This window comes from Salvelinus fontinalis, chromosome 26, assembly GCF_029448725.1.
Source record: "Salvelinus fontinalis isolate EN_2023a chromosome 26, ASM2944872v1, whole genome shotgun sequence".
NCBI classification, from domain to species: Eukaryota; Metazoa; Chordata; class Actinopteri; order Salmoniformes; family Salmonidae; genus Salvelinus; species Salvelinus fontinalis.
In genome coordinates, this window is record NC_074690.1 from 41,524,296 (window position 1) to 41,668,474 (window position 144,179).

Genomic DNA, 144,179 nt, shown 5'->3' on the forward strand with positions numbered 1-144,179 from the left:
GGGACAGCGGAAAAATTACCAAAATTTGAACATTTTATAAAACGGAAACCGAATGTCCGAGAGACTTTGTTCCATGACTTCCCGGAAGATCTGGCCCTGGTGCACATCCCTCCGCCGTCGGCAAATTTGAAAAACATTTGCAGACGTCTAGTAAGGGACCGTACATTAGAGATTCTCATTGATCATACAGCAAATGCCGAAAAGTGCCCTTCATGTATGTAAACGATCCATCAAGCCTGCTCCGAATAGCAGGGGTTCAGATTTGAGGCTGGTAACATACATAGGGTGAACAAGCATTACGTCCTGGAAGTGTAGTTTCAGCATGAGTCTACTGTAGCGGTTGTTGTTTTGCTGGTGACGTGCTTCGTACTTTTGCTGGCGACGTTATTTCGACCGCGGTGGGTATTGTTATCATGGTTTCATGGTAGCAATCGTTGTTGTGCGTCATATCTCAACGCTCCAATACCTGTTAATGCACCCTCTAACTGGTGTGATTGCTCTTGTTCAAACTTCAAACCCAAGATTGTTTTTGTCAAAAAGCCAAGAGGAGAAGCCAAGCCTTGGCTTTGTTGACCAGGAGGCGCCATATTACTCTGTGCCGAATGGCCAAGATGAGAAGACTGAAGGACACCTGAGAGAGGAAAAGTCTGAAACCTTCTGTCTTCTTCACTCCTTTGTGTACCGAGCTCCGGTTGTGAGCTAGGTTACTTGGTTAGGTAGTCACGCTGTAGCCATAGGCAGGAATCACAGGGGGGCGGGGGGGACACACGACCCCCCCATCCTGGGAAAAATTAAAAATATGATTTGTCCCCCACAATATATCACTGTGGACATAACTATGTAATTTCAATAATATTAATAATACGCAATGAAAGCACTTGTGCTGATTATAGACATTTAATAGCATGTTTTTAAGTTTCAAAAGATTGCGATACCCCGCCTCACAATGGTTTGATCCACTGCCTCCCACCCCCCAGCCCTCAGCAGTGGCACCTGATGCAGGAACTGTGCATGTGTGGGAATCTGACAGAGCCTGCTGTTGGTGGCTGACCTCCAATAAGTCCTTCAAGCAAAGAATATGTTTGACATTTCTTTAATTCTATCACTCAATACAAGAAGACACATTTATAACCGTCACCAGTCTTCATTTTCGCTGCATTAAATCACAGGTCACTCTCTATGTCAGCTAGTTAGCTGATGTTTGCTAGCTAGCTACAGTAACATCAACCAGTGTTTGCAGCTATTTGAATTTGAGTCAATGAGAGAAGCTAGAAATGCAATGTAGTGTTCCTTATCTGGCAAGGTAACAGAGAGTTTGTGTCTACCGTCTGAAAGGCACTCAATGCACGTAACTAACGTGTGGTTAATCCAGTCAATCGCACCATGGCGATGTTGTTTTATGTTGGCAGGGTTCACACACACAATAGCTGAATTTGCACAGCTAGCGAGCAAACTAAAGCAAACATTAGCTAGCAAGCTAGCTAGTACCTATTCCATTTATGTGGCATCGTCAAAGATGGAATCTTTGCTATCATCAGTTTATTCCAAGATCAGCATGCAGCTGTAGTGCTTCGAAGTCCCTGTGATAAGATTAGAGAGAAACTGAACTCCAAACTGAACAGAACTACACTCTCTTATACCATTGTCTTAAATATCTTTAATGGTCTTGTTGCAAAAGCTAAATTGTCGCTAGGGGACTTTGAAGAACCTGTGTGCCAATCTTGGAGTAAACTGACGATAGCACAGATTTAAGCAAACACCACAGAAACGGAATTGGTGCTCGCTAGCTCTGCAAATTCAGCTATTGTTGGAAGCCAGCCAATATGAAACATAAACTATATTAAAATTACAAAAGGTTGCAGCATAAATGGTGAACATACAGCTGCTGTCAACCCTTGTCACTGAAATCCGTTTCACATTTGCTAGCTGACGAGCTAGCTACCTTTTAGATCGATGCCCATCTAGAATGATAGAAGATGATAGAAGCCCATCTCCTACTGTAAATAACCTGCACACTGTGTGTGTGTACCCACCCAGCCAAGTAGAAAAATGGCAGAAAAAAGAAGGACAACAGAGTATTTTTCAATACACCAAAACGCAAAGTAAGAACCCCAGTACCCTAATATCTCAAGGACTAGTTGATAAAATGTTCATCAGAAAGAAGTGAAATGCTAATGGAAATGTTTCACAATGATGTCATTAGGCAGAGCAGGCAACAGATGGCACACAGACAGCAGAGTTGGGGACAGATATGCAGGGACAGACTGGCAGAGACAGGGAGTCTCAGGTAAGTTTGTTGAGTCTTTGTTTGGCAACGTTATGAAAGGTTCTCTCTTTTTTAGACTTGGAAAATAGGGACATAATTGGAAAATGCCATGGATACCCCCACGCTCAACTTAAACTTGTGACTGAACTAAGATTTGTTTACCGGGTACCGGTAGTTAGGAGTATGGCAAACACCTTATATATTTTCTAGGAGACAGACTGTGAGTCAGTGAGGGTGGTGAAAGGGAAAGAGCCAGGGAGAGAGACTTCAGAGGACAGTGTCACAGCCACGGCAGGACCAGGTGTCAACCTTGTTGCCAGCAGCACCAGTATAGAGGACAGTGATACAGCATTGTCCAGTTACCTCAGTGATGGCACAAAACCATATCAGCAACACCCGCAATGTATTGAACCACAAACTCTTGCCAACAGAGGGTTGACGTTTCAAGAGAGATTGTTTCACGATTTCCCCTGGCTACATTATAATCCATCAATAAAAGAAGTGTTGAGTTTTCACGGTAGCCAAGGGTTTTCAAGCCAGCCACTTTTGGCTAAAGAGCAGATGCTGCCTTCATTAGTGCAGGATTTAGGAACTGGAGAAAAGCCATTGAAAAATTCCCAGCACATCAGAACTGCCAAACCCAACGCCCCTTTGTAACTGTAACAGCACACCAGCTAAATCCAATCAGTGCCCAGTTATCCAGCGCATGAGGTGAACAACAGAAATTACGAAAACTACCTTGCACTGTATGAGAAAGCAACAACATTGATTGACGCCATTGAATCCATTGAGACACTCAAGACGATTTGCTGGCAAAGCAGTGGATCACTACAGGGCAGAATTTTTTTAAGTGTTGGATGGTGTGGAGGTTCTGTTTGGCGACCGTTTTGACTAGGACAGTCCTGCAAAAGTTGGAAAGAGCGCTTCTCACGGGGGAGTTAGATGAGTCTCTAGATCAGTACCCTGAGCTGAACATAGATTCTCTTTCAGTGCAGTTGCCTCTCTTCTGCAACAAATAACCCTGTAGCAGCAGTGGAGAGGCAGCAGAGGTCCTCAGGAGGCTTCCAGTGGAGGTACTTGTTTGACCAAGTTGAGGTGCCAGTGTCTTCATGTGAGACTGAGAGGAGTTTCAGTGCACTCCGCAGGGCTACGGGCTAGCCAGGGCCAAGAGACACTGAACGGCATAGTTGTCTGTAATGTACATAAAGACAGTCTGGACAGTCTCAAGAGGGAACATATCTGCCAGCAATTTGTTGGATCCATTGAAACCCGAAAACATATGTTTGGTTATTTTGTTCAGTAGTGTGTATAGCAGTATTTATATTTTGAGGCAAGACGAGCAAGGTTTTGAGTGGTCTATTTTATTTTTAAAGTTACTGGAATCCTTGTGGTGCTGAATACGTTCATTACACTTTTTATTTCACGGACCCCTTGCAATTACACCAGGGACCCCAAGGGGTCCACATACCCCTGTTTGAGAACCCCTGGTGTATAGTATGATATGGTATTTTGTTTAGTAGTTTTCAGTTTTTAGTACATGACAGTACACTTACAAATTATTTATTTTGTTATTTTATTTAAAATTGCATATTTTGGGTGACATACTTGTCCATAGCTGTTTGAAGAACACTGACTGAACAATAAGTATTTTTGAAGGATATTTTGGTTGATTTATTTTGTTTGTACATTGAAGTAGTTATTTCTCTTTTAGGACTGTACTTATTTTTAATGTTTTGTTATTGTAAAGCTTTTGTAGTACACTCAGACCAGTGGCACATATTTAATGACTATATAAATGTATCAGAAAACGTTTCAGAAAAAGGTCAATTCAATACGGAGACCAACTTTGTGATGCTTGTCAATGAAGATTATTTTAGATGAGATCACACCATGTTCATTGTATTTAAGAAAATGGCACACATACACAATGTACAGTACCATTGCCACCTACTGGCCTTTCTTGGTATTGCTGGTTGTAAATACAAATTCCTGTGTTCATACTGGACTGATAAGGAACACTGCTATAACTATTATTAGTAGTAGTACTATAATGATTTAAACATTTGAACAAGTTGGGACAACACTTCAGTCATCTACTGTACCTATCAATTATCCAGTAGTAGTAATTATGGTTCCTCAATATTCATTTAACATATTACAATGTAGGCTATGTGTTACAGCACTACTTTTGTTGTCCCCCTCAGGAATTGCTCTTGAGAACATTTAATTTAATTGTCCCCTCCAAAACTGATATCAGATTTTTGCCCCTGGTACAAATAAATATTGAATTTGTATTTATTTTGGATCCCCATTAGCTATCCTGTTTGTTAGGCCCTGTCCGAGGGTATCGTCGGATGAGGCCACAGTGTCTCCTGACCACTCCTGTCTCAGCCTCCAGTATTTATGCTGCAGTAGTTTATGTGTCGGGGGGCTAGGGCCAGTGGTGTCCTGTGTGAATTGAAGTATGCTCATTCTAACTCAATCTCTCTTTCTCTCTTGGAGGACCATGCCTCAGGACTACCTGGCCTGATGACTCCTTACTGTCCCCAGTCCACCTGGTCGTGCCACTGCTCCAGTTTCAACTGTTCTGCCTGCGGCTATGGAACCCGGACCTGTTCACCGGACGTGCTGCCTGTCCCAGACCTGCTGTTTTCAACTCTCTAGAGACAGCAGGAGCGGTAGAGCTACTCTTAATGATCGGCTATGAAAAGCCAACTGACATTTATTTACTCCTGAGGTGCTGACCTGTTGCACCCTCGACAACTACTGTGATTATTATTATTTGACCATGCTGGTCACCTATGAACATTTGAACATCTTGGCCATGTTCTGTTATAATCTCCACCCAGCACAGCCAGAAGAGGACTGGCCACCCCTCATAGCCTGGTTCCTCTCTAGGTTTCTTCCTAGTTTCTGGCCTTTCTAGGGAGTTTTTCCTAGCCACCGTGCTTCTACACCTGCATTGCTTGCTGTTTGGGGTTTTAGGCTGGGTTTCTGTACAGCACTTTGAGATATCAGCTGATGTAAGAAGGCTCTATAAATACATTTGATTTGATTTCACGCTGCTGCTACTCTCTGTTAATTATCTATGCATATTCACTTTAACTCTACCTACATGTACACATTACCTCAATTATCTTGACTAACCTGTGCCCCCGCATATTGACTCTGTACTTTAATCCCCTGTATATAGCCTTGCTACTGTTATTTTACTGCTGCCTCTTAATTATTTGTTATTTAAATGTTTTACTTATCTATTTTTACTGAATACTTCTTTTTCTTAAAGCTGCATTGTTGGTTAAGGGCTCGTAAATAAGCATTTCACTGCCAATTACAGCACCTGTTGTATTTGGCGCATTTGACAAATACAATTTGATTTGAGATGCATACATACACACACATGATAACATACGCACTATACACACATACACATCGATTTTGCATTGTAGATATGTGGTAGTGGAGTATGGGACTGAGGGCACACACTTAGTGTGTTGTAAATTCTGTAATTAATGTATTGTAATGTTTTAAAATTGTATAACTGCCTTAATTTTTCTGGACCCCAGGAAGAGTAACTGCTGCTTTGGAAGCAGCTAATTGGGATCCATAATAAATACAAATACAAATCATAATAGCTTGCAAGCTGAGTTTGAATAAGACATCCAATTACCACTTTGCAGTTAGAACAGTTGGTTTTATTATAGCTAATAAATAACAAAATAATTGATGGATCACTAGATAAAACAAATGCAATTAATACATTTATTTATTTTTATTAACAAATATCAACAAACAGAAGAGGAATAGTCACATGCAAACAAGCATACATACAGACTATTTACATTGCCAGGAATCCTAAACAAACAAAGTTTTAATTGCCTTTTTGTTTTTCATTTTAGTTAAAGTAGTGCCATATTGTTTAAATTAATTTATTAAGTGAAAAAAGTTAGGTTTTGAATTAGACCATTTGCATTTGTGAATATGAAATGTACCTAATATTATTCTCAGTTCAATTAAATATACTACATCTTTATCAATTTCTAAATTTCTGAAATAAATCATTATATCAAAACCATTAAATTGTTTGCCCATGCAAGTCGGTCGGTATACTCATCATCACACTCCCTCATCTGATTGGTCGAGTAGGCGGGCCATCTGACTTTGTATCTGTGGTAACTAGAGACGCCCTTTTTTCCACGGCTCCCCGATTCATGTTTTCTTAGCTAGCAGGCGTTGCATTGTTGTACTTGCTCCCAAATGGATATATCTGGTAAGGATTTCGTTGTTTTCTATGTTGTTTGTTTTGAACATTTGTCTTAAGCAGTTGTATGTAGTTAGCTAACCAGCAACATAACGTAAGCTAGAAAGAAGGTCATGAAATAGCTAGTTAGCTACGTTAACGTAGTTAGCTAACCGGTACATAATGAATCAATGTACTAGTAGCTTGCAACTAGCTAATACATCCTAAAACCGAACTGCTGGATCTAGCTAGCCAGCAGGCCCAGTTAACTGTGTCGTGATCTAGTTCTTCTAATTGTATTGCACCGTGTAATGACAGCTTACCACCAATTGGTGTTTTGGTGGTCTCTTATTCAACTGCAAGGTTCTTAACTTGCTTGCGCGGTATTATGCAAGCTTGTCAATGTCTTATTCGATTGCCAGTTAGCGAAGGCCTTGTAATCGTTCTCTTTAGTTAGAGTTTAGCCGATCGAATACATTATCGAATCGCTTTTGCCAGATACTAGAAATAGTTGGCTAAATATTTTGTAGCAGTAGAAATCGTCTAATTAGTTATTGCTAAAGCATGTACCGTTAGCTAGCTAACTATGGTGTTCACTAACGTTAGCCCGTTGGTGTTTGTTTATAACTCATCAACAGTTAACTAAGCAAGCTAACGCTAGCTAGCTGTCTCTATCTGTCATGATGTTCATGATTGTGATAACAAGCAACTTTGTATCGAACGCTGGACCTTGTAATAAGCTATATGTAACCACATTATCAATAATGCTTGAAACAGAGTTGCAACGCCCGTGACAACGGCAGTATTCTACATTGGGCTACAATGTTGTTAGACTAAGCTTCGGACACACCGACAGCATCATTGCGCAAAATAGTATGCAGCATAATCTGGATGTGTGCAACAAAAGTTCAACATTCACCTTCTGCTACCATTTCTGTTAAGCCGTTTTCGCATACAGTTTGTATTCACCACACCGAACGCACTGCATATGCAACGCTATGCTGCAAGGCAAACGCAGCGTTTTATTGGATATGAATGTGATGCTGGTGTACCACAATGCAATGACACTGTCGGTGTGTTCGAAGTGAGCACCGTGACACCAACTACCTTTTCCCGAACGTCCTATTCCCAGCCAGTGTTGCCAACTAATTTTCAGGGTAAGTTGCTAGAGGCAGGTTGATTTGTTGCTAAATGACGTTGTGATGTCATTGCGTGATTACGTAAAACTGCGTCGTACGTATAATACACAATAACATTACTCAAATTGACTGGCCATCTCTGCAAAAAATATGATTTGACATTTGTTCAGGTACAGACACTCACTTCTTTTCTGTACAATTTTGATTGAAACAACATGTTGATTGATGTTGTTCTGTTCAAGATCAAACATTCGTTACCATCTATATTCATTGGGTTTGGCTCATCGAACCCATGCTACTGCTGCTGCAGTCAGCCAACAATGGTTTGCAATTTGCTGAAATTGCTGCTGGCCTGTTGCTGCCTGTGCACGAGCTGAGCGCCTGCTGCTGACGTCACTCACAATGCACTTTTGCAGCCAGGCCCTTGTGTTGTGACAGAAAAAAAACGTTTTGTCATTTAGAGGGGAAATGCGTGCATTTTAGCATTTGAGTCACTTTTCAAAAGTTGCTAAAAGTTCAAAATACATTTTTAAAAGTAGCTAAAATTGTTGCTTGGTCCTGTTTGAAAAAAAAGTTGCTAATTTGGCATCACTTTTCCCAGCCCATTGTTCTGCGTCACAATGTCAATGCCTGCTTCACTATTGCTGTCAATACGACTTGCCCACGTTAACCTCGTAGGGTTACCTCATGTAACTAATTATTAACATGGTTACGAGTACTTTCTGAGTAAGCTCACTGTTTGCCTGGGTACACGTTTTGATGAACCACAGTTCCAGCGATGGCTGGCGCATAGCAATCAAACGTTAAACATTTTCTGGTCATGGTTAACCATATATATATATTTTTTTAAAGGTGTAAAGCCAAAACAAAACCCGTGTCCCAGTCCTCTTTTTCAAGATGTGGCCGATTTTTAAACATTTTATATTTAAGAAATAACCGAATAACTAACTATTTGTTGTTTCTTGTTAATTTTACATGCGTCGAAATCTGTTCGTTCATTGGCATCGAATTGAGCGAATGCTGAGCACGTTCACTGAGTTGCAAATCAAATTGATAGGTCTTGCTCATTGATTTGTAGATCTAAAGCAGTTGCTACCTCAGATTATGAGCGTAGTAAGTGTCACAAATTAGTTATATAGTACCCACAGAAGGCCACAGGGAGGAGCAAGAGAGCTAGCTGTTTTTTGCCTTAAAAAACCTGAACCCACGCATAACCTATATTAGCCTTAACCATAGGTTTCACCCATTTTAGCCCTAACCCCTAATTTTAGGGTTAGAATTATACAATAGGGATAACCTAGAACACTTATAGAAAATATTTTAGTAATAATATTATGTTAGTAAATACCATTATAGTACTAAATAGCATTTCAATGTTTTTTATTTTTTATAATTAAAACCTATGCCAGCATTTTGTGTTTTTTTTTGTTATTAGTTATTTTATGATATTTATTATTGCAAAGCAGAACACTTGATAAACAAGCCGCATTTGTTTTATTTTTTAAATGTGGTTTGAATTGGGTGTGACCTAGGAACCACTATGTGAAAGTCCAGAAATTGGCGTGGGGCAGTGTTGAGACTGATCTCGGGAATTACTAAGAAAAATACCCTTTATTTCTCAGCTGCCTCACCAATGTCTTTATGTGAATTAATGATTTGAATTGCTAAATATTTCCAATAGATGGCAGCATAAGACCACAAAGAATCAGTTATACTGTAGGCTATGAGCAGCAATATGATTGACATAAAATAGCATGCAACTAAACTATAAGTCCCATGATTTTCTAAAATGGTCACCCATTGCTTTACAGTTAGTTACTTGTGCGAGAAGGCAGAGCGCCTCGAAGTTGGTTGATGAATTTGACAATAAATGTTCTAGAAAAATAAGTTTCTCGACCATAGGTGACTGAATTAATGTTCAGGATTATTGATAATCGTTATTGAAATAGTAATCAAGTATAATTTCAAAACATGAGCATGAAAATAGGTAATAATAAACGTGAATCATCATCATAGTAATTCACAGTAATCTGTTAAAAGGGTGTTTCGGTCCTTTCTCTTGAGTTAGCAGTGTGGAAGGGACAGAAAAAAACGTTTGGGAGTTTTTCTGTGAGTGGGGGGGTGTATACAGAACTGATCATATGACATTTATTTTGTTGTCTTATGCTGCCATCTATTGGAATTCAGCAATTGCAACAAAAAAAAACATTTTCGAAGAGATTACATCATGCAACCCGAAGCCCCTCCCTTGCACAAGAAGGCAGAGTGGTTGCTGTCGGCAAGAGCTTGAGTTGGCTACTTGCCTTTACCTCGCTTTGGCATCAAACCTGGTCGAATAAACCATAAACGCTATCAGCATTGACATTCATTCATGGATGGTCCAGATTAACAATAGATAACATACAGATTAACAATACATACAATTCTGCAAACTTGTTTTTTCCATAAACAGTCTTGCATTTAAATTGATAAACTCAACATTACTGCCGGGCTATCCAGGCTGTATCACATCCGGCAGTGATTGGGAGTCCCATAGCGCGGCGCACAATTGGCCCAGCTTCGTCCGGGTTAAGCCATCATTGTAAATAAGAATTTGTTCTTAACTGACTTGCCTAGTTAAATAAAGGTTACTCGCACACACGCACCACACTGAGTTATTTTGATGGCATTTACTGATGTCCCCATTACTGTTAAAATATCATCAAAACCTATTTCTTTCACTTACTTGCTGTGCTGTTTGTTGTTCCGTCATTTCATTCTCAACCAGGATTTCTATGGAATGCCGTTTGGGTCTTTGCGTGTCAAAAAAGATACAAACTCAAATAAGCTTGTTGACCAAACAGGACCTGAATATGACTGCACGTCACATAATAATTTAATGCATTCATACTTTTTTTTTTACATAGTTATTACATATTGATTATCACTCGTATTTCATATGTCACAACGATTCATCGATACGTATGCTATGATGCTGGTAAAGTTGTCTCGAGCACCTACAGTGATGGTCATAAAAAAGCTAGCTAGCTCATGGATGCAAACAATGTTTTTCCCAAAAAACATAGCAAAATTACATCATCTCTTTCAGTAGCTATATAGCTAGGTGTCTTATTAATGGTGGTCAGACCCATATATGGGAAGCTAATAGTGGACTTTGCGGTTAGCCTTCAAAATAAAAGTATGTCATAATTTTACTATTTGTTTTCATTTGCATCACTGTCAATGACATACGTGTATTTTGAAGGCAAACCGCAAATTCCACTATTGTGCCTAATCCTTATTGTGGCTAGCTTCACAACACATAACCCGGTCCGGTCGAGCCTCATTAGACAGATGAAGCTGGCTGGCTGCTTATAACGTTAGCTTTGGGCAACAGGGTTAAGTAGCTGGCTAGCTATTTATTTTCATGAACTGAAGTTCAATTTCAATAGGCGAACAACAAGTGGCAACCTAGCTAATACTTACTCACAAGAATTCCTAAATCATTGCTAAGAATAATGAAAATGACTGCAGTTTCTACTCGTCATTGTTTTCAGGCTGGTTGTATTGGTGCTAGCTAGGTACCAGGCTAAAGCTAGCTACCTCAGAAGTTGTGGTCGAACAAATGATGCTTTATTACCAACGTAGTATTGTAAACACATTGTTTGTGGCCGGTGTTTGCAGACTTTTTCGTACAGCTCTGACAGTGCTACTCTATCTTTTTTAACACGCAACGACCCAAACGGCGTTCCATAGTATGTATGTCGTGAAGCTAATAGCAGTGACGCTATTACTGTGTAACTCCGGTAGGGCAACATCTGAAAAATAGAGCACTTGGTAGTGTGTACCGGTGCTCTACCAGTCGGCGAAAGCCAACATCACCCACAACAGAGAACGGTTGATTGTCAAGGGCAATGAATTCAATTATCTTGGTTTTAATGGATTTTGCCTTTGAGTTGTCTCGCTGAATTTTTCTTACTCTTTCAAATGACTGCTTGACTTGTTGACTGCTCGATCCACACAGCAGACATTGTGGGCTAGGTTAGGAATGTTGTGTTGCACGTGTAACGCAAAATGTTACGTGGCGTCATTACGTCATGTACCTACGTTATATGGGTTTGCACGGTAGCTTTGACATCGGTTTTTAACATCGGCGTTAAACTAGACATCGGGCCGATACCAATATTGGCATTTTTAGCTAATATCGTCCAATTACGATATGTTCACCGATATATCGTGCATCCCTACTATCCCCAATTTAATGGAATTGCAACCCTCTGCATGCACAGTGCAATCTTCCATCAAATGTTCAGTGCACTCTTCCATCACATGTACAGCTGATTATCAAGATCTTGCACACTAATGAGATGCTATTGAGCCCACACTACTACACTGTCCGAACCAAGGACTACATGCTTTCTGGTAAGTTTTGATTACAATACTGGGTGGGGTGAATATATTTTATGACATATATGATGTTTTGTTAACTAGTAAATAGCCTACAGCAAAGTGTGTTTTAAATAATTTCTAACTTGTTAACAATTTCTGCTAGTTAGTTTTTGCTACCATGTGGGGTTTAGCTTGCTTGAGCCTGCTAACTGAGGAGTGTTAATTCACCTGTTTCCATACAAGTTTCATTTTTTTAAACAAGTCTTATAAATGAGTTGTTTAAATCTAACTGCTTTAACTATGTATCTGTACATGGAATTGTATTTGTTGTTTTTTTACTCATTTTGTTTCTAATCTTTACAGGAAAATGCCACGGGCACTATCTGATGTGTGGAGACATTTCACTGCAGCTAATGTAGAAGGAAAAGCTGTGTACATTTGCAAATACTGTGCCAAATCATATGTGAAGAATGCAACAAAGATGCAGAATCATCTGACCAAGTGTATAAAGTTCCCTCAGCGCTCACAACAAGCAACCTCTGACTAAAGTCCCTCTACTTCTATTCGAGGTGAAAATGATGAATCAGACACCTTATTGATAGCAACAGCTCATGGTTCTCATGGAATCAGAAGCTTTTTGACTCAATGGAGGAACGTAGTCAGAGAAATGCTGATGAATGTCTTGCTCAAGCTATGTATGCAACTGGTTCACTTCTGATGCTCACGGGCAATGTGTATTGGAAGAGATTTCTGAATGTTCTTCGCCCAGCATACACCCTTCCAACGAGACATGCTTTATCTACAAATTTATCTACCATTGCCTAGTCCTGTGTGTGACTGGGCCATTGTGGGCTTGAGGGAGGCTGTTGCCTAGTCCTGTGGGTGTGTGACTGGGCCATTGTGGGCTTGAGGGAGGCCGTTGCCTAGTCCTGTGGGTGACTGGGCCATTGTGGGCTTGAGGGAGGCCATTGCCTAGTCCTGTGGGTGACTGGGCCATTGTGGGCTTGAGGGAAGCCATTGCCTGGTCTTGTGGGTGACTGGGCCATTGTGGGCTTGAGGGAGGCCAATGGCTAGTCCTCTGGGTGTGTGACTGGGCCATTATGGGCTTGAGGGAGGCCACTGTCTCATCCTGTTGGTGACTGGGCCATTGTGGGCTTGAGGTAGGCCATTGTCTAGTCCTGTGGGTGTGTGACTGGGCCATTGTGGGCTTGAGGGAGGCCAATGGCTAGTCCTGTGGGTGTGTGACTGGGCCATTGTGGGCTTGAGGGAGGCCACTGCCTCATCCTGTTGGTGACTGGGCCATTGTGGGCTTGAGGGAAGCCAATGGCTAGTCCTGTGGGTGTGTGACTGGGTCATTGTGGGCTTGAGGGAGGCCATTGCCTAGTCCTGTGGGTGACTGGGCCATTGTGGGCTTGAGGGAGGCCAATGGCTAGTCCTGTGGGTGTGTGACTGGGTCATTGTGGGCTTGAGGGAGGCCATTGCCTAGTCCTGTGGGTGCCTGGGCCATTGTGGGCTTGAGGGAAGCCATTGCCTAGTCCTGTGGGTGTGTGCCTGGGCCATTGTGGGCTTGAGGGAGGCCATTGCCTAGTCCTGTGGGTGACTGGTCCATTGTGGTTTTGAGGTAGGCCATTGCCTAGTCCTGTGGGTGACTGGTCCATTGTGGTTTTGAGGTAGGCCATTGCCTAGTCCTGTGGGTGACTGGGCCATTGTGGGCTTGAGGGAGGCTGTTGCCTAGTCCTGTGGGTGTGTGCCTGGGCCATTGTGTGCTTGAGGGAGGCCATTGCCTAGTCCTGTGTGTGACTGGGCCATTTTGGGCTTGAGGGAGGCCATTGCCTAGTCCCGTGGGTGACTGGGCCATTTTGGTCTTGAGGGAGGCTGTTGCCTAGTCCTGTGGGTGACTGGGCCATTGTGGGCTTGAGGGAGGCCGTTGCCTAGTCCTGTGGGTGTACTTGGACATGCACCTGCATTATGAATGTCTGTATTATTTTTTGTATAATTGCTATGGTTACGCCACCAATATAATCTAAGGCCCTGAAGTATGTGCCAAGAAGGGGAGGAGAAACCAAGTAAAGATGGTCGTAGACAGACTAGAAGTAAGATTAGAAAAAATAGTGGCAGAAATCCAAAATATGTTTATCATATACAAAGACGAGTGACTATGTATGTTGTGTCAAACTGAAACTGTATATAAAGCGATCTCTGAGACTGGGACCGGCAGTTGCTCCATGGACCAGCTCGTCTTGTTATTTTGTAATAAAGTCTATTTTGAATTCACAAGCTCCGGTGTCTAAGAGGTATTTTTAAGAAGTATTTCCACGACACACCCCTCAACCAGTATTCTACAAGAGCACAGACACAAGTGACAACAGACACACCGGTCTCTATATTGCAGATGAGCTGAAGGCAGTCATCAATGACCATGGACCACAGAAGGCATTTGCACTGGTGACAGACAATGCTGCGAACATGAAGGCTGCTTGGTCTAAAGTGGAAGAGTCCTACCCTCACATCACACCCATTGGCTGTACTGCTCATGCATTGAATCTGCTCCTCAAGGACATCATGTCACTGAAAACAATGGATACACTCTACAAGAGAGCCAAGGAAATGGTTAGGTATGTGAAGGTTCGTCAAGTTGTAGCAGCAATCTACCTCACCAAGCAACGTGAGAAGAATAAGAGCACCACATTGAAGCTGCCCAGCAACACCCATTGGGGTGGTGTTGTCATCATGTTTGACATTCTCCTGGAGGGGAAGGAGTCTCTCCAAGAAATGGGCATATCACAGTCTGCAGATATGGACAGCCCCATCAGAAGATGGCGCCGGAGGAGATGGCCGCCGTTTTACGGTCTCCTAAACAATTGTGCTATTATGTGGGGGGGTTTTCGCAAAAGGAAGCAACGCAGAGGACGAAAAGCCGGATGCCTCGTCCGGACACGCAGAAGACAACTAGGAAAACTGCCGTTAACGTCAATATTACTCGCCAACGTGCAATCATTAGACACTAAACTAGACGAGATAAGATCACGAATATCCTACCAACGGGACATCAAAAACTGTAACATCCTATGCTTCACGGAATCGTGGCTGAATGACGGCATGGATATTCAGCTAGCGGGATACACGCTGCACCGGCGGGATAGAACAGCACACTCCGGTAAGACGAGGGGGGGCGGTCTGTGCATATTTGTAAACAGCTGGTGCACGAAATCTAAGGAAGTCTCTAGATTTTGCTCGCCTGAAGTAGAGTATATTGTGATAAATTGCAGGCCACACAACTTGCCTAGAGAGTTCTCAGCTATACTTTTCGTGGCTGTTTTTTTTACCACCACAGACAGATGCTGGCACTAAGACCGCACTCAGCCAGCTGTAATAAGGACATAAGCAAACAGGAAACCAGTCACCCAGAGGCGGCGCTCCTAGTGGCCGGAGACTTTAATGCAGGGAAACTTAAATCAGTTCTACCAAATCTCTATCAACATGTTAAATGTGCAACCAGAGGGAAAACAATTCTAGATAACCTGTACTCCACACACAGAGACGCGTACAAAGCTCTCCCTCGCCCTCCATTTGGTAAATCCGACCACAACTCTATCCTCTTGATTCCTGCTTACAAGCAAAAATTGAAGCACCAGTGACTCGGTCTAGAAAAAAATGGTCAGATTAAGCAGATGCTAAACTACAGGACTGTTTTGCTATCACAGACTGGAACATGTTCCGGGATTCTTCCGATGACATTGAGGAATACACCACATCAGTCACTGGCTTTATCAGTAAGTGCATTGAGGACGTCGTCCCCACAGTGACTGTACGTACATACCCCAACCAGAAGCCATGGATTACAGGCAACATTCGCACTGAGCTAAAGGGTAGAGCTGCCTCTTTCAAGGTGCGGGACTCTAACCCGGAAGCTTACAAGAAATCCAGCTATGCCCTGCGACGAACCATCAAACAGGCAAAGCGTCAATACAGGGCTAAGATTGAATCATACTACACCGGCTCCGACGATGCGGCAGGACTTGCAAACTATTACAGACTACAAAGGGAAGCACAGCTGCGAGCTGCCCCGTGACACGACCAGACGAGGCATACCAGACGAGCTAAATCACTTCTATGCTCGCTTCGAGGCAAGCAACACCGAGGATACCAGACGAGCTAAATCACTTCTATGCTCGCTTTGAGGCAAGCAACACCGAGGCATGCATGAGAGCATCAGCTGTGCCGGACGACTGTGTGATCACGCTCTCCGTAGCCGACGTGAGTATGACCTGAGTAAAACAGGTCAACATACACAAGGCTGCGGGGCCAGACGGACGTGTGCTCCGGGCATGTGCTGAACAACTGGCAGGTGTCTTCACTGACATTTTCAACATGTCCCTGATTGAGTCTGTAATACCAACATGCTTCAAGTAGACCACCATAGTCCCTGTGCCCAAGAACACAAAGGCAACCTGCCTAAATGACTACAGACCCGTAGCACTCGCGTCCATAGCCATGAAGTGCTTTGAAAGGCTGGTAATGGCTCACATAAACACCATTATCCCAGAAACCCTAGACTCACTCCAATTTGCATACTGCCCAGATCCACAGATGATGCAATCGCTATTGCACTCCACACTGCCCTTTCCCACCTGGACAAAAGGAACACCTATATGAAAATGCTGTTCATTGACTACAGCTCAGCGTTCAACACCATAGTACCCTCAAAGCTCATCACCAAGCTAAGGATCCTGGGACTAAACACCTCCCTCTGCAACTGGATCCTGGACTTCCTGACAGGCCGCCCCCAGGTGGCAGGGGTAGGTAGCAACACATCTGCCACGTTGATCCTCAACACTGGAGCTCGCAAGGGGTGCGTGCGCAGTCCCCTCCTGTACTCCCTGTTCACCCTCGACTGCATGGCCAGGCACGACTCCAACACCATCATTAAGTTTCCTGATGACACAACAGTGGTAGGCCTGATCACCGACAACGACGAGACAGCCTATAGGGAGGAGGTCAGAGACCTGGCCGGGTGGTGCCAGAATAACAACCTATCCCTCAACGTAACCAAGACTAAGGAGATTATTGTGGACTACAGGAAAAGGAGCACCGAGCACGTCCCCATTCTCATCGATGGGGCTGTAGTGGAGCAGGTTGAGAGCTTCAAATTCCTTTGTGTCCACATCAACAACAAACTAGATTGGTCCAAACACACCAAGACAGTCGTGAAGAGGGCACGACAAAGCCTATTCCTCCTCAGGAAACTAAAAAGATTTGGCATGGGTCCTGAGATCCTCAAAAGGTTCTACAGCTGCAACATCGAGAGCATCCTGACCGGTTGCATCACTGCCTGGTACGGCAATTGTTCGGCCTCCGACCGCAAGGCACTTCACAGGGTAGTGCGTACGGCCCAGTACATCACTGGGGCAAAGCTGCCTGCCATCCAGGACCTCTACACCAGGCGGTGTCAGAGGAAGGCCCTAAAAATTGTCAAAGACCCCATCCACCCCAGTCATAGACTGTTCTCTCTACTACCGCATGGCAAGCGGTACCGGAGTGCCAAGTCTAGGACAAAAAGGCTTTTCAACTGTTTTTCCCCCCAAGCCATAAGACTCCTGAAAGGGAAACCAAATGGTTACCCGGACTATTTGCATTGTGTGCCCCCCCACCCCCCCCCACCAACCCCTCTTTTATGCTGCTGCTACTCTGTTTATCTTATATGCGTAGTCACTTTAACTATACATTCATATACATACTACCTAAATTGGCCTGACCAACCAGTGCTCCCGCACATTGGCTAACCGGGCTATCTGCATTGTGTCCCACCACCCGCCAACCCCTCTTTTTACGCTTCTGCTACTCTGTTATTCATATAAGCATAGTCACTTTAACGATACCAACATGCACATACTACCTCAATAAGCCTGACTAACCGGTGTCTGTATATAGCCTTGCTACTCTTTTTTTTCAAATGTCTTTTTACTGTTTTATTTCTTTACTTACCTACCTACACACACACACCTTCTTTTTTTCCCACATCATTGGTTAGAGCCTGTAAGTAAGCATTTCACTGTAAGGTGTAACCTGTTGTAATCGGCGCACGTGACAAATAAACTTTGATTTGATCTAGAGGATCCTCCTGGATGATATATGTTGGGAGAGAGTGGTAAGAGAGAGTGGTAAGCAGCCTGAAACTCCTGAAACCTATAGCAGTAGCCAATGCACGGCTTGAGGGAGACAATGCCATCCTGTCTGATGTTCAGATTCTGCTTGTAGATGTAAGAGAAGAAATCCGTACTGCCCTGTCCACATCACTGTTGCTCCAAGCAGAGGAAACTGCAGTTCTGAAATACATCAAAAATTGTGAAGATTTCTGCCTGAAGCCCATACACACCGCAGCGTACATGTTGGACCCCAAGTATGCTGGCAAGAGCATCCTGTCTGGTGCAGAGATCAACAAGGACTATGGTGTCATCACTACTGTGTCTCGCCACCTCGGCATGGATGAGGGCAAGGTTCTTGGCAGTCTGGCGAAGTACACTTCCAAGCAGGGGCTTTGGGATTGAGATGCAATATGGCAGTCGTGCCAACATATCTCATCAGCCACCTGGTGGATGAGACTTTGTGAATCTGAGGCTCTTTCCCCTGTTGCTTCCATCATTCTCCAAATCCCACCAACATCAGCCGCGTCAGAGTGCAACTGGTCCTTGTTTGAGAAAACACATACAAAAGCATGCAACAGGCAGACCAATACAAGGGCTTAAAGATTGATGGCCACCCGGGCAAATTTGAGGCTTTTTGAGCCTGACAACGAGCCATCCTCAACAAGGTTGGAATGTGACAGTGAAGATGAGGCCTCAGTCTGATGTTCAAGAGGTGGACATTGAGGAGGTCCTGGGAGAAGACATGGAAGCTTGAGAGGAAGACAACCAAGGCTTTAGTTTGTAGACTATCATTTTACAGATGTATGTTGAAAATGTTTTTGGGAGATGCGATGGATCATTGCGGATCATTCAATATTCCCTTTTGTTGTTCAGTGAAATCATCCCATGTAAAGTCAACTCATTTAAAGTTAAATTTGTAACTATAATAGTTTTTTTGATTTCTATTGGAAAGATTTAATAATTTGCAATTATGTCTGTTTATGATAAGGTAAAAGGTTTATGTTTCTGTCTCCATATGGTAAATGTATCCAATGCAAAAAACATCTACATTTAAATGGTATTAATTTGCATATATTTCCGTTAATTCCCATATTCCCATATATTCTTGTTAATTCCCACTGAAATTTTCCACCTCTGAATATTCCCCAAAATGTGCAACCCTAGGGGCGGGTGCAGGTATGTCACCTAATATTTGTTTTATGTAATCCCAACCTAGCTGAAATCTGTTCCTTGTGAATGACCATGTTTTCCCCAACAGGACTCAGTTTTTGTATCCTAGCAGACTCTATCCTTGAAGCCTCAAAGCATGCATTGCCTGATGCACTCTGCTGGGTGCAACCTGGCACAACTGGAACGAGCATCATATCAGCAGTTGTACCATTTGCGTACCGTCAGTGGTCCACTGCTACGGATTATACACATTGGAACAAACAGCGTAGCTCAAGGGGATTCTCCTTACAACATTATCAGGAGGATGTGGGAACTGATCATAGGCAGTATCGGTATGAAGTAAGGTTTGCCGTTTGCTCTACCCCGGCCAGAGGACGATGCTACCGCTAAACATGTAGTTAAGGACACAAATCTGTCACATGAAAACGATGGTGTCGTTTTATTTTAGGACTAATAGATTATTTCTGAGGCACGCGCAACCCAGTCACACACTTTATAGCAGTGATCGGCTTCATCTTAATTGTCACGGCAAGGGTAGTTTTTTTTTTTTTTTTTTCATTACACGAGTTAGTTTCCCAATTTCTTTTTTTAATAAATAAATAAATGGTAGTCGGTTTATTTCTGTTCTTTGCATTTAGTTTCTGAGCTGCCTCGGATTTTCTATTTGACCTGATGTCGATTTTAGGTTTTATTGTGCTATCCGGTGTTCATGTTCCTTGTTGATTTCCAAACATGAAATACAAAAATCTCTTTGTTCATGTGTTGCCGTTCACTTGAATATGAGAACTGCTGCAACACGTTCAACATATGAAATGTTCACAACACTGTGTATTGGCTTGTACCGTGTGTTTCACTTGAATTCACTTGAATAAGAGCATTGGTGCAACTTCTGACAGGTCCGTCTAAGACACATAAGCCTATGTTATTGCTATCAGTGCAATGCTTCCCAACAAGTGCCGGTTTACAACACAAGCATGCTACATACGTTTCCCACCCCACCCACAATATAATTTCTGAAATCCTCCCAACCATGAAAATGAATAAATATGACATATGTCAGGTTCGACAGAGGGCCGGATAAGAATGAATGAGGCCCCTGACTATATGTCAGATTACAGATATTTTGGATGGTTGTAAAGCCCTATATCTAAGCTACTCGGGATGTGGTCGACGGTCAATTTTACTCCATGGGACTGTTTTGTTGGAGAAGTGTTTTTTAATGGGCTGTTGGGATTTTGTAGCTGACAGAGGGCCGGCTAAGAATGAACTAGGCGTAGTGGTGATTTCCCAACTAAAATCATTTGCATTCTGAAAAGTATAAATCACATGAGCATTCTAGAAAATAAAGATATCTCTATCGAGCATGCGAGATGGAAGGCTATAGACATACCCTGCGTGTTTTGATCATCGGCAGTTCGTTGGTGGCTCGGCTTCGGACACATTAGTCCATCTTTACCCCAACCTTGGCATGGATAGACTGGATAGGAGAGAGTGGTGTGAGATGGGAGCAGCTCGAACTGCACTTTGCTCGGCGCGGCCGTAGGCTACCCAAACCTGATCTCGTCGTCATCCTTGTAGGCGGTAACAGTTTGGGACATTTTTTTTCAAGCTCAGGCTCGTTCGGATAATGCAGTTAGGCCTCGAGGAACTAATCTGCATGTTCCCCAGGACCACATTTGTCTGCTCAGACATTTTGAAACGTCGGCACTGGCAGCACCAGAACGCCCCACGTCCTTCTGGCATTGACAGAGTCAGGTGTTTTGTAAACCGTGCGATTTTTCAGGCATTCTTGACAGAACATCCTAGTTGTAGAGGCAGGGACAGCATCAGGCACACTCACGTTAAATTGGCATCCAATCCAAGTCTGTATTTAGATGACGGCGTGCATCTCAATTTTAGAGGTAATAGCATGTAGCTTGCAAACATTAGGGCGCGTATCAGTATCAAACTGCTGTGGTGATTCATTCTGCAATCTGCATGCATGCAAACAAAGGCTCTTTTCAGAGCCAACCATTTCTATCTAAAAACATAAATATATATTTTTCCATTGTGAGTGCTTGCACTGAAATTACTCGTCAAGTTGGATAAATTGCATGCTAATGAATTGCGATCTGTTTCGACTCGAGCAACTCAAATGCATGTATCTGATTGGCTACTGTTCCTGGGCGGGAAACTTCCCGTTGACGTGCCCTCTGGTCCTTGCTATTCAGGATCCTTGGGGCGTTCCTACCCGCTGAATTTGACCTTTTAAAGGGTTAAGGTAAGGGTTCATGTTAGCAAAGACAGTAGGTTTAGAAACTATGTTCTAGTTAAGGGTTCGGATAGGGATCTCCCACTTGAAAGTGTCAATATGAGTAGCGTGCACTTTAACATAGATAAAATTACAGCTTAGAGGATTTGCTCACTTGACTCCCGATACTTACAGCATGAGTTCAAATTTTGCATGCAGCAGGCATGCTTTTTAATTTATGCCTTCTACATTTTTCTGGGAACGGCATGCCATTTCAATGTTATGCTATTGATACAGTGAGGATAACAAGTATTTGATACACTGCTGATTTTGCAGGTTTTCCTACTTACAAAGCATGTAGAGGTCTGTCATTTTTATCATAGGTACACTTCAACTGTGAGAGACGGAATCTAAAACAAAAATCCAGAAAATCCCATTGTATGATTTTTAAGTAATTAATTAGCATTTTATTGCATGACAAGTGTTTGATACATCAGAAAAGCAGAACTTAATATTTGGTACAAACAAGCATACTATACCTGTTGGTCATTGCAACTCATTGCAACTGGTTCTGTAACCTGTTTGGATATAGGGCATAATGCCCTACATCCTGCAATGGACAGAATGACATTCTGATCAGCATGGGTGGTTTGAATGAACCTCTTTTCATTTTGGGTGAGTCTTGTGAACTCCAAGTCAATGTAGAGATAGTAAACACCTGCTGTATTGTGGAACATCAGAGTTATGCGGTTTCCTTTGAAAGTAACTGAAGAAATGTCGTCAGAACCATTTGTGTTAAGCAAGAATGTTCTGAATTTGACTGGCTTGCCCTCTACTCTTCTCACATGCACGTTCCTGTACCACTTTACATACAGTTTGGATAAGCCTAACTGTACCACTTTACATACAGTTTGAATAAGCCTAACTGTACCACTTTACATACAGTTTGGATAAGCCTAACTGTACCACTTTACATACAGTTTGGATAAGCCTAACTGTACCACTTTACATACAGTTTGGATAAGCCTAACTGTACCACTTTACATACAGTTTGGATAAGCCTAACTGTACCACTTTACATACAGTTTGGATAAGCCTAACTGTACATACAGTTTGGATAAGCCTAACTGTACCACTTTACATACAGTTTGGATAAGCCTAACTGTACCACTTTACATACAGTTTGGATAAGCCTAACTGTACCACTTTACATACAGTTTGGATAAGCCTAACTATACCACCTTACATACAGTTTGGATAAGCCTAACTGTACCACTTTACATACAGTTTGGATAAGCCTAACTGTACCACTTTACATACAGTTTGGATAAGCCTTAACTGTACCACTTTACATACAGTTTGGATAAGCCTAACTGTACCACTTTACATACAGTTTGGATAAGCCTAACTGTACCACTTTACATACAGTTTGGATAAGCCTAACTGTACCACTTTACATACAGTTTGGATAAGCCTAACTATACCACTTTACATACAGTTTGGATAAGCCTAACTGTACCACTTTACATACAGTTTGGATAAGCCTAACTGTACCACTTTACATACAGTTTGAATAAGCCTAACTGTACCACTTTACATACAGTTTGGATAAGCCTAACTGTACCACTTTACATACAGTTTGGATAAGCCTAACTGTACCACTCTTGCCGCCTGATGTGTGTGTGTGTGGGATCTACTTTAGCACTACCTACCTTGTCCTGTTGGAAAATAAGGGATTCCCACATAGCTAATGTTGTGCCGGCTTGATGTGCCACCCAATCAATAAAGTGCATACTGCAAAATAGCTATTTGACAAGAGAAAGTCCAGCCTTTTCGTTGTCATCTAAGTCATTGAACCCATCTACAATATCTGGTCATATGTTTGACCTGAACTGTGATAGAATCTCCTATTTTTTTTGAATCTACGCTCGCTCTCACCCATTAAGTTTGTTATTTTTGTAAATATGTGTGATCGCATAAAAACACAGTTTTATCACTGACCAACGTCCTGTACCATTTCAACAATGGTGTCAAATGTGCGTTGCGCAGAACCAGATGCCTGTTGTCTTAAACATAAATGAAGCCTAGAGCTGTCTTTAAAAACAACAACCTGTTGTTCCGTATTTATGACCCAGCTTACTGGTCCCATCAGTGGTGAGTGTAACCTCGTTTTCATGCATTATCCTCTCTTGAATTTGCTGCGATGACACCTGTCTTGTCTCCAGTGTAATATTTGTACATGTTGATATGCTAGGTAGCCTATCAATTAGCATCTCTGCCATGTTCTTTACTACGCAATCTATTACTTGAGGTGCTTTGTTACTACTGACCCCTAATGCACAGGTCAACTCCACCACGTCTGCCTAGTGTTGTCACTAAACACACGACCGTCCACTAATGGAGAAAGGCCCCTACCTCTATCTTCTCTGTTTTGTTGGGATTGCCAGAATTGTTTAAATCCTTCATTTTATCTGGCAATTATTGTTCCTTTCTCTTCTTTACACCTAAGTGTATTTAAATTGCTCTCTTTTCCACGCTTAAGGTTTTCAATTTTTACTTGCAGCTCCCCTATTTCTCTTTTAACTGTGAATTAACCTGCTCTAATCTGTGGTTCTCTCCTTCCTGCTCCGTGATTTTAGTTTGGAATAAATCTGTTTTAACATCTTTCGGCTTGCTGCGTTTGTTTGAATTACGCGAGGTCTCTGGCGCACTCTGACATTTATTTGTAAGGGAGCTGATAACTTTCTTTGACTGCATCGCAAGTCTTGGCTCTCTTTTGTTTGATGACAAACTGTGAACTCCTTGTTTAACCCAATAACAATTCAATTTGCATTTCCTTTGTATCCAGGTAGAAAACTGATCTTCTGACATGTCATTTGTGGTGCTATGCAGTCATCTATTGGAATTATTTAGTAATTGCAGTTCATTCATATTTTTTTTTAAACAATCTGATCAGACCATCAAAGTTTCTATACCTAAGGTCACCGAATAGAGTGTATATACTTACTCAGAATTATTAAATATAAAACATTTTCCAGTTCATTTGATCACTTTCGACCATAAAATAAACATTTACAGCATTACAATTAAACTGATGGGTCATACGCATATACAAAAAACATCATAGATTTAGTTAACTATTTAAGAAACATTTCTTTAAATGGGTAACATTATATGCCAAAGTATCACCCCTTTAACATATAAACACAGACACTGGACACAGAAAATGTGCTTTTTTAAATAAATCTGGTAGCTCTTAAGATAACTTTTGCTTTGCTGGAATTTCACAGAGGCCTAGTTCAAACCACAACATTTCTAACAGAAAAAGGCAAATGGTAGCAGATAAATGGTAAGCTGGTTAAATAAAAGACTGCTCTTAGAACTTTCAGACTGCCATTGTTTTGGGGACATGTCTGTCTATTTCACCAAGTATCTCAGAATGTACACTACCGGTCAAAAGTTTTAGGACACCTACTCATTCAATTTTTTTTATTTTATTTTTACTATTTTCTACATTGTAGAATAATAGTGAAGACATAAACTATTAAATACCACATAGTAACCAAAAAAGTCCTAAACAAATCAAAATCTATTTTATATTTGAGATTCTTCAAATAGCCACCCTTTTCCTTGATGACAACTTTCCACACTCTTGGCATTCTCTCAACCAGCTTCACCTGGAATGATTTTCCAACAGTCTTGAAGGAGTTTCCACATATGCTGAGCCCTTGTTGGCTGCTTTTCCTTCACTCTGCAGTCCGACTCATCCCAAACCTTCTCAATTTGGTTGTGGTCAGGGGATTGTGGAGGTCAGGTCATCTGATGCAGCACTCCATCACCCTAAAATAGCCCTTACACAGCCTGGAGGTGTGTTGGGTCATTCTCCTGTTGAAAAACAAATGATAGTCCCACTAAGCGCAAACCAGATGGGATGGCTACCACAGCAATCTGCAGAAATATGCCATGCTGGTTAAGTCTGCCTTGAATTCTAAATAGATCACAATGTCACCAGCAAACCACCCCCACACCATAACACATGTTCGGACCATGCTTTACGGTGGGAAATACACATGCGAAGATCATCCGTTCACCCACATGGCGGTTGGAATCAAAAATCTCCAATTTGGACTCCAGACCAATGGACAAATTTCCACCCCTCTAATATCCATTGCTCGTGTTTCTTGGCCCAAGCAAGTCTCTTCTTCATATTGGTGACCATTAGTAGTGGTTTCTTTGCAGCAATTCGACCATGAAGGCTTGAGTCACAGTCTCCTCTGAACAGTTGATGTTTAGATGTGTCTGTTACTTGAACTCTGTGAAGCATTTATTTGGGCTGCAATTTCTGAGGCTGGTAACTCTCTAATGAACTTATCCTCTTCAGCAGAGGTAGTTCTGGGTCTTCCTTTCCTGTGGCGGTCCTCATGAAAGCCAGTTTCATCATAGCGCTTGATGGTTTTTGCGACTGCACTTGAAGTTCTTGACATTTTCTGAATTGACTGACCTTCATGTCTTAAAGTAATGATGGACTGTCGTTTCTCTTTGCTTATTTGAGCTGTTCTTGCCATAATATGGACTTAGCCCTACTTGGTAAAAGACCATCTTCTGTCCTTGTCACAACACAACTGATTGGCACAAACGCATTAAGAAGGAAAGCAATTCCACAAATTAACTTTTAAGAAGGCACACCTGTTAATTGTAATGCATTCCAGTGTGCAAAGTTGTCATCAAGGCAACTAGGTGGCTACTTTTAAGAATCTCAAATATAATGTGTATTTTGATTTGTTTAACATGTCTTCATTATTATTCTACAATGTAGAATAGTAAAGATAAAGAAAAACCCTGGAATGAGGAGGTGTTCTAAAATGTTTCACTGCTACTGTAGATTGACACTTATGTTCTTTCCATTGGAAAACATGTTTTGCATGACATTTCATGGATTTACATGTAATTGGTCACCTACAATATTTGTCTCAATTGGGCATATCTTTCGAGGTAAAGCTATCTTTTGGTTCTACAGCATAAACGGTTCCAGTCTTCCCCACGCCAGTCCCACTAAGAGGGGTGGATGGCACATCAGCGCCCTCCATCAGAGATTCCCCAGCGGACAGCAGTCCCAGATGGGGACCCTGACTCAGATTCCGACCAGGACTCTGGAGTTGGAGAGGATGCTGGCGTTCACCATGGCAATGACGTTTCGCACCGGGGGGAGGGAGTTGGAGGGGGAGAGGGGGATTTCAACATCTTTGTTGCCTTTCGAGGAAACATGGATGACGAGGACTTCCAAGAGAAACTTGACAACATACTTAACAGGATGCCTAGTATGCTTGAATTGGGTTAGTAATGGTTGGTGATGTGCACCTTCCTTCTGGCTAAACACTTTCCAACTTTTGAATGTATTATGAAAGTAAAATGTTTAAAGTCATCATTTCATAGCTCTGTATTATTTATATACTGATAAGAACAGTGATATTGAGGTTTTGTACTCCTACCACTTATCCCCCATGTGTCATCCTCTCTTTCTTCATGTCTACCTATCCCTCTCCAGACTCGGAGAGACTGCAGCTCCAGCATGTGGAGCCATGGAACAGTGTGCGTGTCACCTTTAACATTCCTCGGGACGCGGCAGAGCGCCTCAGGCTGCTGGCCCAGAACAACCAGCAGCAGCTCCGAGACCTGGGCATCCTCTCTGTACAGATAGAGGGTATGTGCAGTACCAAAATAGCAGCAGCCATGGGTATGGTCAGGCCCAAAATGCATTGTTTATTTTATAGTAAGCATCCTGAAAAGTACTTAGTTCCTGATTGTTGTTGTTAATGTTTTTTTTTTGTTTCGTCCAGGTGAAGGAGCCATAAACGTGGCCATTGGGCAGAATAGAGGTCAGGAGGTCAGGGTAAACGGACCAATCGGTGCGTCTGGTCAGATGAGGATGGATTTGGGATTCCCAGGACAACCAGGCCCAGGTGACTTGGGGCAGGACAGTGACAAGTTGAACTCTAGGCATTCATTGATCGTCTTTTAGTTGTTAGAATATAAACCAACTCCCACACCAATCTCTTGTAGGAGGCATGAGAATGAGCAACCCGTCGATGGTCCCCCCTTGCCCCAGTATGTCTGCACAGGCCATGGTTCCCGGCAGCAGTGGACAGATGCACCCCAGAGCCCCCAGACCCCCCTCACAGACTGGTGAGGACATATGCATGCTTAATAAGCAACCAGTTAACTCATTCACACATCCAAAATATGTGCAACTTGTTCAAAGGTATTGACCATATACATTTTTACCCTCCCTTCAGATGCGATGGGCCCAATGATGTCCTTGCAGCAGCAGCTTCAGCATCCCCAGGCTGGCCCCTACGGCCAAGGACCCATACCCCCCCAGGCAGCTCATCACATGCAGGTACACAATCACTAATGGAGCTCAACAATAACCATGCATTATAATCACTAACAATACTACCAATTAATGCAAGGATTACATGTATCAGGAGTTGACTGTATTTATGAAGGCTGTATTTTGACCACAGACCATGCAGGTGGGGAGGCAGCTCAACCCGGCTGCCCTCCATCAGCTGCAGCAACAGCAGCAGGCCCAGCAACAAGCCCAGCTCTCCCAGCTTGGTGGCCCCCGTCCCCCCTTCAACCCCTCTGGCCAGATGCCTGTACCATCCGGCTGGAACCAGCTCCCCACAGGGGTCCTCCAGCAGCCGCCAGCCCAGGGAGGACCCATGGGCTCAGCCTGGAGGAAGGCCCCTCCCCAAGCTCAGATGACTCAACGTCCCCCCTCCCTGGCTACGGTCCAGACCCCCAGCCACCCTCCACCTCCGTACCCGTTTGGTAGCCAACAGGCTGGCCAGGTGTTTAATGCTATGGTGCAGGGGCAGCTCCAGCAGCAGCCAGGGACTGGTCAGTTTGCAGCCCCCCAGCCTAAAGGTCCCCAAGGTGTGCCTGGAGGGGTGGCAGGACCCCCTAGACCTCCACCACCTCTGCCTCCTTCAGCAGGGCCTCAGGGAAACCTCACAGCCAAGTCTCCTGGGTCTTCACCGTCCCTCTTCCAGCAGGGTTCTCCAGGGACTCCTCCCATGATGGGGCAGGGTCAGGCCCAGCTGGGCCCGAGACCTATGACCCCACAGGGTTTCCCTCAAGGGGTAGGCTCACCGGGCAGGGCGATACTGGGACAGCAGGGTAGCATGCAGCAAGGGTTCATGGTAATGCCCCAAAATGGGCAGGCTGGACCTCCGATTCATCAAGGAGGAATGGGAGGTAAGAAATTGAATTACTGCAGATGACTACAAATGATGCATTCACTTTCACAGTGTATGTTTGTTAAATGGTCACAAATGATCTCCTGAAGCATTGCCTTATTAGTTAGAATTACTTATTAGTTAGTAACACAATTCATGCTGAAATCAAAGTACTATTCAGACAGTTACAGTGTATCCAGACTTACTATAATGACAATTTATGCTGGGCTAATGAAATTCCCAACGGTGGTGTTTGATCATAGGCATGCCCAATCGTCTGCCCATGGGGTTCCCTAACGTCCCAGGGAACCATAACTTTGTCCAGGGTCAGGTGACTAGCGCTCCAGGAACCCCTGGGGGAGGAGCCAATCCCCAGCTCCAGAGCAGCCAGGTTATGGCACATACAGGTACAAGACAAAGAATAGATCAGCACAGTTAAAATTATACTTTGCAGCTACACTACATTTCAGAAGTTTGGGGTCACTTAGAAATTTGTTTTTGAAAGAAAAGCAACAAAAAAAAGTCCATTTAAAATAACGTCAAATTGATCAGAAATACAGTGTAGACATTGTTAATGTTGTAAATGACTAATGTAGCTGGAAATGGCAGATTTATTATGGGATATCTACATAGGCCCATTATCAGCAACCATCACTCCCGTGTTCCAATGACACGTTGTGTTAGTTTATAATTTTAAAAGGCTAATTGATCATTATAAAACCCTTTTGCAATTAGGTTAGCACAGCTGAATATTCTTGCTCTGATTAAAGAAGCAATAAAACTGGCCTTCTTTAGACTAGTTGAGTATCTGGACCGTCAGCATTTGTGGGTTCGATTACAGGCTAAAAAAGGCCAGAAACAAAGACCTTTCTTCTGAAACTCGTCAGTCTATTCTTGTTCTGAGAAATTAAGGCTATTCCAGATGAGAAATTGCCAAGAAACTGAAGATCTTGTACAACGCTGTGTACTACTCCCTTCACAGAACAGCACAAACTGTCTCTAACCAGAATAGAAAGAGTGGGAGGCCCTGGTGCACAACTGAGCAAGAGGACAAGTACATTAGTGTCTAGTTTGAGAAACAAGACGCCTCACAAGTCCTCAACTGGCAGTTTCATTAAATGTACCCGGAAAACACCAGTCTCAACGTCAACAGTGAAGAGGCGACTCCGGGATGCTGACCTTCTAGGCAGAGTTGCAAAGAAAAAGACATATCTCAGAGTCAGACTGGCCAATAAAAAGAACACAGACACTGGACAGAGGAAGATTGGAAAAAAGCGTTATGGACAGACAAATCTAAGTTTGAGGATCACAAAGAAGAACATTCGTGAGACACAGAAAAAATGTAAAGATGCTGGAGGAGTGCTTGACGCCACCAAGCGTGGTGGAGGTAATGTGATGGTCTGGGGGAGATTTGGTGGTGGTAAAGTGGGAGATTTTTACAGGGTAAAAGGGATCTTGAAGAAGGAAGGCTATCACTCCATTTTGCAACGCCATGCCATACCCTGTGGACGGAGCTTAATTGGAGCCAATTTCCTCCTACAACAGAACAATGACCCAAAGCACAGCTCCAAACTATTGAATAACTATTTAGAGAAGAAGCAGTCAGCTGGTATTCTGTCTATAATGGAGACCAGCACAGTGACCGGATCTCAACCCTATTGAGCTGTTGTGGGAGCAGCTTGACCGTATGGTATGTAAGAAGTGCCCATCAGTCCAACTTGTGGGAGGTGCTTCAGGAAGCATGATTACCTCAACAAAATGACAATTAGAATTCCAAAGGTCTGGAAAACGTAATTACTGCCAATGGAGGATTCTTTGACGAAAGCACTTTGAAGGACAATTATTATTTCTAACCTTGTCAACGTCTTGACTATATTTCCTATTCATTTTGCAACTCATTTTATGTATGTTTTCATGGAAAACAAGGACATTTCTAAGTGACCACAAACTTCTGAACGGCAGTGTATCTACGAGAGAAAAAGCCCAAGCAGGGTCGTTCAGTTTGATTTCAATCACTTTTTGACTGCACACCGTTACATTTTTATTTGAATCTAAATTTTAACTTCCAATTACTACCACAAAGATGGCCTCTGGTCCGCACACTGTCGAATGTCAACTTAAATGGTGATGTCTATTCTATTATCTATATTTCTATGATTTTAATTTGGAAGATTGACAGTGTAATTTAAAACAACTGATATTTCATACAAGTCAACATTCCTCAACCGTCTTTGTGGTACCGTTTGAAAGTTGAAATGTCAATGCTATTCCCATTTTAGTGCATTTATCAGCCAAAACTTGACACCCACCCTGTATTCAAGAGCATGCTTTGTCTCAACCGAGGGCGGGCACAACACAAACACCTCAGATTATGTAAAATGAGGTCTAAGCTGCAACGTATAATTGATGTTGAAGGTTTTTATATATACAGTTGAGGTCGGAAGTTTACATACACCTCAGACAAATACATTTCAACTCAGTTTTTCACAATTCCTGACATTTAATCTTAGTAGAAATGCCCTGTTTTAGGTCAGTTAGGATCACCACTTTATTTTAAGAATGTAAAATGTCAGCATTATAGTAGAGAATTATTTATTTCAGCTTGTATTTCTTTCATCACATTCCCAGTGGTTCAGAAGTTTACATACACTCAATTAATATTTGGTAGCATTGCCTTTAAATTGTTTAACTTGGGTCAAATGTTTCGGGTAGCCTTCCACAAGCTTCCCACAATAAGTTGGGGGAATTTTGGCCCATTCCTCCTGACAGAGCTGGTGTAACTGAGTCAGGTGTGTAGGTCTCCTTGCTCGCACACACTTTTTCAGTTCTGCCCACACATTTTCTATAGGATCAGGGCTTTGTGATGTCCACTCCAACACCTTGACTTTCTTGTCCTTAAGCCATTTTGCCGCAACTTTGAAAGAATGCTTGGGGTCATTGTCCATTTGGAAGACCTATTTGCAACCAATCTTTAACTTCCTGACTGATGTCTTGAGATGTTCCGTCAATATATCCACATCATTTTCCTTCGTTGTGTTGCCATCTATTTGTGAAGTGCACCAGTCCCTCCTGCAGCAAAGCACCCCCACAACATGATGCTGCTACCCCCGTGCTTCACGGTTGGGATGGTGTTCTTCGGCTTGCAGGCCTCCCCCTTTTTCCTCCAAACATAATCATGGTCATTATGGCCAAACAGTTCTATTTTTGTTTCATCAGACCAGAGGACATTTCTCCAAAAAGTACGATCTTTGTCCTCATGTGCAGTTGCAAACCGTGGTCTGGCTTTTTATGGCGGTTTTGGAGCAATGGCTTCTTCCTTGTTGAGCGGCCTTTCAGGTAATGTCAATATAGGACTCGTTTTACTGTGGATATAGATGCTTTTGTACCTGTTTCCTCCAGCATCTTCACATGGTCCTTTGCTGTTGTTCTGGGATTGATTTGCACTTTTCGCACCAAAGTACGTTCATCTCTAGGAGACAGAACACGTCTCCTTCCTGAGTGGTATGACGGCTGCGTGGTCCCATGGTGTTTATACTTGCATACTAGTGTTTGTACAGATGAATGTGATACCTTCAGGCGTTTGGAAATTGCTCCCAAGGATGAACCAGACCCTTGGAGGTCATGGCTGATTTCTTTAGATTTCCCCATGATGTCAAGCAAAGAGGCACTGAGTTTGAAGGTAGGCCTTGAAATACATCCACAGGTACACCTCCAATTGACTCAAATTATTTCAATTTGCCTATAAGAAGCTTCTAAAGCCATGATATCATTTTCTGGAATATTCCAAGCTGTTTAAAGGCACAGTCAACTTCTGACCCACTGGAATTGTGATACAGTGAATTAATCTGTCTGTAAACAATTGTTGGACACATTACTTGTGTCATGCACAAAGTAGATGTCCTAACCGACTTGCCAAAACTATAGTTTGTTAACAAGAAATTTGTGGAGTGGTTGAAAAACAAGTTTTAATGACTCCAACCTAAGTGTATGTAAACTTCCGACTTCAGCTGTGTGTATATATATATATATTTTTTTTTTCTTCAAGAAATTATCCAACAGTTTGACAACCCTTTTTGTAAGCTTTTAAATTATATCAAACTCAATCGTTGTATCTTTTCCAGTGCTGAAGACATGGATGTCTAATGGTATGGTGGGGTATGCAAAAAGGGTAAACTTTGGGCACCTCTATCTCTTGAATGTTTTGGCATTCAGGTCCAAAAAGTTACTTTCTCACCACTGGGCGAGTATGTATGGAAAGTTTAGTTACAATCAAAATGGGTGTGGTCAAAAAGTGATTAAAATCAAATGGACTGACCCAGCAGACAATACAGTGATATGATTTAATCTGTATCAGGCCAACCTCAGTGTCATTCTCTTCTGATCTGATTTCAGGAGCCCAGTCGTCAGCCTCCACCCCCAACAACATGCAAGGTCCGTCCCACTCCCAGCCCAATGTCATGGGCCTCCACAGTGGCATGGCCGGCCAGCCCCCAGGCACCACCTCAGGCCCCAGTATGGGCCAGCCCGGCCTCCAGACCCAGATGATGGGCCTCCAGGGCCAGCCTGTGTCCTCGTCCCCCAGCCAGATGGTCCAGGGTGGGGGTCCGGGGCAAGCGGTCCTCTCCAGACCCCTCAACCCAGGGCAGAGAGGAGGCATGACCCCACCCAAGCAGCTGATGCCCCAGCAGGGCCAGGGGGTGATGCACAGCCAGGTGGTTGGAGGGCAGGGGCACCAGGCGATGCTCCTACAACAACAACAGCAGCAGCAACAACAGCAAAACTCCATGATGGAACAGATGCAACAGATGCAAGGAAACAAACAGGCGTTTGGGGTGAAAGGTCAGGCCGGGGTCATGCCAGGTCAGATGATGCGGGGTCCGTCTCCTAACGTGCCCGGTAACATGTCTCAGTTCCAGCAAGCTCAGGTGGGCCAACAGCAGCAGCAGCAGCAGCAAATGGCTCAGCTCCAACAACAGCAGCAGCAACACCAGCTACAACAACATCAACAGATGACCCAGCAGCAGACCCAACAGGTATTTCATTACTTTAAAAAATATATATATATATTTGCATTGTGGCAATAGGTAGAAAACCCAATTTCCCTTCTGCGTAGGGAAATATTATTTCACTTGTTCATTCCTAAATTTGTTCAGGTCCCCATGGGTGGCAACCCCAACCAGGCCATGGGTATGCACAGTCAGATGAGACTCCCCAGTGGTCATCCTCTGGTCCAGCAGCAGCTCCAACAACAGAAACAACAACAAGCCATTCTACAACAGCAGCAACAACAGGCGACGCAGCAACACCCACACGCTCTCGGAGACCCCAGTGGCTGTACAGGCGACATGGGCAGTGTCCAACAGATGCTCCAGGACATGCAGGGTCAGCAACAGCAGCAAGGCATGACAGGAATTGGAGCGCCCCAACACATGCAGGTGGGCAACGGCCACTTCCCGGGTCACGGGATGAATTTCAATCCCCAGTTCGGGGGTCAAATGCCTATGAGTGGGTTGTGCGCTCAGGCAGGGGGTTTCCCAGTGAACAAGGACGTGACGCTGACCAGTCCTCTCCTGGTCAACCTGCTCCAGAGTGACATCTCGGCTAGTCAGTTTGGACCTGGGGGGAAGCAGGGGGCTGGAGGTCCTGGCCAGGCCAAACCCAAGAAGAAGAAACCACCACGCAAGAAGAAGCCCAAAGTAGGGGAGGGACAGCAGCCGATGGAGGGGCTAGGGTAAGAAGCTGAATTTTCTTGAAATCTTAACATACACAAAGTATTCGGTATTGGACATGGTTAGTCATTGAGGTATTATTTTCTTCTACCCAGGGGTCTGGATGTGGGTGTCGGCCTGGAGGACACAGAGCTGCCAGCACTGAGTGGGGAACAGGGGGTGGGCATGGACCATTCTGGACCCAAACTTTCAGACTTCACCAACAGGCCTGCAGGTATGCAATGTTCATGATTCTTGGTTTGCTCACTCACACTTTTATCTTTTAGTCGAGTGGCTTCTTATCACTCCTTTTCTCTCATGTCAGGTTTCCCAGGTCAGCCTGGAGACCAGAGAGTCCTACAGCAGGTGCCCATGCAGTTCATGCAGCAGCATCAGCAACAGCAACAGCAAATGCAGCATATACAGCAGCAGCAGCATCAGCAGCAGCTGCAACAACAACAACAACAACAGCAGCAGCAGCTGCAGCAACAACAGCAGATGCAGCAACAGCAGCAAATGCAGCAACAGCAGCAACAGATGCAACAGCAGATGCAGGGAATGCAGGTTCCTCCAGGACAGCAGCAGGGGGTGGCTGGAGCTCTGGGTCAGACTCAAGGTCAGCCACAGATGCACCCTCATCAGCTACAACAACAACAAAAGCAGCAACAACCACACCATCAACAGCAGCAGCAGCAGCAACAACAGGTACCATCGACTGCGTGTGTGTGTCGTCAAGACACATTTTCCATGTTAACTATGGATTATATAGCTAATTTGTTCCGGTTGTGTTATAGCAGCAGATGGTCATGAAGATGCAGCAGGAGCAGGCTAAAAACCGGATGCCCCTCCATCCAGGCGGGCAGAACCCCCCCAGGGGCATGATGAACCCCGGGGAGGCCCAGAGGATGCCTGGCACCCAGCAGGGCAACATGCCCGTCATGATCAACCTCCAGGGGCACGGAGGAGTGCCCCCCTCCCCAGACAAACCCAGAGGGATGCCCCTCATGGTCAACCCACAGGTTGGACACTATCTGATCGATGTTTGAATTATATTGAATTATAACATATTTATTGTTATTGTCTTGTTAATATTCTATGCCTGTTAATTCCCTGGGGTGTGTATATCATCTATCCCTACCTATGTAGATGGCTGGGGCAGCGCGGCGGATGTCTCACCCTGAGGCAGGGCCTGGTTCCCAAGGAACGGGGGCTGAGGAGACCCCTGGAGGGCCCCACTCTCTGCAGGACAGACCTGGAGGCCAGGAGATGGGGATGCAGTCTGGGAATGGAGCCCAACAGATGGTGGTGAACCAGGGCACAAACGCCCACATGATGAAGCAGGGCCCCAGCCCCTCGCCCATGCCCCAGCACCCTGGAGCCAGTCCCCAGCAACAGATGCCCCCTCAGCCCCTGCAGGGTGGCCCCATGCCTGGCCTCCACTTCCCTAATGTCCCCACAACTTCCCAGAGCTCCAGGCCCAAAACACCCAACCGGGCCAGTCCCAGGCCCTACCACCACCCTCTCACACCTACCAACCGTCCTCCCAGCACTGAGCCCTCTGAGATCAACCTCTCCCCTGAGAGGCTGAACGCCTCCATCGCAGGCCTGTTTCCCCCCAAGATCAACATCCCTCTGCCCCCCAGGCAGCCCAACCTCAGCCGGGGCTTTGAACAGCAGGGTGGGCTCAACCCCACCACTCTCAAAGCCATAGGGCAGGCCCCTCCCAGCCTAACTATGTCCAGCAACAATGGAAGTGGTGGAGGTAACTCTAACAATGGTCAGCAGTCTTTCCCTACAGGCAGTGGAGCGGCCAACTTGGGCCAAGGGAAACAGGACAAGCAGTCTGGAGGAGGGCAGGCTAAAAGGGCCAGTCCCAGTAACAGCCGCAGATCCAGCCCTGCCTCCAGCCGCAAAGCCACTACCCCCAGCCCGGGGAGGCAGAAGGGGGCTAAGATTGCCCTAACCTCCCCTCACCAGCAACACATGGTCAACCCCCAGACAGGGCAGACCATGATGTTGAGCCCTACCCCAGTGCCTCCTAGCCCGGTCTCTCTCCCACTCGCGGTTGGGGTGGGCCTGGAGGCCCATCAGATCAAGAGCCCCTTCCAGGGGTTCCAGGATAACACAGCTGAGATGCCCAGGGAAGGGCAGGGAATGGCAGGTGTAGAGCAGCGGCAGATGCCCCAGCCTTTGAGGGAGCTCTCCGCCCCCCGGATGGCTAGCCTTCGTGTCCCAACTCCTCAGGAGGCTAAAGCTGGGCTTGAGCGCACAATGGTAGCAGGGGAGAGGCAGCCTGTACAGATGGCTCCTCAGCAGGAGTTTGTATCTGTAAATGATGCCTCTCCTGCTCTAAGGGATGCTCCTACCTCCCTTAACCAGCTGCTGGATAACGCAGCCACCCCCAGCGTGCCTGCCAGGCCCACTCAGAGTGCTCCAGCTGGGGATACTGTCTGTAAGGAGAGCACTAAAGCCTCCATAGATCAAGAGAACCCATCCAGTGCTTTTCATAGCTCGGAAGTCGGGGCTACTGCTGTTGCTACTACTGGTGCTGCTGTGAACGAGCCAGAAGCTAAACCCAAGCCCAGCTCAACCCCCAGCCCCAAACTCCCAAATCCAGCCAGTAGTCCTAATCTGCAGCCTAAAGGAAGCCCCAATCTTAATGCTAATCACAGCCCTAGCCCCAATCTAAACCTGACTGCTAGCCCCAACCCTACTCTAAACCCTACTCCTAGTCTTCGTGTCAATGTGGGCGCTAGCCCCAACACAGCCACAGTCAGTCACAGTTGTCCCAGCCTCAACGTTTCCCCCAGCCCAAACCCTAACTCAAACCCTGCAGGTAGTCCCAAATTAATCCCCAGCCCTAAACCCCTGGCCAGTGTCTCCACAGTCCTGCAGATCCCTGCATCCTCTGCCACCATCTCCCCCAACCAGATAACCGTGTTTGTCACCTCCAACCCTATCAGTTCCACCCCTCAGGCACCCCCAGCCATCGTCTCCACTATGGTGGCCATGCCCAATAAGAACATCAGACCACAGCAGCTCAGCCAGCAGACCACTGCCCCCCGGCCCCAATTCATTACCACGCCTGTGTTTATTAATACCGGTACCCCAATCTTCCAGGTCCCCGCTGCTTCTGTGGCCCCCAACACCACAATGGTGTCCCGGCCGATCACCATGGTAGGGCCGATACAGGTGTCCACCACTAATATCCAGCTCACCACCGCTCCAACCCAGGCCCAAGCCCCAGTCACAGGCTCTGCCTGGACCCAGGCTTCTGTGGTCAGTGTGGCCGGCACCCAGCCTGCCCGAACGCTAGTTGAGCAGGTCCAGATGGCCAGTAGACAGGCTTCCCCTGTCCCTGTTAGTAACTTGCCTCCTCCCCAGCAGCAAAGCCCTACCACTCCCAAGCCAGAGACCTCTGGTGAGGCGCTCACCGGACATAAATCTAGCCCGCCAGTTGGGCAGCCTTCCCGCCGTCAAAGCCCCTATCCCACGGCCTCTACGTTTGCCTCGTCTCCCTTCCAGCAGCCCCTAGGGGCCCCTTTTCCATGCTCCCCCTCCTTGGCTGCCCAGGGCAAGCCTTTCCAGGCTCCTGGCTCTGCACCAGTGAGCAGTCCACCAGATTCCCAGCAGGTTTCTAAGGAACGGTCAGCCCAGACTTTAGGAGGGGCTTACCAGCACCAGACAGGTCTGAACGCTGGGGGTGTGCCATTTCATACATCCCCTGCATCTCTCACCCAGACTGAGGCCACAGTGTCTGGAGCACAGACTCAGACTACTTCTGCTGCTGCTCAGAAAGTCACCACTCCTCCTCCCGTATCAGCTCCAACTCCTGTTCATGCTCAACCTGCTACACCAGCCCAGTCCCCTGTTCCTGCCCCAGCCGCTAAACCTACCACCCCTCCGCCAGTCTCAGTCCCTGTCACCACCCCAATCACTACTACTGCCCCTGTTCCTACCACTGCTACATTTCTCCCTGATCCGGCTCCTCCTTCAGCCCCAGTCCCAATACCAAATCTGTCCCCATCTACATCTCCTGTTGTTGCCACCACTGGACCCTCCAACCCCCCCAGGGACTCCTCAGCCATATCTTCCCCAGTGGCCCTTACCCCTACTGTGGCTCAGCCTGTCCCCACAGCCATGGAGCCTCCAAGCCAGCCAGCTCCACCAGAGGCCACATCACCTTCGGAGAATACCCAGATCACCCCAGGTACATATCAATCCATGATTGAGTAACGTATCCCCCACATATCGACCATTCATTGATAATAACAACCTTCACCATCTCCTTCCTCCCAGTGTCAATCCAACCTGAAGCTCTACAGCAAGAGGAGCCTTCTGCTACTGAAAAGACTGGTAAGTACTGTCACACTAACTGATCTATAACAAAATGGTGGATGCTCCAGACCCTAATGACATGGTAATGACATAATATGACTTGGTAACAGAGTATAAATGGAATATATGCAAAGATTGTTGTATATCTAGAGGGCACCATAAAATGTAACAACTACAGCATAGAAGGACAAGTTACACTACATTAACAAAAGTGTGCAGACACCTGCTCGTCGAACATCTCATTCCAAAATCATGGGCATTAATATGGAGTTGGTCCCCCCTTTGCTGCTATAACAGCCTCCACTCGTCTGGGAAGGCTTTCCACTAAGGTGTTCGATGGGGTTGAGGTCAGGGCTCTGTGCAGGCCAGTCATGTTCTTCCAGACTGATCTCAACAAACCATTTTAGTATGGACCTCGCTTTGTGCATGCTGAAGTGAGATAGGGCCTTCCAACTTTGTGGCAACAGTTTGGGGAAGCACAGAATTGTCTAGAATGTCATTGTATGCAGGTAGCGTTCTCTTGGCATCCGCCAAACCCAGATTCGTCCATTGGACTCCCAGATGGTGAAACGTGATTCATCACTCCAGAGAACCCGTTTCCACTGCTCCAGAGTCTAATGGCGACAAGCTTTACACCACTCCAGTTGACGCATCGCATTGACCATGGTGATCTTAGGCTTCTGTGCAGCTGCTCGGCCATGGAAACCCATTTCATGAAACTCCAGACTAACAGTTCTTGTGCTGACGTTGCTTCCAGAGGCAGTTTGGAACTCGGTAGTGAGTGTTGCAACCGGGGACAGACGATTTGTACACACTCGGCGGTCCCGTTCTCTGAGCTTGTGTGGCCTACCACTTCACGGCTGAGCCGTTGTTGCGCCTAGACATTTTTACTTCACAATAACAGCACTTACAGTTGACCAGGGCAGCTCTAGCAGGGCAGAAATTTGACAAACCTACTTGTTGGAAAGGTGGTATTGTATCACAGAGTCACATTGAAAGTCATTGAGCTCTTCAGTAAGGCCATTCTACTGCCAATGTTTGTATATGGAGATTATATGGCTGTGTGCTTGACTTTATTTACCTGTCAGCAACGTGTGTTGTATAGCCGAATCCACTAATTTGAAGCGGTGTCCACATACTTTTGTATATACAGTATTAAATAATGTTATAGTCTGGGACCAAATCTGAAAAATCTTGCTATGAGATACTTGTACAGCTCTGGGACCATACTTTTATATGATGCACTGTATGCCGTGAACATAACATGCAGCTTGCTGTGATATTTAGTAACTTTTTTGTTTGTCTTTTTTTACTTCTACAGCAGAAGAAGTTGCCACTGTAACTGAACAAGGGTGAGGTTCTCAAGACATATTTCAAACTAACAAAATGTCAGTATGAAAGAAATACTTGGCATGCCAGAGGTAATTATGTTATTCCATTGCCTGTAAAAGGTTACCATCAGTATTCTTTAAGTATTTGTTAGTAATTGGCCTAGTCTACAGTAAGTGCCATGTATATAAACAGAAATGCTTCGACATTTGTAACTACTGAAACTCAGGGAGTTCATTTGGTTGGCCAGGGAAAGGGGGGTACATGAGGAAAATCGATGAGCCACTTGGTACACTACATTACCAAAAGTATGTGGACACCTCGACGGTTCTGTTCTCTGAGCTTGTGTGGCCTACCTCTTTGCGGCTGAGCTGTTGTTGCGCCTAGAAGTTTCCACTTCACAATATTAGCACTTACAATTGACCGGGCAGCTCTAGCAGGGCAGAAATGTGACGAACTGACTTGTTGGAAAGGTGGCATCCTCTGACAGTGCCACTTCTACTATTTTCTGCAGCCACAGACGTCACTTCCTGTTGAACGTGGAACGGGAAAGAGCTCGGTTTTGTTTGTTTGGAAAGTTTGCTGTTTAAAGTATTGTAATGAAACAGGCAGGGAGCAGGTCTCGAACCCTCGACCTTCTAGCCCGAAGTCCAGCGCGCTATCGACTGTGCCGCAAAAGCATGCTCGTGGGGTAGAGTCGATTTCCGCGCTTATAAACCCAGGGTCGTTACACTACTCCCTCCTTTCAAAGAGCGCGTCCTCGCGCTAGCTTGCGACTTTACGTCTTACAGGAACGCGCTCACCGGCCAAGCACACGCACTGTCGTGGATGCGAGGTCCGATCACTTCTGACACCAGTGTAATGAAACAGCAGGGAGCAGGTCTCGAACCCTCAACCTTCTAGCCCGAAGTCCGGCGCGCTATCGACTGTGCCGCAAAAGAATACTCAAGCGGCAGAGTCGATTTCCGCGCTTATAAACCCAGGGTCGTTACAGTATATTGGAAAGTTATCGGTAGTTACCTAGCTTCTTATGTTGGATCCCGCGACGCAGTTGGCATCAGTTGCTGGGACTGCTTGTATCTTTCCAGTGATCCTGACGACCAAGGACGGGTCTGAGGAGCTATTTGGCGTCACAGCTAGCCTAGCTGCTAGCTAGCTGGACATCAAGCTAGCGAGGTGTTCTTGAACGCAGCCTGCGACCCGGTTAGCCATTGTGGCTGGGACCGCGGATTGTCCCGGGTGTGTGGCTGTCTAGATCCCTGCTGTTTGTTGTTTTTAATCTTCCCCGTGACCTGCCCTGTCTGGAACTGCGAGGAGTAACAGCCTAACATACGTTGCTAGCTACCATGACAAAGACCAAAGCCGGCGAGTGTACCGTTGAGGACAGTGCCATTGGTGTCTCTCTATCACGTGTGAATGATCTTTTAAACGAACAAAAAGAGACCTACAAGCAGTTGTTACAACAACAAGAAAATAGCTACAAGTTTTTTGTCCAAAAACTGGTGGATTCTACTAATAAAAGAATGGACGACGTGAAGAACAGTTTGCAGTTCTCGCAGGGTCAGCTCGACGAGTTGAAACAGGAGAACGGCAAGATGACAGCAATCTGTAAGTCATCGAGAGAGGACATCAGTTCTGTGTGTGAATCCATGATAACAATGACAGATAAATCAGACTATCTCGAGGGACAATCAAGGCGAAAACAACATGGTTGTGGACGGAATTGCAGAATCTCCACCTGATACCTGGATGGAGTCTGAGGACAAAGTGAGGGAAATCATTTACAAAATAGCCTCCAATACCCCACTCAATAAATTGGATGCAGTCTATCACAGTGCCATTCGTTTTGTCACCAAAGCCCCATATACTACCCACCACTGTGACCTGTACGCTCTCGTTGGCTGGCCCTCGCTTCATACTCGTCGCCAAACCCACTGGCTCCAGGTCATCTACAAGACCCTGCTAGGTAAAGTCCCCCCTTATCTCAGCTTGCTGGTCACCATAGCAGCACCCACCTGTAGCACGTGCTCCAGCAGGTATATCTCTCTGGTCACCCCCAAAACCAATTCTTCCTTTGGCCGCCTCTCCTTCCAGTTCTCTGCTGCCAATGACTGGAACGAACTACAAAAATCTCAAACTGGAAACACTTATCTCCCTCACTAGCTTTAAGCACCAGCTGTCAGAGCAGCTCACAGATTACTGCACCTGTACATAGCCCATCTATAATTTAGCCCAAACAACTACCTCTTTCCCTACTGTATTTATTTATTTAGCTCCTTTGCACCCCATTATTTATATCTACTTTGCACATTCTTCCACTGCAAATCTACCATTCCAGTGTTTTACTTGCTATATTGTATTTACTTCGCCACCATGGCCTTTTTTGCCTTCACCTCCCTTATCTCACCTCATTTGCTCACATTGTATATAGACTTATTTTTCTACTGTATTATTGACTGTATGTTTGTTTTACTCCATGTGTAACTCTGTGTTGTTGTATGTGTCGAACTGCTTTGCTTTATCTTGGCCAGATCGCAATTGTAAATGAGAACTTGTTCTCAACTTGCCTACCTGGTTAAATAAAGGTGAAATAAATAAAATTAAAATAAGGTTCATGAAATCAATAACTTGCTAACATCAGATAACATTCATATATTAGCCATTTCTGAGACTCACTTAGATAATTGATTTGATGAGACATCAGTAGCGATACAAGGATATAACATCTATATACGAGACAGAAATGCTTATGGGGAGGAGTTGCTGTATATATTCAGAGCCATATCCCTGTAATGCTTAGAGATGATCTTATTAATCAACCTACCAGGGTGTTTACAAACACTACAGGAACAAGATCATCCACATGTATCAATCACATTTTTACTAATACTGTAGAACTTTGTTCTAGAGCTGTATCTGTACCTTGTGGATGTAATGATCACAATACAATGGCTATATCCAGGAAGCCAAAGTTCCAACAGCTGGGCCTACAATAGTGTATCAATAGTGTATTAGAAAAAATTGTGTGGACTAAATGCAATGCTATTTCTCTGTAAACAAATAAACAGACTTTCAGCATGCTTATAGAGAAGGGCACTGCACCGACACAAATGACTGATGATTGGTTGCAAAAAATTGATAAGATTGTGGGAGGTGTACTGTTAGATTTCAGTGCAGCCTTTGATATTATTGACCATAACCTGTTGTTGAAAAATGTACGCTATGGCTTTTCAACCTCTGCCATATTGTGGATCAGAGGGCTGATAGAAATGCTATGCATGCCAGTCTCTTTTGGCTAAGAGTTAAGGAGAGACTGACTGCATCACTTCTTTTTATAATAAACATTAAAGTGTTGAAAATCCCAAATTGTTTGCATAGTCAGCTTACACACAGCTCTGACACACACACTTACACCACCAGACATACCACCAGGGGTCTTTTCACAGTCCCCAAATCCAAAACAAATTCAAGAAAGCCTACAGTATTATATAGAGCCATTATTGCATGGAACTCAAATAAACAGCAAACCTAGTTTAAAAAAACAGATAAAGCCCCCATGGCACAGTGCCTCTCCCCTATTTGACCTAGATAGTTTATATGTATACATTGATATGTAAGCTACGTGTGCCTTTTAAAAAATGGATGTGGTTCTTCTCTAATGATGTTCTGTATTATGTCATTCTGTATTATGTTTTGTGTGGACCCCGGGAAGAGTAGCTGCTGCTTTTGCAACAGCTAATGGGCATCCTAATTAAATACCAAATACGTTGAAAGTCACTGAGCTCTTCAGTAAGGCCATTCTACTGCCAATGATTGACTATGGAGATTGCATGGCTGTGTGCTCAATTTTATAAACCTGTCAGCAACAGGTGTGGCTGAAATAGTCTAATCCATTAATTTGAAGGGGTGTCCACATACCTTTTTTGTGTGTATATATACAGCATATCACAAAAGTTAGTACACCCCTCACATTTTTGTAAATATTTGAGTATATCTTTTCATGTGACAACACTAAAGAAATGACACTTTGCTACAATGTAAAGTAGTGCGTGTACAGCTTGTATAACAGTGTAAATTTGCTGTCCCCTCAAAATAACTCAACACACAGCCATTAATGTCTAAACCGCTGGCAACAAAAGTGAGTACACCCCTAAGTGAAAATGTCCAAATTGGGCCCAAAGTGTCGATATTTAGTGTGGCCACCATCATTTTCCAGCACTGCCTTAACCCTCTTGGGCATGGAGTTCACCAGAGCTTCACAGGTTGCCACTGGAGTCCTCTTCCACTCCTCCATGACGACATCACGGAGCTGGTGGATGTTAGAGACCTTGCACTCCTCCACCTTCCGTTTGTGGATGCCCCACAGATGCTCAATTGGGTTTAGGTCTGGAGACATGCTTGGCCAGTCCATCACCTTTACCAAGGCAGTGGTCGTCTTGGAGGTGTGTTTGGGGTCGTTATCATGTTGGAATACTTCCCTGCGGCCCAGTCTCCAAAGGGAGGGGATCATGCTCTGCTTCAGTATGTCACAGTACATGCTGACATTCATGGTTCCCTCAATGAACTGTAGCTCCCCAGTGCCGGCAGCACTCATGCAGCCCCAGACCATGACACTCCCACCACCATGCTTGACTGTAGGCAAGACACACTTGTCTGTGTACTCCTCACCTGGTTGCCGCCACACACGCTTGACACCATCTGAACCAAATAAGTTTATCTTGGTCTCATCAGACCACAGGACATGGTTCCAGTAATCCATGTCCTTAGTCTGCTTGTCTTCAGCAAACTGTTTGCGGGCTTTCTTGTGCATCATCTTTAGAAGAGGCTTCCTTCTGGGACGACAGCCATGCAGACCAATTTGATGCAGTGTACAGCGTATGGTCTGAGCACTGACAGGCTGACCCCCCACCCCATCAACCTCTGCAGCAATGCTGGCAGCACTCATACGTCTATTTCCCAAAGACAACCTCAGGATATGACGCTGAGCACGTGCACTCAACTTCTTTGGTCGACCATGGCGAGGCCTGTTCTGAGTGGAACCTGTCCAGTGAAACCGCTGTATGGTCTTGGCCACCGTGCTGCAGCTCAGTTTCAGGGTCTTGGCAATCTTCTTATAGCCCTGGCCATCTTTATGTAAAGCAACAATTATTTTTATCAGATCCTCAGAGAGTTCTTTGCCATGAGGTGCCATGTTGAACTTCCAGTGACCAGTCAGTAATGAGGGAGTGTGAGAGCGATGACACCAAATTTAACACACCTGCTCCCCATTCACACCTGAGACCTTGTAACACTAACGAGTCACATGACACCGAGGAGGGAAAATGGCTAATTGGGCCCAATTTGGACATTTTCGCTTAGGGGTGTACTCACTTTTGTTGCCAGCGGTTTAGACAATAATGGCTGTGTGTTGAGTTATTTTGAGGGGACAGCAAATTTACACTGTTATACAAGCTGTACACTCACTACTTTACATTGTAGCAAAGTGTCATTTCTTCAGTGTTGTCACATGAAAAAATATACTCAAATATTTACAAAAATGTGAGGGGTGTACTCACTTTTGTGATATATAGTGCATGTATGCTTAGCATGTAAACTATATCCAAACGTCTTTTGACGACAAGTACTACCACTGCATAAGAACAACTGTACTAATTAAGTATGAATATGGCCATGTCTGATATTTTTCTTCTGGGGATGATTGTCACTAAGAGTATGTTGGGGGACTAAAACCATGTTTGTTAAGCATCATCACAGTTTAGTTGACTGCTGTTTTTCCACTTCTATCACAGATGGGCAAAGAAAAGAAAGACACACGTTAACTTAGTCTCAAGGTATGTATTTACACCTGAGCACTGCCAGGACGCACGCAGCAGCCCTGTCGTGTCCACCATTTTGTTATCTATCGGATACTATTTACGGTGAAGACGGACAGTATCTGTGGTAGACAGGCTCCCGAGTGGCGCAGCGGCTAAGGCACTGCATCTCAGTGCTTAAAGCGTCACTACAGACCCTGGTTCGATTCCAGGCTGTATCACAACCGGCCGTGATTTGTAGTCCCATAAGGGATAATTGGGCCAGCGTCGTCTGGGTTTGGCCGTGGTAGGCCATCATTGTAAATAAGAATTTGTTCTTAACTGACTTGCCTAGTTAAAGGTTAAATGAAAAAAATAGACGAGGAAAAACAGCCCACTCCGAAGCGATTTTCCCAACTTGAAGGAATAACCTTTACTGAGTAGCTACTGTAGTTTCTTCTTTTATCTTTGTAACTGACCTCTCCTGCTTTTCTTTTCTATCTCCTCTGTTGTGTCTCTGGCTCTGTTTTCTGTCGGGCATCTATCAGGGCTGCAGTGGAGAAGTCGAAGGGTCCTAGCAGACGGAGCTCGCGGGCCGACAAGGAGGTGGAGGAGGAGACTGTGGCAGACAGCATGCAGAGGAAGAGACCGGCCAGGCCTGGAACCAGTGCTACTGCTAAAGGTACACACGCATGCACGCACACTTCCCACTGATTTAGAGCACAAACACTCTCATACATAACTTACTCTTACATATAGTTAACGTCTTTATTGTAAAGGTATTTGTCTCATCAAACATGTCCCCCTCTCTCTCTCTGTGTCCTTTCAGAAACGGGTGCCAGCCCTACCCAGGCTAAGAGAAGGAAGTCTAAATGACCACTGTAGTGAAACCCTGTGAACTGTAACTGTAAATGTATTTTTCTTTGTCAATCATTCGATGAGCTTCTTTTCTCCAGGATTACTCATTTTTGATGGTGAAAATAACCATGTACAGATAATTGTTTGAAAAATAATTGTTGATGTTTTGTCCCTGCTATCATGTGAGGTTGTAACTAGGGTGTGGGTGTTTAATTAATTATGTGAAGACTGATAATAAAACTTGACTCAATTGTATAATTATGTTGTAAAATTTAATTACATTTTCTACAACTTTTTTGTCCTGTGATGAAATGGTTTAATGTGCTTTACTTCCAAAGTTGCACTGTGATATTCTGTGAAAGTTGGCTGCATGAATTGTTTCATATACCGTTTTAACATGGTTCAATGCAGTCACCTTTGCATTGCAGGCTGACAATTGAGTATTTACTGTAATTCAGAAAGTGAGCCTATTTCTCATCGGTTTCCATGTTTCTAACGTGATCTTACCAGAAGTCAGTGAATTACAACTGTTTTAGGGAAGAACCATGTAGGACAGTAGGCAAATTTATTTTAATTAATTTGAGTATGCACAGTTGCCAGATTCGGACCCAGTGTGCAACGTCTCCAGTCTATCCAGACTACTCCATCAACCTCATCTTCTTACCTTGGGCATCTGTCTTGTGTATGCTTTACAAGCAAATTGACAATAAGCAGAGATCATGGTCAAAGAGACTCGCAGGTAGTGTTATTATGATAGGTTATTATGCTTTATGTTTTTTATATTTAATAGGCTAGATAGTTATTTGAATTGTTTTCGTTGACTATATCATGATAAAATGTCATTTTTAATGTGTTTCCATGGATACAATCGATATGTAAATAAAGTTTCATTAGTTGTCATTAGTAGCGATCGCTGTGCTTTGTGGAGAATTTTTCTTATTTCCCTGTCTGAATCTTGACATTCTCCTTTCTACCAGCATACATAACATATTTGTATTTATTCTGTACAGTTTGCGGGTCAATTCTGGGCCTCGAGCCAATGGTAAATTGTCTTTTGATGTAGATTTATAATATTTATCATGGTTTTGCTTTTGTTCCTCTCATCTTTATCCATCTATTGTTCGTTTTTAAAGGACAGATGGCCCCCCAGAGAGTAAAGCTGTGTTCAAATACCCATACTAACATACTGTATACTACATGCTATAAATTCATTTTAGGCAGCGTTCGTAAATTCACTCTGTCATTTAGAAGGCATTTAGCTCATTCACTCTCTACTCCAATTTCAGAGCACTCTTGTCTGAGTGTGGCAGAGCGCAGAATAACTGACGAATTTACGAATGTTCAACACCCGTTGAATAGGGCCAGTGTCACTAAACGTAGGCAAAAAAGCCTAATCAAATTTTGCCCAACAACACACAAAGTCACCAACGTCAATTCAATCTGGAGTGCCAGTGTGCGCGCAGAGTGCCTTCTCAGCCTTCGTAAATTCAGAGAGTTGTCAGATTGTCCGTTGGTAAATCCAGAGCGCACACTAGTATAAACCTAATGGTGTTAACCTGAACAAAACTCATGTCCATGTCCTTATTTTCACGATGTGGCCAATTTTAAACAGCCAGAATACATTTTTTAAATGATAACCTTTTTTTGACGATTTGTTTCTAAATGGCAGCTGGGTAATTTGAAATGCGTCAATCTGTTTTTCCGTGTGCATCGAATTGAGTGAATGCGGCGCAGGTTCACTGATTTGTAAACCAAATGGATACGTCTTTAGCGCATTGATTTGTAGATCTGACGCAGTTGCTTTCTTAGATTATGAGCCTAGCAAAAGTCGCAAATGAGTTGTACTACCCACAGAATGCCAATGGGACGAGCAAGAGAGCTATAACTATAGCTACAACTATCAGGTCAATGAAGGTGTGAATGGAGGACCACCAGATCAAGACCCTGTCATGGTCAGCCCAATCTCCAGACCTGAACCCATTGAAAACCTCTGGAATGTGATCAAGAGGAAGATGGATGGTCACAAGCCATCAAACAAAGCCGAGCTGCTTGAAGACGCATGAAAGCTGTGATTGTGTAACGCTCGTCTTTCGGTGGAAGAGAGGAGGACCAAAAGGTGCAGCGTGGTGAATGTTCATGATGTTGAATTTTAATGATATCCAACAAAACAGAACACTGACAAAATACAAAATAACAAAACGACGTGAACAGACCTGAACTTGAGAACATAAAACATGAACGCACGAACAGGAAGGAAGGAACAAACGAACCGAAACAGTAGCGTGTGGCGAACAAACACAGACACATCAACAATCACCCACAAACAAACAGTGAGAACAGCCTACCTTAATATGGTTCTCAATCAGAGGAAACGTAAAACACCTGCCCCTGATTGAGAACCATATCAGGCTAGTTGACAACCCTAAACCAAACATAGAAACACATAACATAGAATGCCCACCCAGCTCACGTCCTGACCAACTAAACAAGGCTAAACAAAGGAAATAAGGTCAGGAACGTGACAGATTGAAAATCAGGGTTATTCCACCAAATATTGATTTCTGAACTCTTCCTAAATTAAAACATTAGTATTGTGTTGTTTAAAAATTAATATGAACTTATGTTCTTTGCATTATTCGAGGTCTGACAACACCGCATCTTTTTTGTTATTTTGACCAGTTGCCATTTTCTACAAATAAATGCTCTAAATTAAAATTTTATTTGGAATTTGGGAGAAATGTTGATAGTAGTTTATAGAATAAAACAAAAATGTTAATTTTACCCAAAAGTAGTTTATAGAATAAAACAAAAATGTTAATTTTACCCAAATACATACCTATAAATAGTACAACCAGAGAAACTGAAAATTTTTCAGTGGTCTCTTAATTTTTTCCAGAGATGTATATGTGTATTTGTGTATTTATATGTACATATGTATAATATCAGCAAAAAAAGAAGTGTCCCTTTTTCAGGACCCTGTCTTTCAAAGATTATTCGTCAAAATCCAAATAACTTCACAGATCTTCATTGTAAAGGGTTTAAACACTGTTTCCCATGCTTGTTCAATGAACCATAAATAATTAATGAACATGCACCTGTGGAACGGTCGTTAAGACACTAATAGCTTATAGGCGGTAGGCAATTAATGTTACAGTTATGAAAACTTAGGACACTAACGAGGCCTTTCTACTGACTCTGGAAAAACACCAAAAGAATGATGCCCAGGGTCCCTGCTCATCTGTGTGAATGTGCCTTAGGCATGCTGCAAGGAGGCATGAGGACTGCAGATGTGGCCAGGGCAATAATTGCAATTTCTACTGTGAGACGCCTAGGACACCGCTACGGGGAGACAGGACACCTGATTGTCCTCGCAGTGGCAGACCACGTGTAACAACACCCACACAGGATCGGTACATCCGAACATCACACCGGAGGGACACGTACAGGATGGCAACAACAACTGTCCGAGTTACACCAGGAACGCACAATCCCTCCATCAGTGCCGCAATAGGCTGAGAGAGGCTGGACTGAGGGCTTGTAGGCCTGTTGTACGGCAGGTCCTTACCAGACATCACCGGCAACAACGTCGTCTATGGGCACAAACCCACCGTCGCTGGACCAGACAGGACTGGCAAAAAGTGTTCTTCACTGACGAGTCGTGGTTTTGTCTCACCAGGGGTGATGGTCGGATTCACGTTTATCGTCGAAGGAATGAGCGTTACACCAAGGTCTCTACTCTGGAGCGGGATCAATTTGGAGTTGGAGGGTCCGTCATGGTCTGGGGCAGTGTGTCACAGCATCATCGGCCTGAGCTTGTTGTCATTGCAGGCAATCTCAATGCTGAGCGATACAGGGAAGACATCATCCTCCCTCATGTGGTACCCTTCCTGCAGGCTCATCCTGACATGGCCCTCCAGCATGACAATGTCACCAGCCATACTGCTCGTTCTGTGTGGGATTTCCTGCAAGACAGGAATGTCCGTTTTCTGCCATGGCAGCGAAGAGCCCGGATCTCAATCCCATTGAGCACATCTGGGACCTGTTGGTGAGGGCTAGGGCCATTCTCTCCAGAAATGTCAGAGAACTTGGTGCCTTGGTGGAAGAGTGGGGTAACATCTCACAGCAAGAACTGGCAAATCTGGTGCAGTCCATGAGGAGGAGATGCACTGTAGTACTTAATGCAGCTGGTGACCACACCAGATACTGACTGTTACTTTTTATTTTGATCCCCCCTTTGTTCAGGGACACATTATTCCATTTCTGTTAGTCACATGTCTGTGGAACTTGTTCAGCTTATGTCTCCGTTGTTGAATTTTGTTATGTCCATACAAATATTTACACATGTTAAGTTTGCTGAAAATAAACGCAATTGACAGTGAGAGGACGGTTCATTTTTTGCTGAGTTTATATACACCATCGTTGAAAGGTTTGGGGTCACATATAAATGTCCTTCTTTTTGAAAGAAATGCAAATTTTTTGTCCATTAAAATAACATCAAATTGATCAGAATGTAGACATTGTTAATGTTGTAAATGACTAGTTAAGTTGGAACAGGCTGATTTTTAATGGAATATCGGAGTTGAAACAGTGTTTGAAAACCTTGTGAAGACTTACAGAAAACGTTTGACCTCTGTCATTGCCAACAAAGTGTCTATAACAAAGTATTGAGATAAACTTTTGTTATTGACCAAATACTTATTTTCCACCATAATTTGCAAATAAATTAATTAAAGATCCTACAATGTGATTTTCTGGATTTTTTTTCTCATTTTGTCTGTCATAGTTGAAGTGTCCCTATGATGAAAATTACAGGCCTCTCTCATCTTTTTAAGTGGGAGAACTTGCACAATTGGTGGCTGACTAAATACTTTTTTGCCCCACTGTACATCCATTATGAATCGACTTAAACATTGTCCTCCTAAAACAATAACATCTCGTATCGACAACGTGGTCCAGGCTAGGCCAGTTAGCCCTGCTAATTCACCCAGCTCTACTAACTCAGCCATGCAAGCTCCTCACACCCGGAGTGACAACCAACAATGTCGACAAGCTAAACCAGAACCAAGGGATTTTGGAAGCAATCTCTGCCATGAGGGCATAATTTTCCACCAAACTCAAAGGTGTCCTAACAGGGATTGGTGAGGTTAAACGTGACCTTGAAGCCTACTCCACGTGTTTGGATGAAGTAGAGGAATGCATTAGCATGGTGGAAGATACTGTCGTCACTGTTAAAACAACAACCGAAAAGTTGGAAAAACATTCCAACACATTCCACAGCTATGTCTTTCTACAGAGGCCCAGTCTCTTTCTCCTTTGCTTCTATGCTTCTTTCCTATCATTTATTTAATATCTCAATATTCAAAATGTCGAATCCAACAGTTGTTACTGTAGTACTGTAGCTAGCATACTGGTTAAGTGAATAATATGGCGAGCAAGCCCACAAAGTTTCCTTATATTATTTGTAGCCAGTTTCTTCTTTATGACAGGCGAGATAGCTATCCATTGAACGTCATGTTTAAATTCATTTTTGTCATGTTGATGATTCTCTTTTATTGGATTACGTAAAACACTGTAAAATGCAGGCAAAGATGTTTAGCTCCATGTCAACGGACTCGCAATGGCTAACGTTACCTCACTTATTTAGGCAGTGAGCCAGCCTTAACAAGTCACATAAATTGCATGGATTCACTCTGTGTGCAATAATAGTGTTTAACTTCTACAGTATCGGTGTCCGTAAACTGGGTACAGTTGTTGCTCAATATGCGATAATGTGACCAGAATGACGTTCTAAACAGCAGCCAACTTTCCGGGACATAGACATGTCTTATATGAGCAGAAAGCTTAAATTCTTGCTAATCTAACTGCAGTGTACAATTTACAGTAGCTATTACAGAAAAAAATACAATTCTATTGTTTGAGGATAGTGCACAACAACAAAACACTTTTATCATGGCAACTGGTTTGATACATTCACCTCTGAAGGTAAATAATGTTCTTACATTCAGTAATCTTGCTCTGATTTGTCATCCTGAGGGTCCGAGAGAAAAAATGTAGCATAGTTTTGTTTGATAAAATCCCTTTTTATATTCAAATGTAGGAACTGGGGTCTACAGTTTGAGACCTGTGGTTAGTGGTGAGGCCTGATGGTAAGGGAAGCAGGGTGTATGTGTTCTCCCTCCTCCCTCTCCCAGGGCAGGGCAGGTCATTCACATTGCTGCCAACACCCAGGAGGAGCTCAAAGAGTGGGTCATCAAGATCAGAGAGGTCACCATGACATCAGAGCCCAAGGTATGGACTGCACAGAGGGGGAAGAGAGGGAGGCATTTAGATTGAGGTTTAAAGGAATAGTTTATAAGAGTAAGATTATTCATTTGTAGTGTCCTACTGATAGTCTGTGAAGTAGTGTGTGTGTGTGTGTGTGTGTGTGTGTGTGTGTCAGCTGGAGGAGGAAGAAGATTGCTCTGGAGCTGTCTGACCTGGTCATCTACAGTAAACATGTACCCTTCGACGAGGATAGTAAGGACACATCTGTGCTACACACACACCAGCATATCTCACCCCCCCCCCCATCTCCTCCTTTCCCCTGTAGAGATTGGGATGGAGCGGGTGTGTTTCCGGGACATGTCGTCATTCCTGGAGACCAAGGCAGAGAAATATGTGAACTGGATCAAGTGGAAGAGGTTCATGCAGTACAACCGGCTACAGCTGTCTTGTATCTACCCCCGTAGACAGAGGCTGGACTCCTTCAACTACGACCCTCTGCCCATGTTGCTCTGTGGATCCCAGCTGGTCGCACTCAACTTTCATACCGCAGGTACAGAGGGAGGGAGGAATGATGAGTTGTTGGAGGGATACACTCAGGTAGGAGAGGGGATTTATTTCCCAATGAAGAATAACTGGTTTACCTTTTTGAAAATGACCCACCTACCCCCAGTTGACTGAACTTTTTTCCCCCTCCGTCCTCCTTTCTTTCATCTCCCTCCCCATCTCCAGACAAGCCCATGCAGATGAACCAGGCTCTGTTCATGTTGAACGGGAGGAGTGGCTATGTCCTCCAGCCACCAATCATGAGAGACGACAACTTTGACCGACACACTCAGGGGCCTGGAGTCCGTCACCCTGCAGATAGTGTGTGTTTAGTTGGAGTGAAAGTGTTTAAACTGTTTGTCCTTTCCAGGTGTTGGGTGCTCGTCACCTGCCTAAACATGGGCGTGGCATCATGTGCCCGCTAATTGAGATTGAGGTGTGTGGTGCAGAATACGACAGCGCCAAGCAGATGACCGACTCAGACGGTGTGTAACAGACCTGACATTAACACAACTGATTCAACCAATCAGTTTCTCTTTATATCTAGTTGTTGAAACAGGTGTTATTTCACTAAGAGAAGAGTCCTAGGTGTTAGGGCGAGGGGAATGGTGTAGTGATTGGTTTGGAATTAAGCTGTAGATACACCAGCATTGTCATTTCATGTCCAGTCCACGGGGCAGCGGTTAAGAGCATTGGGCCAGCAACCGAAAGGTCGCTGGTTAGAATTCCCCGGGCATCTCTTTGATTCAGAAGGGTTGGGTTAAATACAGAAGACACATTTCATTTGAACGCTTTCAGTTGTGCAACTGACAAGATATCCATCCCTTTTCCCTAAGGAAAAACAAGGAAGTTGTACAAACAGCTTAGGACTGTGTGGGAACCTGATAGGGGAAAACGTCCCATGGTGTTCACAAATACACTCACCTACACACACAGTAATTCAGTATATGGAGTTATGATGATGAAGCATAATATATGACAATGGTCCATTTAGATCGCTAATCTTTTCTCATCGCTCTCTTTTCATCTCTTCTCCAGCGGATAACGGTTTGAACCCCACGTGGCCTTCGGAAGCCCTTCCAGTTCACGGTATGTAACTCTGCACTCTGCCTTTCTGCGCTTCGTGGTGTACGAGAGATCGACATGTTCCCTATCAACAGCCTCAAGACAGGTATGCACCACAACATCCACTCGGATTGGCTGAGACAAGTATGACACACCCTGACGTGCTCGCTGACTAGCAGTATAGATTGACCTGGACATGGACAACTAATGACATTTCCGATTGTCATTCTGCTTGCTTTACTAGACCTATGACTGTCTGTGTTATCTCAGGTTACTGGTCGGTCCCTCTGAAGAACAGTTATAATGAGGATCTGGAGCTGGCCTCTGTTGGTGTACATGGACATCACTAGGGCAGGGTGCGTACACTCACTGTACTCCACCACCCCTGTCAGAGTGCCCATCACAAATTGGCTGGGAGGGACAGTTATTCACCCCTCTTCACTCCTCTCCTTCCACTTTTTTTCTCTCCCTTTGCTAGGATGAGAATGGAGAGGTGCCGAGCCTGTTCCTGCCGGTAGGAGGTGCATCTGTGGCAGTGGTCATGCAGACAGGGCATAAGCGTCTGGGGGATATAGGCTCCACGTCTTCAGCCTCCTCCATGTCCCCTCTGCCCCAGTCCCCAGCAGCTCAGACCAACAGAGGCAGCGAGGGCTCCTTCAAGGCCCACTACCATACACCCCTGAATGACTTCATAGTATCACAGGAGGCTCTGCTGGACCTGGACCCTCAGAACAGGAGGTATGTGTAAGGGTGCGTACTTCTATGTATAAACATGTGTTTCTATCTGTCTGTGTTAGAGCATTTAAGTGTTCTGTTTTGTGTGAGATTCTAGCGTGTCCTCTCTCTCCCACGCTCAGGATGATGTGCAGGAGCAGAGTGGGCCAGAGAGAATCGTGTTTAGGCCGGACCAATCAGGGCGTATTCCAAGGCCCAGTCCCTCCCTATACCGATGATGTCACTGACTGCTGTGAACACTTTCTATGGAAATGCCCACCACCGCTTTGGCCTACATTTTAGGCAGCTCTCTCTCCTTCTGCTCTCTCTCTCTCTCTCCTCTGCGTGTCCCTCTCCCTCTCAATGTAGTAAGTGGGTGGTGAAAGTCGCAGACAGGAAAGACAAAAACAACACAAGAAACATTTTTTTTTTTACGTTTCAGCCCTCGGCTAAGAAGTCAGGAGATGGGGAATTTTTTGTTGTGTTCTACTCGAACGCAAAAGTTTGTAAGGGAGGGAGGGAAGGTAGATTGAGCGAGCGAGAGGAAAAGAGAACAGTTTGAAACTGTTTTCCAGGTTGGGTTATTATTATTCTCTTTTCTCTGACATATACTGTGAGTAAATATATTTATTCCCGTTGTGCTGTTGGTCAGACAATGGCAGCAGAGCTTCTGTCTCCGTGTTTTTTTAACTTTTAAACATTCATAATGTGATTACATTTTTTTAATGCGTAAAACACTAGGGATCTCTGTGGCTATTTTTAACGTGTCTTTCCTCCACATTTATCAATGGAGTAACTCAAGCCTTTATATACACAGGCTTTTCTTCCTTGGCCAAACTTGCGTTCTGAAAACTGTCGTTCCGTTGCCTGTTTTGTGGTGTAAAAGTAGGTGTACTTTTGTCTCCCTAGAAGTAACATACACTTGAAGTCGGAAGTTTACATACTTTTAGGTTGGAGCCATTAAAAACACATTTTTCAACCACTCCACAAATGTCTTGTTAACAAACTATAGTTTTGTCAAGTCGGTTAGGACATCTACTTTGTACATGACACAAGTCATGTCTCCAACAATTGTTTACAGACAGATTATTTCACTCTATCACAATTCCAGTGGGTCAGAAGTTTACATTAAGTTCACTGTGCTTTTAAACAGCTTGGAAAATTCCAGAAAATGATGTTCTGTCTTTAGAAGCTTCTGATAGGCTAATTGACATAATTTGAGTCAATTGGAGGTGCACCTGTGGATGTATTTCAAGTCCTACGTTCCAACTCCGTGCCTCTTTGCTTGACATCATGGGAAAATCAAAAGATATCAGCCAAGACCTTAGAAAAATATGTAGACCTCAACAAGTCTCATTCATCCTTGGGAGCAATTTCCAAATGCCTGACGGTACCACTTTATCTGTACAAACAATAGTATGCAAGTATAAACACCATGGGACCACGCAGCCGTCATATCGCTCAGGAAGGAGACATGTTCTGTCTCCTAGAGATGAACGTACTTTGGTGTGCAAATCAATCCCAGAACAACGTTTGACCCAAGTTAAACAATTTAACGGCAATGCTACCAATTACTAATTGAGTGTATGTAAACTTCTGACTCACTGGGAATGTGATGAAAAAAATAAAAGCTGAAATGAATCAATCTCTCTACTATTGCTCTTACATTTCACATTCTTAAAATAAAGTGGTGATCCTAAATGACCTAAGACAGGGAATTTTTACTGGGATTAAATGTCAGGAATTGTGAAAAACTGAGTTTAAATGTATTTGGCTAAGGTGTATGTAAACTTCCAACTTCAACTGTACAGTATAAACACTCTTACCCCCTATAATCTACATCCCAAATTACACCCTCATTCCCTAAAACTTTCAGACCCCTTCCGTGTTACAGCCTTAATCGAAAATCTCTAAAATACATTTTTTTCCCTCAAATCTACACACAAAACTCCATAATGACAGAGCAAAAACAGGTTTAAGAAATTAAATGGAAGAAATTTGGAACCACCAAGGCTCTTCCTAGAGCTGGCTGCCCAGCCAAATTGAGCAATCAGGGGAGAAGGGCCTTGGTCAGGGAGGTGACCAAGAACCTGATGGTCACTCTGTGAGAGCTCCAGAGTTCCTCTGTGGAGATGGCATAAACTTCCAGAATGACAACCATCTCTGCAGCACTCCACCAATCAGGCCTTTATGGTAGAGTGGCCAGACGGAAGCCACTCCTCAGTAAAAGGCACATGGCAGCCCGCTTGTAGTTAAAAGGCACCAAAAGGACTCTGACCATGAAAAACATTCTCTGGTCTGATGAAACCAAGATGAAACTCTTTGGCCTGAATACCAAGCGTCACGTCTGGAGGAAACCTGACACCATTCCTACGGTGAAGCGTGGTTGCAGCATCATGCTGTGGGGATGGTTTTCAGCAGCAGGGACTGGGAGTCTAGTCAGGATCAAGGGAAAGATCAATGAAGCAAAGTACAGAGAGATCTTTAATGAAAATCTACTCCAGAGCTCTCAGGACCTCAGACTGGGGAAACGGTTCACCTTCCAACAGGACAACGACCGCAAGCACTCAGTCAAGACACTGCAGGAGTGGCATCGGGACAAGTCTCTGAATGTCTTTGAGTGGCCCAGCCATTCTATCATAAAGGCCTGGTTGATGGAGTGCTGCAGAGATGGTTGTCCTTATGGAAGGTTCTCCCATCTCCACAGAGGATCACTGGAGCTCTGTCAGAGTGACCATCGGGTTCTTCATCACCTCCCTGACCAAGGCCTTTCTTCCCCGATTACTCAGTGCAGCCAGCTCTAGGAATAATCTTGGTGGTTCTAAACTTTTTCCGTTTGAGAATGATGGAGGTCACTGAGTTTTTGGGGACCTTCAATGCTGCAGAAATGTTTTGGTTCCCTTCCCCAGATCTGTGCCTCGACACAATCCTGTCTCGGAGCTCAACAGACAATTCCTTTGACCTCATGGCTTGGATTTTGTTCTGACATGCACTGTCAACTGTGGGACTTTATATAGACAGGTGTGTGCCTTTTCAAATCATGTCCAATCAACTGAATTTACCACAGGTGGACTCCAATCAAGTTGTATAACTATCTAAAGGATGATCAATGGAAACAGGATGCACTTGAGCCTCATACAAAGGGTCTGAATACTTACATGAATAAGACAGTTAAATACATTTTTTTATACATTTGCAGAAATGTAGGTATTGTGTATAGATAGATTTTTATTTTTTATTTAAGCTTTATTTAACTAGGCAAGTCAGTTAAGAACAAATTCTTATTTACAATGATGACCTACCCTGGCCAAACCTGGACGACGCTGGGCCAATTGTGCGCCGCCCTATGGGACTCCCAATCACGGGCCGGATGTGATGCAGCCTGGATTCAAACCAGGTGCTGCAGTGACGCCTCTTGCACTGGGATGCAGTGTCTCAGACCACAGTGCCACTCGGGAGCCAAGAATAGAATGTTTCTGAACAGTTCTACATGGATATGGATGCTACCATGACTACGGATAATCACGAATAATGACTGAAGGTTAGAGGAACAAAGATCATACCCCAAAACATGCTAACCTCTCACCATTACCAATACCAGTGGAGGTCAGCATGTTAGGGGGGGTGGGGTATATGTCTCAAACTTTCTCACTCACGATTCATACATGATTATCCGCAATCATGGTAGCATTAATGTAGAAGTGTTAAGAATCATATTCTATTATTTACAATAAAAGTGACAATGAGAATTCATCATTTACAATTCATTTCTATTGGGCACAACATAATCCGAAACACAACCAAAACAAACAGCAAATGCAGCCAACAAGTTTGTAGGGTCACAACCTTGATGTAGTCTTTGCATCCTAGGAATATGTGACCAAAATACTAAATTTGGCTACTTTAATACACATACTTTAAATGAATTTGACACCTTCAAATGGGGGGGGGGGGGACGACTAGATACATAAAAATGAAAGCATTAAACAGTAAAACCGATATGCATGAAAATACCCTCAAATGAGTTGACATTCTGTACTGTCGCCTCAAAACATTTGACCTGTCCAAACAAATATGTAGGGTAAGAGTACATAGCTACATTGCACATTCAGAAATCCCTTGTTGGTTTGTCATTGTTTTTATTTTGATCTTGACGCATCATCACTTTGTTACCGATGGTATCATTTATAAACTAAGCCTTTTTGTAAAGTGCCTGAGCTATGGAGAAAATTATTCATTTTAATTTAGCCTTTCATGTGAAACATATTCAAGCTTGAGAATTAAATAAATTACTTATTCAACTATTGGCCTCATCTTATGTGCTTGTTTGACTTAATGAATATGAACATTCCCCACGAATAAACATCCGTTTGAATGTGAAACTACACAGTTAAATGAGAAGGTAAACACTTGAAGTGATGATCAAACATGGCTCAATGAAATACACAATTTATTTTGATGATGAACTTGCTTGTATGATCCACATTGAAACCTCTACCCGCTAGCCACTTGTGTAGAGGAATTGATAAGAAGTATAAGCAAAATTATAGAAATCCCACCTAGCTTACTAGGATCATGATCAGCATAGAAGTAAGGTTGTCGCCTGATGAAATGGTGAAGATGTAATAAATGTCTTAATTCTTATCTCACAGATTATTAACACCAGTTTTTTTTGTGCGGTATTTTTTAAATAAAATATAGCCTATGGTGACTATTGTTATTTTGAAAATAAGTAATAAATAACCAATGTTAAATTTAGTTTATTCTGCAAATAATATCAAACAATTATACAAAAGGCCAAAGTATGTTGGAACTTCTTTTAGTCAGTCAAGGTTTGTTACAGTTTAAGAAAGATCCATGAAAACAGAAATACATGTCCAGAACAGAAACACTTGATGCTAAAACAAGGATACTTCTGAACTCAAGTTTCAGAAAAATCTGTGCAGTTCTCATCTTGTACCCCAGTACAAAAAACCTATTGGATAGGCCTACAGTCAGTCTCTCTCGCTCTTCACACACCAGTGATCCTCACACTAGAGGATAGGCTGGGTCGATATCTGTCCAGTCAGGAGTTTAACCCCCCTCCCACCCTCCCTATGTCTGCTGGAGTCCAAATCCCAACCACATCTCTCCCCTACTTTTCTGCTCCAAAATCCATTCACTTCTCCCTCCAACTGCAGCAGGGCTGGCAGCAGAGGACGGAGAGAGAGAAACATACTCTCACCCCTTCCTCTGTGAATCCTGCGTTAAGTCTCAACTGGAACTGAAGGAGAAAATGGCAGATTGGAGGATGTGGTGGTTTCAAGTGCCATCTTCAGCATAGAGGAGTGTTGGAGAAAAATATGGGAGTTGGGGGACATCTCTCTCTCCATCCCTCACTCACTTCTCTTCCCTGCTCAGACTAAGATCCTCAGTCTGTGCCCGTGACAAAAATGAAGAAATAAATAAACCTTACATGGGTAATTAGTGTGGTGCCACTTTATACACAGTGTACAAAACATTAAGAACATCTGCTCTTTCCATCACAGACTGACCAGGTGAAAGCTATGATCCCTTATTGATGTCACCTGTTAAATCCACTTCCAATTCAGTGTAGAGGAAGGGGAGGTGACAGGTTAAAGAAGGATTTTTAAGCCTTGAGACAATTGAGACATGTGTGCCATTCAGAGGGTGAATGGGCAATACAAAATATTTAAATGCCTTTGAACGGCACACTGATTTTAGTGTGAAGAACTGCAATGCTGCTGGGTTCCACACAACAGTTTTGCGTGTGTATCAAGAATGGTCCACCACCCAAAGGACATCCAGCCAACTTGACAACTGTGGGAAACATTGGAGTCAACATTGGCCAGCATCCCTGTGGTACGCTTTTGACACCTTGTAGAGTCCATGCCCCGACGAATCGAGGCTGTTCTGAGGGCAAAAGGGGGTGCAACTCAATATTAGAAATGTGTTCCTGACGTTTTGTAAACTCGGTGAATGTCAATGATAAGTGTAATGTGTCAATATTCAAAACATACATATACCAAGAAAATAATGCAGACCACATATCAAATAAAAATTGGTGGGAAAACAACTACCTTTTACAGGATTCAGTCTTGTTTTCCCACACTCCTCTCCTCATCCCCCTTTTACGTTCCTCCACACACCGACTGCTCCATCTTCTCCTCTTTCACCACGCCCTCTTCTTGTACCGGCTCCACCACTCCTCCCTCCATGGGTGCCAGGCTGGCTGTTACAGTTAATTAACATAAACACATTTAGCATATCCTGGCTTCAACACAAGCCACTGATGCAGACCTTTGGAACATCTACATTTTTAAAAAGTCTAATAAATCCATGTAATATAGCCTACACCTTCACAATACATCCATTATTTATTTTAGACAGGTCCAAAAGAAGCATGATATGAAGAAAATGTAGTCTGTTTCAGAAGAACAGAAGAGCAATGAGCAATGCCAAATGGCTGTGGTCTATACTAATTCATTTAGTAGACAACATTTCATTTATAGTATGATGAATACAATTGAACAAAGCTGAATGAAATATAAATATTTCTCCAAATTAATTGAGGGAGTGCGCACATGCGGCTATTCTGTGATGAGTGATTAACAAAGAAATAGGTACTCCCATATGCTTAATTTAGAGTTATTAATGTAACTTCAGTTGTTCTACAAACGTTGGGCTATATGTTTAGATTTTGAATACATTGTAAGGCTGCATGATGAGGCTCTAATGATGATTTGAAAAAAAGTTGCTTGAAAAGCATGAGCTCTGCTTTGTTTTGTGTGTGCAGGTTGTACACACTTCATCAGTCTCTCATTCACAATTTGACAAGCACTTGATAATGAATTTCACGGTGGCATCCCCTTTGTGGCCGTAATGCACCCTAAAAAAATCCATGCCTTTTGCGGCTGGTGGCCGTTGTGCCCTTGGCCCGAAGTGTTGCTTTGTGCCCTTCTCCGCGAATGCTGCACACTCCGAAGCAACTCTCACGCACATGGCTCTCCATCCCCTAATCGGATCTTTCTCACAGGCTATAAGTGAACACAGACATATCCGGGACACAACCGAGCGCGTCCTTATCCAATTCAGAGGTGCATATTGAAGATATTTGAAGTACTGTCTACATTGACTTTGTCAGCCAACAAGATGATTAGGCCTTGAACAGCAGAAGCACTAGCCTATGTCAATCTACTATCCCCAATAGTACAAAAAAAATGATTACAAACACAGTCTGGGACAGTTGTAGGATGTAATAGATCCCAAATTAATACAACCACTAGGTAAAAAAAAAAAAACTTGCTTTCGCAACAGATCAGAACATTTAGCTTAATGTTAAAAAACTATTAGGCTATTTATTCACATTATAAGCACAGCAATGAGCAAATGGTAGTAGGCTATAAGCACAAATGTTCCATTAGCGGGAAACACCATTATCATAAGTGACAGCAAATGTGATTATGCATGTAATACTCTTATTATAAAGGTGAATTTTTATGGTGAAAATTATCTTCCTCAAACTTGAAACTCACATGCTGCTTATGCATGCCAGTTAGGCTCCACACCCCTTGTAATTCACTAATATACTCCATTTTAAGAAGTTATTTGGCCACTTTAGTCATCATACAAACCTTATCAAAAGGTTTGTATGATGAACCTGTATGAACAAACCTTATCAAGAGGCTAATATTGTCACCCATCAGACTATTCTTGATTTAATGTTGTCTTTACATGTACTAAATGATGTGTGTGAAATTTGGTTTGATTTAAAATAGACTAATAGCATGTACCTGTATCGAAACAGGGGAAGGGGAAGAAATACATGTCAACTATGCTTTTCCGGTGGTTCACTTTCATGCCAGCCAGGTAGGCTATACTCCTGTTGTAAAGTTAAAAAAGGTATTAAGAAAGTTGAGAACATAGTAGGCCTAGCCTCTAGAAAGCTGATGGAAGCTTTTAGTAGAGGATCGCAACATGAGCTCACAGGCTCTCCTGAAGTGTTTGATTCGATTTTCAAAAACATTTGCACTGATGTCAGAGTGATTAGAGGGACAATAGAGTGCGGATTACCAGGCAGGTAGCAAGTTTGGTCGGCTATTAATGACGATCAGCAGCATCCGAGCTTGGAGAAGCCTGATTACTGTGACTAAACAGTCATATGGAATTTGACTGCCTTTATAACTCTTGATCGCTGGTGTGGCGGTAATATGGTCACCGCAACAGCTCTAGTCACACTTTACATTCAGGTGCACAAATACCAGGTTATTACATGTGTTGTTGTATGTGTCGCACTGCTTTGCTTTATCTTGGCCAGGTCGCAGTTGTAAATGAGAACTTGTTTTTCAACTGGTCTACCTGGTTAAATAAAGGTGACATAATAAAACTACATAGTGACAGAATCTGAAGCTTAACCTGTCTAGGATCAGCGTGCCGCTAGCGGCACACCCCCCCCCCCCCCCACTGAAAAACCAGTGCCGCGAAATTCAAAAAAAAATTTTTTTTTAAATATTTAACTTTCACACATTAAAGTCCAATACAGCTAATGAAAGACACAGATCTTGTGAATCCAGTCAACATGTCCGATTTTTAAAATGTTTTACAGGGAAGACACAATATGTAAAGATGTACATCTATTACCTAAAAACACATTAGCATAATCCACCATCTTTTATTTGTCCACCAACACCAGTAGCCATCACCAATTCGGCTAAACTAAGATATTTATAGCCCCTAACCAACAAAAAAACTCATCAGATGACAGTCTGATAACATATTTATGGTATGGGATAGGTTTTGTTAGAAAAAAGTGCATATTTCAGGTAGATGGCATAGGTTACAATTGCACCCACCGTCACAAATGGAATAGAAAAACTACTTAGAGCAACGTGTTTACCTACTTACTAATCATCAAACATTTCGTAAAAATACACAGCATACACGAATCGAAAGACACAGATCCTGTGAATACAGACAATATTTCAGATTTTCTAAGTGTCTTACAGCGAAAACACAATAAATCGTTATATTAGCATAGCACATAGCACATAGCAGCCCAGCATTGATTCTAGCCAAAGTGAGCGATAACGTCAACATCGCCAAAAATATATTAATTTTTTCACTAACCTTCTCAGAATTCTTCAGATGACACTCCTGTAACATCATATTACACAATACATATAGAGTTTGATCGAAAATTTTTATATTTAGCCACCAAAATCATGGTTAGACAATGTGAAATGTAGCTCAGCTGGTCAGAAAATGTCCTTGCGCCACTTAGACAGTGATCTACTCTTATACATAAATACTCATAAACGTGACTAAAAAATATAGGGTGGACAGGGATTGATAGACAATTTAATTCTTAATACAATTGCGGAATTACATTTTTTAATTTATCCTTACTTTTCAATACAGTTTGCGCCAAGCGAAGCTACGTCAAAAAACATGGCGTCCTAAGCCACTAAAATGTTTCGACAGAAACACGATTTATCATAATAAAAATGTCCTACTTTGAGCTGTTCTTCCATCAGTATCTTGGGCAAAGGATCCTTTCTTGGGAGTAATCGTCTTTTGGTGGAAAGCTGTCCTCTTGACATGTGGAAATGCCAACTGCGTTCGGGATGAACTGAAAAGCGTGCCCAGCTATTCACATCGTTTCAAAAATAAATGTCCCAAAATCGCACTAAACGGATATAAATTGCTATAAAACGCTTTAAATTAACTACCTTATGATGTTTTTAACTCCTATAACGAGTGAAAAGATGACCGGAGAAATATAACAGGCTAAACTAACGCTTGGAACAGGGGCGGGTCGGTGTCCTCCACGCGCGTTACGCACCAAGAAAAGACTTGCTAGCTACAGGGTTTTTTAATTTATAGGGCCTGTGAACGCGCAATCGACCCCATTGGAATCGTCATCACGTAAAGGCATCCAGGGGAAGACGTAAGAAGTGTCCGTATAGTCATAGCAATAACAGTGCCCTTTTAACTGACTTCAGAACAGTGGCCAACATTTCTGAAATCTGACTCCATGTCAGGGAAATTGCTGTAGAATGGGCTCTGTTCCACTTAGAGACAAAATTTCAACTCCTATAGAAACTATAGACTGTTTTCTATCCAATAATAATATGCATATTGTACGATCAAGGATTTTGTGGGAAGCCGTTTCAAAAATTACCCAATTAGCATAAATAGTCTCAACAGCGCCCCCATCCTCAACAGGTTAAAACCTTTTCTCAATAGGGGGTGCTGTTTTCACTTTGTAAAAATTTCGTTCCCAAATTAAACTGCCTCGTACTCAATTCTTGCTCGTACAATATGCATATTATTATTACTATTGGATAGAATACACTCTCTAGTTTCTAAAACCGTTTGAATTATATCTGTGAGTAAAACAGAACTCAAGTTGGAGCAAACTTCCTGTGAGGAAGTGAGAAATCTGAAATCAGGCAGGCTGTTCTGGGGTCAGTTTATTAAGTTGCATGTCTTCTATTGGTCGAGATGCACTGCATACGCCTTCCCCTAGATGTCAGCAAATAGTGAGAATTGTAAATGGAGTTGCTATGCAGATCTGAGGACATATAAATGGGCTTGGAACGTGGGGTGCAGTCTATTCAACATTCGCAATGACGCAAAACAGACCTCAGGATGGCGTTCTGGAAGGGTCCCGTTATAGGCCTTAGATATATCCGGCTCTGATGTTATTCGATATAGGTGTTAAAGACATAATGTTGTTATTTTAAACTGCGATTTATATTGCGATTTTCGGATATTTCTTTGTGCTGCGTTATAGTAAGTTGGGCACGTCTTCGCCACATGGCTAATGTTTACTGCTAATTCCAAAGTTGAAGGCGACAATCTACAACCGAGCAACGATTCCTCTGGACAAAGGACAACTTGCCCAAGATTCTGATGGGAGCTCATCAAAAAGTAAGAAGTATTTATTAAAAATGTCAAACTACTATTCCGCCATTAATTTCGGTGCGGTCTCGCTTTAACGCACGCTGTAAGTCGTAGTAACGTTAATTTTAAAAATCTAACACAGCGGTTGCATTAAGAACTAATGTATCTTTCATTTGCTGTCCAACCTGTATTTTTTTGTCAAGTTTATGATTAGTTACTGATTAGATTAGGTGCCTCTCCCAAGATTTCTCCCGACATTTTGTTGGCAGCTTGGCTACTATTCTCATTGTATAACCATGATTTGTGCCGCTAAATATGCACATTTTCGAACAAACTCTATATGCATTGTGTAATATGATGTTATAGGACTGTCATCTGAAGAAGTTTGAGAAGGTTAGTGAAAAAATTAATATCTTTTGCTGGTTTATTCGTTATCGCTATTGTTGGCTTGAATCAATGCTGTTGTGTGGTTGGCTATTGTAGTAAGCTAATATAATGCTATATTGTGTTTTCGCTGTAAAACACTTAAAAAATCTGAAATATTGTCTGGATTCACAAGATCTTTGTCTTTCATTTGCTGTACGCTGTGTATTTTTCTTAAATGTTTTATGATGAGTATTTAGGTAATTCACGTTGGTCTCTGTAGTTATTCTAGTTGCTTTGGTGAGAGTTGTGATGGTGGCTGCAATGGTAAACTATGATTTATACCTGAAATATGCACATTTTTCTAACAAAACATATGCTATACAATAAATATGTTATCAGACTGTCCACTGATGAAGTTGTTTCTTGGTTAGTGACTATTTATATCTTTATTTGGTCGAAATTGTGATAGCTACCTATGCAGGAAAAAAATTGTGGGAAAAAAGTTGTGTCTTTTGCTATCGTGGTTAGCTAATAGAAATACATATTGTATCTTCCCTGTAAAACATTTTAAAAATCAGAAATGATGGCTGGATTCACAAGATGTGTATCTTTCATCTGTTGTCTTGGACTTGTGATTCAATGATATTTAGATGCTAGTATTTACTTGTGACGCTATGCTAGGCTATGCTAGTCAGCTTTTTTACTGATGGGGGTGCTCCCGGATCCGGGATTGTGATGAAGTAGAAGTTAATAGATGATGTGGATACGGAGGATCCAGATCACGTTCTGTGTTATTTTACACTACTGCTGCTCCCTTCAGGTTGCTGTCCTCTTCTGACCAATGAAAATGTTTCTGCCTCGTACTTCTGAACTGCTGAAATGAAAAGATATACTGAACACAAATATAAATGCAAATGTTGTGCACAAATTTGTTTACATCCCTATTAGTGAGCATTTTATCGTTTGTCAAGATAATCCAGCCACCTGGCGAGTGTGGCACGTCAAGAAGCATATTAAACACCATTATCATTACACAGATGCACTTTATGCTGGGGACAATAAAAGACCACTCTAAAATGTGACGTTGTCACACAGATGTCTTAAGTTTTGAGGTAGCGTGCAATTGGCATGCTGACCGCAGGAATGTCCACCAGAGCTGTTGCCAGAGAATGTAACATTAATTTCTCTACCAACGTCATGTGAAATCCATAGAGCAGGGCCTAATTCATTTATTTCAATTGACAGATTTTTCTTACATGAACTGTAACTCAGCAAAATCTTTGAAATTGTAGCAAGTTACGTTTTAAATGTTGATCTGGATGTATTATTTACAACCTTCTCGATCTGTTGTAACAGCTATTGCAGTTGCACAAGCAGTATGCAGTCCCGACACATTTCCATGGCACAAAAACAATCAGTGTTTTGTGTGAGGATGTACGCTAACCTTTATACTTCCTGCCATATCATAGACACTGGCCAGAGTTCCTGAAAAAGAACACTACAACTTCGACTGCATGTCTACCTCCTACTTAGCCAACGCTTGCAATGATGATGAACCTACATAAATAGCTAATTAGACTGTGTGTCTAAGTCTTGCTGGTGTTTGATATGCTGCCTATATAGCTGCATGTACAGTTGAAGTCGGAAGTTTACATACCCCTTAGCCAAATACATTTAAACAATTCCTGACATTTCGTCATTTCCGGTCACAACTTGCAGACTTGTTTACGTGTTGCTGTGCGTTTTGTTGCCAACCTTACTTTGCTACCTGACAACTTCACGTTTTTTACTTTTTAATTACCGTTTATATTTTTAGTTTTTCCCCCTCACTCAACTTTTTTTTCTTTCCCATTCAACTTTTTCACTCTGGACGCTTTATCTGGACATGGTTCGTCAGGACTTCCAATAGCCACAGCTAAGTAGTAACATTAACATGATGCCTTCTAATTGCAGTCGCTGTACTCATAATATACAGGAGAAAGACCGCCTTACGGCGAGGATAGCTGTGCTGCAAGCCCAGCTTCAGATGCAATCGTTAGGCAAGGGTAATTTCAGAGTAGGAAAGGATGAAACAGCGTCTGTGCCACCAGTAAGTACAGATAGTAACGTTAGTATAAATCCCCTCGCACAGTCCCCGCAGCCGGACAACTTTCTCATGGCTTCTGGAGGGAAATGCTGTAGGAATGCTCAACCGGTGTCGCTCATTCAGCCGACAGAAACGTTCAACCGGTTTTCCACATTAAGCAACGGGTCGGAGTCTGAGGCCTTGTCTTCTCTGTTCTCTACTCTTCCCGTTACGGGGTCTGAGACGACGAAGCTTCCCACCATTAGCTCTGACAAATTGAAAACCCTAGTCATTGGCAACTCCATTACCCGCAGTATTAGACTTAAAACGAATCATCCAGCAATCATACACTGCTTACCAGGGGGCAGGGCTACTGACGTTAAGGCTAATCTGAAGATGGTGCTGGCTAAGAATAAAACTGGCGAGTGTAGAGAATATAGAGATATTGTTATCCACGTCGGCACCAACGATGTTAGGATGAAACAGTCAGAGGTCACCAAGCACAACATAGCTTCAGCGTGTAAATCAGCTAGAAAGATGTGTCGGCATCGAGTAATTGTCTCTGGCCCCCTCCCAGTTAGGGGGCGTGATGAGCTCTACAGCAGAGTCTCACAACTCAATCGCTGGTTGAAAACTGTTTTCTGCCTCTCCCAAAAGATAGAATTCGTAACAGGACCAAGACTGGCCTGCTGAAGAGTGACGGACTCCATCCTAGCTGGAGGGGTGCTCTCATCTTATTTACCAACATAGACACGGCTCGAACTCCTCTAGCTCCACAATGAAATTGTGTTAGCCAGCCTGCCAGCTTAGTGGAGTCTGCCACTAGCACAGTCAGTGTAGTCAGCTCAGCTATCCCGATTGAGACAGTGTCTGTGCCTCGACCTAGGTTGGGCAAAACTACCCATGGCGGTGTTCGCCTGAGCAATCTCACTAGAATAAAGACCTCCTCCATTCCTGCCATTATTGAAAGAGATTGTGATACCTCACATCTCAAAATAAGGCTACTTAATGTTAGATCCCTCACTTCAAAGGCAGTTGTAGTCAATGATCTTATCACTGATCATAATCTTGATGTGATTGGCCTGACTGAAACATGGCTTAAGCCTGATGAATTTACTGTGTTAAATGAGGCCTCACCTCCTGGTTACACTAGTGACCATATCCCCCGTGCATTCCGCAAAGGCGGAGGTGTTGCTAACATTTACGATAGCAAATGTCAAATTACAACAACAAAAAAATTAAGTTTTCGTCTTTTGAGCTTCTAGTCATGAAATCTATACAGCCTACTCAATCACTTTTTATAGCTACTGTTTTACAGGCCTCCTGGGCCATATACAGCGTTCCTCACTTAGTTCCCTGAATTCCTAATCGTACATTGTAGTCATAGCAGATAATATTCTAATTTTTGGTGATTTTAATATTCACATTTAAAAGTCCACAGACCCACTCCAAAAGGCTTTCGGAGCCATCATCGACTCAGTGGGTTTTGTCCAACATGTCTCTGGACCTACTCACTGTCACAGTCATACTCTGGACCTAGTTTTGTCCCATGGAATAAATGTTGTGGATCTTAATGTTTTTCCTCATAATCCTGGACTATCGGACCACCATTTTATTACGTTTGCAATCGCAACAAATAATCTGCTCAGACCCCAACCAAGGAGCATCAAAAGTCGTGCTATAAATTCTCAGACAACCCAAAGATTCCTTGATGCTCTTCCAGACTCCCTCTGCCTACCCAAGGACAAAAATCAGTTAACCACCTAACTGAGGAACTCAATTTAACCTTGCGCAATACCCTAGATGCAGTTGCACCCCTAAAAACTAAAAACATTTGTCATAAGAAACTAGCTCCCTGGTATACAGAAAATACCCGAGCTCTGAAGCAAGCTTCCAGAACATTGAAACGGAAATGGCGCCACACCAAACTGGAAGTCTTCCGACTAGCTTGGAAAGACAGTACCGTGCAGTATCGAAGAGCTCTCACTGCTGCTCGATCATCCTATTTTTCCAACTTAATTGAGGAAAAAAAGAACAATCCAAAATGTATTTTTGATACTGTCGCAAAGTTAACTAAATAGCAGCATTCCCCAAGAGAGGATGGCTTTCACTTCAGCAGTAATAAATTCATGAACTTCTTTGAGGAAAAGATCATGATCATTAGAAAGCAAATTACGGACTCCTCTTTCAATCTGCGTATTCCTCCAAAGCTCAGTTGTTCTGAGTCTGCACAACTCTGCCAGGACCTAGGATCAAGAGAGACACTTAAGTGTTTTAGTACTATATCTCTTGACACAATGATGAAAATAATCATGGCCTCTAAACCTTCAAGCTGCATACTGGACCCTATTCCAACTAAACTACTGAAAGAGCTGCTTCCTGTGCTTGGCCCTCCTATGTTGAACATAATAAACAGCTCTCTATCCACCGGATGTGTACCAAAAGTGGCAGTAATAAAGCCTATCTTGAAAAAGCCAAACCTTGACCCAGAAAATACAATGTATACGAAATGCTTCAGTCTGGTTTTAGATCCCATCATAGCACTGAGACTGCACCTGTGAAGGTGGTAAATGACCTTTTAATGGCGTCAGACCGAGGCTCTGCATTTGTCCTCGTGCTCCTAGACCTTAGTGCTGCTTTTGATACCATCGATCACCACATTCTTTTGGAGAGATTGGAAACCCAAATTGGTCTACATGGACAAGTTCTGGCCTGGTTTAGATCTTATCTGTCGGAAAGATATCAGTTTGTCTCTGAATGGTTTGTCCTCTGAAAAATCATCTGTAAATGTCGGTGTTCCTCAAGGTTCCGTTTTAGGACCACTATTGTTTTCACTATATACACTGCTCAAAAAAATAAAGGGAACACTTAAATAACACAATATAACTCCAAGTCAATCACACTTCTGTGAAATCAAACTGTCCACTTAGGAAGCAACACTGATTGACAATAAATTTCACATGCTGTTGTGCAAATGGAATAGACAAAAGGTGGAAATTATAGGCAATTAGCAAGACACCCCCCAAAACAGGAGTGATTCTGCAGGTGGTGACCACAGACCACTTCTCAGTTCCTATGCTTCCTGGCTGATGTTTTGGTCACTTTTGAATGCTGGCGGTGCTCTCACTCTAGTGGTAGCATGAGACGGAGTCTACAACCCACACAAGTGGCTCAGGTAGTGCAGTTCATCCAGGATGGCACATCAATGCAAACTGTGGCAAAAAGGTTTGCTGTGTCTGTCAGCGTAGTGTCCAGAGCATGCAGGCGCTACCAGGAGACAGGCCAGTACATCAGGAGACGTGGAGGAGGCCGTAGGAGGGCAACAACCCAGCAGCAGGACCGGTACCTCCGCCTTTGTGCAAGGAGGTGCACTGCCAGCACCCTGCAAAATGACCTCCAGCAGGCCACAAATGTGCATGTGTCTGCTCAAACGGTCAGAAACAGACTCAATGAGGGTGGTATGAGGGCCCGATGTCCACAGTTGGGGGTTGTGCTTACAGCCCAACACCGTGCAGGAAGTTTGGCATTTGCCAGAGAACACCAAGATTGGCAAATTCGCCACTGGCGCCCTGTGCTCTTCACAGATGAAAGCAGGTTCACACTGAGCACATGTGACAGAGTCTGGAGACGCCGTGGAGAACGTTCTGCTGCCTGCAACATCCTCCAGCATGGCCGGTTTGGCGGTGGGTCAGTCATGGTGTGGGGTGGCATTTCTTTGTGGGGCCGCACGGCCCTCCATGTGCTCGCAAGAGGTAGCCTGACTGCCATTAGGTACCGAGATGAGATCCTCAGACCCCTTGTGAGACCATATGCTGACACATGCACATTTGTGGCCTGCCTCAGGTCATTTTGCAGGTCTCTGGCAGTGCACCTCCTTGCACTAAGGCGGAGGTACCGGTCCTGCTGCTGGGTTGTTGCCCTCCTACGGCCTCCTCCACGTCTCCTGATGTACTGGCCTGTCTCCTGGTAGCGCCTGCATGCTCTGGACACTACGCTGACAGACACAGCAAACCTTTTTGCCACAGTTCGCATTGATGTGCCATCCTGGATGAACTGCACTACCTGAGCCACTTGTGTGGGTTGTAGACTCCGTCTCATGCTACCACTAGAGTGAGAGCACCGCCAGCATTCAAAAGTGACCAAAACATCAGCCAGGAAGCATAGGAACTGAGAAGTGGTCTGTGGTCACCACCTGCAGAATCACTCCTGTTTTGGGGGGTGTCTTGCTAATTGCCTATAATTTCCACCTTTTGTCTATTCCATTTGCACAACAGCATGTGAAATTTATTGTCAATCAGTGTTGCTTCCTAAGTGGACAGTTTGATTTCACAGAAGTGTAATTGACTTGGAGTTACATTGTGTTGTTTAAGTGTTCCCTTTATTTTTTTGAGCAGTGTATTTTACCTCTTGGGGATGTCATTCGAAAACATGATGTTAACTTTCACTGCTATGCGGATGACACTCAGCTGTACATTTCAATGAAACATGGTGAAGCCCCAAAATTGCCCTCGCCAGAAGCCTGTGTTTCAGACATAAGGAAGCGGATGGCTGCAAACGTTCTACTTTTAAACTCGGACAAAACAGAGATGCTTGTTCTAGGTCCCAAGAAACAAAGAGATCTTCTGTTAAATCTGACAATTAATCTTGATGGTTGTACAGTCATCTCAAATAAAACTGAAGGACCTCGGCGTTACTCTGGACCTTGATCTCTCTTTTGACGAACATATCAAGACTGTTTCAAGGACAGCTTTTTTCCATCTACGTAACATTGCAAAAATATGAAACTTTCTGTCCAAAAATGATGCAGAAAAATTACTGCAATGCTCTAATTTCTGGCTACCCGGATAAAGCACTAAATCAACTTCAGTTACTGCTAAATACGGCTGCTAGAATCCTGACTAGAACCCCAACATTTGATCATATTACTTCAGTGCTAGCCTCCCTACACTGGCTTCCTGTTAAGGCAAGGGCTGATTTCAAGGTTTTACTGCTAACCTACAAAGCATTACATGGGCTTGCTCCTACCGATCTTTCCTATTTGGTCCTGCCGTACATACCTACAATTACGCTACGGTCACAAGACGCAGGCCTCCTAATTGTCCCTAGAATTTCTAAGCAAACAGCTGGAGGCAGGGCTTTACCCTATAGAGCTCCATTTTTATGGAATGGTCTGCCTAACCATGTGAGAGATGCAGACTCAGTCTCAACCTTTAAGTCTTTACTGAAGGCTTATCTCTTCAGTAGGTCATATGATTGAGTGTAGTCTGGCCCAGGAGTGTGAAGGTGAACGGAAAGGCTCTGGAGCAACGAACCACCCTTGCGGTCTCTGCCTGGCTGGTTCCCCTCTCTCCACTGGGATTCTCTGCCTCTAACCCTATTACAGGTGCTGAGTCACTGGCTTACTGATGCTCTTCCATTCCGTCCCTAGGAGGGGTGCGTCACTTGAGTGGGTTGAGTCACTGACGTGATCTTCCTGTCTGGGTTGCCCCCCCCCCGTGGCGGATATCTTTGTGGGCTATACTCAGCCTTGTCTCAGGATGGTAAGTTGGTGGTTGAAGATATCCCTCTAGTGGTGTGGGGGCTGTGCTTTGGCAAAGTGTGTGGGGTTATATCCTGCCTGTTTGGCCCTGTCCGGGGGTATCATCGGATGGGGCCACAGTGTCTCCTGACCCATCCTGTCTCAGCCTCCAGTATTTATGCTGCAGTAGTTTGTGTCGGAGGGCTAGGGTCAGTCTGTTATATCTGGAGTACTTCCCCTGTCTTATCCGGTGTCCTGTGTGAATTAAAGTATGCTCTCTCTAATTCTCTCTTTCTTTCTCTCTGAGGACCTGAGCCCTAGGACCATGCCTCAGGATTACCTGGCATGATGACTCCTTGCTGTCCCCAGTCCACCTGGCCGTGCTGCTGCTCCAGTTTCAACTGTTCTGCCTGCGGCTATGGAACCCTGACCTGCTCACTGGACGTGCTACCTGTCCCAGACCTGCTGTTTTCAACTCTCTAGAGACAGCAGGAGCGGTAGAGATACTCTTAATGATCGGCTATGAAAAGCCAACTGACATTTACTCCTGAGGTGCTGACTTGTTGCACCCTCGACAACTACTGCGATTATTATTATTTGACCATGCTGTTCATTGAACATCTTGGCCATGTTCTGTTATAATCTCCACCCGGCACAGCCAGTAAAGGACTGGCCACCCCTCATAGCCTGGTTCCTCTCTAGGTTTCTTCCTAGGTTTTGGCCTTTCTAGGGAGTTTTTCCTGTACAGCACTTTGATATATCAGCTGATGTAATAAGGGCTATATAAATACATTTGATTTAATCCAAGTAAAAATTCCTTGTCTTAGGTGAGTTAGGATCACAACTTTATTTTAAGAAAGTAAAATGTCAGAATAATAGTAGAGAGAATTATTTATATCACCTTTTATTTCTTTCATCACATTCCCAGTGGGTCAGAAGTTTACATACACTCCATAAGTATTTGCTAGCATTGCCTTTACATTGTTTAACTTGGGTCAAACGTTTTGGGTAACCTTCCACAAGCTTCCCACAATAAATTGGACCCATTCCCCCTGACAGAGCTGGTGTAACTGAGTCAGTTTGTAGGCCTCCTTGCTCGCACACGCTTTTTAAGTTCTGCCCACAAATTTTCTATGGGATTGAGATCAGGGCTTTGTGATGGCCAGTCCAATACCTTGACTTTGTTGCCCTTAAGCCATTTTGCCACAACTTTGGAAGTATGCTTGGGGTCATTGTCCATTTGGAAGACCCATTTGCAAACAAGCTTTAACTTCCTGACTGATGTCTTGAGATGTTTCTTCAATATATGCACCAAATTTTCCTGCCTTATGATGCCATCTATTTTGTGAAGTGCACCAGTCCTTCCTGTAGCAAAGCACCCCCGTGCTTCACGGTTGGGATGGTGTTCTTCAGCTTGCAAGCTCCCCCTTTTTCCTCCAAACATAACAATGGTCATTATGGCCAAACAGTTCCAATTTTGTTACATCAGACCAGAGGACATTTCACCCAAAAGTACGATATTTGTCTCCATGTACAGTTGCAAACCATAGTCTGGCTTTTTTATGTTGCAAACCATAGTCTGGCTTTTTTATGGCGGTTTTGGAGCAGTGGATTCTTCCTTGTTGAGCTGCCTTTCAGGTTATGTCGATATAGGACTCATTTTACTGTGGATGTAGACACTTTGTACCCGTTTCCTCCAGAATCTTCACAAGGTCCTTTGCTGTTGTTCTGGGATTGATTTGCACAGTCGCACCAAAGTACATTCATCTCTAGGAGACAGAACTCTTCTCCTTCCTGAGCGGTATGACGGCTGCGTGGTCCCATGGTGTTTATACTTGCGTACTGTTGTTTGTACAGATGAACGTGGTACCTTCAGACATTTGGAAATTGCTCCCAAGGATGAACCAGACTTGGCTGGCTGATTTATTTGGATTTTCCCATGATGTCAAGCAAAGAGGCACTGAGTTTGAAGGTATGCATTGAAATGCATCCACAGGTACATCTCCAATTGAGTCAAATGATGTCAATTAGCCCATCAGAAGCTTCTAAATCCATAATTTTCTGGAATTTTCAAAGCTGTTTTAAGGCACAGTCAACCTAGTGTATGTAAACTTCTGACCCACTGGAATTGTGATACAGTGAATTATAAGTGAAATAATCTGCCTGTAAACAATTGTTGGAAAAATGACTTGTGCCATGCACAAAGTAGATGTCCTAACTGACTTGCCAAAACTATAGTTTGTTAACAAGAAATGTGTGGAGTGGTTGAAAAACAAGTTTTAATGACTCCAACCTAAATGTATGTAAACTTCAGACTTCAACTGTAACTCCCCACTTGAGTTTTGCGATGTGAGTTTTAACCACACACAGGATTTACTACAGGGTTTCCCAAACTCGGTACTCTGAACCCCAAGAGGTGCACATTTAGTTTTTTGCCCTAGCACTACACAGCTGACTTAAATAATAAACTAATCATCAAGCTTTGATAATTTGATCAACTGTGTAGTGTTAGAGCAAAAACTAAAACATACACCCTTTGGGGTCTCGAGGACTGAGTTTGTGAAACGCTGCCCTACTAACTGCCATTTCACTTCTCAATAATCATGCAAATACCGCACGAGTAGGCGACCTAGCTGGTGGAACAGCTCTGGGCAGCCGAACGTTTTAGGCTCACTATTATTCCTTACATGTCGATTGTGTACAACATGATATCTGCATGTAGCCTTACACCCCTCCTGAAAAAGAGGGGTGTAAGGCTACATGCAGATAGACCTGTCGACCATGTCTTTAGCATCGACTTAAAAAAATATTATTTAGTGTAGTAGGGGTAAGCGGTAGCGGAGCACTGAGCAGAAGCTACGTTGGCAGCGGAATAAATAACTACGTAAATAGAAAATCCTGCGCATGTGCAGAAATATAGAGATGGAATTGTGGCTGGAACAGGGGTGAGGGTTGGGGCTGGGGAGGGTTCTGGGGTAAGGGTTGGGGGAAATAGGGTAGGCATCGTAGGGCTGTCTGCCTGCCCTAGTCTCCATTTTGCCATTGGACTGAGCATCTTCAGGTTGATCTTAATGGGGTTCACCTTCAGCTTTAAGCCTGAACCATCCTCCTTCTGCCTCTTTTTTGCATCCTCCTCTTTCTTCACCCCGGCATCATCATTACGCTTAACTCCCACCTCCATCTCCTCCTCCTCCCTCTCTAACTCCTCTTTCTTCTTCTCAGCAGCGACTCTCTTCCTGCGTTCAGCAAACCAGCCGTGGATCTCTCTGCGGGTCATCTTGGTTTCAGACCAGAGGTGGTCCACCTCCTCTCCGGAGGGGTCAGGGTCCTGGCTGAAGCTGGCCTCCAGTGCCCTCACCTGGTGGGGTAGAGTGGAGATTACTGTAGGGTAGACGAGCGTAAGTTTCTCATGTCACAGTGAGCCAATTTGACTGGCAGTAAATACACATTAAAAGGGATACTTAACCGATGAGATTTAAAAAAATCTTATGGAACACTAAGCTACGTGTAAATAAACTAAGTCATAATCATCACAGTCGCACCACCACTCACCTGCTGAGGGTCCCTCTCTTTGTAGCGGATGGCTGTGAAGTCTGGGGAGGGGGGTCTGGGGGACCGTCTGGACGGGGTGGTTGGGGAAGTGGGCATCTGTGAGGGAGGGGAGCTGAGGGCTGCCAACCCTGCTGTTTTTGGGGGGGGGGTTTATTGGGAGTGTCCAACAGGTCCATGGGGGTCCCCCTGTTACCACTGAGGGTCCCAGATTGTGCACACAGTTGCTCAACTGACTTCTTGCTCTTGTAGAAGCTAGGGTCCATGAAGGTGTTGGGGAGCGTTCGGGAACTTGGGGTTCCGCTGGCGACCGTGCTCTCACTTGGTGCCGGGGAAGAATGTTTGGTGGGGGGAAGAAGCCACCTCTGTTTTGGTGGTGGTGTTTGTGGAGGCTGTAGCGGGAGGAGTAGCTGTGGCTGTGTGACCACAGATCTGGGTGGTTGTTGTTTTGTTGTTGCTCAAGCTGCTGCTGTTAGTATCTTTGCTGCTGTTGGGTTTGTTGTCGATGGTTCTTTTGATATCAGCGATGACTCTTCTCTCACTGATCATTTTAGCAATAGTACTGTTGTGGCTTTTGCTGCCGACATTGCACCTACTGTCAGTGCTGATGCTTTTAACCATGCTGATAGCATTGCTGTTGCTTTTATCATTGAGATTAGCAATAGCAAGATTGGTGTTGATGTCTTTGCCATTGGGATTGTTATGAATGTTGTTCCCTTGGTTGTTGCCAAGGCTAAAGTTAATAACACTAGCATAGCTACTGAAACTACGACTACCACTGCTGATACTACTAGTACTCCCTCCACCATTACTACTACTACTACTGATGTTGCTTCCACTACTACTGCTCCCCACTGTCCCCCCCACCATGCTGATCCCCTTATCTGCACCATAGGCCGGGCCGCAGCTTGATGCTTGGGTGTGACCGCCAGGGTCATGGGGGCACTGCTGACCTGGATGCCATTAGCCATCACTGGCTGGGTGACAATCACCCCTCCCTGGCCCACCAGAGAGCCCTGGAGGATGTGAGGGATCCCCGTAGGACCCCGAGAGGTAGGCAGGACCGTGATGGTATGCTGGGCCTGGGTCTGGCCACGGTGTAGTGTCTGGTGCTAGGTGGTGCAGTCTGTATGATGGTGTTGAACATCTTCCTCCTGGCCTCCTCAATCTCTTCTGGAGACCAGCTAATGCCATGCTTGAGTCTCTGGGCGGTGAACCAGATGTTGATCTGCTCCTCTGGGAACTTGGTAACCGCAGTGAGGTAGCAGAGCTCTGCCTTGGTGGGGTAGGGGAACTTACTGACGGACGTCTTGAGGAAGGAGGACGAGTCCATGGAGGCGTTGTTGGTTGGGATACTGCTCAGAGGGATCGTCACCTGCACCACAGAAGGTAGAAACATATTTTATGTAGTACCAAAATCGTAATTACAGAATTTAAACTACTTCATGGACCTTTTTCATATGAAACAGGAGAAGCTTTACACTCAGCTCAAAAGACACTAAAAAACACGTATTTGTACCATGTAATAATGTGTACCTACACTGCCTATAAAGTCTTCATATAAAGTGGGACGGACACAATTTAATCAAAAGGGGGAATTGTACCTTGGGCATGTTCTTGGAGGAGGTGGAGTAAGAGGAGGTGGAGGAGAAAGCTGAGGAGACAGCGATGGGAGCTGTCTGACGGTCAAAGTTCCTGTTCTGGATCACAGACACAACCTGGTTCAGAGAATAGAAAAAAAACATTGAACTGCATTCAACTCCCTGAGGGAAGTTGTACACATTCTGGCAAAGGAATTAAATATAACATTGAACCAAATAAGTTCAATAATTCTCATTTGCAGGAATGAACTTACCAATACCCGAAACGCAGCAAAAATGTATGTATTAAGTACCTGTGTGATGGCGGTCTTGAGCATGGGCAGAGCCCCCCGAGTCACACTATCTGGATATCTGAGGGCAGCGTGACCTTGGTGACCGCCCCATTGTGCACTATGGTAGGGACGTGGGTAACCGTCACTATGGGGGTCTCTTTTCTCTCGGTCTCTTTGGAGGTAGAGATGGAGAGGGGTGGGGGGTCTGAGGAGGGTTCATCAGGGGAAGAATGGGACACCACAATCCTCTTGGACTCTGACTTGCCCTTCAGCATCCTCATGATGGGGGTCTTGGTGATGGAGATCTCTGTGTCCCTCATTGTCTCTGTGACCAGACTCTGCTCCACCACCAACCTCATGTCCCTCTTCCTCAGCTGTAGGGTGGTGCTCAGTGCTGAGATGGACCCGAGCGTTGTGCAGGGCCAGGCCCTCGAACTTGGCTGCCGACACCCCACAGTCCATGCACTGGAAGCTGGGGTCAGCTCTGAAGTCCGGGTGGCCACTGTAGACGTGGTCCAGGAACAGGTTGAGGTCCTGGGCCTCAAAGTTACAATGCCTGCATGTGTAGGTGCCTCCCCAGTCTTTGACAATGTCGCCCCCCTCAAGCCTGGAGGACTCAACTGGGGATCGCTCCATCGGGATCTGCCTGTTACCGCCCACGGGGTAGCCTTGGTCCCGGGCCTGTCTGAGGAAGAAAGGAGGGTCTGACAGCCATGAGTCTTGCTCCAGCTCCTCACGGAGGTGAATGGTCTTATTGGGGATCATACAGGGGGTGGTGGATTTCCTCTTACTGGCCATGGTTGGAATAGAGGGTGGGGGTTGGTTTTGGTAGCCGGCCGAGGAGTACGGGGGTCGGGTTGTGGTTCAGTTGGGGTCCTGATTATAGACAAGCCATTGGGAGGGGAGCGTGGGAGAACATAACCATGCGTTGTTCTCACGTCACAGTGTGTGTGTGTGTATATACAGTGGGGAGAAGAAGTATTTGATACACTGCCGATTTTGCAGGTTTTCCTACTTACAAAGCATGTAGAGGTCTGTGATTTTTATCATAGGTACACTTCAACTGTGAGAGACGGAATCTAAAACAAAAATCCAGAAAATCACATTGTGTGATTTTTAAGTAATTAATTTGCCTTTTATTGCATAACATAAGTATTTGATACATCAGAAAAGCAGAACTTAATATTTGGTACAGAAACCTTTGTTTGCAATTACAGAGGTCATACGTTTCCTGTAGTTCTTGACCAGGTTTGCACACACTGCAGCAGGGATTTTGGCCCACTCCTCCATACAGACCTTCTCCAGATCCTTCAGGTTTCGGGGCTGTCGCTGGGCAATACGGACTTTCAGCTCCCTCCAAAGATTTTCTATTGGGTTCAGGTCTGGAGACTGGCTAGGACACTCCAGGACCTTGAGATGCTTCTTACGGAGCCACTCCTTAGTTGCCCTGGCTGTGTGTTTCGGGTCGTTGACATGCTGAAAGACCCAGCCACGACCCATCTTCAATGCTCTTACTGAGGGAAGGAGGTTGTTGGCCAAGATCTCGCGATACATGGCCCCATCCATCCTCCCCTCAATACGGTGCAGTCGTCCTGTCCCCTTTGCAGAAAAGCATCCCCAAAGAATGATGTTTCCACGTCCATGCTTCACGGTTGGGATGGTGTTCTTGGGGTTGTACTCATCCTTCCTCCAAACACGGCGAGTGGAGTTTAGACCAAAAAGCTCTATTTTTGTCTCATCAGACCACATGACCTTCTCCCATTCCTCCTCTGGATCATCCAGATGGTCATTGGCAAACTTCAGACGGGCCTGGACATGCGCTGGCTTGAGCAGGGGTACCTTGCGTGCGATGTAGGATTTGAATCCATGACGGCGTAGTGTGTTAGTAATGGTTTTCTTTGAGACTGTGGTCCCAGCTCTCTTCAGGTCATTGACCAGGTCCTGCCGTGTAGTTCTGGGCTGATCCCTCACCTTCCTCATGATCATTGATGCCCCACGAGGTGAGATCTTGCATGGAGCCCCAGACCGAGGGTGATTGACCGTCATCTTGAACTTCATCCATTTTCTAATAATTGCGCCAACAGTTGTTGCCTTCTCACCAAGCTGCTTGCCTATTGCCCTGTAGCCCATCCCAGCCTTGTGCAGGTCTACAATTTTATCCCTGATGTCCTTACACAGCTCTCTGGTCTTGGCCATTGTGGAGAGGTTGGAGTCTGTTTGATTGAGTGTGTGGACAGGTGTCTTTTATACAGGTAACGAGTTCAAACAGGTGCAGTTAATAGAGGTAATGAGTGGAGATATCTATATATGTATTCCTTTCAAGGAGCCAGAGAAGAACCTGCAAATAAGATGGAGAAAAAAAAATATATATATATATATACATATATATTTCAGGTCATCATCATAAATCATGTATGATTAATTAAACTACGCGCGTCTGTACATACAGTACAAGTCAAAAGTTTGGACACCTACACATTAAGGTTGCTGCGCGTGTCAATTCCTGACATTTTAATCCTAGTATAAAGTCCCTGTTTTAGGTCTGTTACTATCACCACTTTATTTTAAGAACATGAAATGTCAGAAAAAGAGTAGAGAGAATTATTTATTTCAGCTTTAATTTCTTTCTTCACATTCCCAGTGGGTCAGAAGAGTACATGCACTCAATTAGTATTTGGTAGCATTTCCTTTCAAATGTTTACCTTGGGGTCAAACGTTTCGGGTAGCCTTCCACAATAAGTTGGGTGAATTTTGGCCCATTCCTCCTGACAGAGCTGGAGTAACTGAGTCAAGTTTGTAGGTCTCCTTGCTCGCACACACTTTTTCAGTTCTGCCAACACATTGTCTATAGGATTGAGGTCAGGGCTTTGTGATGGCCACTCCAATACCTTGACTGTGTTGTCCTTAAGCCATTTTGCCACAATTTAGTAACTATGCTTGGGGTCATTGTCCATTTGGAAGACCCATGTGACCAAGCTTTAACTTCCTGACTGATGTCTTGAGATGTTGCTTCAATATATCCACATCATTTTCCTTCTCATGATGCCATCTATTTTGTGAAGCACACCAGTCCCTCCTCCAGCAAAGCACCCCGACAACACGATGCTACCACCTCCGTGCTTCATGGTTGGGATGGTGTTCTTCGGTTTGCAAGCATCCCCCTTTTTTCTCCAAACATAACGATGGTCATTATGGCCAAAAAGTAATATTTTTGTTACATCAGACCATAGGACATTACTACAAAAAATACGATCTTTGTCCCCATGGGCAGTTGCAAACCGTAGTCTGACTTTTTTATGGCGGATTTGGAGCAGTGGCTTCTTCCTTGCTGAGCAGCCTTTGAGGCTATGTCGATATTGGACACGTTTTACTGTGGATATAGATACTTTTGTACCTGTTTCCTCCAGCATCTTCACAAGATCCTTTGCTGTTGTTCTGGGATTGATGTGCACTTTTCGCACCAAAGTACGTTCATCTCTAGGAGGCAGAACGCGTCTCCTTCCTGAGCTGTATGACGGCTGCGTAGTCCCATTGTGTTTATACTTGCGTACTATTGTTTGTACAGATGAACGTGGTACCTTCAGGCGTTTAGAAATTGCTCCCAAGGATGAACCAGACTTGTTGAGGTCTTCAATTTCTGAGGTCTTGCCTGATTTCTTTTATTTCCCCATGATGTCAAGCCAAGAGGCACTGAGTTTGAAGGGAGGCCTTGAAAAACGTCCACAGGTACATCTCCAATTGATTAAAATTATGTCAATTAGCCTATCATAATCATCTAAAGCCATGACATCAATTTTCCAAGCTGTTCAAAAGCAGTCAACTTAGTGTATGTAAACTTCTGACCCACTGGAATTGTGATACAGTGAATTATAAGTGAAATATTTTGTCTTTAACTTCATATGCCTGCATCCCGCTAACGGGATCGATATGACAACAGCCAGTGAAAGTGTAGGGCGCCAAATTCAAACAACAGAAATCTCATAATTAAAATTCCTCAAACATACATGTGTCTTATATCATTTTAAAAGGTAATCTTGTTGTTAATCCCACCAAAGTGTCCGATTTCAAATAAGCTTTTCAGTGAAAGCACTACAAACGGCCCAAACTGTTGCATATACCCTGACTCTGCGTGCAATGAACGCAAGAGAAGTGACAATTTCACCTGGTTAATATTGCCTGCTAACTTGGATTTATTTCAGCTAAATATGCAGGTTTAAAAACATATACTTCTGTGTATTGATTTTAAGAAAAGACATTGATGACTATGGTTAGGTACAGTCGTGCAACGACTGTGCTTTTTTTTGCAAATGCACTTTTGTTAAATCATCCCCCGTTTGGCGAAGTTGGCTGTCTTTGTTAGAAAGAAATAGTCTTCACACAGTTCGCAACGAGCCAGGCGGTCCAAACTGCTGCATATACCCTGACTCTATTGCAAGAGAAGTCACACAATTTCCCTAGTTAAAAGAAATTCATGTTAGCAGGCAATATGCAGGTTTAAAAATATATACTTGTGTGTTGATTTAAAAAAAGGCATTGATGTTTATGGTTAGGTACACGTTGGAGCAACGACAGTCCTTTTTGCGAATGCGCACCACGTCGATTATATGCAACGCAGGACACACTAGATAAACTAGTAATATCATCAACCATGTGTAGTTAACTAGTGATTATGATTGGTTGATTGTTTTTTATAAGATACGTTTAATGCTAGCTAGGAACTTACCATGGCTTCTTACTGCATTTGCGTACCAGGCAGGCTCCTCGTGGAGTGCAATGTAAGGCAGGTGGTTAGAGCGTTGGACTAGTTAACCGTAAGGTTGCAAGATTGAATCCCCGAGCTGACAAGGTAAAAATCTGTCGTTCTGCCCATGAACAAGGCAGTTAACCCACCGTTCCTAGGCCGCCATTGAAAATAAGAATGTGTTCTTTACTGACTTGCCTAGATAAATAAAGGTGTATAATTTTTTTTACATTTTTTTTAAAAAACGATTTCCGATTGTTATGAAAACTTGAAATCGCTCGACCTCTACATTCTACATTCCCCTCTCTCCGGTGACATGAATAAGGATATTTCACATTTTTAAGTTTAAAAGTCAGAACCCAACACTGGTGAACAAAACGTATAAGATCTCCTAAAACTGCATTGACCACAGACCTTATTTTCGGCGTTTATCCAAAAACGGCATTCATTTTCCTCATAGACTTTGTCCAACGAACCATGGCGGAGTTAGTGCTTACAAAAATACGCCATTACTATCTATCCATATGCTATATGTCAATCAATTAAAAAATATATATCTTCTGATTTTATATTGTGTTCTAACTTCTAGAACAATTTTAATTCAGAGCATACAGACAGCCACAGACTCCCACCTCCTCCTCCATTTACTCATAAAGGACTAGTCTACCCTTTTCTTTCCAACAAAGGTATGGCAATTGGTTTATGTCAGGGATGATAACTGACATGGCTGATGAATAGATTAGAGCTGGGGCACTATGGCTTGTTTATCACGTGGACGTCAGACACAAATTAGCCTTTGGGGTACAGCTTTGAACTAATCTCTAAAAATCATACACAGAGAGCATGGCAATGTTGACATGTTGTGGGAGTAACCTAAAACAACTACTGCTGCTGGCATACATTCATGTAAGCTATCAGTCACACAGTGTGATATTGTGATATGAATTTAAATGTGAAGAGACAGAAAAGTGAAAATTATGATATTCTGATAACATTCAATCATTCGCATAGCCTGTTTGATAAATACATTTCTGTCGCTGCTGGGATGAAACAAATAGGCTATTTTAGTCTTATTTCCCAATAATTTACCATTTGGAAATTGTCCACGGACAAACGATTTTATGATATGTAGAATATCTTAAACTTTAAGAGACTATAGCCAATCTTCCTCAAAATCATGCAACAATGAGGATGCGATATGGACTGATTCAAATTAAATCATATTCCACATAAACCATAACGCCTACAGTGCGTTAACGACATGCTGTTGCATTACGTTATAACTACATTAGTCATCCTATAAAAGTGTGACTAAATAAAATAGAGAGAGTGATTGTACTAGGAAATCTTGCCTGTCACATCCCGTCAACGAGACCATCATAAAAATTCCCGAAATGATACATTGTACCAAAACTGGCTGATGTTGTTACTCAATAAAAAATATCGGCAGAGTGAGCGATACATTACAGGCGGATTACATACATCTTTGCAATATTATAACCAATTCAGAAAGAGGGGAAAGAAAAGCCCCTAAAAACTACTCGCAAACCCACTTGCTGTCGCCATTTTATGCGAGCGACATGCAGCTGACCAACACTAGCACAGCAAAGGTTATGGCTCGCACAACTTTTAAAAGGTAAATACATTCACAAAAAAACTCTCACCTTAATTAGTCCAGATGGAGTTTAGATTGTGGAAAAAGTCAACTTCAATAAACCGAACCATATATAAGAAAATAAACGGTGAGATTTGGGGCTTTTGTTGATAACAACTCAGGTAGGGGTGGTACCCCACCCTCTCTTCCTTCATTGACTAGTGATAAACGTGACACTAGCTAGTGGCCACGTCGCTCATGTTTATTTCTAATGTCTCTCACGTCCCGGAGTCCGGGGTAGTGGAGAGGAAAATACAACACACGTAGTCAGGTAGACGGTAGAGGAAGCGACACACTCCACTCACTGTTTTTTTCTGGTTCATTTGAAGTCAATGAACTAAGTAGACCAGCCCCAGCTGCTATCGCATTGGTGTTTATTGGAGATTAACGCCGTTAAGCAGACAGGGACGGGTGGGTATAATTTGTGCAACGTTCCAACAGGAATCCGTTCCAAAAACTCCGTAAATATCAAGGTTGCCAACAAAAAACGCATACAGAGTCGTATAACAGTAGATTGAGATACCGGGTAGTGAGTGAGCTATGTAATTACGTTTTTCACTCACCACGTTTATTCGGAAAAAATGTCTCTCTTCGTTCTGATAGCCTCCACCATTTCTCGTTGGTTTAGTTATTATTTCCGGTGTTCCTGCATTCGCCGGTGAACTCTGTTGCGCCTCAATTGGGGAATCGCTGTGGTTGAAATGTAACTAATGACCGCAAGCCCCAGAATTTTATTAGCGAGGTGGCTTGAACACAATTGTTACCGATGATACTGTATATACCTACTCGTACTACAGAAACATGCATTGTATTTTGCCAAGTTCTGTCGGTGTTAATCCTGTTTCCCAGATAAAGCAGGTAAACTGTGTCTGTGTTGTTGAGTTCATCTTGCCTAGTTAAATAAAGATCAAATAAATTAGAATATTTAAAATATATACTTTGACCTATTTCAGGTAACCCGAAGATGCTTGATTCACTACAACTGCTTTTGAAGAACTTTCCAGTCGTTTGTGTTTTACATTCCGACTTTTGAACGTCTGTTTATATTAGTGTCTAATAAAAAAAGAGCAATGTATGTAAAGCATCCCATCTGTGTTAAGGGTATAGTGTGTGTGTATGGTGTAGTTTCTCTTGATGTCCACTAGGTGTCAGCACAGTTTCAATAATGTCACACCAGTTTCACAACATGCTTTCATGTGTAACAAATCAAATTGTATTAGTCACATGCGCCGAATACTACATATGTAGACCTTACAGTGAAATGCTGACTTACAAGCCCTTAACCGACAATTTAGTTAAGAAAAATATGTGTTAAGTAAAAAATAAGAAATAAAAGTAACAAATAAATAAAGAGCAGCAGTAAAATAAAAATAGCTAGGCTATGTACATGGGGTACCGGTACAGAGTCAATGTGTGGGGGCACCGGTTAGTCGAGGTAATTGAGGTGTTCCTTTCAAGTCCAGTGGTGTAAATTACTTAAACATGTATTTAAAGTACTCCACTACATTCCGTTTATATCATGGGTTTTTTGTATCTATACTTTTACTCTTTCTGTTTCTTTACAACTTTTGATTTTACTTCACTACATTTCTAAAGAAAATAATGTATTTTTTACTCCATACAGTTTCCCTGGCACCCAAAAGTACTTGTTTCATTTCGAATGCTAAGCCAGACAGGAAAATGGTCCAATTCACACACTTCTCAAGAGAACATCCCTGGTCATCCCTACTGCATCTGATCTAGTGGACTTACTAAACACATGCTTCGTTTGTAAATTATGTCTGAGTGTTGGAGTGTTCCCATGGCTATTTCTTAAATAAAATAACAAGAAAGTCATTATGTCTGGTTTTTAATATATGGAAGGTCACATAATTTATACTTTTACCACTGATACTTTACCACAACTCTATTAAAGGACATTCGACACAAGGTGTCACTTCATTTCTTGCTATTTGATGGGAACTAGCCTCTACCCACCTACACACCTCAAGTTAGCTCTTTCATGCCCACAAAAGGCAACATCAAAAATTGCTGTCTAAAAGTTGCTCTTCTTGGATTTGACCTCTTAAACTCTGGTTTGGGGAGCAACCACAATAACCACTACTCTACCAGACATATAGAGACTAAATGTAAAGGGGGTACTTGAAAATACACACATCAAAGACAACATTTCAGAGGTTTGGAGAATGGTGTGGGGGCTTGTACTTCTTGGATCCACCAACCTTTCCTCAATCTTCTTCTGATGACTACAAGCATAGATTATGAATCTTCAAAACCTACACTATAGGATGGATGTGTTTAGGAACGGGGGACGAAATTCGAAAGGGACGTGTTTCCAATTACCAGCAAATAGACCCTAGAAATGTTATCCCATCATCTTAATATTGAAACTTTGTCCATAAATTTGCCTACTACTGTCTATAAACTATCATAACATGTTGGTTTTGTCTTGGGGACAAGGTATCAGAACGCCTTTGAATGGTCTACAAAGCTTGCCTCCAGGTAAAAGTTGGCTTTTGCAGACAAGGGTTGTATTCCTGCCAGGTTGGGTTCAGTACCATTTTAATTCCACTCAATTCAGAAAATAAACCAAATTCCAAATCCTATTAAAAAAATCATCCTTTTTGAAAGCATTCAAGAGGTTAGCAATTGGAATTTCATTGTACTTCCTGAATTGATGAGTGAAATGGAATTCACCCCATCCCTGCCTGTTATCCCTTGTGTTGTCTTAAGGGTATAAAATGACCCACCACTGTGTTTATCAGCAGAGAAAACCCTCTAAATCATATTTTTTCAACCTGATATTGGATTACTTTTCCTAGAGTGACCCCAACATTAGAAAAAGTGAAACATCGCCTTTGTTGATATTTCCATGAAACTGTACACCACCACGGTACAAAGATTGTCTTAGGGTCATTTTTCACACGGCATTTATACAATCATTCAGACAACACAAACCCACAATGACTCTCTCTCTCTCTCACGCACACACACAGACACACAAGGAGAAATAGAGATTATGTGTGCTACTGATTTAACTCCGACAAAACTATAACTTTCTGGTTCATTTGCAGCATCTCCCCTCCACGACTATTGGTCTGCAACAAAACCATTCATTGTTTACTAGTGGGGAATGCAGTCAGAGGCTATAAAGGTGCTGCAGATGACAGTCTCCCCAGTTCTCTCTTTGCTGAAGCCATGAGTTCCCATTTCAGTCCCCAACAGGTCGTAGATATGCTTTTGTCAAATGTCCAGGAGGAACAAGATAACAATGATTTAGAAGAGGAAGAGGTATCTGAAGAAGAAGATGGGGAATAATACAACCCAGAGTACAATGCATCATCTTCAGATGAAGAAGAAATCCCCAAAGGTGAAAGAGATATATTTTTTTCAAAAAACAGCAAAATAACATGGTCCTTGTCACCATATGACAACCAGGGCAGGATGGCACCATGTAGTTTCTGGGATGCAGAGAGTGGAAGGACGATTGCCCGTGCCACGATGCCACTGAATGTTTTTCACACTTTCTCAAGAATAGTACGATTTGATAACCGTGAGTCAAGACCTGCAAGACGTGTGAGAGACAATCTGGTGGCAATAAGAGAGGCCTGGGAGAAGTGGGTGAGAAGCGTCACCGTACCTCTACAACCCTGGGCCTGAAGTAACAGTGGATGAGCAACGGGTTCCATTCAGAGGTACATTTGTATTTTCACATCTGTAACGTAAATTATTTTCACTGTTAATTGTATTATGTATTGCTGTAATATCATTGATTTATGTGATTGTTTTCTGTGACGCTGATACTAATGACTGATTTCTTTTGTCAAAAGGTTGCTGTCCTTTTCGGCAGTATATGACGAGCAAGACACCAAATATTGCATCATGATATGGGTGGCCTGTTAGGCACAATCCAGCTACGCTTGGAAGATCAAATCAAATCCAAATCAAATTAAATCAAATAAATGTTCATTTGTCACATACGCTTGGTTAGCAGATGTTAATGCGAGTGTAGCGAAATGCTAGTGCTTCTAGTTCCGACAATGCAGTAATAACCAACGAGTAATCTAACCTAACAATTTCACAACAACTACCTTATACGCACAAGTGTAAAGGAATGAAGAATATGTACATAAAAATATATGGATGAGCGATGGCCGAACGGCATAGGCAAGATGCAGTAGATGGTATTGAGTACAGGATATACATATGAGATGAGTAATGTAGGGTATGTAAACATTATATGAAGTGGAATTGTTTAAAGTGGCTAGTGATAAATGTTTTCATATATTTTTACACTATTAAAGTGGCTGGAGTTGAGTCAGTATGTTGGCAGCAGCCACTCAATGTTAGTGGTGGCCTTGAGTCTGATGGCCTTGAGATAGAAGCAGTTTTTCAGTCTCTTGGTCCCTGCTTTGATGCACCTGTACTGACCTCGCCTTCAGGATGATAGCGGGGTGAACAGGCAGTGGCTCGGGTGGTTGATGGCCTTCCTGTGACATTGGGTGGTGTAGGTGTCCTGGAGGGAAGGTACTTTGCCCCCGGGGATGCGTTGTGCAGACCTCACTACCCTCTGGAGAGCCTTACGGTTGTGGGCGGAGCAGTTGCCGTACCAGGCGGTGATACAGCCCGACAGAATGCTCTCGATTGTGCATCTGTAAAAGTTTGTGAGTGCTTTTGGAGACGAGCCGAATGTCTTCAGCCTCCTGAGGTTGGCTTTTATTTGGAAAAATCCCTGTTCCATTGACTGCCCCTCCTCCATTTAAAGGTGTATCAACCATATTACTTTTCCAATGGCTTCCTCAGGCTGTGACCAGGCTTTAGACATAGTTGCAAGCTTTTATTTTGAAAAATGAGCGAGATTTATCAAAACACGTCAGGTGTCCTTTGATTAGTTCCTGCGCAGGAGAGATGTGGCTCGACATTTTCTTTCTCTGTAGTATTGAACAGTTTACTGTCCGGTTGAAATATGATCGATTATGTATGTTAACTTCTTATGGGTGCAGGGGCAGTATTGAGCTTGGATGAAAAGGTGCCCATTGTAAACGGCCAGCTCCTCCGTCTCAGTTGCTAATATATGCATGTTATTATTAGTATTGGATAGAAAACACTCTAAAGTTTCCAAAACTGTCAAAATATTGTTTGTGAGTAGAACAGAACTGATATTGCAGGTGAAACCCTGAGGAAAATCCAAACAGGAAGTGGCCTCTATTTTGAAAACTCTATGTTCCATAGCCTCCCTTTGCTGGATTTAAAGGGATATGAACTAGATTCCTTTTCCTATCGCTTCCTCAAGGTGTCAACAGTCTTCAGTCATAGTTTCAGGCTTTTATTTTGAAAAATGAGCCAGAACGATAACATCTCGTCAAGTGGTCACATGAGTTTTGCTCGTGCAACAGAGTTTGGACAGCCATTGTTTTTCCCTCTCCTACTGTGAAAGACATTTGCGTTTGATATATTATCGATTATATATTTTAAAAACAACCTGAGGATTGATTATAAAAAATGTTTGACATGTTTCTGTGGACATTATGGAAACTATTTGGAATTTGTCTGCGTTGTCGTGACCGCTCTTTCCTGTGAATTTCTGATCATAACGCGCCAAACAAACGGAGATATTTTGGATATAAAAATAATCTTTATGGAACAAAAGGAACATTTGTTGTCCAACTGGGAGTCTCGTGAGTGAAAACATCTGAAGATCATCAAAGGTAAAGGATTAATTTGATTGCTTTTCTTATTTTCGTGACCGAGCTACTTGATGCTAAGTGTACTTAATGTTTTGTCGAGCGATCGATAAATTTACACAAACGCTTGGATTGCTTTCGCTGTAAAGCATAATTTCAAAATCTGACACGACAGGTGGATTAACATACATAATGGATAATATTTCAACCGGACGATAACCTACTCAATAAAAGAGAGAAAGAAAATGTTGAGCTACCCCTCTCGCGCGCAGGAACTAATCAAAGGACACCTGACTCGTTTTGAAAAATCTCGCTCATTTTTCAAAATAAAAGCCTAAAACTATGTCTAAAGCCTGGTCACAGCCTGAGGAAGCCATTGGAAAAGGAATCTGGTTGATACGCCTTTAAATGGAGGAGGGGCAGGCAACAGAACAGGGATATATTTTTTTTAAAGCACTTCCTGGTTGAATTTCCTCAGGTTTTGACAGTTTTGGAAACTTTGGAGTGTTTTATGTCCTAATCTGTAAATTATATGCATTTTCTACGATCTGGGCCTGAGAAATAGTCAGTTTACGTTGGGAACGTTATAAAATAAAATAAAAATAATTCTGGCCCCTAGCGTCAAGAAGTTAATCATGTGAGCCATGACAAGCCTTTCAAAGCATTCCATGGCTACAGACGTGAGTGCTACGGGTGGGTAGTCATTTAGGCAGGTTACCTTAGTGTTCTTGGTCACATGGACTATGGTTGTCTGCTTGAAACCTGTTGATAATATAGACTCAGACAGGAAGAGGTTGTAAATGTCAGTGAAGACACTTGCCAGTTGGTAAGCGCATGCTCAGAGTAAACGTCCTGGTAATCCGTCTGGACTTGCGGCCTTGTTAATGTTGACCTGTTTAAACTAACATCGGCTGAAGAGAGCGTGATCACACAGTCGTCCGGAACAGCTGATCCTCTCATGAATGTTTCAGTGTTACTTGCCTCGACGCGAGCATAGAAGTTATTTAGCTTGTCTGGTAGGCTTGTGTCACTGGGCAGCTCTCGGGTTTGCTTCCCTTTTGTAGTCTAATAGTTTGCAAGCCCTGCCACATCCGACGAGCGTCAGAACTCGTGTAGTATGACTCGATCTTCGTCCTGTATTGATGCTTTGCCTGTTTGATGGTTCATCGAAGGGCATAGCGGGATTGCTTATAAGCTTCCGGGTTAGAGTCCCGCTCCTTGAAAGCGGCAGCTCTACCCTTTAGCTGAGTGCGAATGTTGCCTGTAATATATGGCTTCTGGTTGGGTTATGTATGTCACTGTGTCACACAGTCACTGTGGCGACGACATCCTCGATGCACTTATTGTTAAAGCCAGTGACTGATGTGGTGTACTCCTCAATGCCATCGAAAGAGTCCCGGAACATATTCCAGTCTATGCTAGTAAAGCAGTCCTGTAGTTTAGCATCTGCTTCATCTGACCACTTTTTTATAGACGAGTCACTGGTGCTTCCTGCTTCATTTTGCTTGTAAACAGAAATCAGGATGATAGTAGTATCATCACACCCTGATCTGTTTCACCTGTCTTTGAGATTTGTCTCCACACCCCTCCAGGTGTCGCCCATCTTCCCCATTAGCCCATGTGTATTTATACCTGTGTTCTCTGTTTGTCAGGTTAATCAGCATTTTGTGTCTCAGCTCCTGCTTTTTAAAGACACTCTTTTTCTCTATCTCCTGGTGTTGACCCTTAGCATGCCCACCTGAACACTCTGCCTGCCCCTTAGCATGCCCACCTGAACACTCTGACTGCCCCTGTGCCTGCCCACCTGACCACTCTGCCTGACCCTGAGCCTGACCACTCTGCCTGACCCTGAGCCTGCGTACCTGAACACTCTGCCTGCCCCTGAGCCTGCCTGTCAACCTGGACCTTTGCTTCCTGTTTGATTTCTGATCTCTGCCTACCCCTACCCTGAACCTGCCTGCCATCTGGTACCGTTGCCCCACCTCTGGTTACTGACCCGCTCTGGTTACTGACCCGGGCGTTGGACATGCTGCCACGGGGGTAACCCCACCGCTCTTCAGTCACTTGACGGTTATCAGCGCTGTCCCACTGGCCACTCTACCTTCCTGGGAACCCCAGGTTACCTCCTCCAGAACGCTTTAATGGAGAGCCGAGCACCTGTCGGCCATTTTTAGCCTAGTGTGCCCTCATTTTCGAGCTTCAGGCCTCCTCCTTCCCCTCGGCTCGCTCCAAAATAGCCTACCTCATGCTGGTTGCCTTGAAAATGCTGGTTGTCTTGAAAAGCATACAAGACAAACTGGCACAGAGACAGGGATATATACACTAGGGATAATAAGCGACACCTGGAGGGGGTGGAGACAATCACAAAAAAGGTGAAACAGATCAGGGTCTGACATTTAGAAATGATTTCCAATTTATTAAATCAAAATGTGATTAAATTTACATAGGTATTCAGACCCTTTACTCAATACTTTGTTGAAACAGCTTTGGCAGCGATTATAGCCTTGGGTCTGATGCTACAAGCTTGCCACACCTGTATTTGGGGAGTTTCTCCCATTCTTCTCTGTAGATCCTCTCAAGCTCTGTCAAGTTCGATGGAGAGCGTTGCTGCACAGCTATTTTCAGGTCTCTCCAGAGATGTTAGATTGGGTTCAAGTCAGGGTTTTGGCTGGCCCACTCAAGATAATTCAGAGACAACTCCTGAAGCGTCAATACAGGCCTAAGATTGAATCCTACTACACCGGCTCTGATGCTTGTTGGATGTGGAAGGGCTTGGAAAATATTCATTACTACAATGGCAAATCCAGCCACAAGCTGCTCACTGACATGAGTTTACCAGATGCGCTAAATGCCTTTTATGCTCTCTTCGAGCAAAGCAATACTGAAGCATGCACGTGATCACCAGCTGTCCCGGGAAGAATGTGTGATCACGCTCTCCATAGGCGATGTGCGCAAGACCTTTAAACAAGTAAACATTCCCAAAGCAGTGGGGCCAGACTGATTGTCTTCACTGACATTTTCGACCTCTCCCTGACCGAGTCTGTAATACCTAAATGTTTCAAACAGACCACCACAGTCCCTGTGCCGAAGAAAGCAAAGGTAACCTGCCTAAATGATTATCGCCCCGTAGCAATCACATTGGTAGCCATGAAGTCCTTTGAAAGGCTGGTAATGGCTCACATCAAGCAATCATGCCGGAAACCCTAGACCCACTCCAATTGGCATTCTACCCCAACAGATCCACAGACGATGCAATCTCTATTGCACTCCACACTACCCTTTCCCACCTGGACAAAAGGATAACCTCTGTGAGAATAATGTTGATTGACTACAGCTCGGAATTCAACACCATAGTGCCAACAATGCTGATCACTAAGCAAAGGACCCTGGTACTAAACACCTCTCTCTGCAACTGGATCCTGGACTTCCTGACGGGCAGCCCCCAGTTGGTAAGGGTAGGCAACAACAGATCTGGCACGCTGATCGTCAACACTAGGGCCACTCAGGGGTGGGTGCTTAGTCCCCTCCTGTACTCCCTGTTCACCCATGACTGCATGGCAAAGCACAAATCCAACACCATTAAGTTTGCAGATGACAACAGTGTTAGGCATGATCACCGACAACGATGAGACAGCCTATAGGGAGGAGGTAAGAGACCTGTCAGTGTGGTGCAAGGACAACAACCTCTCCCTCAACGTGAGCAAGACAAAAGGAGCTGATAATGGACTATAGGAAAAGGAGGGCAGAATAGGACCCCATTAACATGGACAGGCCTGAAGTGGAGAAGTTGAGAGTTTCAAGTTCCTTGGTGTCCACATCCCCAACGAACTATCATAGTCAAAACAAACCAATACAGTTGTGAAGAGGGCATGATAACACATTTTCCTCCTCAGGAAACTGAAAACATGGGTCCCCAGGTCCTCAGTTATACCGCTGCACCATCAAGAGCATCCTGACCGGTTGCATCACCTCCTGGTATGGAAACTGCTCGGCATCTGACCGTAAGGCGCTACTGAGGGTGTATCGTCGGACGGGGCCACAGTGTCTCCCGACCACTTCTTTCTCAGCCCCAAGTATTTACGTTGCAATAGTTTGTGTAGGGGGGTTAGGGTCAGTCAGTTATACCTGGATTATTTATCCTGTTTTATCTGGTGTCCCGTGTGAATTTAAGTATGCTCCCTCTAATTCTCTCTCTCCCTCTCCCTCTCCCTTCTATCCCGGAGGACCTGAGCCCTGGGACTGCCTCAGGACTACCTGGCCTGATCACTCCTTGCTGTCCCCAGTCCACCTGGTCATGCTGCTGCTCCAGTTTAAACTGATCTGCCTGCGGATATGGAACCCTGATGTGTTCACCGGACGTGCTACCTTATCCCGGGCCAGACATTTATTCTTGAGGTGCTGACCTGTTTCACCCTCTAGAACCACTGTGAATATTATTATTTGAGCCTGCTGGTGATCTATTAACGTTTGGCCATGTACTGTTATAATCTCCACCAGGCACAGCCAGAAGAGGACTGGCCGCCCCTCAGTCTGGTTCCTCTTTAGGTTACTTCCTAGGTTCCTGCCTTTCTAGGGAGTTTTTCCTTGCCACCGTGCATCTGCATTGCTTGCTGTTTTGGGGTTTTAGGCTGGGTTTCTGTATAGCACTTTGTGACATAGGCTGATGTTGTAAGGGATGTATGAATAAAATTTCATTGCTTACGTCCGAATACAGCATTGGGTAGAAGCTTCCTGCCATCCAGGACCTACTGTATATACTAGACGGTGTCAGAGGAAGGGCCAAAAAATTGTGAAAGACTCCAGTCACATTGTAAAGAATGTTTTTTCAATAGTGTTGTGATATTAGATTATGTCATGGAGTAACAATAAACTTTCTTTTGGATTTGATACAAACCTTGTCTGCAAAAACCAAATTTTACCTGGAGGCAAGCTTTGTAGACCATTCAAAGGCGTTCTGATACCTTGTCCCCAAGACAAAACCCACATGTTATGATAGCTTATAGACAGTAGTAGGCAAATTTATGGACAAAGTTCCAATATTAAGATGATGGTATAACATTTCTAGGGTCTATTTGCTGGTAATTGGAAACACGTCCCTTTTGAATTTCGTCCCCCGTTCCTAAACACATCCATCCTATAGTGTAGGTTTTGAAGATTCATAATCTATGCTTGTAGTCATCAGAAGAAGATTGAGGAAAGGTTGGTGGATCCAAGAAGTACAAGCCCCCACACCATTCTCCAAACCTCTGAAATGTTGTCTTTAATGTGTGTATTTTCAAGTACCCCCTTTACATTTAGTCTCTATATGTCTGGTAGAGTAGTGGTTATTGTGGTTGCTCCCCAAACCAGAGTTTGAGAGGTCAAATCCAAGAAGAGCAACTTTTAGACAACAATTTTTGATGTTGCCTTTTGTGGGCATGAAAGAGCTAACTTGAGGTGTGTAGAGGCTAGTTCCCATCAAATAGCAAGAAATGAAGTGACACCTTGTGTCAAATGTCCTTTAATAGAGTTGTGGTAAAGTATCAGTGGTAAAAGTATAAATTATGTGACCTTCATATATTAAAAACCAGACATCATGACTTTCTTGTTTTTTTATTTAAGAAATAGCCATGGGAACACTCCAACACTCAGACATAATTTACAAACGAAGCATGTGTTTAGTAAGTGTGTAAGTGAAAGCATGTTGTGAACATGGTGTGACATTATTGAAACTGTGCTGACACCTAGTGGACATCAAGAAAAACTACCCCATACACACACTATACCCTTAACACAGATGGGATACATTGCTCTTTTTTTATTAGACACTAATATATATGTCCAATAAACAGACGTTCAAAAGTCGGAATGTAAAACACAAACGACTGGAAAGTTCTTTAAAATCAGTTGTAGTGAATCAAGCATCTTCGGGTTACCTGAAATAGGTCAAAGTATATATTTTAAATATTCTAATTTATTTGATCTTTATTTAACTAGGCAAGATGAACTCAACAACACAGACACAGTTTACCTGCTTTATCTGGGAAACAGGATTAACACCGACAGAACTTGGCAAAATACAATGCATGTTTCTGTAGTACGAGTAGGTATATACAGTATCATCGGTAACAATTGTGTTCAAGCCACCTCGCTAATAAAATTCTGGGGCTAGCGGTCATTAGCTACATTTCAACCACAGCGATTCCCCAATTGAGGCGCAACAGAGTTCACCGGCGAATGCAGGAACACCGGAAATAATAACTAAACCAACGAACGAGAAATGGTGGAGGTTACCAGAACGAAGAGAGACATTTTTTTACGAATAAACGTGGTGAGTGAAAAACGTAATTACATAGCTCACTCACTACCCGGTATCTCATTCTACTGTTATACGACTCTGTATGCGTTGTTTGTTGGCAACCTTGATATTTACGGAGTTTTTGGAACGGATTCCTGTTGGAACGTTCCACAAATTATACCCACCCGACAGGCACTGACCATTTGATTCCAATGGTAAACAGTGGGAGTGAATTATCTTCATTGATCCACCATCTTTGGAAAGGATAGGGACATGCGTGTGGTACAAAGCATCATTACACCAAGTCCCCATGCCACGTTCAAAACAACTGGCAACTCGGAATTCTGAAAACTCGATTTCAGGGCGTTCATGACAACTTGGAACTTGGGAATAAACAAGCTCTGTCTGGTAAAAATCGTTTTGAACAGTCATCCAGCTCGCAATTCCAAGTCGCCTGACAGGCATCTTTATAGAACAACGTCTTCGATCTGAAGATCACTGATGTCATAATTTGAACTATTTTTTTCCCCCTGAGTTCCTATTAGTTGCTTTGAAAGCACCATCAGATTGAGGTGAACTCACAGATATGGAGATACTGTATTTACACAGCCATTCTCAGAACCCAAATCAAGTTTTCTTTCTATACCCAATCTTTTTTTCTGACTGTCCACACTCAGTTTGCATGTGACCAATATCAGATTGGGGAATTCAAATCAATTCATGTAGCCTCTGAGGGAGCACACAGACGCAATACCTATTTCCTGTCACTGTTCCTTTAAATGTTGGGGTGATTGTCATGATAATGGCAGGCTCTGTCTAGAGGTGCATGGAAGGGGAGATGGCGGAAGCAGAAGTGTTGTTTGAAGCTGAACGCATGTTGAGTACAATTAGCGAGAAAGATGAGTGGACAACAGTGAAGTCCAAGAATGGATCAAAAAGGGCTAAAATTGTTGTGGGAAATGAGCAGTTGGAGTATGTTTTTTTAAAATAAGGATGTTTATTTGGGAATCCCTTTTGAAGTCACGAGGATGGTGAAGAAGGCGTTGGGGAAAAGTGGATGCATTCAAAGTAACCAGGAGTGGTATGGTGTTCATATCGTGTGTATCTAAAGAGCAAAAGGAGCATGCACTGCGACTCGCGGAATTATCGACGCATCGAGTGAACAGGTTTGATTTTCGGAGCAGGGCACCAGTTAAAGGTGTTATCTCCGGTGTTCCGTTGGACATTGATAATCAATATCTTAAACAAAAAATTCCAGGAGTAGTTAATGCATGTCGCTTGACCCGTACAGAGAATGGGAAAAAGGAGAAAAGTGAATCTGTATTATTGTTGTTTGTGAAAATTTACCACCCTATGTAAAGTTGGAATATTAAAGATACGATATAGTAGTGTTCCTGCAAAACCCGATGCAATGCAAGAAGTGTAAAACGTTTGGCCATTTGTCAAGTGTTTGCAGACAGAAGGAATATGTTATTGAAGAGTCTCTGAATGTGAAATGTTGAAACTCTGGTGGGGATCATATTTCCAAATTCCCTGAGTGCCTTGTAAGGGTGAAAGAGGTTGAGGTGTCAAGGGTCAGGGCTGTACAGCAAATCTCCTATGTGGAGGAGGTGAAGAGCGTTGAAGGGGCCAGAGGCTGCAGTTCTGAAGAAGGGGGAAGAAAGGGTGCCCGACCTTGGGCAGCCAACCCCCCCCCCCCCTCCCCCCCACATACACACGCTACTATGGGAGTGAGGCACATCTGTGCACTTAACACCCTTACATATGTGCAGCGACCCATTCTCATGCGTTAGCTCTCAAGGAAGACAGAGGGAATCCACTCTACTCTTCCCCCGAGTGCCTTCTATGCCATGGCTCTCCCCCAGCTTTAGTTCAAGCAGCCGGGGCAGGAAGACAAATTGTTAGTCACCTCTAAGCACTGTCCCCATGTTCCAGTGTGTAAACTGGATTCATAAATCCAGTTTCCGAATACGGAATACCCTTTTCAATAAAAAAGCCTCTGCTGTATCAGCCTCTGCTGTATCCAGGCGTCATGACAAAAAACACAGAGCAAAAATACAATGTAAACTGTGAGATGAATTCACCCCTTTGGTGATTGACAATTGAGATGTACAAACTATGGCATAAGGGTACGACAAGCGGATAAGAGGCAATCCGTAATTTCGATCAAGACATTTTTGAGCAAGAGACGACGGACATATAGTCAATATAACTATTTGTTCAGCACTTTTGAAATGTACAGAGACATAATTCAGAGCATGGGCAGTTCTTACATATAAAGAGACAATGAAAGCTCTTACAATATTCAATGGTTACATTTCTCTAAAACACGTTATAGGCAAACAAGCACACACCGGCCACAGACTATGTGTTTACAATACCGCTTTGGTGAAAATAGACCAAATTATTAGGGTGAGGCACATGGGCAACTAACAGCTGACTACACAACATACACTTAGTTGTACTTTATTAGCTACAGTATACATATCTCTCTGGCATCCTACATAATTTATGAAGCAGCATAAGACATTTTTGGACTAACGTTGTTGTCATGTGCTTGAACAGGAAAGTGGCGCGGCGATCCTTCGTGGGCAAATTTTGTCATCAAAGAGAGAGATGCCGGATTTACAATTACGAGTTGAATGACCGTTGAAAAGTATTTTTCCCAGTCATAGCTCGTTTTCCCCCCCGAGTTCCCATTTGTCTTGAACTTACAGTTAGCCACTTTATCCAAGGGGTGAATTCATCTCACAGTTTGCATTGTTTACAGAGAAATATATGGATATTAAATGGACAAAATACACTACAAAGCATGCTTTTACACAGCCTTTAGAGTCAATAAAGGGCAGTGTGGGCTGTGAGGCTTGTAGTGTTTTGCCATGCAGGTTAAGTAGTAGAGAAAATTAAATGAAAAGAAGAAAAAACGGGAAAGGAACAGAAAGGGTATCAAGCTCGAGAGGAATTTTTTCATTCTGGATGGTGGATGAGATCAATTGTGAGGCTGGCTAGCGGCCTCCCCAGGTGACAAATTGAAAGTGTCTCGGTCTAGTTTATAGCCCTGATAAGGTCAATCAGAAAATAGGTCTGGGTGAGGAGACAACCCGCCTGGCGCAGATGAATGGACTTCTTATTGAGAATCAATTCCTGAAAGGTAGTTTCCTGTGGGGGAAGCGCCACATCCACTACTCCCTCCAGCGTTGGAATAAAATGTATAGAGAGAATGGCACTCCTCCGCTGGATATTTCTTGTGAAGTCGGGGTCCTGGTGGAGTGTAGGGAGCACCTCTTTATTTGTTTCCTTCATCCCTCCTTTCTCAGACACTACAAGGCCGGCCTTCAGGCTGCTACACTCGAAATGGATGGAAGGAGCCGATTTCATTTTAAACTCCCTTTGTCGTGATTCATGTGTTTGGAGTGGGGTGCCGCGGAAGTGGAGTGCCATGAACACTAGGTGGAGGTAAAGCTCCTCTCTGGTTGAAGCCTGATGCTTGGGGAGAAGTGGCGTTGGGGGGGTGCGTTAGTGTATGGAGTTACGGTTCCTCTCTTAGCAGTCCACCACTTCAACTCCTCTCTATAGTGTTAATAGAAAACGTGTGCTCTCTCTCGTACTCCATCACGTTATTACTTTAGTCTGTTTCTCCGTGTGGTGCTCGGCCCTCTCTGTGTAACTTGGCAGGTTTGGTTGTAAATGTCAGTTTATCACTTAACCCATTGTAGAAGGGCAAGGGACCTAATAAAAAGTGCCATGCTACTTTACTAGACTTTGAAACAGATGTTTATGGTGTTCCTTTACTTATTCACAGTTCAAGCCAGATGTCTAACTCTAGGCCTACGTGTGTTAGAGTTGGGGTCAGCTTTGTTGGGGTCTGTGAGTATCCATTCCAAAGGAAAATGATTTCCCCAATGATACCAACCATCATCTTTTCCTGGATGAATCCAGGAAGTCTGATATTAGGATGATATTGTGACACACTTCAAATCAATTTTTATTGGTCACATACACATGGTTTGCAGATGTTAATGCGAGTGTAGTGAAATTATTGTGCTTCTAGTTCCGACCATGCAGTAATATCTAACAAGTAATTTAACAATTTCACAACAACTACCTTATACACACAAGTGTAAAGGAATTAATAAGAAAATGTACATATAAATATATGGATGAGCGATGGCCGAACGGCATAGGCAAGATGCAGTAGATGGTATAGAGTACATTATATACATACATATGAGATGAGTAATGTAAGATATGTAAACATTATTAAAGTGGCATCATTTAAAGTGACTAGTGATCCATGTATTAAAGTGGCCAATGATTCGAGTCTGTATGTAGGCAGCAGCCTCTCTGTGTTAGTGATGGCTGTTTAACAGTCTGATGGCCTTGAGATAGAAGCTGTTTTTCAGTCTCTCGGTCCCAGCTGTGATGCACCTGTACTGACCTCGCCTTCTGGATGGTGAACAGGCAGCGGCTCGTGTGGTTGATGTCCTTGATGATATTTTCGGCCTTCCTGTGACATCGGGTGCTGTTGGTGTCCGGGAGGGCAGGTAGTTCGCACCCCGGTGATGCATTGTGCAGACCGCACCACTTTGATCCAGGTCCAGGGCATCCGAGGGTCCTTAAAGTGGCTGGTAATAAAGGTCTGTGTTTAATGGTATTAATAGCATTAGGACAGACAGGGAATTTACCAAAGTACTTGAGGGATCAATAAAGGGCACTGAGGGTGGGTGTGTGCGTGTGCCCGTGTGTGCGTACATGCGTGTGTGTGGCTGGTTTTGCCAGACAGGGAGCGGGTTAAATTTGCATGAATAATGCAGACAGAGAGAAAGCGAGAGACCAGACAGGACTGGAGGAGGAAGCTGAACCTTCAGGTAGACAGAGGATCTTATCTTTCCCTTCCGCTACTAAATGATTGACTACTATTTGATACTACAGTACATCTTTTGATCGTGACTGATATTGTTATCATGAGCATTAAAATGCATGTTTATTAGGTAGAACACAGCAGGTCATTTGCATTGTCTTATCTTCCGCTTCCGTTGTTCATCTCCCGAAAGGAAAGATTAATTTACTGATAACAACAACATCTTGTCAATGTCTGAGAAACTCACATTCTCACAACTCCGGCTCCATGAAAGCCCAATAGCGTGTGCTGCCCTTCTGGACCTCTCGTCCTATCCTGCTCCTCCAAACACTGCTTTCATCATCAGGACTACAGCCTATGATGGATGGAGCTGTCCACATCTAGGTTGTCAAGACATCTGTTGCATGGCACTGCCTCTGTATTCCTGCTCTGTAAACACTTGGCGTCTTTATATGCTCACACAAAAGCAGGCACACACACAGACGAACACGCCTGCACACACACGCGCCCAACCACACACTCATACACACAAACAAATTGTGCCCTGTGGATGCTTTGGCGCCCAGTCACCAAACTCTGGACCCGAACTCTTTCACATACTCCATTCTCAAAAAAACTGGATTTGAACTTGGATCATCTGCATGCCACAAGACTGTATATAGGCCTCTGAGCTCAATAGGCATTTGGTAATTGGTGAATTAGTACAAGTTGCCAGGCAAAGTTACTTATCAGGTAGAACGTAGTTCACAAAACAACCTCTGCTACATTGACACTCCAAAAATGTCAGAAGGAACAATGGTTTCATCATGGAGGAGGAATGGAGGGTTGGAGAGGGATGGCGGGAGGAGGGGAGGTGATAACTGAAGATAAAAACAATGGGAGAGTGAAGAAGCATGGGATGGCGGAATGAGGGAGAAATCAATAGGAAATCAGCGTTTGGGGAGGGCCCAGGTGACACGGTTAAACAGCGTTAAGGCACTAAAAGTGAGAAAAATATGGGCCATCCCGCAGGCCGTATTGATCACAGCGGAATGGGCCGGCAGAAGGCTGAAGCCACTAATAAAATAAGATATATCTGAGGAGGAATCAGCTGGGGTTCGATTGGCACGGTGATCATGGCCAAAAACATCTTCACTGGGATTTAAGCCCTGTTCTGTGGCGCTCACCACACACACACACACACACACACACACACACACACACACACACACACACACACACACACACACACACACACACACACACACACACACACACACACACACACACACACACACACACACACACACACACACACACACACACACACGCAGAGGCACACACATTTAGAGGCACACACACCTCAGACCATGAGAGGATTTCCCCCCAGGTATTCTTTCACCTACTGTATAGCCTATCCCCGTCTTTTTGGTTCAGTGCAAAGGCAGTGGAGGAGACAAGCAGAGGAATGCACGTTTAACTATTAAGACGCATCCGTAACATCCCCCCCTGTCCTCATTCACCCCCTCCATACCTCCTCATTTCCTAAGTGTCTGGATGGTACACATTAATGGCTTCATTCACTACCTCCACAGACCCCAGGCTTAAACATGCTTTACGGGCCACGTAGCTCATTCACTACCTCCACAGACCCCAGGCTTAAATATGCTTTACGGGCCACGTAGCTCATTCACTACCTCCACAGACCCCAGGCTTAACGTTGCTCATTTCAAGTGCTCATTTAAGTTAGGACCAGTGAAAATGAGAGAGAGAAAAAATGTGGAATGCCAAGCCATTTAACATCTGTCGATGGGCAAATTATGAAATCTACCCAAAACCACTAATTACTATAATTTACAATTACATTAATATGTGAGAACACTATTTTTTGTGAACAAAATGTATATAATTTTTTTTGTCGTTATAATAAGGTTGGTAAGTAGCAACGTGAAAATCATTTGGGTACACTGAGTGTACAAAACATTAGGAACACCTTCCTAATATTGATTTGCACCACCTTTTGCCCTCAGAACAGGCTCAATTCGGTGAGGGATGGACGAAAAGGTGTCGAAAGCACTCCACAGGGATGCGGGTCCATGTTGAGTCCAATGCTTCCCACAGTTGTCAAGTTGGCTGGATGTCCTTTGGGTGGTGGACCAATCAATCAATCAATCAATGTTATTTTATATAGCCCTTCGTACATCAGCTAATATCTCGAAGTGCTGTACAGAAACCCAGCCTAAACAGCCCAAACAGCTAGTAATGCAGGTGTAGAAGCACGGTGGCTAGGAAAAACTCCCTAGAAAGGCCAAAACCTAGGAAGAAACCTAGAGAGGAACCAGGCTATGAGGGGTGGCCAGTCCTCTTCTGGCTGTGCCGGGTGGAGATTATAACAGAACTATGCCAAGATGTTTAAAAATGTTCATAAGTGACAAGCATGGTCAAATAATAATCATGAATAATTTTCAGTTGGCTTTTCATAGCTGATCATTAAGAGTTGAAAAACAACAGGTCTGGGACAGGTGGCGGTTCCATGACCGCAGGCAGAACAGCTGAAACTGGAATAGCAGCAAGGCCAGGCGGACTGGGGACAGCAAGGAGTCACCACGGGCGGCAGTCCCGACGCATGGTCCTAGGGCCCAGGTCCTCCGAGAGAAAGAAAGAGAGAAGGAGAAAATTAGAGAGAGCCAAGATTTTCAAAATGTTCATAAATGACAAGCATGGTCAAATAATAATCAGGAATAAATCTCAGTTGGCTTTTCATAGCCGATCATTAAGAGTTGAAAACAGCAGGTCTGGGACAGGTAGGGGTTTCGTAACCGCAGGCAGAACAGTTGAAACTGGAATAGCAGCAAGGCCGGGCGGACTGGGGACAGCAAGGTGTCAGCATGCCCGGTAGTCCTGACGTATGGTCCTAGGGCTCAGGTTCTCAGAGAGAAAGAGAGAACGAGAGAATTAGAGAGAGCATACTTAAATTCACACAGGACACTGGATAAGACAGGAGAAGTACTCCAGGTATAACCAACTGACCCTAGCCCCCCGACACAAACTACTGCAGCATAAATACTGGAGGCTGAGACAGGAGCGGTCAGGAGACACTGTGGCCCCATCCGAAGAAACCCCCGGACAGGGCCAAACAGGAAGGATATAACCCCACCCACTCTGCCAAAGCACAGCCCCCACACCACTAGACCATTCTTGATACACACCGGAAACTGTTGAGTGTGGAAAACTCAGCAGCGTTGCAGTTCTTGGCACACTCATACCAATGCACCTGGCACCTACTACCATACCCCGTTTCTTTTAATTTAACCTTTATTTAACCAGGTAGGCAAGTTGAGAACAAGTTCTCATTTACAACTGAGACCTGGCTAAGATAAAGCAAAGCAGTGCGACACAACAACACATAGTTACACATGGGATAAACAAAGGTACAGTCAATAACACAATAGAAAAATCTGTATACAGTGTGTGCAAATAAAGTAAGGAGATAAGGCAATAAATAGGCCAATAGTGGCGAAGTAATTACAATTTAGCAATTTACACTGGAGTGATATATGTGCAGATGAGGATGTGCAAGTAGAAGTACTGGTGTGCAAAAGAGCAGAAAAACAAAATAAAATATGGGGATGAGGTAGGTAGTTGGTTGGATGGGCTATTTATAGCTGAGTTGATCGGTAAGCTGAGAGATGAGAATGCTTCATTGCACCTGTTAACACCAAAGCCTCTTGGAAAATATACAAAATAAATTTGCCTGGCTTTTCTGCCTCTGAGTCATGCACAATTGTAAACAACATAAACACATCCAACTGCTGCAACGTGTTTTATTGGACGTACACTACCGTTCAAAAGTTTGGAAATGTCCATTAAAATAACGTCAAATTGATCAGAAATACAGTGTAGACATTGTTAATGGTGTAAAAGTCTCAACGTCAACAGTGAAGAGGCAACTCCGGGATGCTGGCCTTCTAGGCAGAGTTGCAAAGAAAAAGCCATATCTCAGACTGGCCAATAAAAAGAAAATAATAAGATGGGCAAAATAATACAGACACTGGACAGAGGAACTCTGCCTAGAAGGCCAGCATCCCGGAATCGCCTCTTCACTGTTGACGTTGAGACTGGTGTTTTGCAGGTAGTATTTAATGAAGCTGCCAGTTGAGGACTTGTGAGGTGTCTGTTTCTCAAACTAGACACTCTAATGTACTTGTCCTCTTGCTCAGTTGTGCACCGGGCCTTCCACTCTTTCTATTCTGGTTAGAGCCAGTTTACGCTGTACTGTGAAGGGAGTAGTACACAGCGCTGTACAAGATCTTCAGTTTCTTGACAATTTCTCACGTGGAATAACCTTAATTTCCCAGAACAAGAATATACCGACAATTTTCAGAAGAAATGTAACGGCTTTCGTCGGTGGAAGGAGAGGACCAAAGCGCAGCGTGATATGAATACATCTTCTATTTATTATAACAAAGAACACTTAACCAAACTTTACAAAACAACAAAAGTGAAAACCGAAACATTTCTATCTGGTGCAGACACACAAAGACTGAAGACAACCACCCACAAAACCCAACAGAAAACAGGCTACCTAAATATGGTTCCCAATCAGTGACAACGATTGACAGCTGCCTCTGATTGAGAACCATATCAGGCCAAACACAGAAAACCAACACAGAAATAGAAAACATAGATTACCCACCCAACTCACGCCCTGACCACACTAAAACAAAGAAAATACAAAAGAACTATGGTCAGAACGTGACAAGAAAGGTCTTTGCTTCTGGCCATTTTGAGCCTGTAATCGAAACCACATATGCTGATGCTCCAGATACTCAGTTAGTCTAAAGGACGGTTTTATTGCTCATTTAATCAGGACAATCGTTTTCAGCTGTGCTAACATAATTGTGAAAGGGTTTTCTAGTGATCAATTAGCCTTTTAAAATGATAAACTTGGATTAGCTAACAAAACGTGCCATTGGAACACAGGGTGATGGTTGCTGATAATGGGCCTCTGTATGCCTGTGTAGATATTCCACACAAAATCTGCCATTTCCAGCTACAATTAGTCATTTACAACATTAACAATGTCTACACTGTATTTCTGATCAATTTGATGTTATTTTAATGGACAGAAAAGTTGCTTTTCTTTCAAAAACAAGGACATTTCTAAGTGACCCCAAACTTTTGAACGGTAGTGTATATGGTCCTAATTTTATGCACAAGGGGTAAAACACTGGACATGGGAAAAAAACATGGAAAACATACGCAAACATCTATTTTGAAACATGAAATTTGACTATAAATGTGTGACATTAGTCAAATCTGATTCAAAGTAGATGTTTGTGTATGGTTTCATGTTTTTTCTCAGACTCTGAGTAGTTTATAACAGAAACACAACACTTCGAATGAATAACAGAAACATTTTCATAACAAGTGGCGAGAGGGGAGAGGGGAAAGAGAGAGAGGGAGAGGGGAATAGAGAAAAAAATAGAGTGGAGAGAGGGATAGAGAGGGGGAGAGGGGATAGAGGCGGGGAGGGCAGAAAGATGGGAAAGAGAGGAATAAAGGAAAAATAGAGTGGAAAGAGGGGAAAGACAGGGAGATAGAGAAAAAGAGTGGGGGAGAGGGGAAAGAGAGAGGGGGAGATATTGTGGAAGAGATCCCACTCTATTAACCCCTAACATAAACCCATGTAAATGTATACACATTATTCACACAATGTACACATTGTTACACACACACAGCCACAGAGAGGCCAAGTAAGGCTTGGACTGTGGTGGCTAATTTCTGCATTACCAAATGAGGAGAGTTACAAACTTCACACACCAGTCAGAGTTATACTTAAACTACATCTTTAAAACCTGTCTAGGATCAGCGTGGCGCTAGCGGCACACCCCCCCCCCCCCCCACTGAAAAACCAGTGCCGCGAAATTCAAAAAAAAATTCACACATTAAAGTCCAATACAGCTAATGAAAGACACAGATCTTGTGATGTCACGTTCCTGACCTATTTATGTTAGTTTTTGTGTGTTAGTTGGTCAGGACGTGAGGTTGGGTGGGCATTCTATGTTATCTGTTTCTATGTTGGTTTCGGTTTGCCTGGTATGGCTCTTGATTAGAGGCAGGTGGTTTGCGTTTGCCTCTAATTAAGAGTCATATTTAGGTAGGGCATTCTCACTGTTTGTTTGTGGGTGATTGTCTCCTGTGATGTCTTCGTTGTGTTCGATGTTATTCACTATCGGGGCTGTTTGGCTGTTAGTACGTTTCGATGTAACGTTCCTGTTCGTGAGTTTACGTTTGTCGATGTAAGTTTATGTTCAGGTTCCGTTCGTTACGTTTTGTTATTTTGTGTAAGTTTTGAAAGTGTTTTGTTTTGTTTCGTCGACGTCTTATTTGTAATAAAGATGGCTTATTTCCCTGACTCCGCATTTTGGTCTGAAGATCCTTCTCTCCTCACCTCATCTGAGGATGAGGAAAGCGACAGCCTTAACAGAATCACCCACCACCACGCTAAGACCAAGCGGCAAGGGAAAACGAAACGGAGTAGGGGACAGGAGAGAAAGGAGCAATGGACATGGGACGATGTTTTGGATGGAAAGGGTGTCTACACATGGGAGGAGATCCTAGCTGGTAGAGATCGCCTCCCATGGGAACAGCTGGAGGCACTGAGGAGAGCGGAGGCTACCGGAGAGAGGAACCGGAGCTATGAGGGAACGCGTCTGGCACGGAAGCCAAAAAAGCCCGTGAGTAATTCCCAAAAATTTCTTGGGGGGGGGCTAGGAGATAGTGGGCCAAGGGCAGGTAGGAGACCTGCGCCCACTTCCCAGGCTTACCGTGGAGAGCGGGAGTACGGGCAGGCGCCGTGTTACGCAGTAGAGCGCACGGTGTCTCCTGTACGAGTGCATAGCCCAGTGCGGGTTATTCCACCTCCCCGCACTGGGAGGGCTAGATTGGGTATTGAACCAGGTGTCATGAGGCCGGCTCAACGCGTCTGGTCTCCAGTGCGTCTCCTCGGGCCGGCATACATGGCACCTGCCTTACGCATGGTTTCCCCGGTTCGCCTACATAGGCCGGTGCGGGTTATTCCACCTCCCCGCACTGGTCGGGCAACCGGGAGCATTCAACCAGGTAAGGTTGGGCAGGTTCAATGCTCAAGAGTGCCAGTACGCCTCCACGGTCCGGTATTTCCGGCACTACCTCCCCGCCCCAGCCTAGTACCTACAGTGTATACACTAAGCACTAGGCTACCAGTGCGTATCCTGAGCCCTGTTCCTCCTCCACGCACTCTCCCTGTAGTGCGTGTATTTAGCCCGGTGCCTCCAGTTCCGGCCCCACGCACTAAGCTACCAGTGCGTCTCCAGAGCCCTATACACACTGTATATTCTCCCCCTACTAATCCTGATGTGCTTGTCCTCAGCCCGGCGTCACCAGTGCCGGTACCACGCATCAGGGATAGAGTAGGCTTTGAGAATACAGTGTGCCCTGTTCCTGCTCCCCGCACTAGTAGGAAGGTGCTTGTCATTAGCACGGTGCCTCCAGTTCCGGCACCACGCACCAGGTCTACAGTGCGCCATATCCGGCCAGAGCCATCCGTCTCCCCAGCGCCATCTGAGCCATCCGTCTCCCCAGCGCCATCTGAGCCATCCGTCTCCCCAGCGCCATCTGAGCCATCCGTCTCCCCAGCGCCATCTGAGCCATCCGTCTCCCCAGCGCCATCTGAGCCATCCGTCTCCCCAGCGCCGTCTGAGCCATCCGTCTGCCAGGAGCCTGCAAAGCCGCCCGTCTGCCATGAGCCTGCAAAGCCGCCCGTCTGCCATGAGCCTACAGAGCCGTCAGCCAGACAGGAGCCGCTAGAGCCGTCAGCCAGACAGGAGCCGCTAGAGCCGTCAGCCAGACAGGATCTGCCAGAGCCGCCAACCAGACAGGATCTGCCAGAGCCGCCAACCAGACAGGATCTGCCAGAGCCGCCAACCAGACAGGATCTGCCAGAGCCGCCAACCAGACAGGATCTGCCAGAGCCGCCAACCAGACAGGATCTGCCAGAGCCGCCAACCAGACAGGATCTGCCAGAGCCGCCAACCAGACAGGATCTGCCAGAGCCGCCAACCAGACAGGATCTGCCAGAGCCGTCAGAGCGCCATGAGCAGCCAGAGCCGTCAGAGCGCCATGAGCAGCCAGAGCCGTCAGAGCGCCATGAGCAGCCAGAGCCGTCAGAGCGCCATGAGCAGCCAGAGCCGTCAGAGCGCCATGAGCAGCCAGAGCCGTCAGAGCGCCATGAGCAGCCAGAGCCGTCAGAGCGCCATGAGCGTCGAGAGCCGTCAGCCTGCCATGAGCGTCGAGAGCCGTCAGCCTGCCATGAGCGTCGAGAGCCGTCAGCCTGCCATGAGCGTCGAGAGCCGTCAGCCTGCCATGAGCGTCGAGAGCCGTCAGCCTGCCATGAGCGTCGAGAGCCGTCAGCCAGTCATGAGCATCGAGAGTCGTCAGTCAGCCATGAGCTGCCCTTCAGCCTGAAAAGGCTAGATACCCAGAACTGCCCATCAGTCCAGAGCTGTCTCTCTGTCCGGAGCTGCCTTTCAGTCCGGAGTTGCCCCTCTATCCTGATCTCCCTCTCGATCTTTATCTACCTCTATAGTCTTATCTATCCCTCTGTCTTGGTTTATCTCTCTGTCCCGGTATTGTCATTATTAGATATGTTATTAGGAGGATTTTGTGGGGGAAGTAAGAGGGTGGACATTCTTGAAGGGAGGGGGCTAGGATGGATTATGGTGGGGTGGGAACCGCGCCCGGAGCCTGAGCCACCACCGTGGTTAGATGCCCACCCAGACCCTCCCCTAGACTTTGTGCTGGTGCGTCCGGAGTTCGCACCTTGTGGGGGGGGTACTGTCACGTTCCTGACCTATTTATGTTAGTTTTTGTGTGTTAGTTGGTCAGGACGTGAGGTTGGGTGGGCATTCTATGTTATCTGTTTCTATGTTGGTTTCGGTTTGCCTGGTATCGCTCTTGATTAGAGGCAGGTGGTTTGCGTTTGCCTCTAATTAAGAGTCATATTTAGGTAGGGCATTCTCACTGTTTGTTTGTGGGTGATTGTCTCCTGTGATGTCTTCGTTGTGTTCGATGTTATTCACTATCGGGGCTGTTTGGCTGTTAGTACGTTTCGATGTAACGTTCCTGTTCGTGAGTTTACGTTTGTCGATGTAAGTTTATGTTCAGGTTCCGTTCGTTACGTTTTGTTATTTTGTGTAAGTTTTGAAAGTGTTTTGTTTTGTTTAGTGGCCGTCGTATTTGTAATAAAGATGGCTTATTTCCCTGACTCCGCATTTTGGTCTGAAGATCCTTCTCTCCTCACCTCATCTGAGGATGAGGAAAGCGACAGCCTTAACATGTGAATCCAGTCAACATGTCCGATTTTTAAAATGTTTTACAGGGAAGACACAATATGTAAAGATGTACATCTATTACCTAAAAACACATTAGCATAATCCACCATCTTTTATTTGTCCACCAACACCAGTAGCCATCACCAATTCGGCTAAACTAAGATATTTATAGCCCCTAACCAACAAAAAAACTCATCAGATGACAGTCTGATAACATATTTATGGTATGGGATAGGTTTTGTTAGAAAAAAGTGCATATTTCAGGTAGATGGCATAGGTTACAATTGCACCCACCGTCACAAATGGAATAGAAAAACTACTTAGAGCAACGTGTTTACCTACTTACTAATCATCAAACATTTCGTAAAAATACACAGCATACACGAATCGAAAGACACAGATCCTGTGAATACAGACAATATTTCAGATTTTCTAAGTGTCTTACAGCGAAAACACAATAAATCGTTATATTAGCATAGCACATAGCACATAGCAGCCCAGCATTGATTCTAGCCAAAGTGAGCGATAACGTCAACATCGCCAAAAATATATTAATTTTTTCACTAACCTTCTCAGAATTCTTCAGATGACACTCCTGTAACATCATATTACACAATGCATATAGAGTTTGATCGAAAACGTTTATATTTAGCCACCAAAATCATGGTTAGACAATGTGAAATGTAACTCAGCTGGTCAGAATATGTCCTTGCGCCACTTAGACAGTGATCTACTCTTATACATAAATACTCATAAACGTGACTAAAAAATATAGGGTGGACAGGGATTGATAGACAATTTAATTCTTAATACAATTGCGGAATTACATTTTTTAATTTATCCTTACTTTTCAATACAGTTTGCGCCAAGCGAAGCTACGTCAAAAAACATGGCGTCCTAAGCCACTAAAATGTTTCGACAGAAACACGATTTATCATAATAAAAATGTCCTACCTTGAGCTGTTCTTCCATCAGTATCTTGGGCAAAGGATCCTTTCTTGGGAGTAATCGTCTTTTGGTGGAAAGCTGTCCTCTTGCCATGTGGAAATGCCAACTGCGTTCGGGATGAACTGAAAAGCGTGCCCAACTATTCACATCGTTTCAAAAATAAATGTCCCAAAATCGCACTAAACGGATATAAATTGCTATAAAACGCTTTAAATTAACTACCTTATGATGTTTTTAACTCCTATAACGAGTGAAAAGATGACCGGAGAAATATAACAGGCTAAACTAACGCTTGGAACAGGAGGGGGTCGGTGTCCTCCACGCGCGTTACGCAGCAAGAAAAGACTTGCTAGCTACAGGGTTTTTTCATTTGTAGGGCCTGTGAACGCGCAATCGACCCCATTGGAATCGTCATCACGTAAAGGCATCCAGGGGAAGACGTAAGAAGTGTCCGTATAGTCATAGCAATAACAGTGCCCTTTTAACTGACTTCAGAACAGTGGCCAACATTTCTGAAATCTGACTCCATGTCAGGGAAATTGCTGTAGAATGGGCTCTGTTCCACTTAGAGACAAAATTTCAACTCCTATAGAAACTATAGACTGTTTTCTATTCAATAATAATAATAATATGCATATTGTACGATCAAGGATTTTGTGGGAAGCCGTTTCAAAAATTACCCAATTAGCATAAATAGTCTCAACAGCGCCCCCATCCCCAACAGGTTAATAATAATAAGAGCTTTGCATTAGCAATAACTTTCAATGATGCGCCATTTCTAATGAACCATTGAAAGTGACAGCACAAAAGTACAAAGATATTTTATAGCCAAGATACACCCCTCTCAACCTACATGACGAACCACAGATCTTAGGAACAGTTCACAAAGAAAGACTTTTACTTGAGAGAGGAGCATCCCATAGCAAGATAGCATTCGCTATAAATTATCGTTCAGTTTGGTCCCTAAGATGAGGTTCTAATCCCGTTCCTGGTACTTCATAGCACAAAAACATTACCTCATGTTATCTGGAATGTTTGGGGGCACAGAAAGAAGGATCTTCCTCCAGATGCACTTGTATTATATGTATAGTTATATATGTTAGTTAGTTATATATGTTGTTCCAGGTGACAAGTACCTATAGAGGGAGTATTTTTTCCCAGAATGTTTTGTGTCCGTCTTCCTGCAATTAAGAATGTTTCTTTAATAAATCCATCACTAGGGGCTTTTAAACCATAAACAATATTTCTCCGGCCTCAGATTCCTTTTTGCAGCAGTTGGGAACCTTGAGATTTCCCGTCTCTGATTTAATGGCTCGTAATTCCTGAAAGGCCATCCTTCTTCCAGATCTGATGCTCCGATGCTCTAGCCCTATGTTAGATTATCGCAGCTTTCTTGCAACCCTGCGCCCTGCCCCCCGCTCTGCGCTCCCTCCTGGCCTCTGCTTCCCTCCGGGCCTCCAGGCAAGACGGAGACTGTCGCCAGGGACAAGTGGAAACCTCTCAGCCAGAAAGATCAGCCAGTTCCCCTCTGTCGCTGGCACTAGCTTCCTTGCTCTTGGTAGTTACCCATAGATGCAGATATAGGATAAGGTTACGCTACCCAGACCCTTATCTTCAAACTTCTTAAGGATCTCTATAGATCGGTGTCCCACTCACAGGACGGTTGAGCTATTGTGCGCTAATGCGATTAGCATGAGGTTGTAAGTAACAAGAACATTTCCCAGGACATACACATATCTGATATTGGCAGAAAACTTAAATTCTTGTTAATCTAACTGCACTGTCCAATTTACCGTAGCTATTACAGTGAAATAATACCATGCTATTGTTTGAGGAGAGTGCACAGTTATGAACTTGAAAAGTTATTAATAAACCAATTAGGCACATTTGGGCAGTCTTGATACAACATTTTGAACAGAAATGCAATGGTTCATTGGATCAGTCTAAAACATTGCACACACACTGCTGCCATTTAGTGGCCAAAATCTAAATTGCGCCTGGGCTGGAATAATACATTATGGTCTTTCTCTTGCATTTCAAAGACAATGGTACAAAATGTTTTATTTAACTTCTACTGCCTCAGAAACCCGGATCCGGGAGCACCCCCCACCCCCCACACACTGTTTAGCATAGCTAGCATAGCTTCACAAGTAGATAGTAGCATCTAAATATCATTAAATCACAAGTCCAAGACACCAGATGAAAGATACAGATCTTGTGAATAAAGCCACCATTTCCGATTTTTAAAATGTTTTACAGGGAAGACACAATATGTAAAGATGTACATCTATTACCTAAAAACACATTAGCATAATCCACCATCTTTTATTTGTCCACCAACACCAGTAGCCATCACCAATTCGGCTAAACTAAGATATTTATAGCCCCTAACCAACAAAAAAACTCATTAGATGACAGTCTGATAACATATTTATGGTATGGGATAGGTTTTGTTAGAAAAATGTGCATATTTCAGGTAGCTGCCATAGGTTACAATTGCACCCACCGTCACAAATGGACTAGAATAATTACAATGAGCAACGTGTTTACCTAACTACTAATCATCAAACATTTCGTAAAAATACACAGCATACACTAATCGAAAGACACAGATCCTGTGAATACAGACAATATTTCAGATTTTCTAAGTGTCTTACAGCGAAAACACAATAAATCGTTATATTAGCATAGCACATAGCACATAGCAGCCCAGCATTGATTCTAGCCAAAGTGAGCGATAAAAGTCAACATCGCCAAAAGATATTAATTTTTTCACTAACCTTCTCAGAATTCTTCCGATGACACTCCTGTAACATCATTTTACAATATACATATACAGTTTGTTCGAAAAGGTGCATATTTAGCCATACAAAACCGTGGTTACACAATGAAAATAGTAGCAAAACAAGCCTGAAAATGTCGGTCGCCATCTTTCAGAGTGATCTAGTTTAATTAATAGCTAATCATATACTTGACTAAAAAATACAGGGTTTACAGGAATCGAAAGACAAATTAGTTCTTAATGCAACCGCTGATTTACATTTTTAAAATTATCCTTACTTTTCAATACAGGGTTCGCCAAGTGAAGCTATACCAAACAAAATGGCGAAATATGCGTTTAAAATATTTCGACAGAAACACGATTTATCATATTAAATATTGCTTACTTTGAGGTGTTCTTCCATCAGATTCTTGGGCAATGTATCCTTTCTATGTTATAAACGTCTTTTGGTCGATAGATGTCCTCTGTCCTTCGAAATGTCCACCACCAACGACCGACACCCCAAAACGTGTCCAAAGTTTCAGAGTGCACAACAAATAAATTCCTCTAAAATCGCACTAAACGGATATAAATTGCTATAAAACGGTTCAAATTAACTACATTATGATGTTTTTAACACCTAAAACGAGTAAAAACATGACCGGAGAAATATTGCTGGTTAGAAAACGATTTGGAACGAGGCAGGTCCGATGCCCTTCACGCTTCAGGCGCACGACGAGAAAGGGCGGTCTCTATACATTTTGGTCTTTTATACTGGCTGTGAATATCCCATCGATTCCATTGAAAGCGTGATGACGTACAGACACCCAGAGGAAGACGTAGGCAGTGTCGGTTTCTTCATAGCATTCACTGTCGCCTTAAAAACAGACCCCAGATCAGAGGTAAAAAAAATTGAAATCTGAACCCTGTCATGAAAAGTGCTGTAGAAATTGTTCTGTACAACTCAGAGACAAAATTTCAACTTCTATAGAAACTAGAAGGTGTTTTCTATCCAATAATAACAATAATATGCATATTGTACGATCAAGAATTTAGCACGAGGCAGTTTAATTTGGAGACACAAATATGCTAATGCGGAACAGCACCCCCTATAGTTCCAAGAGGTTAAACAGTTGTTTTTTTCTTTGTATTATCTTTTACCAAATATAATGTGTTACATTAATTTCACATTTCCACAAACTTCAAAGTCTTTCTTTTCAAATGGTATCAAGAAAATGCATATCCTTGCATCAGGTTCTGAGCTACAGGCAGTTAGATTTGGGTATGTCATTTTAGGCGAAAATTGACAAAAAGGGGGGGGGTTTCCTTAACAGATTTCAACAAGGGCCTAGGGGCTTAACATCAATGTCTAGATGCAACTTCATGCTACTCCACAAAAGATCCCACTGTAATTGTTATGGATTGAGAATGAAGCTCCTCTCTTCTCTCTGTTTTGACAGTGGGTTCAAATATGCAGTCAATTGTAATAGGGGCCAGTCTGTTACAGGCTCCAAAAGCATCAGAAGAATACATTTTAGATGGATTTCTGACTGGAAAAGTGTTGTAAAGCAGACAAGGGAGGCTGAAAAAAACACATACGTGCTAACTCATTTTAAATACCCAATAAATACAACACTCTGGCAGTCAACAAAGTAAAACAACAAAAGAGAACGACCAGAAAACAATAATTAGGCCGGTATCGCTAATTGTCTTCCTCCCTGTGCTTCATGTTTAATCCCTGGTTCCTCACCTCCCCTTCATTAACTATGGATGAATTCATTATCCTGCATAGTCAAGCCAGCAGATAAAACACATCCTATTCCTCAATACCTTCTCTCGCTTCTATTATATCCTTTATTTTTTTCCCTCTCTTTCCTCTTAATTGTATTGTTTGCTTGTTGTGTCGATAGCAGGATTAATTTCACTATAGATCAGGCTTATTGAGCGGCTCGTCAATGTTATTTCATTTCTGTACAGTGCTAATTATAGGAGAATAGGGGAAAGCAAATTGCACTGTTACTTGATTCGCTTGCTTTCCAATAAAAGTGTGAGAAAGCAGCATTAATTCCCTTTTAGTTTCCCGGTTTGATGAAGTCATTTCAGCCGGCTATCTATTGGCCTATCCACGCTGGGTGATCAGGGAGAGGAGGGCTGGAAGTGAGGGCTAGAGCATGTCGTCTCTATCTACCTCTAAATTACATTAATTATTCTGACCCTTTACCCTCTGCCACATGCCATCGTTCTTTTTTTATCTCTCTCTCTTTTTCTCTGTCCCCCCCTTCCTCTCTCTTTTCTTGGCTCCCTCTCAATTTTGGAGGAGGACGGGTGAAGTTCATAAACAATTAACCGGCCCAGTAAGTGAAACACTTGAGCACTAACAGACCTGAAAAGGCGTGTGGTAATTCCGTTCATTAACTGTACAAAGGTTAGACATCGCTCTGTAGAAATACCCCACTGGAACAAACGCCAGAGCACCAATAGCACCTATAGCAGGGAATCTTTTTGCATTGACAGAATCTAGAACACAAAACTGTCTATGAACTATTATGTATTAATTAACTGTTATATTTTAACTATGACAATGCAGTGATATACAAGTATTGGTGATTCTGTAGCTGTTATTGAAACTTCTTATGGGCAGGTGGGACGGCAGCATCCGGTGAAATTGCAGAGCGCCAAATTCAAAATACAGAAATACTCAGAACATTCATAAAATGTACAAGTGTTATACATCGGCTTAAAGATGAACTTCTTGTTAATCCAGCAACTGTGTTAGATTTCAAAAAGGCTTTACGGCGAAAGCATACCATGCGATGGTATGCGCCCCGCTTACAAAAGCATACAAACATTTTACAACCAAGTAAAGGAATTACAAAAGTCAGAAATAGCGAAAAAATTCATCACTTACCTTTGATGATCTTCAAATGTTTGCAATTACAAGAATCCATGTTACACAATAAATGTTTGTTTTGTTCGATTAAGTCCCTCTTTATGTCTCGAACTTTTTTGTTCAGTAATCCACTGGCTCAAAGGCGGTCACGACATGCGAAAACATTCTAATAGTACCTGTAAAGTTTGTCGAAACATGTCAAATGATGTTTATAATTAATCCTCAGTTTGTCTATTGTCTAAATAATTGATAATATTTCAACTGGACAATAGCGTCTTCAATAGAAAAGAAAAACAATGAACGGCGCGCAATCGGTCACGCGCTCAAAACAGCTCTGGTTAATTTAGCGTCCACTGAAGTAATGTTCTCATTCTTCCTCGTTTTTCAGAATACAAGCCTGAAACAATGCCCAAAGACTGTTGACATCTAGTGGAAGCCATAGGAACTGCAATTTGGGTCCTATCCAAATACATACTGTATAGGAAAGTACCCACATCAAAATAGAAAAGTACCCACATCAAAAATATCCCACTTCCTGGATGGATTTTACTTATGTCACGCCCTGGCCTTAGTATTCTTTGTGTTCTTTATTATTTTAGTTAGGTCAGGGTGTGACATGGGAAATGTTTGTGTGTTGTTGGTTTTGGGTGTTGTTTATGGTAAAGGGGTTGTTGGGTATAGTATATGGGTTTGTGTGGAGTACATGTGTCTAGTGTTGTCTATGTATGTTTAGTTGTCTAGGAGAGTCTATGGTTACCTGAATGAGTTCCCAATTAGAGACAGCTGATTTCGGTTGTCTCTGATTGGGAGCCTTATTTAGGGTAGCCATAGGCTCTCATTGGTTGTGGGTAATTGTCTATGTCAGAACGTTTGTAGCCTGTGTGTGTAAGTGCACAACGTTATTAGCTTCACGATCGTTTGTTGTTTTGTTAGTTTGTATTAAGTGTTTCGTGTTTATTTTTCGTCATCTTTAAAAAATAAAAGAAGATGGCTTATTTTCCTAAAGCTGCGTTTTGGTCCATCAATCCTCCACACGATCGTGACAGAATTACCCACCATCGGACCAAGCAGCGGAAAACAAAGCAACAGCAGCAATGTCAAGACTCCTGGACGTGGGAGGAAATTCTAGACGGGAGAGGACCCTGGTCACAGCCAGGGGAATATCACTGCCCCAAGGCAGAGATGGAGGCAGCACGGCGACACGGGAGGAAGCCCAAGAGACAGCACAAAAATTTTTTTGGAGGGGGGCACTTGGAGCAGTCGGCGAAGTTGAGGGGTGAGTCTGAGTGTGTCGAGGAGTTATTGGACAGATTGGAGGAGAGTGAACGAAGGGGAGATTATGAGACATTCGAAGAGTTGTTGACGAAATTGGAGGAGAGTGAAGAGAGAGAGCTGTTGGTTTGGCAGAGTATGCAATGCATTCTCCCTGAGGAGCGTATTAGCTGTCCGATGCCACCTGTGTCAGTTCCTCGTACTCAGCCTGAAACTTGTGTTAAAGTTCCGGAAGATTTGATGCCGGCTATACACACCAGGTCTCCAGTACACCTTCACAACCCGGTGTGTCCTGTTCCTACTTTTTGCACTCATCCTGAGATGCATGTCCCCAGCCCTGTACCACTAGTTCCGGCACCAAGCACTAGGTCTAAGGTGCGTCTCCAGAGCCCTTTACGCACTGTTCCTGCTCCCCGCACTAGCTTTGAGGTGCGTGTTTCCAGCCCATTACCACCAGTGCCTACACCACGCATCAAGCTTCCTGGGTGTCTCCAGAGCCCTGTTGTTCCTCCACGTACTAGCCCTGTGGTGCGTGTCTCCAGCACATTACCACCAATGCCTACACCACGCACCAAGCCCTCTGTGTGTCTCCAGAGTCCTGTACGCACTGTTCCTTCTCCCCGTACTCGCCCTGATGTGCGGGTCCTCAGCCCGGTACCACCAGTACCGGTACCACGCACAAGGCCTATAGTACGCCTTGAGAGTCCAGTGTGCCCTGTTGTTGCTCCCCGCACTAGCCTTGAGATGCGTGTCCCTAGCCCGGTACCACCAGTTCCGGCACCACGCACTAGGCCTAATGTGCGTCTCCAGGGTCCAGTATGCCCTGTTCCTTCTCCCCGCACTAGCCCTGAGATGCGTGTTCCCAGCCCGATACCACCAGTGCCGGCACCACGCACTAGGCCTAATGTGCGTCTCCAGGGTCCAGTATGCCCTGTTCCTTCTCCCCGCACTAGCCCTGAGATGCGTGTCCCCAGCCCGGTGCCACCAGTCCCGGCTCCACGCACCAGGCCTACAGTGCGCCTCAGCCGGCAGGAGTCTGCCGTCTGCACAGCGATGACTGAACTGCCCGTCTGCCAAGCGCCATCTGAGCCATCCGTCTCCCCAGCGCCATCTGAGCCATCCGTCTCCCCAGCGCCATCTGAGCCATCCGTCTGCAATGAGCCTGCAAAGCCGCCCGTCTGCCATGAGCCTGCAAAGCCGCCCGTCTGCCATGAGCCCACTGAGCCGTCCGCCAGACAGGAGCCGCTAGAGCCGCCAGCCAGACAGGAGCCGCTAGAGCCGTCCGTCAGACAGGATCTGCCAGAGCCGTCAACCAGACAGGATCTGCCAGAGCCGCCAACCAGACAGGATCTGCCAGAGCCGCCAATCAGACAGGAGCAGCCAGATCAGTCAGCCAGCCATGAGCAGCCAGATCCGTCAGCCAGCCATGAGCAGCCAGATCCGTCAGCTAGCCATGAGCAGCCAGATCCGTCAGCTAGCCATGAGCAGCCAGATCCGTCAGCTAGCCATGAGCAGCCAGATCCGTCAGCTAGCCATGAGCAGCCAGATCCGTCAGCTAGCCATGAGCAGCCAGATCCGTCAGTTAGCCATGAGCAGCCAGATCCGTCAGCTAGCCATGAGCAGCCAGATCCGTCAGCTAGCCATGAGCAGCCAGATCCGTCAGCTAGCCATGAGCAGCCAGATCCGTCAGCCAGCCATGAGCAGCCAGATCCGTCAGCTAGCCATGAGCAGCCAGATCCGTCAGCTAGCCATGAGCAGCCAGATCCGTCAGCTAGCCATGAGCAGCCAGATCCGTCAGCCAGCCATGAGCAGCCAGATCCGTCAGCCAGCTATGAGCAGCCAGATCCGTCAGCCAGCCATGAGCAGCCAGATCCGTCAGCCAGCCATGAGCAGCCAGATCCGTCAGCCAGCCATGAGCAGCCAGATCCGTTAGCCAGCCATGAGCAGCCAGATCCGTTAGCCAGCCATGAGCAGCCAGATCTGTCAGCCAGCCATGGGCCGTCCCTCAGTCCGGAGCTGCAGTCCCTCAGTCCGGAGCTGCCATTCCTCAGTCCGGAGCTGCCATTCCTCAGTCCGGAGCTGCCCCTTACCCTGGTGCTGCCCCTTACCCTGGTGCTGCCCCTTACCCTGGTGCTGCCCCTTATCCTGGTACTGCCCCTTACCCTGGTACTGCCCCTTACCCTGGTACTGCCCCTTACCCTGGTACTGCCCCTTAGTCCGGAGCTGCCCCTTAATGCAATGGGGTTAATGTGGAGGGGGGTCATTTGGAGGAAGCCCAGGAGGTGGTTAGGGACTGTGATGACGTGGGGACCACAACCAGAGCCGGAGCCGCCACCGTGGATGGAAGCCCACCCAGACCCTCCCCTAGACTGTGTAATGGTGCGCCCGGAGTTCGCACCTTAAGGGGGGGGTTATGTCACGCCCTGGCCTTAGTATTCTTTGTGTTCTTTATTATTTTAGTTAGGTCAGGGTGTGACATGGGAAATGTTTGTGTGTTGTTGGTTTTGGGTGTTGTTTATGGTAAAGGGGTTGTTGGGTATAGTATATGGGTTTGTGTGGAGTACATGTGTCTAGTGTTGTCTATGTATGTTTAGTTGTCTAGGAGAGTCTATGGTTACCTGAATGAGTTCCCAATTAGAGACAGCTGATTTCGGTTGTCTCTGATTGGGAGCCTTATTTAGGGTAGCCATAGGCTCTCATTGGTTGTGGGTAATTGTCTATGTCAGAACGTTTGTAGCCTGTGTGTGTAAGTGCACAACGTTATTAGCTTCACGATCGTTTGTTGTTTTGTTAGTTTGTATTAAGTGTTTCGTGTTTATTTTTCGTCATCTTTAAAAAATAAAAGAAGATGGCTTATTTTCCTAAAGCTGCGTTTTGGTCCATCAATCCTCCACACGATCGTGACAACTTAGGTTTCCACCTGCCGTATCAGTTCTGTTATACTCACAGACATTATTTTAACAGCTTTGGAAACTTTAGAGTATTTTCTGTCCAATACTACCATGCATATGCATATCCTAGCTTCTGGGTCTGAGTAACAGGCAGTTTACTTTGGGCATGTTTGTCATCCAAACTTCAAAATACTGCCCCCTACCCAAGAGACGGTAACTTTTTTTTCTGCATATTTTAGGATCTTTTTAAGGTATCTAATTACACTTTACAGTAATATAGACACTTTAAAAGTAAGTAAAATACACATATAGCTCCAACAGTGTCACGGATTCCCCTGGTAATGCTGCTCATTCGGTGCACAAGTTCCCGGAGGTCTACGTCACCGGCCTCTAGGCGTCACTGAACTGTCTCATTACACACACCTGATTCCAATTCACCTGATTAGTAATTCTATATATGTGCCCTCTGTTCACCATTGTCTGGTCGATTATTGTTCCATGTAAAGATTGGTCTTAGTACCTGTGCTTTGTTGTTTCGGCTTTCATGCATTGTGTATTCGTTATTATGGGTCTCGTCCCGTGTATTGTTATTACGGGTCTCGTCCCGTGCGTTGTTATTACGGGTCTCGTCCCGTGCGTTGTTATTACGGGTCTCGTCCCGTGCGTTGTTATTACGGGTCTCGTCCCGTGCGTTGTTATTAAGGGTCTCGTCCCGTGCGTTGTTATTAAGGGTCTCGTCCCGTGCGTTGTTATTACGGGTCTCGTCCCGTGCGTTGTTATTACGGGTCTCGTCCCGTGCGTTGTTATTACGGTCCCGTCCCGTGCGTTGTTATTACGGGTCTCGTCCTGTGCATTGATATTATGCGTCTCGTCCCGTGCGTTGTTATTACGGGTCCCGTGCGTTGTTATTACGGGTCTCGTACCGTGCGTTGTTATTACGGGTCTCGTACCTTGCGTTGTTATTACGGGTCTCGTACCGTGCATTGTTATTACGGGTCTCGTCATTGTATTGTTATTACGGGTCTCGTCCCGTGACTGTTATTACGGGTCTCGTCCCGTGTATTGTTATTACGGGCCTCGTCCCGTGTATTGTTATTACGGGTCTCGTCCCGTGTATTGTTATTACGGGTCTTGTCCCGTGTATTGTTATTACGGGTATCGTCCCGTGTATTGTTATTACGGGTCTTGTACAGTGTATTGTTATTACGGGTATCGTCCCGTGTATTGTTATTACGGGTCTTGTACAGTGTATTTATTAGAGGTTCAACCTTGCTCTTTTGTTTGGGTTCCATCCCTGTGTTTTTGTATACATGTTTGTTTTGGGCTTCGTCCCCGTACCTAATCAAATCAAATCAAGTTTATTTTATATAGCCCTTCGTACATCAGCTAATATCTCGAAGTGCTGTACAGAAACCCAGCCTAAAACCACAAACAGCAAGCAATGCAGGTGTAGAAGCACGGCGGCTAGGAAAAACTCCCTAGAAAGGCCAAAACCTAGGGAGAAACCTAGAGAGGAACCAGGCTATGAGGGGTGGCCTCTTCTGGCTGTGCCGGGTGGAGATTATAACAGAACATGGCCAAGATGTTCAAACGTTCATAAATGACCAGCATGGTCAAATAATAATCAGGAGTAAATGTCAGTTGGCTTTTCATAGCCGATCATTAAGAGTATCTCTACCGCTCCTGCGGTCTCTAGAAAGTTGAAAACAGCAGGTCTGGGACAGGTAGCACGTCCGGTGGACAGGTCAGGGTTCCATAGCCGCAGGCAGAACAGTTGAAACTGGAACAGCAGCACGGCCAGGTGGACTGGGGACAGCAAGGAGTCATCATAGTCCTGACGCATGGTCCTAGGGCTCAGGTCCTCCGAGAGAGAGAAAGAAAGAGAGAAGGAGAGAATTAGAGAGAGCCTACTTAAATTCACACAGGACACCGGATAAGACATGAGAAGTACTCCAGATATAACCAACTGACCCTAGCCCCCCGACACATAAACTACTGCAGCTTAAATACTGGAGGCTGAGACAGGAGGGGTCAGGAGACACTGTGGCCCCATCCGATGATACCCCCGGACAGGGCCAAACAGGAATGATATAACCCCACCCACTTTGCCAAAGCACAGCCCCCACACCACTAGAGGGATATCTTCAACCACCAACTTACCATCCTGAGACAAGGCCGAGTATAGCCCACAAAGATCTCCACCACAGCACAAACCAAGGGGGGGTGCCAACCCAGACAGGAAGATCACGTCAGTAACTCAACCCACTCAAGTGATGCACCCCTCCTAGGGACGGCATGAAAGAGCACCAGTAAGCCAGTGATTTAGCCCCTGTAATAGGGTTAGAGGCAGAGAATCCCAGTGGAGAGAGGAGAACCGACCAGGCAGAGACAGCAAGGGCGGTTCGTTGCTCCAGAGCCTTTCCGTTCACCTTCACACTCCTGGACTACACTCAATCATATGACCTACTGAAGAGACAAGACTTAAAGGTTGAGACCGAGTTCAAAACATGTTATATTTTTGGGTGAAATATTAAAACCCCCCTATTACGTTTTCCTGCGCCTGTCTCCAATCATTTATACAATGTGACAGAATCACCGACCCTAAATGGAGACAACAGGAATGGCCCGTCCGACGCTGCTGCAACTTCGGCAGCTGCAACTGGCCCTTCCGATGCCGCCACAACTTCCTGCAGCTGCAACTGGCCCTGACCGAACCACAAGCGTCCCTGTGGTCGTCCTCGAGGCCTGTGTCGTCTTGGGGGTATGGGGGGGTACAGTCATGGAATCCTCTGGTACTGCTGCTTATTCCATGGACTAGCCCCGGAGGTCTACGTCACCGGCCTCTAGGCGTCACTGAACTGTTTCATAACGCACACCTGGTTCCCATTCCCGCTGATTAGTAATTGAATACACAGTTGAAGTCGGAAGTTTACATACACCTTAGCCAAAAACATTTAAACTCAGTTTTTCACAATTCCTGACATTTAAACCTAAAATTCCCTGTCTTAGGTCAGTTAGGATCACCACTTTATTTTAAGAATGTGAAATGTCAGAAAAATAGTAGAGAGAATGATTTATTTCAGCTTTTATTACTTTCAGCACATTCCCAGTAGGTCAGAAGTTTACCAACACTCAATTAGTATTTGGTAGCTGTCACGCCCTGACCATAGTTTGCTTTGTATGTTTATATGTTTTGTTTGGTCAGGGTGTGATCTGAGTGGGTATTCTATGTTGTATGTCTAGTTTGTCTGTTTCTGTGTTTGGCCTGATATGGTTCTCAATCAGAGGCAGGTGTTAGTCGTTGTCTCTGATTGGGAACCATATTTAGGTAGCCTGTTTTGTCATTGTGGGTTGTGGGTGATTGTCTATGTGTAGTGTTTTTGTGTCAGCACTATTATTCATTAGCTTCACGTTCGTTGTTTGTTATTTTTGTGTAGTTTCGTTAAGTGTTCTCTGTGTTATTAAGTATCAAGATGAACACTTACCACGCTGCATATTGGTCCTCCGATCCTTCAAACTTCTCCTCCTCAGACGAGGAGGAAGACGAACGTGACAGTAGCATTGCCTTTAAATTGTTTAACTTGGGTCAAACGTTTCGAATAGCCTTCCAAAAGCTTCCCACAATAAGTTGGGTGAATTTTGGCCCATTCCTCCTGACAGAGCTGGTGTAACTGAGGCAGGTTTGCAGGCCTCCTTGCTCGCACACGCTTTTTCAGTTCTGCCCACAAATTTTATATGGGATTGAGGTCAGGGTTTTGCGATGGCCACTCCAATACCTTGACTTTGTTGTCCTTAAGCCATTTTGGTACAACTTTGGAAGTATGCTTGGGGTCATTGTCCATTTGGAAGACCCATTAGTGACCAAGCTTTAACTTCCTGACTGATGTCTTGAGATGTTGCTTCAATATATCCACATTATTTTCTCTGCCTCATGATCCCATCTATTTTGTGAAGTGCACCTGTCCCTCCTGCAGCAGAGCACCCCCACAACATGATACTGCTACCCCCATGCTTCACGGTTAGGATGGTGTTCTTCGGCATGCAAGCCTCCCCCTTTTTCCTCCAAACATAATGATGGTCATTATGGCCAACAGTTATATTTTTGTTTCATCAGACCAGAGGACATTTCTTCAAAAAGTACGATCTTTGTCCTCATGTGCAGTTGCAGTTGCAAACTGTAGTCTGGCTTTTTTATGGCTGTTTGAGAACAGTGGCTTTTTCCTTGCTGAGCGGCCTTTCAGGTTAGGTCAATATTGGACTCGTTTTACTGTGGAAATAGATACTTTTGCACCCGTTTCCTCCAGCATCTTCACAGGGTCCTTTGCTGTTGTTCTGGGATTGATTTGCACTTTTCGCACCAAAGTACGTTCATCTCTAGGAGAAGGAAGGAGGCTCCTTCCTGAACGGTATGATGGCTGCGTCGGCCCATGGTGTTTATACTTGGGTGCTAATCTTTGTACAGATGAATGTGGTACCTTCAGGCGTTTGGAAATTGCTCCCAAGGATGAACCAGACTTGTGGAGGTCTACAATTCTTTCTGAGGTCTTGGCTGATATCTTTTGATTTTCCCATGATGTCATGCAAAGAGACCTGAGTTTGAAGGAAAGCCTTGAAATACATCCACAGGTACAGCTCCAATTGACTCAAATGATGTCAGAAGCTTCCAAAGCCATGACATAATTTTCGGGAATTTTCCAAGCTGTTTAAAGGCACAGTCAACTTAGTGTATGTAAACTTTTGACCCACTGGAATTGTGATACAGTGAATTATAAGTGAAATAATCTGTCTGTAAACAACTGTTGGAAAAATTACTTGTGTCATGCATAAGGTAGATGTCCTAACCGACTTGCAAAAACTATAGTTTGTTCACAAGAAATTTGTGGAGTGGTTGAAAAACAAATTTTAATGACTACAACCTAAGTGTATGTAAACTTCCGACTTCAACTGTATGTGCCCTCTGTTGGTTACTGTTCCCATGTCCATTGGTCTTGTGTGTACCTGTGCTTTTTGTTTCGGATATTACAGGTCTCTTCCCGTGTATTGTTGTGCACTTGTTATTACGGGTCTCATCCCGTGTATTTAATAGAGGTTTAACCTCACATTTTTTGGGTTACTTCCCTGTGTTTTTGGATACATGTTTGTTTTGGGGTTCATCCCTGTGCTTTCCATGGCATGTTGTATTTTTGGGTAGAGTATTAAAAAACCCTATTACGTATTCCTGCGCCTGTCTCCAATCATTTATACAACGTGACAAACAGTTCATAAGGGCAGTTACAAAGCCTTGTGCCCTGCACTAGCCAAACAGTTAGCCCTCACGTCTCACCTCATCCCTCCCATCTCCGGTGCAGTCCTCTAATGAACTGAAAGGTCAGAGCACTAATAACTATTAGCAGATTTTAATCTCTCTGATGTGTTAATGCACTTTTAATTCTTGTTAGCAAATTTCATTCCCGAGCAGTTTTCTGCCGGCTAATGAGAAATAAAACGCTGTGCTCAGAGGGAGGGGGAGGGGGGGGGGGGGGGGGCTGCATGGTCGATGGTCCGACTGTTCTACAATTTCACACACACACACATTACACACAGTTCCAGAATGCACAAACACACACCGAGGACGCGCAGAGGCCTTTTCTCAGCCCTGTGATTCTGCAGGGTTAATTAAAGAGCACATCTCCATCTGTTTCTCACTTGGGCTTAACTCTCTCTCTCTCAAACACACCCACTCTACATAAAACACTGGCTGTACCACACCCCTCCCACTCTCTATTTCCTACATCAATTTTAGTCTTTTTAGTATCAATTTTAGACTCCAGAATTAAGGGGGAATATGTTTTACAAGACAGAAAGCAACCTATTCATTCAAGCATCATTTGCAGTTGACTTTGGAGTGTGGAACTTTAGAGTTGCTATAAAACCAAAACAGTGCCTATGGTCAGTTTCTGCTATCCCTCCATTACAGAGGCCTCAAAAGCCCAAACAACCCTCTCCTAAAACATGCTCCCCATGTCCTAGAGCATTTTCTTCAGCCACTTTCCTTGGAGACAGCGAAAAAAGGAAACGAGCCCATAGGAGGGAGCGAGCGGCGACATTCTATTATCAAACTGGCCCTTTAAATCAATAAAGAAATCAAATATATTTTGTCAGACATATTTCCTTGTTTGTGTAATGCCCCTTCCTCCACCGCCACACACATCATATTTGAATGATGCAAAGGGGAAATAATGCACTGGAGGCCATGGAGCCCCTCATCCATAATAACACAAAACACAGGTAGTCAGCAGAAACATACATCACCCAGTCCAGGGCACGGACACCACACAGACAACAAATGGGACACGTTTCAGGAAACTAGGAAACTAGTCGCACATCACTACTTGCCATTTGAACGTAAACTTTTTATTATTTCTCTAAATGCGTTTTTTGGGGCAGAAAAGCCTTCTGTAACATGTGAACTTTCATGTGCCTTAATAATAAACCGGTAAATACGAATAAAATGGTTAAATTACGAGCCTAGTTGGTTTAGCCAAAGAAAAAGTCAGGAACCTTCCCGCTAGCCATGATTTGCTGAGATAATGGATGTGCTGGACATGCCGAGAGATGAGTTTGGATTGGTCTGCCATGTAGCACCTTCTTTCTGTAACATTAGCTGGTCAGTATATGTAGATAATCCTTTCTAACGTGGCCTTTAAAAAATATATATCACATAGTAGAACTGCAAAAGTGTTGCTCTCCACTTTCTGGAGGACCGAGTTTTGAAATCAGTGGAATGCCCAGTGGAATTAGACTATGATAGCTAAGGAGATGGAGAAAATGCTTACGTTTGATTGCAAATATGCCGGAGTCGAAAAGAGAACACACGGAACGCTGTTGTGTAAAACACCTGTCTGCGCATGACATCTTTAAACTAAGAGCAACCGTGGCATCCGTGACAGAGGGAGAAGTGTCCGTCCAAGAATACGGGTAAGACATTCTAGCTAGTTCCTTTTTTAGATATTACACGTTTCTAATTTTGTCAGAAAGTTCTTTTCATTTCAGTTAACCTGTCTGGCTCCGGGGTTCCGCTAGCGGAACTCCTCCCACATTCCACTGAAAAGGCAATATAGCATTATATTAGCTTACTACAATAGCCTACCACACTATCGCATTCATTCATCAAGGCACGTTAGCGATAGCAATAGGCACGTTAGCGATAGCGAATAAACCAGCAAAAGATATAAATTTTCACTAACCTTCATAAACCTTCGTCAGATGACAGTCCTATAACATCAGGTTATACATACACTAATGTTTTGTTCGAAAATGTGTATATTTAGAGCTGAAATCAGTGGTTATACATTGTGCTAACGTAGCATCTTTTTCACAGAATGTGCAGATATTTTTATGACACTCAACTATTCTGACCAAATAACTATTCATAAACGTTACTAGAAAATACATGTTGTATAGGAGATGATAGATACACTAGTTCTTAATGCAATCGCCGTGTTAGAATTCTAAAAATAACTTCATTAAGACATCCAGCTTAGTTATAGCGAGAGAGTGCCCAAACTCTGGGCGCAAACTACTAGTACAACATGTTCGACAGATATATGAAATAGCATCATAAAATGGGTCCTACTTTTGATGATCTTCCATCAGAATGTTGTACAAGGGGTCCTTTGTCCAGAACAATCATTGTTTGGTTTTAGAATGTCCTCTTCTCCAGTCAATTAGCATGGAAAGCTAGCAAAGTAGCGCGAAGCTCTCCTTCCTGAACAAAGGCACACAACGCAACACGCCTAACGTCCCGAATAAATTTCAATAATCTAATAAAACTATATTGAAAAACATACTTTACGATGATATTGTCACTTTTATCAAATAAAATCATAGCCGGAGATGTTAGTCGTCTATAACGACAGCTTTACAGAAGGCAATACCAGGTCCCTTCTCGCACGTTCCAGGAAACAGGAAATGGGTGTCACGTCATGCCAAGAGCTTTTATTCCACCTCAGATCATGTTATACACTCCATTTCTTCTCTCACTGCATGTTGACATCTAGTGGAAGGTGTATGAAGTGCATGTATACTAATATATATCAAGCCCATTTATAGGCAGGCCCTAGAACAGAGCATCGATTTCAGATTTTCCACTTCCTGTCAGGAAGTTTGCTGCAAAATGAGTTCTGTTTTACTCACAGATATAATTCAAACGGTTTTAGAAACAAGAGAGTGTTTTCTATCCAATAGTAATAATAATATGCATATTGTACAAGAATAGAGTACAAGGCCGTTTAAATTGGGCACGATTTTCTCCCAAAGTGAAAATAGCGCCCTCTATCCTCATCAGGTTAATGAACTGAACTAAACTGTTGTTCTGATCTGTTCTTTCGAGGTTATCATGAAAAGTTACATCAGACGATATCTTAATGCATGGAAGAGATAATTCGACCGAACAGTGTGTGTACCTCAAAACCCCCTCTAACTGGCTGAAGAAGATTGACAAAGGCATTGAATAAGGCCTTGTCCGAACCACTTCTACCGAGAGAAAGGAGCCGAGCCAGAAATCGGTGCTTATGTAATTTTAAGTATGGCTGTTTTTTGGCCAATTTCGCCCTCTTTCTCTTATTTTTCCTTTCTATCTCTAATCCATCTTTCTTTCACCAGCCATCTTCTTCCCCCCACACACACGCGCACAGGGTTAGAGAGAGATGGATGGGATGCTGACGGCGTGGCAGTAATAGCAGACACCCAGAACCACACTCCACACTTATTCATGTCTTCTTCTTCTTCATGTACTTATTTATATTTTTCTCCTCCAACAGTTAAATATAGATAGAGAAACATAAAGAGACATTCATGTATGCAAATATGTGCGTAAATATATTGGATTATATGTATTTATACAGTAAGTGCAACCATGTTTAGATGATTTTGTATGTAGAAATATATGTACATGAACAGAAGTAGTGGTAGTCTTTTGATAACGACTGGAAGGGATGCACTCTGGTAACTCTATGAGGCTCTGTGTAAGCCTGTCGAGCCATGTGAATCCCTATGTAGTCCTATGAAGCCCTATGTAGCTCAATACAACTCCATGCAGCAGCTCTGTGAGAGGCAGGAATGAAAGACATGACAGTGCTTACGCAACATTAGACATTATTAATCATGTTCATTTCTGAGAAGGGGGAGGTGACGGAGTGAGGAGGAGGAGGATTAGGGGGGAGGAGGAGAGGAAATCACAGCTTAATCAATTGTCTAACAAACCTGTAGCAGAGCACTTTTGACACACCAACTCCTTTCCACACGCCCACTACTGTCCTTTCGACACACCCACTCACCCATACTCCGGCTTCCACATTGGGCTGCAGCTACCCCATTCTCCAAATAGCTACCATCAATCATGCAGCTGTCAATGTTTTCACATATAGGACTGCCTGTTATTGGCAGCAGCCAGGGGTGTGTGTGTGTGTGTGTGTGTGTGTGTGTGTGTGTGTGTGTGTGTGTGTGTGTGTGTGTGTGTGTGTGTGTGTGTGTGTGTGTGTGTGTGTGTGTGTGTGTGTGTGTGTGTTGTCGCCAACAATCTGGACGTTCTCCCCCTTTCTCCCTTTTTTGCTCCCTCTCTTCCCCCCCGTCTTCGCCTTCCCTTCATCGACGGCACAAACAACAACAGTTGAGGAATCCGCCGAGTCAGCAGCGGGCTGGCAGGTGTGTTAACTCCCCAAGTACTAAATTAGGACGTGCAAGATTGCAGGATTGCAGTCAGCTCTCATTTATCCCTTTTTTATTCAGAACTATTTAAAGGCCCTGTGATGGGATGGAGGCGACCTGTTGATATTGCCCATACTTACAGGTCTAGGACCAGATTACCGACCTGAATCATAATCATAGCTGCTAGAGAGGAAGTGAGAAACTGACCTTAGATTAGTGTGTAGTTGGGACTTCATGTCATGCCAGGCCAGCTTGTGTCGTTTTGAGGTAAATGAGCCCTTCTCTAACCTCGCTTCCTCACAGAAGTTTTCATTAAGGAAAAACACAACCAGATTACTTAAGATATTTATTTTATCTCTGGCAAAAACCTGCATTATTTTCAAATAAGTTATTGAGAACAATTGCTCTTTTACCAGAGCAACCTGGTTATCATCAGCTGACACTGGGAGGTGGTATAGGTCTGTGTAGTGTGTCTTACCTACTAGGGCTTTCTCCACACACTGTGTGTGCGCGTGCGTGTGGTTTTCAGTTGACAGTAAAAACAAACGTTTTGGACTTTTAAACTCAATGATAGTTGTTTTTGCCCAACACAGAGAGTTTTCAGGTTGTCTAGTTTCACTTCAAATCAATACATAATATAATTAATATTGTAAATCTGATTGTGAATACATTTAGTGATTAAATGGTGTTAACAGTTTGAGGAAATATTTTGGCAATTTGTCAACAGGTTAATGAAATGAACAACTCAAATTGTTCAAATATTGATGGATATAAATAATTGTATTCAAACTATCGGTCTCTCTCTACAGTTCTCTCTCTCTCTCTTTATCGGTCTCTCTCTGTCTCTCTGTCTCTCTCTCTCTCTCTCTCTCTCTCTATCTCTCTCTGTCTCTCTGTCTCTCTGTCTCTCTCTCTCTCCCTCTCTCTATCTCTCTATCTCTCTCTGTCTCTCCGTCTCTCTCTCTATCTCTCTCTGTCTCTATCTCTCTCTATTTCTCTCTGTCTCTCGGTCTCTCTGTCTCTCTGTCTCTCTGTCTCTTTCTCTCTCTGTCTCTCTCTCTCTGTCTCTCTGTCTCTCTGTCTCTCTGTCTCTTTCTCTCTCTGTCTCTCTGTCTCTCTCTCCACCAACAACAGACATTCAAATAACGCGCTAGGAGAGATGTATTTGTGCCTTCTTGGTTCCCTGGCTACAAAAGCAGTGTTAAAAACTCCATACTGCTTCCAGGCCTATTACAGCTCCTGTTGCTTTGGTTTCACTATGAAGCTCACGTTACAGACTATATTTGAATTAACAAGGCTTTAGAAGAAGCTTTGTGTGATTGAACTCTCCTCAAGTCATAGCACGCTAGTCACATGGACTTTTCCATGCTGTGGCATGTTATTCTGTTGTGTTTTGCCATCCTGTGGGATGATCTATAGATTGGGTTTCCTGTATTGAACTATTTTTCAATTCTAGCCATTGCTTCAGTGGTACCCTTAACCAATTAGCATCTTAAATAAGCCTGTAATTGTTTATTGTCTAATGGTACAGTATATTGATATTTCTGTAAGAAAATAGCAAAAGAAACAAAGGAAAAATCTGTCTACCCGTTTCTGTAGTTTCAGCAGTTTCCATTCAGTCCTAAGCCCTACCAACAGAGACAGATTAGGTGTTGTTCCTTATTTCCCATACATGTTTAGATGCTAAATGACCTAATTACTCTAAAACAGTTATAACATGCTGATATACATTTCAATTTACACATAGGAGAAAGTACAAAATACCAAAATAAATCTGAACATACAGTAGGTCAAAGAAAGCCAGGACATAAGAGAGATGGGGAATAAAGACACAAGTAATCGTAAATCCTTCCCTGTCATCCACAACATTATTGAGTGATGATGCACGTGACTGCTCCTCTCCTCTCTATACTCCTCTCTTTTCTGAATGCTCTGGAAATCCTGCCCGGAATTCGCTCTGGGAAATCAGATTACAAAAACTATTATTTATAAGGACACGGGATGCCTCGCCGATAGGAGGAGATGGGAGAATATACCAACAATATAATATTCCAAATGAAATTACACTTTTTATCATGTTTCCCAGTTATAACATATATACATTTTTAGACTACACAAATGTTTATTTTTCTCATATTAAAATGTGAGTCATAGTGAGAGGTTATAGTAAAAGTATTGATATTATTTTGTTAAAATATTATTACCTGGCTGCGTTATACATTTTCTTCTCTGGTTTTATTCAAAACAGATCAACATATGATATTTTTCATTTCTATGGAAGCAATAATTCCTCATCTAAATTAATCAAATATAATTTGATGTTATTCTCTTCTCGCCTTTCTTATCCGTTATAAATCTATAAATCCAATTAAAGGAAAATATAACTTACTATATTTTAAATGTTCTCAATAAAACTATTCCAGCCATCATGAAAGCCATTTCAAGAAAACACTGTTGAAACATCATTGTATTTATTAATTCTACCAAAAGCGGTCACATCAATTAGACAAACAGTAATTCATCTGTAAAATAATGCACCAATTTATTAAAGATGATTTTTGTCAGAGCATTTTAATATGATTCCACATTGAGATGAATGAGTACCTAGGTACACTGTCAGCACACTGTGAGATACAGCATGTGGCATTTAGCGACCTTAGCTCCTTGGTGTAAGCTTAGAGGTAGTGGAGCTCCATGCTTCCTTCCTTCCCTAACACAGAATTAATGAGCCGAATGCATTACGGCCAATATTCATAATCCCCCTGCATTAGCACTGTACGGGTATGTTTGTGAGTTCTGCCTGTGAGATGGCTGGTACTGCTCTGTCCGTCCGTCCGTCCGTCCGTGTTGGCAACTGTGTAATTCCCCTAAAAACCCTCAGTCTATGAGTGGTCAACAATGTCTTGGTTCCCCGTTTGCTGCTATAACAGCCTCCACTCTGGGAGGGCTTTCCACTAGATGTTGGAGCATTGCTTCTATAACAGCCTCCACTCTTCTGGGAAGGCCCTCCACTAGATGTTAGAACATTTCTTCCATTCATCCACAAGAGCTTTAGTGAGGTTAGGCACTGATGTACACCCAAAGGTGTTCGATGGGTTTGAGGTCAGGGCTCTGTGCAGGCCAATCAAGTGCGTCCACAAAAAAATATTTCTGTATGGACCTGAAAAACGGTCACAGACCATTATTCCCCCTGCACCAAAATGTACAGTTGGGACTATGCATTGGGGCAGGTAGCGTTCTCCTGACATTCGCCAAACCAAGTTTCGTCAGACCGCTTCCACTGCTCCAGAGTCCAATGGCGGCAAGCTTTACACCACTCCCGTCACACCCTGATCTGTTTCACCTGTCTTTAAGCTTGTCTCCACCCCCCTCCAGGTGTCGCCCATCTTCCTCATTATCCCCAGTGTATTTATACCTGTGTTCTGTTTGTCTGTTGCCAGTTCATCTTTTCTTGTCAGGTCTTACCAGTGTGTTTTCCCCATCTCCCTGCTTTCTCAAGTTCTGTTTCTTAGTTTCTCTGGTTCTGACCATTCTGCCTGCCCTGACCCCGAGCCTGCCTGGTGTTCTGTACCGTATTGACTCTGCCCTGGATTACGGACCTCTGCCTGCCATTGACTTGTCTTTTGGCTGCCCCCTGTTTGGGTCAGTAAACATCTGTGACTCTAGCTGTCTGCGTCTGGGTCTTATCCTGAGCTCTGATAACTCCAGCTGACACTTGGCATTGCGCATGGTGATCTTAGGCTTGTGTGCGACTGCTCGGCCATGGAAACCCATTTCATGAAGCTCCCGACGAACAGTTATTTTGCTGACTTTGCTTCCAGAGGCAGTTTAGAATTCTGAATTGAGTGTTGCAACTGACGACAGACAAATTTGACGTGCTTCGGCACTCGGCGGTACCGTTCTGTGAGCTTGTGTAGCCTTGCACTTCGCGGCCAAGCCGTTGTTGCTCTTAGACGTTTCCACTTAACAATAGCACTTACAGTTGCCCAGGGCAGCTTTAGCAGGGAAGAAATTTGACGAACTGACTTGATGAAAAGGGTGCATTCTATGACGGTGCCACATTGAAAGTCACTGCGCTATTCAGTAAGGCCATTCTATTGCCAATGTTTGTCTGTGGACATTACATTGCTGTGTGCTCGATTTTATACACCTGTGTTGCTGAACTAGCTCAATGCACTAATTTGAAGGGGTGTCCACATCATTTATTTATATATAGTGTATGAGTGTTTTGCATCTCACCAATATTTGTATTTATTAAGGATTCCCATTAGATGCTGCCAAGGCAGCAGCTACTCTTCCTGGGCTCCAGCAAAATTGAGGCAGTTATACACAGTTGAAACATGACATTACATTTCATAACACTTTACCCAATACATTTAGTGTGTTCCCTCACACGACTACTCCACTGTCACATATTTACAATACAATATCCATGTGTACGTGTGAGTAGAGTGCGTGTTCTGTCATGTGTATGTGTGTCTGTACCTGTGTTTGTCTCTTCACAGTCCTCGTTGTTCTGTAAGGTGCATTTTTATCTGTTTGTTAAATCTGATTCTACTGCTTGCATCAGTTACCTGATGTGGAATAGAGTTCCATGTAGCCATGGCTCTATGTAGTTTGCGACTCCCATAGTCTGTTCTTTGCGACTCCCAAAGTCTGTTCTTAACTTGGGGACTGTGAAGAGACCTTTGGTGGCATGTCTTGTGGGGTGTGCAAAGGTGTCTGAGCTGTGTGCCAGTGGTTTAAAACAGACACCTTGGTGCATTCATCATGTCAACCCTTCTTAAAAAATAAGTACTGATGAAATCAATCTCTCCTCCATTTTGAGCCATGAGAGATCGACATGCATATCATTAATGTTAGCTCTCCACGTACATTTAAGGGCCAGCCGTGCTGCCCTGTTCTGAGCCAAATTTAATTTGTGGCACCTGACCACATGACTGAACAAAACTAGAGCCTGTAGGACCTGCCTTGTTGATTGTTAAAAAAGGCAGAGCAGTGCTTTATTAGGGACAGACTTCTCCCCATCTTAGCTACTGTTGTATCAACATGTTTTGACCGTGACAGTTTACAATCCAGGGTTACTCCAAGCAGTTTAGTCACCTCAACTTGCTCAAGAGGCTCCCGAGTTGCGCAGCGGTCTAAGGCACTGCATCTCAGTGCTAGAGGAGTCACTACAGACCCTGGTTAGATTCCAGGCTGTATCACATCGGTCTAAGGCACTGCATCTCAGTGCTAGAGGAGTCACTACAGACCCTGATTAGTTTCCAGGCTGTATCACAACCACCCGTGATTGGGAGTCCCATAGGGTGTTACACAATTGGCCCCAAGGTTTGGCCGGTGTAGTCCGTCATTGTAAATAAGAATTTGTTCTTAACTGACTTGCCTAGTTAAATAAACAGGGCACACCGCCTCAGTGCTAACAGTATAAATCTGGTTCAAAGGCACATGATTACTCAATTCAAAAGCTCTAGGATCCGCAGAGGCATTCAGGGCAGTTAGAGGGACATGAATTAGGTTACTTACTGTCACGTCCTGACCATAGTTCTTATGTGTTTTGCTTGTTTTAGTGTTGGTCAGGACGTGAGCCGGGTGGGCATTCTATGTTGTGTGTCTAGTTTGTCTGTTTCTGTGTTCGGCCTAATATGGTTCTCAATCAGAGGCAGCTGTCAATCGTTGTCCCCGTGTTTTGTCTGCACCAGAAAGGACTGTATCGGTTTGCAGCAGCAGCAGCGGGACCAGGAGAAATGGACTTGGGAGGACGTGTTGGACGGAAAGGGTTGCTACACATGGAAGGAGATCCTGGCTGGTAAGGATCGCCTTCCATGGGAACAGGTGGAGGCAGCTAGGAGAGCGAAAGCAGCGGAGAAGAGGAACCGGTGTTATGAGGGAACACGGCTGGCCAGGAAGCCCGGGAAGAAATCCCAAAAATGTCTTGGGGGGGGGGGGGGGGGGGGGCTAAAGGGTAGTGTGGCGAGGTCAGGTAGGAAACCTGCGTCCACTTCCCATGCTTACCGTGGAGAGCGGGAGTACGGGCAGACACCGTGTTATGCGGAAGAGCGCATGGTGTCTCCTGTACGTGTGCTTAGCCCGGTGCGGTACATTCCAGCTCCACGTATCGGCCGGGCTAGAGTGAGCATTGAGCCAGGTGCCATGAAGCCGGCTCAACGTATCTGGTCTCCAGTACGTCTCCTCGGGCCGGCAAACATGGCACCAGCCTTACGCATGGTGTCCCCGGTTCGCCAACACAGCCCAGTGCGGGTTATTCCACCTCCCCGCACTGGTCGGGCTACGGGGAGCATTCAACCAGGTAAGGTTGGGCAGAATCGGTGCTCAAGGGAGCCAGTACGCCTGCACGGTCCGATATATCCGGCGTCACCTTCCCGCCCCAGCCCAGTACCACCAGTGCCTACACCACGCACCAAGCCTCCTGTGCGTCTCCAGAGCCCTGTACGCACTGTTCCTTCTCCCCGCACTCGCCCTGAGGTGTGTGCCCTCAGCCTGGTACCACCAGTGCCGGTACCACGCACCAGGCCTATAGTGCACCTCGAGAGTCCAGTGTGCCCTGTTCCTGCTCCCCGCACTAGCCTTGAGGTGCGTGTCTCCAGTCCGGTACCACCAGTTCCGGCACCACGCACCAGGCCTACTGTGCGCCTCAGCAGGTCAGAGTCAGCCGTATGCCCAACGCCGCCTGCACTGCTCGTCTGCCCAGCGCCGCCTGAGTTACCTGCCTGCCCAGCGCCGTCTGAGCTGCCTGCCTGCCCAGCGCCGTCTGAGCTGCCTGCCTGCCTGCCCAGCGCCATCTGAGCCATCCATCTGCCCAGCGCCATCTGAGCAATCCGTCTGCCCAGCGCCATCTGAGCCGTCCGTCTGCCCAGCGCCGTCTGAGCCGCCCGTCTGCCTCGAGCCGTCTGAGCCGCACGTCTGCCCCGAGCCGTCTGAGCCGCCCGTCTGCCCCGAGCCGTCTGAGCCGCCCGTCTGCCCCGAGCCGTCTGAGCCGCCCGTCTGCCCCGAGCCGTCAGAGCCGCCCGTCTGTCCCGAGCCGTCAGAGCCGTCCGTCAGTCAGGAGCCGCCAGAGTCACCCGCCAGTCAGGAGCCGCCAGAGCCGCCCGCCAGTCAGGAGCCGCCAGAGCCGCCCGCCAGTCAGAAGCTGCCAGAGCCGCCCGCCAGTCAGGAGCTGCCAGAGCCGCCCGCCAGTCAGGAGCTGCAAGAGCCGCCAGCCAGCCAGGAGCTGCCAGAGCCGTCAATCAGCCAGGACCGGTCAGAGCCGCCATCCAGCCAGGAGCTGCCAGAGCCGCCAGCCAGCCAGGAGCTGCCAGAGCCGCCAGCCAGCCAGGAGGTGCCAGAGCCGCCAGCCAGCCAGGAGCTGCCAGAGCCGCCAGCCAGCCAGGAGCTGCCAGAGCCGCCCGCCAGCCAGGAGCTGCCAGAGCCGCCCGCCAGCCAGGAGCTGCCAGACCCGCCAGCCAGCCATGACCTGCCAGAGCCGTCAGCCAGCCATGACCTGCCAGAGCCGTCACTCAGTCCGGAGCTGCCCCTCGGTCCGGAGCTGGCCCTCGGTCCGGAGCTGCCCCTCGGTCCGGTGCTGCCCCTCGGTCCGGTGCTGCCCCTCGGTCCGGTGCTGCCCCTCGGTCCGGTGCTGCCCCTCGGTCCGGAGCTGCCCCTCGGTCCGGAGCTGCCCCTCGGTCCGGAGCTGCCCCTCGGTCCGGAGCTGCCCCTCGGTCCGGTGCTGCCCCTCGGTCCGGTGCTGCCCCTCGGTCCGGTGCTGCCCCTCGGTCCGGTGCTGCCCCTCGGTCCAGTGGGGTTGATATGGAGGGTTGCCATTAAAAGGAGGCCAAGGAAGCGGGGATTAACTATGGTGGGGTGGGGGCCACGTCCAGAGCCAGAGCCGCCACCGTGGACAGATGCCCACCCAGACCCTCCCCTATAGGTTCAGGTTTTGCGGCCGGAGTCCGCATCTTGGGGGGGGGAGGGGGGGGGGACTGTCACGTTCCTGACCTTATTTCCTTTGTTCTGTATTGTTTAGTTGGTCAGGACGTGAGCTGGGTGGGCATTCTATGTTATGTGTTTCTATGTTGGGTTCATTGTCAACTAGCCTGATATGGTTCTCAATCAGGGGCAGGCGATTACGTTTCCTCTGATTGGGAACCATATTAAGGTAGGCTGTTTCACACTGTTTGTTTGTGGGTGATTGTTGCTGTGTCTGTGTTTGTTCGCCACACGGTACTGTTTTGTTTCGTTCGTTCGTTTGTTCCTGTTCGTGCGTTCATGTTTTATGTTCTCAAGTTCAGGTCTGTTCACGTCGTTTTTGTTATTTTGTATTTTGTTTAAGTGTTCTTATTGTGTTGTGATTAGAAGTAACTGTCCACTCCTCCTTATTGTGTTGTGATTAGAAGTAACTGTCCACTCCTTCATATTATGTTGTGATTAGAAGTAACTGTCCCCCCCCATATTGTGTTGTGAAAAGGTAATGGATGACACCTTTGCATGGTCTCTCAACTCTTCATCTCTCGTGTCTCTCTTTTTTTCTACTCTCATCTACCTCTTTGCCAGTCCGTCTACTTTTCCACTCTGTTACTATGTCTCTTCATCTCTTAGCCAGTCCGTCTACTTTTCTCCTCTGTTACTATGTCTCTTCACCTCTTAGCCAGTCCGTCTACTTTTCACCTCTGTTACTATGTCTCTTCATCTCTTAGCCAGTCTGTCTACTTTTCACCTCTGTTACTATGTCTCTTCATCTCTTAGCCAGTCTGTCTACTTTTCACCTCTGTTACTATGTCTCTTCACCTCTTAGCCAGTCCATCTACTTTTCATCTCTTAGCCAGTCCGTCTACTTTTCACCTCTGTTACTATGTCTCTTCACCTCTTAGCCAGTCCGTCTACTTTTCACCTCTGTTACTATGTCTCTTCATCTCTTAGCCAGTCTGTCTACTTTTCACCTCTTAGCCAGTCCGTCTACTTTTCAGCTCTGTTACTATGTCTCTTCACCTCTTAGCCAGTCCGTCTACTTTTCACCTCTTAGCCAGTCCGTCTACTTTTCAGCTCTGTTACTATGTCTCTTCATCTCTTAGCCAGTCTGTCTACTTTTCACCTCTGTTACTATGTCTCTTCATCTCTTAGCCAGTCTGTCTACTTTTCACCTCTGTTACTATGTCTCTTCATCTCTTAGCCAGTCCGTCTACTTTTCACCTCTGTTACTATGTCTCTTCACCTCTTAGCCAGTCCGTCTACTTTTCACCTCTTAGCCAGTCCGTCTACTTTTCAGCTCTGTTACTATGTCTCTTCATCTCTTAGCCAGTCTGTCTACTTTTCACCTCTGTTACTATGTCTCTTCATCTCTTAGCCAGTCCGTCTACTTTTCTCCTCTGTTACTATGTCTCTTCACCTCTTAGCCAGTCCGTCTACTTTTCACCTCTTAGCCAGTCCGTCTACTTTTCAGCTCTGTTACTATGTCTCTTCATCTCTTAGCCAGTCTGTCTACTTTTCAGCTCTGTTACTATGTCTCTTCACCTCTTAGCCAGTCCGTCTACTTTTCACCTCTGTTACTATGTCTCTTCATCTCTTAGCCAGTCCGTCTACTTTTCACCTCTGTTACTATGTCTCTTCACCTCTTAGCCAGTCTGTCTACTTTTCACCTCTGTTACTATGTCTCTTCACCTCTTAGCCAGTCCGTCTACTTTTCACCTCTTAGCCAGTCCGTCTACTTTTCTCCTCTGTTACTATGTCTCTTCACCTCTTAGCCAGTCCGTCTACTTTTCTCCTCTGTTACTATGTCTCTTCATCTCTTAGCCAGTCCGTCTACTTTTCTCCTCTGTTACTATGTCTCTTCACCTCTTAGCCAGTCCGTCTACTTTTCACCTCTGTTACTATGTCTCTTCATCTCTTAGCCAGTCTGTCTACTTTTCACCTCTGTTACTATGTCTCTTCATCTCTTAGCCAGTCCATCTACTTTTCATCTCTTAGCCAGTCCGTCTACTTTTCATCTCTTAGCCAGTCCGTCTACTTTTCACCTCTGTTACTATGTCTCTTCACCTCTTAGCCAGTCTGTCTACTTTTCACCTCTGTTACTATGTCTCTTCACCTCTTAGCCAGTCCATCTACTTTTCATCTCTTAGCCAGTCCGTCTACTTTTCATCTCTTAGCCAGTCCGTCTACTTTTCACCTCTGTTACTATGTCTCTTCACCTCTTAGCCAGTCTGTCTACTTTTCACCTCTGTTACTATGTCTCTTCACCTCTTAGCCAGTCCGTCTACTTTTCACCTCTGTTACTATGTCTCTTCATCTCTTAGCCAGTCCGTCTACTTTTCAGCTCTGTTACTATGTCTCTTCACCTCTTAGCCAGTCCGTCTACTTTTCACCTCTTAGCCAGTCCGTCTACTTTTCAGCTCTGTTACTATGTCTCTTCATCTCTTAGCCAGTCTGTCTACTTTTCACCTCTGTTACTATGTCTCTTCATCTCTTAGCCAGTCCGTCTACTTTTCTCCTCTGTTACTATGTCTCTTCACCTCTTAGCCAGTCCGTCTACTTTTCACCTCTTAGCCAGTCCGTCTACTTTTCAGCTCTGTTACTATGTCTCTTCATCTCTTAGCCAGTCTGTCTACTTTTCACCTCTGTTACTATGTCTCTTCATCTCTTAGCCAGTCCGTCTACTTTTCTCCTCTGTTACTATGTCTCTTCACCTCTTAGCCAGTCCGTCTATTTTTCACCTCTTAGCCAGTCCGTCTACTTTTCAGCTCTGTTACTATGTCTCTTCATCTCTTAGCCAGTCCGTCTACTTTTCACCTCTTAGCCAGTCCGTCTACTTTTCACCTCTGTTACTATGTCTCTTCATCTCTTAGCCAGTCCGTCTACTTTTCAGCTCTGTTACTATGTCTCTTCATCTCTTAGCCAGTCAGTCTACTTTTCAGCTCTGTTACTATGTCTCTTCATCTCTTAGCCAGTCCGTCTACTTTTCACCTCTGTTACTATGTCTCTTCCTCTCTTAGCCAGTCCGTCTACTTTTCCACTCTGTTACTATGTCTCTTCATCTCTTAGCCAGTCCGTCTACTTTTCTCCTCTGTTACTATGTCTCTTCACCTCTTAGCCAGTCTGTCTACTTTTCACCTCTGTTACTATGTCTCTTCACCTCTTAGCCAGTCCGTCTACTTTTCACCTCTGTTACTATGTCTCTTCATCTCTTAGCCAGTCCGTCTACTTTTCACCTCTTAGCCAGTCCGTCTACTTTTCAGCTCTGTTACTATGTCTCTTCATCTCTTAGCCAGTCCGTCTACTTTTCAGCTCTGTTACTATGTCTCTTCACCTCTTAGCCAGTCCATCTACTTTTCAGCTCTGTTACTATGTCTCTTCACCTCTTAGCCAGTCCATCTACTTTTCAGCTCTGTTACTATGTCTCTTCATCTCTTAGCCAGTCCGTCTACTTTTCATCTCTTAGCCAGTCCGTCTACTTTTCACCTCTGTTACTATGTCTCTTCACCTC

At 44.2% G+C, this 144,179-nt stretch overlaps 1 protein-coding gene, 1 long non-coding RNA gene and 1 pseudogene across 4 annotated transcripts; 1 reads left to right on the top strand and 2 right to left on the bottom strand.

Annotated features, from left to right (window-relative positions):
* Positions 1-6,437: 6,437 nt before the first annotated feature.
* On the top strand, positions 6,438-47,725 carry LOC129824376 (nuclear receptor coactivator 6-like). 2 transcript variants are annotated; one of them, XM_055883964.1, is made up of 19 exons: positions 6,438-6,536; positions 26,577-26,892; positions 27,105-27,260; positions 27,397-27,519; positions 27,620-27,742; positions 27,853-27,956; positions 28,084-28,819; positions 29,064-29,207; positions 33,193-33,833; positions 33,954-34,531; positions 34,625-34,743; positions 34,834-35,213; positions 35,303-35,527; positions 35,655-38,718; positions 38,808-38,864; positions 40,168-40,198; positions 45,965-46,006; positions 46,516-46,649; positions 46,797-47,725. In XM_055883964.1, the coding sequence occupies exons 2-19, from the start codon at positions 26,625-26,627 to the stop codon at positions 46,841-46,843; spliced, it is 6,972 nt and encodes a 2,323-aa protein (XP_055739939.1). In that variant the 5' UTR covers positions 6,438-6,536; positions 26,577-26,624; the 3' UTR covers positions 46,844-47,725. The 2 variants fall into 2 exon arrangements, with proteins under 2 accessions (XP_055739939.1, XP_055739940.1); XM_055883965.1 differs by having other exon boundaries at positions 35,306-35,527.
* A 12,430-nt stretch (positions 47,726-60,155) lies between these two features.
* Positions 60,156-86,652, bottom strand: LOC129824378 (uncharacterized). Of its 2 annotated transcripts, XR_008754744.1 has the most exons (3): positions 86,093-86,652; positions 61,492-61,643; positions 60,156-61,324 (listed from the first exon to the last, which is right to left on the bottom strand). It is a non-coding gene; the product is annotated as an uncharacterized LOC129824378 (long non-coding RNA). The 2 variants fall into 2 exon arrangements; XR_008754743.1 differs by lacking the exon at positions 86,093-86,652 and having other exon boundaries at positions 61,492-63,857.
* On the bottom strand, positions 77,058-86,731 carry LOC129824377 (zinc fingers and homeoboxes protein 3-like; annotated as a pseudogene).
* Positions 86,732-144,179: the final 57,448 nt, after the last annotated feature.

Bases quoted from the DNA above. Each gene is read 5' to 3' on its own strand.
- LOC129824376 (XM_055883964.1), top strand. From the start codon at position 26,625: ATGGCACATCAGCGCCCTCCATCAGAGATTCCCCAGCGGACAGCAGTC. The intron at 38,719-38,807 runs GTACATATCAAT...CCTTCCTCCCAG, and splicing joins GAATACCCAGATCACCCCAG to TGTCAATCCAACCTGAAGCT. The intron at 40,199-45,964 runs GTGAGGTTCTCA...CTTCTATCACAG, and splicing joins GCCACTGTAACTGAACAAGG to ATGGGCAAAGAAAAGAAAGA.